At 45.0% G+C, this 141,173-nt stretch overlaps 12 protein-coding genes across 13 annotated transcripts; 6 read left to right on the top strand and 6 right to left on the bottom strand.

Moving 5' to 3' along the window:
• Nucleotides 1-2,528: 2,528 nt before the first annotated feature.
• LOC131264131 (succinate dehydrogenase [ubiquinone] cytochrome b small subunit, mitochondrial-like) lies at nucleotides 2,529-3,159 on the bottom strand. The gene is made up of 3 exons (XM_058266419.1): nucleotides 3,120-3,159; nucleotides 2,770-2,980; nucleotides 2,529-2,697 (listed from the first exon to the last, which is right to left on the bottom strand). The coding sequence occupies exons 1-3, from the start codon at nucleotides 3,157-3,159 to the stop codon at nucleotides 2,529-2,531; spliced, it is 420 nt and encodes a 139-aa protein (XP_058122402.1).
• Nucleotides 3,160-3,598: 439 nt separating this feature from the next.
• On the top strand, nucleotides 3,599-4,735 carry LOC131263541 (mitochondrial inner membrane protease ATP23 homolog). The gene is made up of 3 exons (XM_058265752.1): nucleotides 3,599-3,989; nucleotides 4,053-4,359; nucleotides 4,441-4,735. The coding sequence occupies exons 1-3, from the start codon at nucleotides 3,694-3,696 to the stop codon at nucleotides 4,639-4,641; spliced, it is 804 nt and encodes a 267-aa protein (XP_058121735.1). The 5' UTR covers nucleotides 3,599-3,693; the 3' UTR covers nucleotides 4,642-4,735.
• A 1,945-nt stretch (nucleotides 4,736-6,680) lies between these two features.
• LOC131263966 (dynein axonemal heavy chain 7) lies at nucleotides 6,681-20,551 on the top strand. Its single transcript, XM_058266255.1, has 20 exons — nucleotides 6,681-6,972; nucleotides 7,039-7,622; nucleotides 7,715-7,948; nucleotides 8,025-8,216; nucleotides 8,298-9,392; nucleotides 9,462-9,874; nucleotides 9,964-14,167; nucleotides 14,247-14,543; nucleotides 14,620-14,966; nucleotides 15,042-15,777; nucleotides 15,869-16,338; nucleotides 16,513-16,800; nucleotides 16,912-17,891; nucleotides 17,968-18,962; nucleotides 19,049-19,057; nucleotides 19,203-19,220; nucleotides 19,356-19,373; nucleotides 19,540-19,674; nucleotides 19,744-20,274; nucleotides 20,339-20,551. Exons 1-20 carry the CDS (start codon nucleotides 6,681-6,683, stop codon nucleotides 20,549-20,551), a joined length of 12,051 nt encoding a protein of 4,016 aa, XP_058122238.1.
• Nucleotides 20,552-20,847: 296 nt separating this feature from the next.
• Nucleotides 20,848-23,341, bottom strand: LOC131267496 (syntenin-1-like). The gene is made up of 4 exons (XM_058270388.1): nucleotides 23,153-23,341; nucleotides 22,157-22,641; nucleotides 21,828-22,063; nucleotides 20,848-21,755 (listed from the first exon to the last, which is right to left on the bottom strand). The coding sequence occupies exons 2-4, from the start codon at nucleotides 22,631-22,633 to the stop codon at nucleotides 21,437-21,439; spliced, it is 1,032 nt and encodes a 343-aa protein (XP_058126371.1). The 5' UTR covers nucleotides 22,634-22,641; nucleotides 23,153-23,341; the 3' UTR covers nucleotides 20,848-21,436.
• A 327-nt stretch (nucleotides 23,342-23,668) lies between these two features.
• On the top strand, nucleotides 23,669-25,472 carry LOC131267497 (RNA-binding protein with serine-rich domain 1-A). 2 transcript variants are annotated; one of them, XR_009178384.1, is made up of 4 exons: nucleotides 23,669-23,784; nucleotides 23,859-23,975; nucleotides 24,207-25,117; nucleotides 25,192-25,472. XR_009178384.1 is itself a non-coding variant. In XM_058270389.1 (3 exons), coding segments are annotated over exons 1-3 (969 nt in total). In that variant the 5' UTR covers nucleotides 23,669-23,782; the 3' UTR covers nucleotides 25,057-25,472. The 2 variants fall into 2 exon arrangements, 1 of the variants encoding a protein (XP_058126372.1); XM_058270389.1 differs by having other exon boundaries at nucleotides 24,207-25,472.
• On the bottom strand, nucleotides 25,461-29,547 carry LOC131267494 (importin-13). The gene is made up of 8 exons (XM_058270387.1): nucleotides 29,166-29,547; nucleotides 28,619-29,098; nucleotides 26,973-28,523; nucleotides 26,809-26,901; nucleotides 26,603-26,735; nucleotides 26,327-26,482; nucleotides 26,078-26,249; nucleotides 25,461-25,990 (listed from the first exon to the last, which is right to left on the bottom strand). The coding sequence occupies exons 1-8, from the start codon at nucleotides 29,481-29,483 to the stop codon at nucleotides 25,900-25,902; spliced, it is 2,994 nt and encodes a 997-aa protein (XP_058126370.1). The 5' UTR covers nucleotides 29,484-29,547; the 3' UTR covers nucleotides 25,461-25,899.
• Nucleotides 29,548-30,019: 472 nt separating this feature from the next.
• On the top strand, nucleotides 30,020-30,713 carry LOC131267575 (small ribosomal subunit protein uS8A-like). Its single transcript, XM_058270480.1, has one exon. It carries the CDS (start codon nucleotides 30,120-30,122, stop codon nucleotides 30,510-30,512), a length of 393 nt encoding a protein of 130 aa, XP_058126463.1. The 5' UTR covers nucleotides 30,020-30,119; the 3' UTR covers nucleotides 30,513-30,713.
• Nucleotides 30,714-31,071: 358 nt separating this feature from the next.
• LOC131263816 (glycosyltransferase-like domain-containing protein 1-like) lies at nucleotides 31,072-32,606 on the top strand. Its single transcript, XM_058266075.1, has 5 exons — nucleotides 31,072-31,144; nucleotides 31,209-31,372; nucleotides 31,442-31,937; nucleotides 31,999-32,283; nucleotides 32,352-32,606. Exons 2-5 carry the CDS (start codon nucleotides 31,300-31,302, stop codon nucleotides 32,593-32,595), a joined length of 1,098 nt encoding a protein of 365 aa, XP_058122058.1. The 5' UTR covers nucleotides 31,072-31,144; nucleotides 31,209-31,299; the 3' UTR covers nucleotides 32,596-32,606.
• Nucleotides 32,607-39,131: 6,525 nt separating this feature from the next.
• On the bottom strand, nucleotides 39,132-40,760 carry LOC131265949 (dynein assembly factor with WDR repeat domains 1). The gene is made up of 6 exons (XM_058268264.1): nucleotides 40,721-40,760; nucleotides 40,562-40,634; nucleotides 40,284-40,487; nucleotides 40,087-40,209; nucleotides 39,697-40,014; nucleotides 39,132-39,627 (listed from the first exon to the last, which is right to left on the bottom strand). Exons 1-6 carry the CDS (start codon nucleotides 40,758-40,760, stop codon nucleotides 39,132-39,134), a joined length of 1,254 nt encoding a protein of 417 aa, XP_058124247.1.
• Nucleotides 40,761-58,419: 17,659 nt separating this feature from the next.
• Nucleotides 58,420-77,202, bottom strand: LOC131264130 (protein dissatisfaction). Its single transcript, XM_058266418.1, has 7 exons — nucleotides 77,193-77,202; nucleotides 71,335-71,415; nucleotides 71,087-71,248; nucleotides 61,832-62,730; nucleotides 61,645-61,743; nucleotides 61,329-61,551; nucleotides 58,420-58,748 (listed from the first exon to the last, which is right to left on the bottom strand). Exons 1-7 carry the CDS (start codon nucleotides 77,200-77,202, stop codon nucleotides 58,420-58,422), a joined length of 1,803 nt encoding a protein of 600 aa, XP_058122401.1.
• Nucleotides 77,203-88,644: 11,442 nt separating this feature from the next.
• LOC131264129 (collagen alpha-1(XI) chain-like) lies at nucleotides 88,645-98,225 on the top strand. Its single transcript, XM_058266417.1, has 11 exons — nucleotides 88,645-88,768; nucleotides 91,602-92,164; nucleotides 92,370-93,071; nucleotides 93,148-93,510; nucleotides 93,575-94,501; nucleotides 94,564-94,608; nucleotides 94,684-94,890; nucleotides 94,963-95,538; nucleotides 95,622-97,152; nucleotides 97,218-97,402; nucleotides 97,860-98,225. Exons 1-11 carry the CDS (start codon nucleotides 88,645-88,647, stop codon nucleotides 98,223-98,225), a joined length of 5,589 nt encoding a protein of 1,862 aa, XP_058122400.1.
• Nucleotides 98,226-100,854: 2,629 nt separating this feature from the next.
• On the bottom strand, nucleotides 100,855-140,528 carry LOC131262842 (nuclear pore complex protein DDB_G0274915). The gene is made up of 13 exons (XM_058264924.1): nucleotides 140,091-140,528; nucleotides 115,142-115,289; nucleotides 114,868-115,031; nucleotides 114,594-114,805; nucleotides 114,262-114,518; nucleotides 114,058-114,140; nucleotides 110,856-110,912; nucleotides 109,149-110,810; nucleotides 107,412-107,654; nucleotides 105,741-106,113; nucleotides 105,538-105,680; nucleotides 103,940-104,145; nucleotides 100,855-103,860 (listed from the first exon to the last, which is right to left on the bottom strand). Exons 1-13 carry the CDS (start codon nucleotides 140,264-140,266, stop codon nucleotides 103,739-103,741), a joined length of 3,846 nt encoding a protein of 1,281 aa, XP_058120907.1. The 5' UTR covers nucleotides 140,267-140,528; the 3' UTR covers nucleotides 100,855-103,738.
• Nucleotides 140,529-141,173: the final 645 nt, after the last annotated feature.

Raw genomic sequence — 141,173 nt, 5'->3', positions numbered from 1 at the left:
GAAAATAATACGAAAAGGCGCAGCGTTCATTAGGTTAACTTGATTAAAAAGGTCTGGTAGTGAATAATGGTTAGGAACGATTGAAAACTTGGAGACATAGAACCGACCACCGTTTGGCTAGGGTTCGCCTTCAATCATAAACAGTATTGCAATAAAAATTCGCAAGCAAAGAGCGTCGTTGCAGAAGGGAGTAAACATGTTTAGGAAGTTCATTGTGATGCGTAGGAAAAAAAGGAAAATAAGGTTGGATATTCTCGTCGCTGAAAAATGTAAACGCTATTGTGAATGTAAGTAGTTGTGGTAAATTAACGAAAGTCAACATCAGCAGAAAAAAGGTAGACCGCTCACAATTTATTTTCTGTCGCGTGCGTATATGATATTTATAATGGTTGCAAAGCTATGCTTGCTGTTCTGTTTTGTACAATTTTACTTTAGTTCAAATTTCATCTTGTTGTATCAACCGTACAACCAATAGTTCTGTTCTATACACACATTTCCGGATGCTGTTCCAGATTCTTCCTACAACTCGATTGCATGATTGGGTGATATAAAGCAGCGTTAAAAAGATTAGAAAAGCTTAATAAACAAAATGAAACAAGTGGACACATTAGATTCGCAACACCAAACAATAGATACCAAAATAATAAGAGAGCAGATACGATGTGGAAAACATTACCTGGGCAGACACTAGAAAGAGACGGTCGAAACAACAAAGGCACAACACAAGTAAATCCTTAAAAGTAACACATAAACGAAGACAAACTAGCTGTAGCAAACATTCGACACGAAGCAGGAAGTGATTGTTTTCGTATACAAAAAAAACCGATCCTCTAATGTAGATTGCTGCAAGGATGGTGGGCACCGAAGGAGAAAGGTATAAAAAGAATAAATAAACAAAAAATCGCGTCTCATTTAAGTGACATAAAATGGATAAACAAAAACGAATCACACAATGAAAATAATTACTTCCTGCCTCAGATGGGTGCAATATACAATTAACAATAGAAAGGTAGCATTCAATTTTTAGAGAAAGAGATTATCAGCTACCCCAGACCGATATTGTAACCCTAGAAGTGGCGTACAAGAAAACAAATCAATTGATATTCTGTATCAATATTGAACAAGTTGTACACTAAAGTAAAGCATACACAAAAATAAAAAAAAAACTCCCACTGATTACATACAAAACCAAACACTGCAAAGTAGTTGAGGGAATGATACAACAAAACAGCAAACAAAACACAATAAAACATAAAATTATAGAGTCATGTGAAAGATTAAGCGTATCGCGTCGAAACATGCACAACGACGCCGATACATGTAAGACATTTTCCTTACACCTAAGGGTAAGAATAATGGAAGAGGATATATATTTTTATTTCTTTTTTTATACGAACGAAAGACAGACAGTACAGCAGGCGGAGCAGAATGTAACAATAATGTAACAAAAGATAAATCGCAATAAACAAGTGAAGCACAGTTACAACAAACGGTATCATTAATAAGCAGAACGAAATTATACCAGTTTGCAAGGCTCCCATACAGTTGAACAGAACAAAAGAAAATCACGGGAGAGGAAAAGAACGTGCAACAGAGAGTCAAATATAAAAAATCTCAGAAATAAACCATTCTCATTTAACTTATAGGTTCTTCGTACAAGAAACACTAATAGACCAGAGGTACAAAACAAACCATAGATGAAAACAGCTTTCAGATACGTGTTGAAGAACAGATACTAATGCAGCATAAGTTTGTAAAAGGTGTAACATACATAATAAAATAAGTTTTGTATAGTTTTTTTTTCTTTCTCTCTTTCTCTCTCATTTCTCTCGCATTTCTCAATTATACATTTAGGTTACACATGGTACACGTAAAACTATATTCACGACGAACCTTTATGATCAAATAAAGACGCGCAAAACAGCCACAAAACATATGAAGTTAGGTGAAACAGAGTAGAGGAGAAAAATCAGGTACAAATATTATTGTACACACGTGTAGTGGTAGAGAAAATAATAATAACTAAAAAAAACCGTGGATATTTGAGAAAACCACAGTACGGTAACATTATGCAAATGTTATATAACAGGTGGCGAATGTATGTAGCAAAAATGCCACCAAGGAAACGAAGAAAAAAAATATAAAAAACAATCAAATTATACGAATTCAGTTCTCTTTTATTTAAGTTAGCAGTCCCCAATTTTTAGATCTCGTGCTGTTCGGTTGAGGTGCGTTTACGAACAAAAATTTTACTTTAAAGAACAAGCAAATGCTCTCAGTATATTGTATCCTTAATGTTTCCAACTATGAATTATATGATCAAAATTAATAAATGTTTTGAATACACGGTGGTTTCATTTTCTGGGAGGGGAAAGAGTTGAATAAAACATAACATTTAATTCCAGCCATGTTTAAAACGTTTACTAGCATCGACTTGCGGTCTAACTGTTATTCAATTGAAAAGGTTTAGATGTTTTTTTTTTTTATGCTCCCTTAGAATCGGCTGAAGGGGCCTTCGGCTTAATTGTTCATATTTTTCGTACACATCCGGCGATCCCAATATCTTTGTGATTGAAGTAGAACAATCCTCCAAGGGTGGTAGCGGAAATTACTAGGAGTAAACCGTGTGCCAGCTTGGGGATCGTAGTGCCGAACATAATTGGACGGACATAGTCCATCACGATCGCTTCCAGACCCCTGAGGAAAGCCAAAATCAACAAGTTTTTGTAACACCGCGAACTGAAGCGAGAAGAGTTGATTATCGCTTACCAATGCTGATGCATAACAATGCTTACGGCCATCAACGTATCACCGACCTGGGAAGGAAACAGGAGACCAACTGGAACAATTCCGAGCAAGGCTAAAGAAAGTGCGCGCTCCGCAGTCCACAGCGTAGCATAATTTTTGCCATTTGTCGAATTTCGTACTGCAGAAACAGAAACATACCGCGCAACGTTTTCCAACCGTTGAGGTATGCGGCCTGAAGTTGGCACCAATTCCGAAAATGTTGGAAATGTGATTGCTCTATTTGTGATTGCAGATCTCGGGAAAGTCAAACCTGAAAAATACACTTTATGAAAGATGGTTTTTTGTAGCTAATATACAATTGTACGATGTACCTGCTTTGCCAAACGAACGACGAAGAATGTAACAAGCCATGACTTAATGGTTTTGATACCCAATTACAACAATTACTCGATGGTTTTGATAAAATTAGGTTTTCACTATGCCAGTTCAGAGATAGGTTTCTTCTAGTGCGGATACGTGAATCTGAATGTTTGATAACTTGGTTTTTTCACATAGCATGCTAAGGTGTCAAATCCGAAACTTACTCCTTCGTGGAATGGCGATTTTTCTACAAAAGTATGTTGAACAAAACAAAATATTATTATTTTAATATTAAAAATAGGCAAAGTGTACGAACAATTTACTCAAATAGTTGATTATAAAAGAATTGAAGAAATTCGAAACTTGAATCAAACCGTGCTTATAACTGTCGATTTAAAAATTACTGCATTTTATTGCAGTAATTTGACAGCATATTGACAGCATATCAACTCAATGTCATTAGTGTAAACACTCTTCGCCGGTTTTGTGTGTTGTTACATCAGCTCACAGTCGTTTTCTAAACAAATGTCCTTCCGGCAGGACCTATTGTAATTTCAGGCAGAGTAAGTTTGTCCGTGTCTCGTGATGGCTTCCAAGAGTGCAAACGACGACCCCGGAAACTCCTCACAAACGCGGACACCACCGATACCTAATGCCGTGATCGATAGAAGCGATCGCGAAGGGGATGGCAAACAGTGGGGTTACGATCTGTACCCGGAGCGGCGTGGTGAAAAATTTAAGCCCAGTTGGGGTCGCGTATTGCTCGGAATGGAAGGAACGGAAAACCTGGATAAAATCAAATGCGAACGCAATGTGTATGCTTGCGTGAAGAAAAGTCCGATGGTGAAGCTCATGATGGGTGCATTGAAGAGCTCCGGATGGTAAGATACCCGTGTCTCCGTCACATTTAAATCAACAGCTAAATTTACAATTTTATCTTTTAGCGAAATTGATATCCGGCGCCATATAGCGTGTGAGGTTTGCGACACGTCCGTCAGCGGAGGGTACGATCCAGTGCTTAATCAGGTTGTTGTTTGCCAGAACATTGCCCGCAACGAGGGCATCGTGCAGGGGGTGTTGACGCACGAAATGATCCACATGTTCGACTATTGTAACAACAATTTGGACTTTAAGAACATCGATCATCTGGCGTGCACGGAAATCCGGGCAGCCAATCTAACCCATTGTTCGTTCTTAAGCGCTTGTACGCAAGGCGATGCTTCTCCTTTTAAAATAAAGCAAGCACATGCGGTAAGTAGACCAACTTCACAATTTCCTTTATTCGGGAATGGAATAAAGAAAATATACTCATTTGTAATCTACCATCTCAAGGATTGTGTGAAAACCAAAGCCCTACATTCAGTGCTGGCCGTTCGTAAGGTTACCCCGGAAGAAGCAATTGCGGCTGTAGAGCGTGTTTTTCCAAAGTGTTACAACGATCTTGAACCGATAGGCCGAAGGATACGAAGGAATTCGAAAGACATGTACAAGGCGTATATGGAAGGCCCCATGTACGGATATGACGTGGACTAATGTGGGCAAAAAACGATGCAAAAAAGCAAAACCAATTGTTAATGTTTATTTTTAGCATTTTTAGAACCAATAAATGGTATGTTCGGTAGTGGAATTCCTCGCATGGTCGCCTCAGCATTAACTTATATGATTTTTATCTTATTCTATATCTTTATTAAACCATGTATTTCAATGGTTTAATTTAAAAAAAAAATAAATATAAGTAACCACACATTTTTAAATAGATGATTCTTGTTGCGGTTTTCAACAATCAATTTGCAGTGCAACAATATATTTGTTTTACAAAATATTTATGTTAAAAAAATAACGGCAAAACGAAGAAACTTCATGGTTAGCGTTTGATATTGTTTGCAGTGATGGTAGTTGTAGTTGGATTATCATCATAATTGTAGTACTCATCGTCAAGCGGAGTAGTATCTGTAGATAAATGATAAAAACATAAATCACCGAGCTGAAAATAAATAAATTATTGGTAGAAACAATACCCAGCAAAAGTATCTTACTTCCGAATATAATAGCCGCGATCATTTCACACAAAGCTGGTAAAAATTCGCACATTTTAGATGGGTGTCTATTTTGTGGGACCGTCTTTACAAACACTCTTTGCGTCACTACCTGCACCAGACGAATGATTTAACTTACTAACAATTTGGAAAGCTTTATGCATTTTGATGGAAATTTATCTGATGTGCATAATGCGGAACAAATTACACGAGCCATCATAGATTAAGCAAATGTTGCCCAAAACCCCAACAGAAACAAATTATCATTACGAGTAATTAAGAGTCAAAACTAACGACATGGAGTTTTACTACGGTCAACACTGTTAGCTACGGGAAGTTCCATAAATATAATCAGTTTCGATTAAACCATGGAACCATATTTCAATGTCATTGTCGTTGCTAGTAGATCTTACAAACAACGCCTTGAAGTTAATTTCAAGGACACGTGCGCTGACCTCATGCTGTCATGAAATGTTTAAACACTCCATGAGACATGTGTCCACATTCAGGACACTTGTGGATATTTATATGTTACCTTCTCATTCAGGAGGTCAAACCTGTGGATATTTACTACTATCGTATTGGATCACTTGTAGCTATTTGGACCCTTTAAACAAATCACCTGTCGGAATGAGTACAGCAACAGGTGCAAACTAACCACGTGGTCGCACGGATCAGCTGATAAGCAACAAGCTGACGATACAACACATTGGGGTCAGTAGACAATTCGTTAATCCTAGCAACCGGTGGTGCATCGGGTATCCGTGGTTTCTAAATATTTACCATAATCGATCGGAATGTGAAGCTTTATGGAAAAGCAGCAGACGTTGTCTTAGTATCCTCTGAGCCATCGGCGGGTCGACAGCTCCGTTACGGTTCAATTTTTGTAGGGATTTGTTCTGAACAAGTGTGGCACAATATAGTATAATTGTTTTAATACCAATTATTGTTTTATTTCTGGTGGAAGGTAAGTTTTATTTTATCAGCATTAACTGTTTGCATTTGCGATAGGCTTGGTAGTGCCACTCTTAAAGGTTCATTCATTTCAAAATTTATATTAACGATCTTATCATAATCCTTGAAGCCATTGAAATGATTTTCAGACTGATCAAAGTGTATATTTGAGAGTAACGATCCGATTTTTCTGGTTTCTACGTTTAACTACATTGGTACAGAGTAACATTCCTGATTTTTTTGTATTTAAGTATGTATAATAGTTATAATTCGATGCAACATACCTTCCATGCATGAAAATTTTCACCAACGCCCGGAAGTGTTTTATCTATTACCATAGCAACATATTTACGTTGCTCGGGGAGTTTGTTTCCCACGAAGAGTTTTACGTTGATGTACATATTTGGGGCGCATTTCCGGTTGTCAACCAACTGAGCTTCTTGTTCAATGACCTAGCAAAGCACCAGAGTTTTCCTGCATAAAGTGAATGTTAGTCTCGAGGTCATTAACTTGGTGTTATCGATTAATTGGGACCAATTCGAAACAAGTTGTCTCTAGTTGCAGAAGGTACGTGTACCTGTTATGAAGCGTGGCGCGGATCGGAGGCCATCAGCCCCCGTCCGAACGCGAACGTCAGATGGAGGCCGGCTCGGAAGCCAGGAAACCGCCGGCCCATCGGGACTGCGCATCAACCGGAAGGCCCACCCGGAACACAACACCAAACAAATCTGGCGCGAACTAAACATGCCGACGGATTGCGATTTTCTCGGGCCAAACGTGTTCAGCCTGCCGGAAAAGTTGTTGCGACATAGCACGAAAATGCGCCCGTCACCGTTGGCACGGCCGCGTCCGGACAGAAATGCCGACAAGAAGAGTAAGTGGCCGAATTCGATTGTGCAATGTGTGACATACGGCTGATGTTTTTTGTTTCATTTGCAAGAAATCCGTTCCTATACAGCCCTGCGAAAAGACCGCGAGGACTTCCGTCGCCGACTGGTGCGGCTGATCGTGCGCAAAGAGCACGAAAAGGACGACCGGGAAAACACGTTCCCGAACGTGGAGGAAAGGGAGCTGTTACGGTACTACCACTACATCCGACACGGCATCGACACCGTGCACGTTTCGCCCATCGACAAACGGGTCCTGCAGCGTATCCTGCGGCTGATACCGAAGAACTTGAGCCGATGGAAGCAGGCACTGCGGGACATCATTGGAGAGATCAAGGAGGACTACTCGTTCGCCGTGCGGAAAGCGGTTGTGGACTTTGTGCTTGGCGACGCGATGACCAAGTACGCGCAAAAGGAGGAAATCACACCAGGGCGACTGGAGATCAAAGACTTAAGACTGAAGTGGAAGCACCGGTACGATGAAAATCAGGCCAAAATAAAGCGCAACCTGTTCTCGATCAACTCCTGCTCGGAGCAGATGTTGGAGCTGTGGGATGTGACTTTCAAAAAGATATTGCTGGTCAACGTGAAGGATCTCGAGGCGAAAGGAGAGGCGTACGATTTGACAGAGTTTACGGTAATATGTTTGATCTCTTACAAACCAGGAGGTACCTCTTATGTATTGAAGGCGTGTTTTGATTTGATTTTTACATTTTCAACAACAAACAGTCTACAGTAAACCAACAAATTGAAGAAACGAGACTCACCCTTTCCGATAAATGGTACGGTTCGATCAAAACCATTTTCCAAAAGGGCACCAAGAAGAAACTCATCCCGGACGATTCGAAACCGAAGATGTTGAAAAAATGTTTCAACTCGCTGGCAACTCTCATGACGAGACAGCTGCAAAATCTGTGTATTAGCAGCATAGAAGCGTACACCAATTACATTTGCGATGTTGGAGTAAGTGAAAAAGAAGTCTACACCAGAGCCTTAAGAGAATCAATTTTTAAATTTGTCTTTTCGTCAATATCTGCAGCGCACCAACCAAGGTTTTCGACTGACGATTTTGCTTGAAAATCAGAACACACTTTCCTTTATCCCCAGTTTTCCGAGATTTCAAATTGAAATTCTAAAAATCATCGATAATATAATAAAGTCCGTGAAAAGTTTTCCCCGAATCGAGCGCCAGATCTATCCGGACTTTCCGTGCCCGCACGACGTGCTAAAGGTAAGTAAATTTACGTGGCATTGATAGGGTTTTATCGTTGGTTTAAACATTTGTTATTTCGCACTTGGTTCAATCGACCAGCCTGAAATTCCTCCGGAAGTGATCGATGAATGCAAGGAACGGATTCATGACGTTCTTGAAGAGCAGCGCATCGGGCCGGAATTGCGTATGCAGGACTTTGACAACTATATGACCCTGATGAACGGTTCCGACATCGACGAGATCGAGCGGTTCATGGAGAAGCGACCAAGCTTCGAGGAATACTGCACCTACATCCAACGATACAAGCAAATGGAGAACAACGTGGCGCGCGAGATATATGGTGTGGTATCGATGGGTTTCTATGAATTTCATCGTGAGGGTCTGATCGACACGCTCGAAGGGTTGGCGAAATTTATGCAGCAGGAGTTGATTGCCAAGATGACGGCGGACCAGCAGAGCGGGGCACACCAGTTAGCTATCGAGTACGAGGCCATATCGACGAAAATCACCACCATCCCGAAGGATACTGTGGAGCTTATGTCGCTGAAGGCTTACGCGATCAAGATGGAAGAAACGACTATACCCGAGATGGAAGAACGGCTCAAGAAGAATCTGCACCATTTGCTTTATCTCACGGACTACACGATTTACACACCGCTAGAAATCAAGCAGAACAACAACACGTTCCAGTGGTACATGAAAATGCCCATCATCTTCCAGGACCACAAGAACATCATTGCCGAGAAGGTGATCGAGTATCAGGACGCACTAAAGCGTCGCATCGAGAGTTTCCGGCGCGACCTGGAGCTCTTCTGGCAGCAGGTCAAGGAGTACGACTCGTGGGGAGATATCAAGAATCTACAGAAGTACAAGAAAAAGGCCACGGCGTTGGACAACAAGCTGGTAGCGGCGATGGATAAGATCGATCATATCAATGAGGAAGAAACGGCATACGGCTGGGAGCTGTCGCAGTACCCTATCCGCAAGCAGTGCCACGACAAACTTTCACCGTACAAACAACTGTACGATGCTGGTCAGGAGTTTATGGACAAGCACGATCTGTGGATGCACTCGCAGGTCGGTTCACACGACCCGGAGCAAATCGATGATACAGTTGGGACGCTCTACCGGACGGTTTACAAGTTGGAGAAACATTTTTCCGATTCGTATCAAACGCAACGCTTAGCGCATGATGTAAGATACTGTGTGAGAGCCGTAGGAACATGTTCTCTCGGTTTATAATGTTCATCTCATACTTTGTAGATAAAAAACCGTATCGACCAGTTCAAGACCCATATGCCGATTGTGCAAACACTTGGAAACCCGGGAATGAAGGAGCGCCACTGGGAGCAGGTATCGGAGATCATCGGGTTTCCCATTCGGATCTCTGCCGAGCTTACGTTGGAGCGTGTCATCGACTATGGACTTGACGACTATATACAGCGCTTCGAAACCATCTCCGAAAGTGCCACGAAGGAGAACAACCTCGAGAAGGCAATGATCAAGATGGTGAACGAATGGAGCGACATGGCGTTCGTGGTGCTACCGTACCGTGATACGGGTACGTACATCCTTTCGGCGATCGACGACATCCAGGTGCTGTTGGACGACCACATCATAAAGACGCAAACGATGAAGAGCTCGTTGTACATCAAGCCGTTCGAGAAGGACATCATGTGAGTAGGCGTTGGGAGGGCGGGTTTTCTTGTTGATCGGTTTCTTAGTAACCTTTTCTCCCACGGCTACGCACACTGCGCTTTTGTAGTGCGTGGGAAAAGAAGCTGATGTTGCTGCAGGATATACTCGATGATTGGCTGAAGGTGCAGGCGACCTGGATGTACCTGGAGCCGATCTTTTCGAGCCCGGACATACAATCGCAGATGCCGGAAGAGGGTCGCCGGTTCAGTGCGGTCGACAAGATCTGGAAGGATCTGATGAAATCGGTCCAGGCCGACACGAAGGTCCTGGTGGTGTTGGAAATAGACAAAATGTCGGAGAAACTGAAGAAATCCTACGGCCTGCTAGAGATCATCCAGAAGGGTCTGAACGAGTATCTGGAGAAGAAGCGGCTGTACTTCCCGCGCTTCTTCTTCCTCTCGAACGACGAGTTGCTTGAGATTCTTTCGGAGACGAAGGATCCGACGCGCGTACAGCCGCACTTGAAGAAGTGCTTCGAGGGTATTGCCTCGTTGCACTTTACCGACGCGCTCGACATTACCGTGATGCGCTCGAGCGAGGGCGAGGAGGTCGAGCTGATCGAGGAGGTTTCGACGGGGAAGGCGAAGGGCCAGGTGGAGAAGTGGCTGCTGGACCTGGAGCGCTCGATGAAACGGAGCATCCACCTGAAGGTGGGCAGCTCGTACGAGGCGTACTCCGAAACGGAGCGCCACAAGTGGGTACTGCTGTGGCCGGGCCAATGCATCCAGTGCATCTCGTGCGCCTTCTGGACGCTCGAGACAACCATGTGCTTCGATAGCGAAAACCCGGTGGACGCGCTGGAGGAGTATCTGGAAACGTGCAAGGTACAGATCTCGTTCATCGTGGACCTGGTTCGGGGCCAGCTAGCGATGCAGAATCGGCTCACACTCGGCGCACTGGTTGTGCTCGACGTGCACGCCCGCGATGTACTTATCGAGCTGATCGAGAAGAAAACCACCCGGGTGGACGATTTTAACTGGTTGGCTCAGCTACGGTACTACTTCGAGGACCAGAACCTGGCCACCAGAATGATCAACTCGACGCTTATGTATGGCTACGAGTATTTGGGCAACACGTCCCGGTTGGTGATAACGCCGCTCACCGATCGGTGCTTCCGTACGCTGTTCGGAGCGCTACATCTGCATCTTGGAGGTGCCCCGGAGGGTCCAGCCGGAACGGGAAAGACGGAAACGACCAAAGACTTAGCCAAAGCGGTCGCCAAGCAGTGTGTCGTGTTCAACTGCTCCGACGGGCTGGACTATATTGCGCTGGGGAAGTTTTTCAAAGGGCTCGCCTCGTGCGGAGCTTGGTCGTGCTTCGATGAGTTCAATCGCATCGATCTGGAGGTGTTGTCGGTGGTGGCCCAGCAGATCCTCACCATTCAGCGGGGCATCAACTCGGGTTTGCCAACGCTGGTGTTCGAGGGCACGACGCTCACGCTCGATCCAAGCTGTGCGGTGTTCATCACGATGAACCCGGGCTACGCCGGTCGCTCGGAGCTGCCCGACAACTTGAAGGCCCTGTTCCGCTCGGTGGCCATGATGGTGCCCGACTACGTGCTCATCTCGGAGATCGAGCTGTACGCGTACGGATTTCTTAGTGCGCGCCCGCTCGCCGTGAAGATCGTCGCCACGTATCGCCTATGCTCGGAACAGCTGAGCTCGCAGCCCCACTACGACTACGGTATGCGCGCGGTCAAGTCGGTACTGAAGGCGGCCGGGGCACTGAAGCTACGCTATCCGGACGAATCGGAAGACATACTGGTGCTGCGGTCGATCAAGGACGTGAACCTGGCGAAGTTTCTCAGCCAGGATGTGCCGCTCTTCCAGGGCATCATTTCCGATCTGTTCCCGGGCGTGGTGCTGCCGAAGCCGGACTATGCCGTGTTCGACGCGGCCGTGCAGAAGGCTTGCGAGAAGAACAACAAACAGTTCACACCGTTCTTCCTGGAGAAGGTGCAGCAGCTGTACGAGATGATCGTAGTGCGACACGGGCTGATGATCGTGGGTCCGCCGCTCGGGGGCAAAACGACCGCCTATCGCATCCTGGCCGAGGCGCTCGGCACGATAGAGGAACTGGGTGAGATGGGCGAACACCGGGCCCAGTACACTGTGATGAACCCGAAGGCCATCACGATGGGTCAGCTCTATGGGCAGTTTGATCCGGTGTCGCACGAATGGAGCGACGGCATTCTGGCCGTCAGCTACCGACAGTACGCGCAGAGCACGAGCACCGACCGGAAGTGGCTGATTTTTGACGGTCCGGTTGATGCCATCTGGATCGAGAACATGAACACGGTGCTGGACGACAACAAGAAGCTGTGCCTGATGTCGGGCGAAATCATACAGCTGTCGTCGACGACGAACTTGATTTTCGAGGTGATGGACCTGGACGCGGCCTCCCCGGCGACGGTGTCCCGCTGTGGTATGATCTATATGGAACCGTCGTCGCTCGGCTGGGAGCCGCTGCTGGAGTCGTGGAAAAATACGCTCCCGCCGTCGCTGCACTCGATGAACAAGCAGGTGGTCACGCAGATGTTCCACCGCTTCTGCCCACTGTTGCTGTGGTTCGTGCGGCGTGGCGGCGGACTGCGCGAGATGCTGCCGACCAGCGACGCGAACCTGGTGCTGTCGGTGATGCATCTGTTCGACTGCTTCATGGACGACTACCGGAACGAGGCGTACATGAAGGCGGTGTCGGAGGTGGACGTGCGGGCGCAACTCGAGGGGGTGTTCTTCTTTTCCTGCATTTGGGCTATTGGCGGCCCGCTCGAGACGGACAGTCGGGCCCGCTTTAGCGAGCTCTTCCGCGCACTGACCGAGAAGGTGTTCCCGCCGGAGCTGAACGATAAGCTCGGCATACCGGCGCATCTGCAGGTGCCGCCACTCCCGAAGCCATTCATCTTCCAGATCCCGAAGGGCGGGACCGTGTTCGACTACCGCTTCACCAAGGAGGGCAAGGGCAAGTGGCGCCCGTGGGCCGAGGAAATCGGCCAGAGCACCAGCATCCAGCGGGACGTGCCGGTGAATCAGGTGATCGTGCCGACGGTCGAGACGATACGCATCGGTGCGCTCCTGGAGCTGCTGGTGCAGCACGGCAAGTGTCTGCTGCTCGTCGGTCCCACGGGCACCGGCAAGAGCGTCTACACGATCGACTTTCTGCTGAAGCGCAACGACACCAACGTCTTCAAGCCGCTGCTGATCAGCTTCTCGGCGCAGACGTCCGCCAACCAGGTGCAGGACATCATCATGTCGAAGCTGGACAAGCGTCGGAAGGGCGTCTATGGGCCACCACTCGGTAAGAAGTGTGTCGTTTTCATCGACGATGTGTCGATGCCGCTGCGGGAGGCGTACGGTGCCCAGCCACCGATCGAGATCGTGCGCATGTGGCTGGACCATTGCCTGTGGTACGACCGGAAGGACGTGACGGCGATGAAACTGGTCGACCTGCAGCTGATGTGTGCGATGGGTCCACCGAGCACGGGCAACACGGTGTCGCCCCGCTTCTCGCAGCACTTCAACGCGATCGCCATGGACGAGTTTGACGACGCGACGCTGACGGGGATCTTCAGCAAGATCGTACTGTGGCATCTGGATACGCGCGGGTTCTCCAAGGAGTTCGATCCGTGCATCGACGAGATTGTGCTGTCGACGCTGCAAATCTATCGCCAGGCGCGTGCCATCCTGTTGCCTACACCGGCCAAATGCCACTACCTGTTCAACTTGCGAGATTTTTCGCGCGTCATTCAAGGAGTGCTGCTCTCGGTACCGGAAGGCACCGAGACGCTCAACTCCATGCGACGCCTGTGGGCGCATGAGATCCTGCGCGTGTACGGTGACCGGCTGGTGGACGATGCCGATCGCGAATGGCTGTTCCAGGAGCTGTGCACCGTTATTCGCGAGTATATGAAGGAGGACCCCAAGGATCTTTTCGATCGCTTCGTCGAAGGCAACGAACTGACGGAAACCTCCCTGCGTGCCCTAATGTTCTGTGACTTTACGAACCCAAAGGCGGATACCAAACTCTACCTGGAGGTGATGGACATCGAGGAGCTGAGCTTCGTGGTTGAGTCCTACCTAGTGGAGTACAACAACATGTCCAAGAAACCGATGTCACTGGTGCTGTTCCGATTTGCGATCGAACATCTTTCGCGCATCTGCCGCATCATCAAGCAGCCCCGAAGCCACGCGTTGTTGGTCGGCGTTGGAGGTTCCGGAAGGCAGTCACTCGCTCGAATCGCTTCGCATATCTGCTCCTACGAGTTATATCAGGTAGCTGGAGTAACCTTACAACCATTCGGAACTATTGAACCAACTAGATTTATGATTATCGTCTCTGTTTCTACTCCAGGTCGAAATTTCACGCCAGTACAGTATGACGGAGTGGCGTGAAGATATGAAGAATCTTCTCAAGAAGGTGTGCGGTGCCGATCAGCACATTTGCTTCCTATTTACCGACACGCAGATCAAAGAGGAAGGATTTCTGGAGGACATTAATAATCTGCTAAACTCGGGCGAGATACCGAACCTCTTCTCTAACGAGGAAAAGTCGGAAATCATTGAGAAAATGCGTCAGATGGATCGCCAGAAGGAGAAAAGCCAACAAACCGATGGCAGTCTGGTGGCGTTGTTCAATCTGTTCGTTACGGTGAGCGTAAGGATGTCATGAACGAGTCAAATGTTTATCTAACATGGACATATTTTCATGCGCCACGGTCTTGTAGATTATTCGGGATCAACTGCACATCGTACTGTCGATGTCACCGATCGGAGATGCCTTCCGCAACCGGGTCCGCAAGTTTCCCTCGGTGGTTAACTGCTGTACGATCGACTGGTTCCAACCATGGCCCAAGGATGCGCTAACGGCCGTGGCAACGAAATTCTTGTCGACCGTGGAGATGACGGACATGGAGCGAAAGTGTTGCATCGACATGTGCATGGAGTTCCACACCAGCACCCAGCAGCTGTCGGATGAGTTTCTTATTCGGCTCAACCGGTACAACTACGTGACACCGACGTCCTACTTGGAAATGATTCACACCTTTAAAACGCTCCTTGATAAGAAGAGGACGTGAGTGGTTTCCGCCCGATGGTTGTTGGTTGTTAGAGGAGATTTTGTTGTAGCATATAACGTTTCTATTTACAGCGAAGTGTTGACGGGAAAGAACCGTTATTTGACCGGCCTGAAGCAGCTTGAAATTGCGGCCCAACAGATCGGCGTAATGCAGGAGCAGCTGGAAGCGGTGCAGCCGCAGATGAAAATCGCCGCCGAAACCGTCGCCCAGCAGATGGCGAAGGTACAGGCGGACAGCGAGGTGGCCGCTGAACAGAAGGCGATGGTCGAGAAGGATGAGGCGGCGGCCCAGGAGCAGGCGGCTGCCGCCAACGCCATCAAGGAGGTTTGCGATGCCAAACTGGCAGACGCGATGCCCATCCTCGATGCGGCCATGGAGGCACTGAACACGCTGACACCGGCCGACATCACGATCGTGAAGACGATGAAGAGTCCTCCGGTCGGTGTGAAGGTGGTCATGGAGGCGGTATGCATACTGAAGGATCTCAAACCGGACCGGGTACAGAATCCGTCCGGGATGGGCATGGCCGAGGACTACTGGGGACCATCGAAGCGCTTGCTGGGCGACATGAAGTTCATGGATGGGTTGTTGAACTTCGAGAAGGACGACATTCCGCCGAAGGTGATTCAGAAGCTCGAGGAGCGCGTGTTTACCAACGAAAACTTCGACCCGGAGAAGGTGAAAGCGGCATCGACGGCGGCGGAAGGGCTCTGCAAGTGGGTTATAGCGATCGCAAAGTACGACAAGGTGGCGAAGGAGATTGCCCCGAAGAAGGCGGCCCTGGCGGAAGCACAAGCCAGTTATAATGTAAGAATTGAGTTACATTTTTCGAGGTTTTTTTCGTCACCATATTATTGTACCACCATTTGTTTCCTTTTTTCTTGCTTGGCTCGGTCAGTCGGCTATGACCATATTGAATGCAAAGCTGGAGCAGCTTCGCATCGTTGAGGAGAACCTGGCCGACTTGCAGCGTAAGCTGGACGAACAGATTGCACAACACGCCAAGCTGCAGGCCAACGTGGAGCTTTGCATGAAGAAGCTGGAGCGGGCAACCGAAATCATCACTGGACTGGGTGGAGAAAAGGACCGCTGGCAGACGGCTGCCGATACGTTGGCCCAGGTCTACGATACCCTTACCGGGGACGTGCTGATTGCATCGGGTATCGTGGCCTATCTCGGACCGTTCACGATGCAGTTCCGGGCGCAACAGATCGGTCAGTGGATAGAACGGTGCACCGATCGTGGTATCATCTGCTCGCAGGACTTCCAGCTGGTGAACGTGCTCGGCAATCCGGTGGACATTCGCGCCTGGAACATTTTCGGGTTACCGAGCGATGCGTTCTCGATCGAGAGTGCTATCATCATTCAGTAAGATAAAGGGCGATGGGGAATTGCCAGAAGCGGATCTACCTATTCGTGGACTTGGCGTCCCGGGGTAGAGATCCGCTGCTGGGAATTGCTATTGCACTTTTGCTGCACCGAGTTTCCACACCTATGGTTTGACGAGAATGAGTTTTGTTTTCTTTTACCCTTTCTACTCAGCAACGCACGCCGCTGGCCACTGATGATCGATCCCCAGGGACAGGCGAACAAATGGGTGCGAAACATGGAGAAGGCGAACCGCATTTGCATCATACGGTTAACTCAACCGGACTACACGCGAGTGCTTGAGAACGCGATACAGTTCGGTCTGCCGGTGCTGCTGGAGAACGTGGGCGAAGAGATTGAACCGATGCTGGAGCCAATTTTGCTGAAGCAAATCTTCCGCCAGGGCGGCACCATGTGCATCAAGCTGGGTGACTCGATAATCGAGTATAATGACTCATTCAAGTAATGCAGTATACGCTATGGAAATGTCTTGATTTGAATTGCATATTTCTATCGAATCACTTTCTTGGTCGTTTCCATTTTTTTGCTTACTCACTCCGGCTCTCTTTGTAGGTTCTATATAACAACCAAGCTGCGCAGCCCACACTATCTTCCGGAGATTGCGGTAAAGGTGACGCTGCTCAATTTTATGATCACCCAGACGGGGCTGCAGGATCAGCTGCTCTCGATAACGGTGGCCCGCGAGCGGCCCGATCTCGAGACGGAGAAGAACTCGCTGATCGTGCAGGGGGCGGAGAACAAGCGGCAGCTGCAGGAGATCGAAGACAAGATCCTGCAGGTGCTGTCCTCCGAGGGGAACATCCTCGAGGACGAGACGGCGGTGTCGGTCCTAAGCTCGTCGAAAACGCTGGCGAACGAAATCAACGAGAAGCAACTGATCGCCGAGGTGACTGAGCGTCAGATCGATGTGGCCCGGCTGCAGTACACACCGATCGCGGCCCACTCGACCGTGCTGTTCTTCACCATTGCCGACCTGGCGTGCATCGATCCGATGTATCAGTACAGCCTCAGCTGGTTCGTCAACCTCTTCACCGCGGCTATCGACAATACCGAGAAGGTGGACGAGGTGCCGGCCCGGTTGGAGGACCTTAGGACCTACTTCACCTACAGTCTGTACGAAAACATCTGCCGCAGTCTGTTCGAGAAGGACAAGAATCTGTTCTCGCTACTTCTGGCCACCAACCTGCAGCAGGACGCAGGCAAGCTGAGCATCACCGAGCTGATGTTCCTGCTGACCGGCGGCGTTGGGCTGGACAATCCCGAGCCGAATCCGGCCGGTGAGTGGCTGCCGGGTCGGAACTGGGACGAGATCTGTCGCTTATCGGCATCGTTCGAGGACATATTCGGAGGATTGAAGCAGCACGTGCAGGACAATTTGGAGGATTGGAAGCGATTATTCGACGACTACACGCCCCAAGAGGCGGACGTTCCAGAGCCATGGAACACGCAGCTGACGGCTTTCCAGCGGCTCCTGCTTCTGCGTTGCTTCCGGGCGGATAAATTGGTTCCTGCCATTGAGCTGTACGTTGCAAGTGAGTATTTGTGTGGGTTGGCGGAGCTAATGTCTTGACAAACATCATCCCTGATATCTATCCGCATCTTCGTCAGAAACGATGGAGCCCAAGTATGTCGAACCACCGCCATTCAATCTGGCCGCTTCCTACGACGAGTCAAACTGCTGCGTCCCGCTGATCTTCGTACTCACTCCCGGCACCGATCCGACGGCAACGTTGCTAAAGTTTGCCGATGCCCAAGGGCTCGGTGCTAGTCGGCTCTTTTCGCTCTCCCTCGGCCAAGGCCAGGGACCGATCGCGACGAAAATGATCGACGAGGGCACCAAGTTTGGCAACTGGGTACTGCTGCAGAACTGCCACCTGGCGCAGAGTTGGATGCCGACGCTGGAGAAGATCTGCGAGAGCTTTCAACCGGACACGACCCATCCGGACTTCCGGCTCTGGCTAACATCCTACCCGACGGAACATTTCCCGGTGGTTGTGCTCCAGAATGGCATCAAAATAACGAACGAACCACCGAAGGGGCTGCGTATGAACGTGACGCGTTCGTTCACCAGCGATCCCATCGCAAATGTCGAGTGGTTCGAGGCGTGCCGACAGCCGGCCCCGTTCAAGAAGTTGCTCTACAGCCTGTGCTTCTTCCACGGAATCGTTCAGGAGCGGCGTCAGTTCGGCCCTATCGGTTGGAACATCCCGTACGAGTTCAACGAGACGGATCTGAGCATTAGCATGACCCAGCTGCGCATGTTTCTGGACGAGTACGACGAGGTGCCGTACGTGGCCCTGCAGTATCTAACCGGAGAGTGCAATTACGGGGGCCGCGTGACGGACGATTGGGATCGCCGCTGTCTGACCACAATCCTCGCCCGGTTCTACAGCGCGGAGGTGCTGGAGAACGAATGCTACATCTTCGACGAGGTGGGCCAGTACCCGGTGCCGGACCTGAAGGAGCACGAAGAGTTTGTTACTTTCATCCGCGATCTGCCAGTAATTGCCAGACCGGGTGTATTTGGGTTACACGAAAATGCCGATATTGTCAAGGATCAGAAGGAAACCGATACGTTATTGGCCAGCGCTCTGAAAACACAGGTAGGGATTCCGAGTTTCGGTTGTACCCGTTTCCAGGTTCATTAACTTTTGTGTAACACTTTTTACTTAACTGCCTGCTGTCTCAGGATCGTACGGTAAGTATATTAAAGTTTCATTATATGAATACTGATTATGTGATAAACAATATCCTGAAAGATGGTCTAGGGAACATTTTTCATATTGATCATTTTATAACTATTACGAATTCTCTTTTTGCATCGACATACTCATATGTGACAGGATTTACTGCAAATGAAGGTAAGGTATCCATCAAACGGAGGGATCGTGCTTCGTTTTTGGACCATTTCTATCGGAAATATTTTAAATAAAAAAAAACTTTATTTTTGTTTTCTAATTGGCTAACACTACTACTCGATTGGCATTTGTTCATAGATTCTTGAGGATCTGAAGGTTTGTACAAAATTAAATTTGAAATCAAAACCCATCCTTTTTTTCCCGTTACCAATGCAACATATTTAAATTGTTGCAGAAATTGCTTTTGGAATTTGAATTCAATTATACAATTTTCATCACCTTATTTTATTAAATTTGTTTTTTCATAAACTTCCATACGTAGAACACATCCACCGGTGTTTTCAAGGAAACACCTGCCGAACTGGTAATTCGGGTGTCGAGCGACATTTTGAAGCGTTTGCCAGCGGAATTTGATCGCGATGCGGCATTAGAAAAATATCCCACCAATTATCACCAGGTATGAACTGGGCAAGTGAGGATTAAGGATCCTAAAGCAATATTCCTTTTAACACCTTTCTACTCGCAGAGCATGAACACGGTGCTCGTACAAGAAATGGTACGCTTCAATGCACTCCTGAGTTGCATCCGGACCAGTCTGCAAACGGCCCGGAAGGCCATGCAGGGACTGGTCGCGATGTCCCCGACGGTAGAGGAAGTGGTCGGTGCCATTCTGATCGGCAAGATACCGACCGTGTGGGCGAAGCGATCCTATCCCAGCCTAAAGCCACTCGGTTCGTACATTATCGATTTCATCGCGCGCCTCGAGTTCCTCCAGAAGTGGTACGACGAGGGGCCTCCGGCGGCCTTTTGGTTGTCCGGGTTTTTCTTTACGCAAGCGTTTCTAACCGGCGCGCAGCAAAACTTTGCCCGTAAGTACGTCATCCCGATCGATTTGCTGGTGTTTGACAACGAGGTGCTGAAGGAAACGGACGTCACTGCCCCGCCGGAGGATGGGGTGTACGTGTACGGGCTGTTCCTTGAGGGAACCCGATGGGATCGGGAGAAGGGCTACCTGCAAGAACCGATTCCGCGTGTCCTGTTCGATACTATGCCTCATGTAAGAATGTTTCGTCAGACGAAAAGAAATGTGCGTGTTAAATGAGTTTCCCGATCGTCCACAGATTCTTTTGAAGCCAATCAAGAAGGAAGACTTCACTCCGAAGCATACGTATCGGTGCCCGGTGTACAAGACGGCCGAACGACGTGGTACACTGTCCACCACCGGACATAGCACCAACTTCGTCGTGGCTCTTCTGCTAGACTGTGAGCCGACGACGAAAACGGATCATTGGGTAATGCGTGGTGCGGCCTTGCTATGCCAGCTTAGTCATTAGTTAGCGATGGAACCGGTTTTTATGATTTTTTAAGCAAATTTTTACGCATCTAAATTATTCTTTAAAATCCCCAAACGTGTAGCCTAACCTGTTTTGTACGAAACTTTTCAACAATTATGCAAATGATACTAATTAGGATAAAGAACAAAAAATTTGGAAAAAAGAGAAAAGGTCGATTCCAATCGATTTTCCCCACATCGTTTATTTTGTATCTAGGAAACTAAGAACACCGAAAGGGGAAAAAACATTTCTCAGCATTTTAAAAAAAAATCTACTACAGTGCGCAATCAATAAAATCAATACTAATTGAAGTTTTATTGCATCTTACAAACATAATGGATAATAATAATATTGATACGTTCCAACGACACCGATGTGCTAACCTAGCCATATGATTGGTGACCCTTGCAGCATGGACAATCATGTGTTCGGGCATCGGCAAAGAGCCAGCGGCAAAGTGAGGGTGGTGTATTTTAAGACGCACGATAATATTTGTTGCACGATTAATGAAGTTACGAATTATACGAATACGAATTATAATGTTTATCCGTTGTAATGATGGCAGACGTAGAGGGGAGTATAAAGGCTATCATTAACGGTACGATAAAAGTTAAAACACGAGTTTATATTTGAAAAGGAATGGTCCTCCTTTCCCATCTGAGGCGGACTGAAGGAAGTGTAGTCTAACGGTTATATAACTGTTGAAACACAAACGGTTGCGTTCAGTATAAAAATTGTTGGACAGTTTTGGTTCGTTGCTAATAATGAGGTTCCCGTATGAGTTTCCTGTTTGGCCGTTAAAGTGGAACAGTGTTTTACCTTTTTTTTCGTGTAAATTGTGCTGCGTTGCGTTGTTGCTCCGAGACCGGTTCAATACGGGGCACTTTAGAAATCTGGCACCGAGTGGTCCATCTTTCCGCGCAGCCAGGAAGTGGACAGTTTCTTCACCATCACGTCGTAGATCACTTTCGGCACGATCGTCAACGTGATCACTTGTTCGGAGGCGTTGATCAGTTGCGTGATCTCCTTGTCCTTCAGCCCGATCACGTTCTGCCCGTTCACTTCCAGCAGCTGCTGATCGACCAGCAGTCCATTACGGGCGGCCGAGGAGTCCTTCATGATGGCCGTAATTTTGCCATTGTTGAACTGGAATCCGAAGCTTCCCGATGAGTCTTTGTGCAGAGTGATGGCTCGCTCGAATGGGCTGTTAAACGGGTTGAGAGGTATATACTTGACTTATGGTTTGTAAAGCTTTTAAATAAATGAATGTCCTTACCGATCTCGTACGACAACTGAAATGTTATTTTTGTCGCTCTTCTTCAGCAGCTTGTGGCAATCGTCGACGGAAAAGCCGGCGACAAGTTTTCCATTGATTTGTAGAATCTGATCTCCAAATCGCAACCCGGCCAGTGCTGCCGGACTGTTCTTCACGACTAGACATACGAAAACGCCCTTATCGATTGCTTGCACACGCAGTCCGACCTTTTTGTCCGCGCCCTTGCACATAATAAGCTACACAATAATGGGTGCGGTGGGAGAAAATAGAAAGCGTGTTGGTTGAAATAGAAATTGGATTGAAAAAAATGTGCAACAATATTGATCTACCTCACGAATGCCGTTCGTCACCTGGCCGCGCCGAAGCCCAACGGAATTGCCGCTCACGGGTGCGACCATATTTGCGTTGTTCACGATGGCGACCTGAGACTGCTGGGGTACAATGGCTGTGGCCGCCGCATTGACCGTCGCCTGGGGCATGTACTGGGGTAGGCTCGCGGCAATCATCTCCTTCGAAAGCTCCAATCCCATGTACTCGTACAGATCTGGATACATGAAACCGCCGGCTCCAGGTGCGGTCGGGTAATGTCCTAGCGCTTTCTCCGGAGCGGCAGCAGTAGCACCGGGCGTTCCTTCGAACGTGGGATACATGCTGTACGCTGGGGGCACCTTAGTTTCGTTACCTGGTGCCGTCGGTGGGATTTGCCACTGTTGTTGCTGTTGGGCAGCAGCTGCGGCCACGACCGTGTTCTGCGTCTGCACCATTTTATCCACCATCATATCCTCGAGCGATGGGTAGAGCGACATTTTGCTAGCTGTTGAAAATGTATAAAAAAAAATTCAATGCAAAAAAAAATGGTAAACACTATTCAGAAGTCACAGTTTCTAATGGAAAGATAACGGACTGTCTTTCAGTATTTTGATAAGTTGAATCATCCACCGGACATATAAACAGCTGATGATTCATCGCTACGGACAGCACACGATGAATGTGATGGGATTTTTTTGTTTTTAGAATAATTGAAAATGCTCCTAAATAACCTTTCAATTCGAAGAAGTCCTTCTAGATCACGACCAATGGGTAACCAGCATAAAACATAAAGCAAACTGCAGGTTGAATTCTCTTTGTTCAAATACCAAGAATTGCATTGCGCATCTCACAGCCAACAACGTGCGGCATGTGGATTACAAAAACCAACAAAAAAAATACACCACGTTAAAGAAGCATTTTATCATCGAGACGAAGCGAAGAGCTTTTTTTTCTTTAATGCGCTACGACGCATTATGTTCTCTCGCTGCAGAACGGATGTTGCTAGGTACTTACACGTTCTAATGCACTGTTTTAGCACCAAAGCCGAATTAACGTGAATGTACCACACGACCGCTGTTTCGCACTGGCTAAACTCAACTAACAGTTGAATCACGGTCACTGGGAAGGGTTGGGGAGTGCAGTTAACTTGACCAACGCAAGGCTCCAACAACCGGAATATGAATCATCGGTAGATTTTCCAGAGTAGTTTTTATTCCGTGGGCCCTTGTGAAAACAAACACCAGAATGTTTACCTCCCGCAGAGGGGTATGTGTGTGGGAGGTAGGACTAGTTTGAAACAGATGGGTCTTCGGTAGGACGCTATACTGGTCGCCTGGATGCCAACAATAATAGTGTTACCATTTTGTTTTTCTTCACCTAGATCTACTTAAAATATCAATAATTTTGGTTTGATTGCGGTACTAAAACGTTTTTCTTTAAATAACATTAAAAAATTTTAGGAAACAATTTAAAAAAAACCCCACAACTGACATTTCTGTTTACAACACTTGTCATTCATTGTTTGACAGAAGCGATAGGTGAAAAAGCATCGCGGCCTGCTCGTACGGCGTCTGCCATTTGTTGGAAGAATTTAGTTTGCCTAATTTTTCATAAATCAATCAGGAAAGCTACGTTAGACCGCACCAATGTAAGTTAACCTCCATTGAAAGTTCGTCTCTAAACGTGTATGGTTATGGAAACTCAATTACATTATCCTTTTAGGACTCGTTCAAAGAATCGATCCGATTCGGAGGAATCGGAAAAGGGTGAGAAGAAGCCGCGCGGTAGGGAGAAGGAACGCAAGAAGCGCAGCTCCAGCAGTAGCGATAGTAGCGGCAGGTAAGAATATCAATTTTAGTATCAAAAACTAAAGTGGAAGGTGTTTTTACAAGTTTACATAGCAAGTAGAAGTTGCGATCGATAGCAGCATCATTAGCATCGTTTTCGTTGCCGTATTGTATGATAGTGTAGGTGAAACCGGCTAAATTTATGTGTGTGTAGCTGCGCCTGCAACTGCGATGGTGGAAGGTTGGTTACAACTAGGCTGATGCGTTTTGCTGGCTTTTTCAGCTCGTCGGATAGTAGTTCGTCTCGCAGCAGCTCCGGTTCGCGGTCAAGCTCCAGCAGCAGCAGCTCGTCGTCCTCCAGTTCGTCCTCGTCGTCCAGCAGCGAGGCGGAACGCTCGCGCACCAAGCGCAAGACGACCACTCGTTCGCGTTCGCGTAGCAAGAGTCCGGCACCGGCACAGAGCGGCTGGGATAAGGAGGCCTCCATCAGCAAGGAGGCAGCGGTAAAGGGTGGTTCGGTGCGTGGCAAATCGAAGGACAAATCCGAACGCCGGAGCCACTCGGAACCGCGCGAAAATGATAAGGAAAACAAACAGGGCCGCGCATCGTCGGCGGAAAAGTCGACCAAAGATTCACGCAGTCGCCGGTCCCGGTCCGGTTCGTCGAAGCGCAAGCGGCGCGAACGTTCCGTCACACCGCGTCCGGTGCGCATTCACATCGGACGGCTTACACGCAACGTTAACCGTGAGCATATAATGGAAATTTTCAGCACCTACGGGGAAATCAGCAAGGTCGAGTTCCCGATGGATCGTTTCCAACCGTTCGGGCGTGGATTTTGCTACGTGGAGTATGCCGATCCCGACGGTGCTGAGAACGCCATGAAACACATGGACGGTGGGCAAATTGATGGGCAGGAGATAACGGCCTCGCCGGTGTTGGTACCGAAGACACGTCCACCACCGCGGCGCCCGTCACCGATCATGCGAAACAATCGCCCGATGCCCCGATGGCGCCAGTCACCGATGCGCTACCGGCGCCGTCCGTCCATTCGGCGTAGCCCACGTCGCCGGGGAAGGTCTCGCAGTCCGGTGAGACGACGTCGCCAGAGCAACAGTTCGGATAGTTCACGCTAGACCTATGGGTAACGAATAACACGCTCTACGGAAGACACATTTAACCTGCCAGGAATTTCCGGTACGTTAGAGTATAATATTAATCGAACTTTTACTCGATTTACGTATGATTTTTAATGGCACATCTAATTATAGGACTGTGAGTTTGTAGTGTTGTGTGTTTTTATGCAGGCACACTGTATTTGACTGCTGCATTGATTGAACTTCTGAATTTCGATTTGGAAGTAATTAGTGTTCGATTTCACACCATCCGTGGAAAATTTCCGTACAGCAGGAGTTGGCAGGAATAAGTAGCTTCTAGTTTGTGAAGACCACATTACCCTCGAGGTGCATTCTGTTCAATATGTAAACCAGCATAAGTTTAATTATAATAAAACAATATAATAAATAAAATCAATATTGGTTTATTCACATCATTCCTATTGTTATCTTAGAGAAGGGAACTTTTGTATTTTCGTTCACTATTCATCGGCGGCGTACGGTGGTGTTTTCTTTATCCTGTTGGCAAACACATTTGTAACGACATGGTAATTGTTTGTAATTTGTTTCTGTTTGTCTCTGCTGCTTAGTAGGATCGTTTGAAAACATTCCACTTCGGGTTAGACAACTTATGCAGCTTATTTAAGGAGGACACCCAATTCGTATCACTGTCGTTTTGTCGTACTCATGCAACTCGAGGAAGCGATTGAGGGGTCTGTCTATACACGCGTGCGTATATTTGTCTACGCCAGTAACTTCTTCCGTCCTTTCGCTCATTCATCTTCGCTGCACTATTACACGCTAAAAATCACAATTGTTACATCCAAAGTGCTCTGCTGACCGTACAATCTCGTATCGTTGTGCTTATTTGTTATTCTCGTATTCGACCACGTTCCGGCACAGGGCGGCAAACTTCCGTACGTAATCCTGCACCAGTCGCTTGCTGACGCGCTCCCTGACATGAGAGAAGATAAATGTGCAAAGGTTAATATTGTAAAACACGAGTCGTTAAAATGCGTTTTTTTGACTAATGGCCACGCACTTGATGACATTCCGCATGAACTGTTCCTTCTCGGTGGCGCTTACGAAGGCCGTGGGGAAGTTTGGCGTCTCCAGCACCTTCATCCACTGGATTAACGCCTGCGGGTAGCGGCAGTTGATGGCAAGAAAGATGTCCGCAAAGATTTCCACCTGCGTCCGCAGTGCTGTTCCCCCTGGGGTTGGAAAAATCGTAAAACAAATCATCAGCCTAAATACCTAAAAGAGAAAATGTTAGTGCACTTGCACTTACCAATGCACAAAAATGTCGTTCGTATGATGTTTTCCCCGTGCATCATAACGACCTGCACCATCGCGGGGTTATTAATAGATTCCTTCACAAACATCGTGATGAACGATACACTCTTCTTCATGGGTCCCGTTTCGGGCAGCATCATGCATTTAGTAGCTAAGGAGAAAGTGTTAAATTTATATGATTTTTTAAATAATTTCAAAATGCTCTGGTAGTCATGGTTATACAAAATGTCCGCTCCACGAACCATGACGTTCAAACGTTGGCATCACCTACCGTAATCCATCAGCTTCAGATAGTCCACTTGGATGTGCGTATAGCAAATTGGTAACTTTTTCGCAATTTTTGTGTTAAACGCGTAGAACGTTTCGATCAGGTCCGCTATCCGGGAAAGTTTGTCCAGGTTCATCTAGAACACCGACAAGAAGAGAAGCGACCGTTGAGTTAAGTGTGTTACTGATATCCAAACCATATTCGACTACCTGCATCTGGTTGAAGTTGTAGTCCATGATGGCGGTGAACAATTGCACCATCATCGGACGATATTCCATGTCGGTGTAAAACATGAGAATAAACTGACGAAATAGGAAACAATAAAATGTTTAATCGATTGTTGCGTCTTTTCCAGTCGCTCAGTATCACTTACGTTTCCTGCAATATCCACAGCCGAAACGACACAATTATTGTTTAGGATTGACAATACTAGAAAGCAGATTTCGTTCAGCAGCGGTTTGATGTCGTCCATCAGATTTGTTAGCGCCTGCTGGAGCGCTTTGCATAGTGTGTCCACGACCGTCTCGTCATGCATCCAGAGCGTACAGAGGTTCTTCAACAGGTCCATCGTTTTCTCCAGGATCAGCAGTATCGGCTGGACCGGCGCAGGGCCCGGGACAGGTTCTTCTCCGGCGGGAAAGCACGGTTTCTGGCCGCCCACCACCATCGAAATCTTATTATCCTCGGTTTCGTTGGCCGTTTTCTTAATGTTGAGTGAAGAAAAAAGCTTCGAAATCATATCCAGCCGCAGGATTACGCGTGCCTTCGTTGGCTCGCTGATATCATTGTTCTGCACGTGCACCTGTAGCTCCTCGAAGCAGGGCGAAACCATCGCGTCCAGATACACGATAATGTTATCGTACGATATCACGCTCAGTATGTTCCCGACCGTATACATGAGCCGTATCATTTCCGCATTCTTCAACCGGCCGTCATGCAGCACCGACCGACACGCGTCTAGCAGTGGCACCGCGTACGGAACTACCTCCTTTTGGCACTCGGACGTGAGGTCTTTCAGGCCGAGCGTCGCCTGGGAAGCTTTGGTGGAATTGAGACCTTTCACGAGCAGCGAAATGGCCGATGGCAGGTACTTTGGATTGTCTCCGATCCACTCGCTGTACGCGCCAACCGTTTCCAGCGCCATCCCGAACAGTTTGTCGTTGTACTTCTCGTACGGAATCTCGTTCAGCACCTTGAGCAGCTTCACGATCTGCTGGTGCTCGGTGTACTCGATTTTCTGCGCAATCGAACAGAACGCATGGATGGTTGCCTCGAGGAGGGTCCAGTTTTCCGTTGACTGTGAATCGTAGCTGAGGTACATGATCGATTCGTCGAGGGCTTCCGACAGCACGTCTAGCATCTGATTGTTCAGTACGTCGTGGCAGGACAGTAGTGTGTCACCAATGTCCTGACGGTAACACCGGAACGCCTCCAGGTCATCATCGTTCCACTTGTGTAGCGAAGATTCGGTTGGAAGTTGCGATTTTCTCACAAGCACCTTCACCACGTGTGCGTACACGGGTCGGATTGCTTCCAGGCAGCGTATCTTGTGCCTCGAAGGGCCCATGGCGAGAACTTCCTCCTGTAGCATGTACCAAAACTCCATCGCGTACGTGCTGCATGATTCGTCCACCGGATAGGTGCCCGGTTTATCGGTGCACTTTATTAGCATGTCCACGGTTCGTGTGTACACTTTGGAAACCTCTTCGGATTCCGTTACGATGCCGTCGAATATGGCCGACGAGAAACACTCCAACGTGGAAATGAAGAGAGCGTAGATCATGAGGGCAAGGTTTTCGTTGTCGTTATTCTCCTTGTACTCCGCGTCGAGAATTGGCACGAGCACGTCGAGGAACATTTTCATAAAGTTGATCACCGTGACCGAGTACTTTGCATTCTGCGTAGCGTACGAAGAAATTATGCTCTAGAAAGGAAGATAAAAGAAAAAATGGATGTGCAAACATTACACGGGACATCTTGCATGCCACCAAAGTTTACCGCGACTTTTAGACATCTTACCGTTAACGACTTTAGAGCCGTTTCTGCCAATTCATTTTCCTCCGGCAATAAACATCCGTCGTCCTTCGGCTCCTTCCAATAGCAATAGTGGATGGCCTTCAGTAACACCTGCACTGTAGCCTCGCGTTCGTCCAGCCGCACATTCCCGTGCGCCACCCAGGTACCGACACATTTGGCCGCATTGATTAAACCATTCATGTCGTGCGTTTCCAGTGTGGTTTGACTTAGCTTCTCATTCAGGTACCTGACCACCGTTTGCATAACGAATTCTGCATTCCGATTCAACTCTTGCAATACTATTTCGCGCGGTATCTGAGTGCGGACATTTTTCACCTCCTCCGGGATGCCCTCCAGGACGGCCATGAGGATCTCGATCTGCGTTACCTTCGAGAGGTTACCGAGCTGCTCGAGCAGAAACATGTTCGTTACCTCCTCGATCACTGTTGGATGTCGGAGCATATGAACGATAAAGAGACCCAACTAAAATGCAGAAAATGACAATGAATTGAACAACGGTTGACTGGTGAAAACGTATTTGCAAACTCACCGAGATGCACAGTCTATTGAGAACGATTTTCGGACCGTTGCCAAACACCACTATTGTTTCCAGCAGCTTTTGCTTCAGCTCATGATGTGCCTCTTTGGGCACTTCGACCCAAAAATTGCGTAGCTTGGAATTCAGTGTGATCGCCCCGAAAAATTGCACTTCGGACGATTTGTTTAGCTGCATCAGCTCCCAGCAGAACGACCACGCTTGGGGGCTGTTTTGCACCTGCTGTAGCCACTTGTGTGTTTCTTTTTGCTGCTCCGAGCCGCCACGATAGAAGGACAGGACAGCCGCTTCGATCGTTTGCACTTCGTCCATTTTTCAGATGTTTGTTTCGGTATTGTTTTGAACCCGGACGAAGGTATAACTCAGTGCAGAGTTATTCAGCCAAGCCTGGGACGAATACTGCCGCTATTTGTAGATTCTACTTCAACACTTTAAAACACTTACTTGTCTGACATTTCTTTATGCCGGCTGGGCAGATAGTATCGTAATTCATACAGAAAATTAATAGCAAAAGTACGGTATTGTTTTTCACAGCTGCAGAAGTCTTCGAGAAAAGCGATGTTGTTCGGTATCGTTACACTGACAGCTTCGTGTGGGAGGGTGCTGTCAAAAGTCACGGTTAATAAATGTTACCTCAATGTTGCATATTTATTTTCTTGCTTAGTACACAATTTCCATTCTTACAAGTTCTGTAAAAAATAAAGAAAAACTTCGCAATTTTATTAAAATGTTATTTTCTATTATTGGTACACAACTTACAAAAAGTCAAACATTCAAAACACTACGTAACGCCTTCATAGTACAAATCTTTGCTATATCTACCTTGCGTAACGCAAAGCGCCGAACTGTCACCTCGGCCATCCCTCTTTCTTTTGCGAACTAATCTTCGCCGACGAACATCGTGTTTTCGCGTGTTTTCCAAGTGATTTCTGAAAACAATCCACAACAATGGTCCGTGTCAGCGTTTTAGCCGATACCCTCAAGTGCATCAACAATGCCGAAAAGCGAGGCAAGCGCCAGGTGCTGATCCGCCCCAGCTCGAAGGTCGTGGTCCGGTTCTTGACTGTGATGATGAAGCACGGCTACATCGGAGAGTTCGAGGTTGTCGATGACCACCGCAGCGGAAAGGTGGTCGTGAACCTGACCGGCCGCCTCAACAAGGCCGGTATCATCTCCCCCCGTTTCGACGTGAAGATGGACGACATCGAACGCTGGACCAACACGCTGTTGCCGTCGCGCCAGTTCGGATATGTAGTGCTCACTACCAGCGGTGGAATCATGGATCACGAAGAGGCCAGACGGAAGCATCTCGGTGGAAAGATTCTCGGATATTTCTTCTGAGGAGTTAACTTCGTGGGAAAAGACTGCATCATCCCGGACTTCCGAGGCTGTATCCACAACAATAAAGCGCATCCACCTTGGGGAAATTTCGTTAGTGCTTACAGATGAGCTGTATATAAACGATTTCGTTGGAGCATCGGATGTATTCCTTCACCAGCAATGGCGATGATGCAGTATACAATAAACGGGAGATTCAACTGATTTCTGTGTGCCTTTTGTTTTACCGTTTTGATATACCGTACCTTTACAAAGTTCTGCATTATTCACAACATAAAAAGGCAAGCGAAATTCCAGTTATCCGTCTGAGGATCTCTGCCACTACAGCTGACCAAATATTTTCCCATATCTACCGAAAACATGTACAGTTGGCTTAGGTGCAATTTTCATCGCGTATATTAAATTCCATGTTCTATTTCTAAAAGGTTTCGGAACATCGCAACAAAATGCAAAGAAAAACGAGTAGCGATCAGCACATCCGGCGGATGGGAGTAAAATCTTCAATCAGTATCCATAAACTAACCTCAAATCTGTCATATGTGGTAGAGGTGCGGTGGCATTTTGAGGAAAGCGAAATGTAATCACAACAATTTGTTCGTAAAATGTGTTAATTTGACTCCGTTGTTACAGGATTGGTTAAAACAGTTGAATCTAAGTAACTGCTAGTTGCTGGCTGATTTATGCTCCTCATTTTTAAAGTGATTTGGGAAGAGAAACATTCGGTTGTCCTGATTGAATATTGCTGCTGAACTAGCTGATAGGATATTTTGTTTTTCAAATCAAGGAGCACATGGCTTACATTTTAACCCTTGAAGCGTTTTATGGTGGATCACACAAGCAATTGTTGGATATTATTTTAAAAAGTAAGTACTTACTGAACTATAACGCGCTAAATGTGTTAGTAAAAACTGTGTTTATTTTTTGGGTTTTAGATTTCAATCGGGACGAGTACGATTTATTCACAATTCCGGCCAAAAAATGGCACTGGTGTGCACGGATGAGTGCATTGCAATTTGCTCAGAACATACCCACCACCCACGCATACCGGACCATCTTCTGCAGTTCTGTGCTAAACCTTGCCGAACTAATCGGCATGCGACCTGACTTGGCCAGCTGTCGTAAGGTTGTTTACTTTCATGAGAATCAACTGTCCTATCCGGTTAGAGAGAGCAAAAGCCGGGACGTGCAGTATGGAGTCAATCAGATAACCACGTGTCTCTGCGCCGACTTGGTGCTTTTCAATTCAAAGTACAACATGAGCTCGTTTTTAGGAAGTATTCAATCGTTTCTGAATATTGTGCCGAATATGAGCTTCAAAGGAATACGCGAGAAAATTGAGCCAAAATGTGAAGTTTTGTACTTTCCTATCGACTTCCAGCACATCCCAAGTAGATCCGCAATGAATACAGGATTGCAAGACCGTGAAAAGTATGGTTTAGTTTTTAAGAGGTTAGGATATCAATTTAATCGGTGTTATTTAAACTTTCAGAAAACCCTTGCACCTCATATGGCCTCATCGGTGGGAGCATGATAAAAATCCAGAGCAATTAGTCGACGCGCTCGTAGCTCTGCAGGGAAAAAATGTCGACTTCCACGTGTCGATATTGGGCGAACGGTTTGAAACGGTTCCTAAATGCTTCGAGAACATACAGCAGCTTTTACCTGGAAAGGTGATACATTTCGGACCACTTCCGAAGGTGGACTACTATCGTACATTAGCAGAAGGTGATGTGGTCTTGTCGACTGCTTTGCACGAGTTTTATGGTGTGGCAATGTAAGGGAAAACTCAGCAGGAATACAACGAAGACATATTCAATAACAGTGTTACTTGTCTTTCCGAAGGCTTGAAGCTGTACATTGTGGATGCGTACCGCTCGCACCGAATCGGCTTGTGTATCCGGAGCTGTATCCGAAGGATAAACTCTTCAATACAACCGCACAGCTAGTTAAGCAACTATACAACTGGTGCCGCAATAGATCGTTATTTGAAAAACATCGGGAAGCGTTTTTTAACGAATTTAGTTTCGAATATTATGCAGCTGATAAGTTGATTCCCAGGTATGTTTCTGCTATTAAACATAACTGATTGCCTAGCAAATAAATTTGTATATTTGAAACCAATCATGAGATACAATTATTTAAATGTAAATTACAGTTAGTTAAAGTGAAATGTTTTCGAGGATGAGTATTTTGATGAGCACCTGAAATCGATTTTTGGTACGTTGACCGCTTCAACTTTATCCAATTGTTGAATGTCCCTTGCGGTTCTCTATCCCAGCCGAGCTGGATTCCGTTCGAGTGGAAAACTGACACTCCATCGTAGTTCTAAAGCCTCAAGAAACAAATAGTGTCACTCGCTAGGAAAATATTCCTCCGTTCCTTTTCCTCGGATCACCTTTTCATGCTGGTCTTGTCTCATACGGACTCATTGTGACGTGATTAGGGCATTGCCAAACTGTCTTTGCAAAGGCACTCGGTCCATAACGGTCCGCCTAAGGCGTCGTAGTTCGAGATAGCATCGGTCATTGTGAATCCTTCTCTGCCCCGGCGGGAAGGGTGCTAAACCTAACGGGCGACAGAGTAAATAAACACAAGAAAACGGAAACCGCACGTAAAGATAAAACTGGAGCCATTGCCGCATGCCGTCAGCTTTCTCGGTCACAAAAGTGAAGAAAGAAATGTAGATCCAGCATCGGTCTGAAATTCTCGTTGGACCTGCTTTTACGCTTGGTCGGGTACGGTTTATTTTTCTACGCAACCTACCCTTTGCGAGGTGGACAGCGTCCGAAATTGTCTTTCGCCTTGAAAGAAAAGGCAACTCCTTATGTAGGTGGGGTGTAGGTTGTTTGACTGCTTATGGTATTATCCCTTTCTTACGTTCCTTCGCAGGGTTGTCTGCCGCTGGGTTTGTTCTCGATGCAGGATAATGACATAAGAGTTATTTTAGTCAATGGAGCAAACTTCTGAAAGTTGCTAAGAAGCGAAACAATGAAAAACGGTTTTATGTGCTTTTTAAATTCTTTGAGGTAAAATTTTAAAATTTAAAATCTTATGGATTTTTTCTTATTTAATTTCCATTTGCCCATTATCTAAAATGTTATTAAAGGATCCCATTTCTATACTCGTAACAGACAATACGCTCTTGTCTGCTACGAGTCCTAGTCATAAAATTAAGGGAATTAATATCCTATTTCATCTGAATTCCATCTAAAGTCATAGAGAGTACTCCTGCTGGACATCGTCCTTGGTCTTTGATCCGTTTCTTGACCACTTGAGTTGCGCCTACGTGCCAACAGTAGAGTGGTACCGTGCCTGTGCCATTCAAGAAACACGTAGTCGCAAACCGACCATTGAAGCGACATCTTCAATCATTCAAAGAACCGGGGTTCTGCGAAGTGCCCGAGCGTTACCCACCGGACCGTGTCGGATGGTGATGCGTTCGAATGAATAAGTTCGAATCAGAATTCGCCCTACGGGATCCGTTTCGGGCGGTGCCGTTTTGACGCTCGCCAGTCACCCTGGGAACGTGGTCATGGCAATACGGGCGACCAGGCGTCTCCATCTTCACCGGTTGTCCCTCCTGCCTGGGGATTGTACGATGCGAGCAGTTTCTTCTGGAGACTCATTATGCTTGGTTTGCTTAATGCGTGCAGGAGCGGAAAAGCTACGTTAAGGCGGGTTTAAGGGACGGTTGCTTCTTCTGGCACTCGGTGCCGGTCAGCCAACTCGCTTGATCCGGTCGGATGGGCCGCACGGAAAAACAAACGAGGCCAATAGCTAGCTTTCGAGAACTATAGTATTTATACGATTGTCCGAAGAGTTTTGTGAACTGGAATGGAATAATCAAATACAAAAAAGTGGAACACTTCGAAGAGCACTATGCACATTAGGTCGTTTTTCATGTGGTCACAAGAAACGGTTTCGCAAATTTCTACAAAAGAAAAGTCTAATGTTATTGAAAGCAAATAACTTTATGAATAAACATATTTTTATATCCATTGAAAATACCTCTAAATGTAGGAAATTTGTAAAATACTATAAAAGTGAGTTCTACTTGAAGATCTTAACCGTCTTATACTTCCGTAAGCAATGAAACCCATGTGTAGGAAGTTCGTTCAGCTGTATGGTCGAATGGATGAAAAATCATTCTCTTCTCTGTATCATACTTATGTTTGTTTCACACATCGGCCCTTAGCATCCACCCACCCACACACACGTACAATCGCACATACACACACCCTTGGACGTAGAAGTGAAGCGAGGCGTGAGTTCGGAACAGATGTTCTCTTAACACTTGAGCTACGCCAAACTGATCGAAAGATCTTCGCCCATTTCTTCTCGCTAAACACACGGCACGGGGCCGGCTCCTTGCGGCCAATTCAGCCACCCGAAGGCGGACTGGGGTTTCGGTTCGAAAGCGACAGCCCCCGGTATGCCGTAAGGAACGAAATCAAACATGGATTGTTTATTTGCTTTGCGCGTTTAGAACGGTAGAAAGAAAGCTTGTCGGCATCGTCCCGGGCGGCTTTGCCACGAAGGGAGGGTTATTGCTTGGAAATGCCGATAAACTCCGTCAGATGTAAGACAGGTGCGGAAGTGTGGATGAGCGTGGGATTAAGCTGTGTACTCCTACGAGCCGGCGAAAAGACACACGCTCTTATCAAAGAAAGAATCAATTTTAAGACCATTCGACAAACAATCTTTGATCTGCCATCGATGAAGCGAACGCTAGATCAAAAGGTCGTACCGGGAGTACTTTAGTACAAATCGGGCATCCGTTGGATGTCTTTATTAGGACGCACACTGTGATCTTCATACCGAGTAGTTATCGAATATTATGAACACAGTTTGTATCATGCGATAAATGTTCTTCTATTTCTTCTTATTTACTTCATGTACTATCTTCGAACACGTATGGCATACATTAAGTAGAGGATTGCTTATGCTAAATATTTTGCTTAAAACACTTGTTTCCATCGAACGGTAAAAGGTAATCGCAAAGATTTACTAACAACAAATATTAGGCTCAAAATTAACATCAACAACAATTACCGTTGTTTGATGTATCTTAAACATAATTGTTATAGTTGAACCGGGTCGACGTTATCCAGATTTGAATATATGTGTGTACCAATGTGTATCAACCAAGCTATACTTTTTAACTTTATGTTTAATTTCTTATTTTAAACTCTATAGAAATGTCTGTAATTTTTTTTAGCAAATTTTATACACTCTGATTAAGATTATAGTCTATTCGACAAACGTTTAACAAACAGTTATAATTTCTTTAAATATTCAAAAGCTGCTAATTCTTAAGACATTCACATTTTTTTTTACTATATCAACGTACTATATGAATCTAGTAATAAGATTTTTCATATTGTTTTCTTCAGAAAAGGATTTCCACACTTTTGATTATATTTTTTATTTGATTTCATATGAATGAGCAACATGATGTCTTTTAAGAATGGGAATAAAAATATGTAAACTTTTCAAGACGTAACGCGGTCGATTTTAACAAGAATTAATAATTCATTATCGTTTAAGTTTTATGAAACAAACGATTGTTTTTAATTGCCCTACAGTACGTGTACTTTACCCTATTTTTAATGTTTGACTTGGTCCATGTAAATTGTATGCTTGAATATGAAAATAAATAGTATATGAAAAATTTCGTGGATTTAAAAAGCATCCTTAGTATAAATTATACACCTTTCACCTAGGATAGTGCTTGTAGGCATCACACCAGCTCCCAGGCCACTCCGAAGGTTAGTCCAGTATTTTGATACACTTTTGCCGAAGGAGGATCTGCAATTGTACCATACACATCCGTTTTAGTATCATGCTTCGTAATCTTTTCGGTGCACACTATATACAAACGAAACGTGGATGAAATGGAAGAGAATGTGGTCTTCTTTTGTGTATAGCTGATACTGTATGGTGAAACGAGCTGGTTTCAACTGTAATTCGTATGAACTATTTACTTTCCGGCAGATGAGTCAAACTTCAAATTTAAAATGCATAAAAGTTCTACCGAAAAATATGTGCCAATGAGCAATGCAATTGTAAGACAGCTTAAGTAGCTAGTAGCATCGACACACTAAGGAAAGGTTAATTGGTCTGTTGGCCAACTGTGGTAGGTGGTCAGTTAAGATGGGTATTTAAATTTAAGATGATTTAATTCAAGTAACTGCACTGCAAAGAGGTGTTGCAAAATTGATTTAGAATAAGAATAATGAATGAAAACAAGTATGCTTTATGGGTCTGGGTTAAGTTTCGTTTCCATGAACAATGCAAAAGGTCGCTGAAGAAAAGTGGCAAGATGTAAGGACGAAAGAATATCTATACTCACATTCTGTATAGTTGCGACAAATGTCTTTCGATTCTGACAAATGGGATATCGATTGCGCAGTATGGATGTGGATTGTTTGGATTTTGGTGTTTGTGGTTGTGGATATATTTTCTAGCTAATGCTTGGAACCGCTTTTTTCCGGGTGAGACGGTTTTGCGTAAATTGGTTGAATGAATTGGACCACGTCGACCTAGGCATGGGCATGGATGGAACAGTACGAAGGAAATGTTTTAAGTATCTTCGATTACAATGTCTGGCAATAGGGGAAGCAATTGCTCACGGTGATGCACGTGCGGGAGAGGATTAAAGGAATAAACACTACTAGCATCATAGTCAGTTGCATCAGAATAAAGGCTCAAGAGAGCTAAACGGTTATTTTTGTCTACGGAGCATCATCTGAAATAGGTTTCGAATGTAATTTCGAACGAAAACATCACTGATATGTTTTACACCAATTATTTATTCGTCATTTGCAACAATTCTAATGCAGTTTTTATCTGCCAACTATTATTCAGCATTAACCATCCATATTTTTGGGTACTAATTTCACTCGAAACCATTTCAGCTGAAACAAGTAAAATGTTTACTAGCAAAGAACCAAAAAACATGTATTCTACTTTTTTTTCTCAAACAGATGATTCAATCTGATAATAAACAACTTTTTTTAAATCGTCAATTCATTTCTTTTTATCTATAAATTGGTAAAATTGCTCGACGTAGTACGAGCAATTCTTGCTATGTGAGTTGTCCGTTTATTTAGTTTTATATGGATTTAAATAATGATGTTTCCTTGCAACAATTTAGTGTGTAGTGTGTTTAGGTGCATGGCTATTAAAAACAGCTCTGCCTATCGTGGATTTTGTTTGCCTATCTGTGATCTTCTTCTTAAACCTTTTTAACCCTAGAAGTGAATAATTTAATAAACTTTGTTTTATTTTACTATGCTTCAGATTTTTCTACTAAATGCAAAGTATCTTGTTCTAAATATTTTATTAATAACTAAAGGTTGCTAAGAATCATCATTAACAGGAAGGCAAACGACTACGAGCGATTTAGGACATAAGTCCGAGCTAAGATCACTCAGTAGTCGTAGAGTCATATAAAAATGTAAGTAACTAATGCTCCACCATACAGTTACAACTGACGAGCATACTGTCCTTTCCAATTTTGCAACATCTTGTTCAATGCCTATTTCTCAGCTAACAATGCTAGAGCATTTTATCACCCAACCAAATCCAACATCCAGCAATCTTCCTTCTTCGGTTTGATTCGGACTCAGCAGCGCAGTAAAAACTTGGTCCAGTGTTCGGCCTCTCGGTTGCTATACGCCACACTGTACCTCTGCTTCTGCTTCTTGGGCGGACCCTGAACGGCGCCCGATGAAGTCGTGCCGGACAGAGGGTGATAAAGTTATTCAAGGAGTAAAACATAAAAACTGAAAACACAAATACTAGCTCATACTCATGCAGCGGAAGCAAAACCATGCTGTGGATTAATGCGATGGCGGTTGGGAAAGGATCAAACAAACAGTCATGTGGAAGGTACGGTAACGCTATTGAAGCCGAACGGAGCGATAGGGAAAAAGAATAGTGAATATAAAATACTAAACGGTCGAATTGCTACTACCGTTAGGCAAACAACACGTGTGTTTGAAATTTTATTGCAGTTAGGTAACACATTCTTATTCAACATTCTTAACTAATTCTCTACAGGCGCGTTTATGCACTACTTGACACTTTCGTATGGCATCTGGTTTCTATCATGGCATGGCAGTTTTTGGTTTCAAATATACTTTTTGTCTTTCGTTCGAATACGGTTCGAAAGGTGGGATCACGTAGAGGAATTACGAAGCTAAAAACGTACGACATTTTAAACATAGGACTCAAAATGACACCTTCAAACAACTCTACGATGATAGCCTACTGCATCGAGAACATATGTTTCACGAGCTAATGGCAAACTCTATGATCGTTTGAATTTTGCGCTCAAAGTCTACAAATGCTTATGGGCGTCCGAGGATCTGTTTACGAGAGATGCAAAATCGGTTGGATCTATGTCTACGGAATGGCAAAATGATGAAATCGGATGGTGTTTGGATCGCGTGAATGGACATTATTGGCGAGCCATACTACGGAAACGAAATGAGACGCGCGAGCAGGCGAGCGAGGCGCGAGGAACTAGAGGCTCTACTAGAGTTTGAGATGTTTGAAATTGGAAATAACGTTCATACAGTTACATACTTTAAAGGCCTGCCCGGAGAACCAGTCGTATCATCTCCATATCTTACACGTGTTGTCCTTCGAGGCGGTGATGATGGCATCGCCGGAGTAGTTGAACGAACAGGAGAATACCTCGCCGTCGTGACCGGACAGCGTTTGCGTGCAGGCTCCGGTGGCCGAGTTCCAGATGCGGGCGCTCTTGTCCGCCGAGGCCGTCAGCAGCAGCCCGCCCGGTGGACTGAAGGTAACCTTCGACACTTCGTCGGCGTGCCCAGCCATGATGGTGACCAGCTCGAAGTTGCTGGTTACATCCCACACCTTGGCAGTACAATCGGCGCTACCGGTGGCCAACCGGGTACCGGTGCAGTTGAAGGCGACGTCCAGTACCTCGTCCTTGTGGCTGGCGGTTGCCTGCGCTTCATCCAGTCGCCGGAGATCCCAGATCTTGGCCGTCCGGTCCAGCGAACTGGTCGCGATCAGGCTGCACTGGAAGTTCCAAACCGCATTGCTGAGTTCGGCCTCGTGTCCTCGGATGACGATGGCGTGTCTATATACCGATAAAAGGAGGTTGGTTCTTAGCTTTGGCACCTCCGGTGTAATGGTCTGAAGCACTTACTCCTTTGTCCGCATATCCCACACGGTGGCAGTCTCGTCGAAGGAAGCCGTCAGTAGCAGGTTCCCATCCTTGTTGAACCGGGCCGATATGACCTCGGCCGTGTGATCCGCAAACAGGTTCACCTCTTGGCCTGTTTCGGAGTGGAACACACGGGCCGTGTTGTCCATGCTGCAGGTGGCGAGCAGCTCGCTCTGGCTAGGGTTGAACTCCGCACCGACGATCTCGGCCGTGTGTCCCCAGAGCGTATTGATGCAGTTACCCGAGACGGGATTCCAGATTTTGGCAGTTTTGTCGAAGGACCCCGTCAGTATGCGGTCGCTGTAAGGAACCAACATAGTGGGACTAATGGTTTTTTTTTCAAAGAAACGAAAGTATACTACGTTGTCGCACCATCTGGGATAGTTGTAGGCCACGGCGAAGACTACATTCTCGTGGCCTTTGAGGACCTTCTCCTCGTCGCCACTCTCCACGTTCCATATGCGACAGGTACGGTCGTACGATCCAGTAATGCATCTGTTGTAGTGAACATTGAAGAGAGGCCAAGCTCTAGAAGCTCGTAGGATAACTCATGCCAGATGGTTACTTACTTCTTCCCGGACTTGTCGAAGCTGACATTCGTCAGAGGTAGAATGTGCGTTTGGAGCGTTTTGAACAGATAGAACTTCGTCTTCACCGGTTCCTTCAGCTTCTTCTGCAGCTTTTCCAGTATCTCCGTGACCTGGGGGAACACTTCTTGCGTAATTAACGGTTCGGTGGACGCGATTCGCTTCGTTAGCACTTGGAGATCACAGCTGTGGGAGAAATGTGAGAGCAATGAACGAGCAAACAACGTGCCTTTATGCATCGATTGATTCATTAGGCGTACCTTGGGGTAAGGTCGAACAAATCTATCATTTTTGTGCCCTCGATTCCTTTTTTCTGATAGTTAAGGGCAATACCTGCGCAGTATATTGGAAGTTAGCGTTAGCTGACAATGAAGCAGACATTAATTCTACCAAGGACCCGATTTCACCATCCCTCTTACCTGGCGGATAGTATCGAAGGTATATTTTTATCAATCTCATTTGGAACGGATTCTGCTACGGTTAGCAAAATTGCAACTTTGAAACTTTGTATTGCACGATGCAAAAAGCGGAGGGATTTGGGAAAATTTAGTAAACCAATAAAGGTAAAGAATAAAGCTGCGGTAAAGGAGATCCGCCAGCAGGTGGAATAAACCAACGTCCGAACCGAGGCAGAACTGGAACTGAACTGAAAATTTCTGCTCCTTCGTTGGATCAATACGCGGAAGGTATCGATGTGGAGGCCATCCCAACCAAGGCAACCCTTGGCTGGTTTGGCGAAAAGCGATTTCCTTCGGCGTGCGACGAGCACGTGTTTGTTCGCTGTTGCCATGGGACGAGCTGAAGGTAGTTACGCTGGCTACTTTCATGGTATTGCGAAACACTTGTTGCCGTTGCTCTTCGGCAATGTGCTGTACAGCAATGGAATGCCATGAACTTAGCATTCAGCTGACCATCTAAATAAAAATAAATTGAACCCGTCATAAATATTGATATTAGCAATATAACGTACCTTTTGATTATTCAATGGCCATGCCTGAAAAGAAATAAAAGTGAGACATGTTTGTCTAGATTTCCTAGCAATGTGAGCACAACAATAAAAAAATATACGTAATTATGGCTTAGTACATAACTATTTTGTTATTTTATTTAGCTTTGCTCCGAATTTTCAAAATAATGAAAAAAAGTTAGGAATAATAACTTTTAAAAAAATTTGACATGTTTGAAAAAATGAAACTGGTGGATGTTACAAACAAATTTTAAGAAATTTTTCAATTTACTTGCATTTTTTACATGTTGTAATGAGTTTTCCCATCATACTGGTAAAAGTTGCCCCTTGTTTACAGTTACAGTTTCTGTTTAATTACAGTTTAGTTAACATTTGTATTTCACTCTAGCAAATTTGCAAATTTTATGTATTTTAATTAAGACAAATAGTAACGTACCACAATATTATGCTTTCTAGTAGGCACAATCGTGGTTTCGTTGACTCTTGACATTTCGTTTGTCTTTTGGCAAACACTGGCACAATAATACATGTGGGAGGTGTAGCAAGTATCTTTCAACCGAAGATACTTCACTAGAATTCTTATCCGTAAGCCCTACATGAAATACGTAAAAGGCACATGGTATTTGCCGCGCTAAACACATGGTGTTTATGATGATGGAAACAGTTGTACCAGACAATGCAAGCAACAAACCCACTACAGCCCAGCAGGCTTCGACTTGTAACGGCACCGGAAGGAAAAAGAAAAAAGATCGGAGTACAGAACAGAAGGGGGATGAAGAAAATATATCGAGCAGGGAAAAATACCTTTGCGAGGCGCAACATAAATTCACGAGCTCAACCTTTCATCGTACATCGTACCACCCACATCGCAAGCCGAGACCGACGGCGGCTGTCGGCTTCGAAAGGTGCTGTGTGATTTTAACCACGTGTTATGTGTTTTGTTTAACACCGGACGGGAAAAACTCATTCTGCACCGGCCGGTTCCGGCTGAGTTGGATTACGCGCTTCGCTCACTAGGGTCGTGGAGTTGTACCCGACGTGCTCTCGTAGGGGTTTGGCCGAAAAGTTACTGCGGCTAGCAGACATCTTCCCTGCGGGCGAAAACGACTTTCTTCGACCGGATGAATCTGGTATGTCGCTTCCATGGACGTACCCTAAGGGAAGGTGTTTGGGTTGAAAGTGTGTCGGTTTTGGCTACCAGTAGTTGGTCATGTGTTTTTAGTTGCTCTCTAGGATCAACCCATTTGCAGTATGACAATATACAGATAGGCCATTCCATCAGGAAATATTCGATCAGGCCTCTTCCGATCGACACCGGGAAGCCTACCGAAAAGAGGGCGTCCACTCGGGTACATGAGGATTTTCGACAGAAAGCTATTTGTAAGAGGGCTTATCTGCAGGAAGCCAATTTTATTTATTTTTCCATCACGCGTCCCGGCACGATTTATTGTTTACGCGAGCGCGTCGAATCGTCAGGATCTACACAGGACAGGAAAAACACATACCAGAACCACGAGTATGTCCCGGATGGCAGGACGTCGGTTGATTCCTCCCCCTCAGCGTCGAGGGACGTTTCGGTTTGATCCCTTTTGACCGGGTTTGGTCCTTTGATCCGGGAGCGTGATCCAGCAGGCATTATGACATCATTTGCACGATGACATCAGGCACGATGAAGCCCTCGTGTAAATAGCATTCGGTGCGTTCGGTGCGTCGGAGGGAAAACCATTGGAGGTGTTGAACATGTAATCCAGCTAGTCTTGATCTCCTCTTCAGCTTACAGCGATGAGGGCAGGGGGCTGTGGGGGGTGGGGGGGGGGGGGGATTGATTGGGTAATGGCTCATTGTCCACTATAATGTTGCGTCAGTTTTCCTTTTTCATTTTGTCGTTCCACACTTCAACATTGAATTTACATCCCGATGTGGCTGCAAAAGACGCGGGTTCCGTGTGGTTTTTCTTTTTGCGTGCCAAATACTCAATTTTCTCCAGACAGAGCTGATGGTCAGACTAGGATGGGCGAAGTTCGACCGATGCTGGTAAAATAGTTTCGCGCCCGTGAAGCAATTTGTATTTCAATTTGATCCACCCCCGCAATGACGGGATCTGTTGTTCGCCAATATTGCTTGTGATGTGCTGAGTTTTTTTTTACCTCTTCACATCACTGTGCCACAGTTCTCTCATACTGTTTTGCCAAATTGTTGTTTCGTTCACTTGTTTAATGTTGAAAAAATAAGTCTAGAACTAACGGACACCACGGAGGTTCGTTTCCGGACGGCCAAAACGGTACCGCGAGCAGCGAGTTGTTAATTTTATTTAATTTTCATTAGACTTAGCATGCACATAAAATTAGATCATCTAGTTGCCCGGAATGCAACCGAATTACCGTTCGGAAAAAGAAAAGGATTTGATTTTGAAGATAAGTATTGTTATCTTTCAAAGTAGAGAAGTGTTTTAATTGGTTAATGAGAAAAGGAATTCTATAACTTGTAGTAGATGCTTAGTCAAATCGATTTATCAAGTTCTATAAAGAAGTTTTCTTGTGACTATTGAATAATTTTTCAACCTACAATTTTCATATTAATTTTGATTTCTTCTTTCTACACCTCGCCTACACTGTGGAGTTTTACAGCGTAGCAGCAATAGCATCCATTTGGTAACTTTTTGGTTATTTGCTACTAAAGAATTCTCTCAAGTGTTGGCGAAGGGTTTATTTATAATTTGGTCACATGCTTAAGACATTTTTACAAGCAACTCAAAGCTGTATCGGAGACGCTGAAAAAACGGGTAATTTACAACCAGACTGTTTTTTGTCAAACCAAACAAATGAAGGATTTAAAATGTCTTGGTTGACATGAATTTTTAATCAATTTGATTTTTTGAATCTTAATGTGCATTTTTTTTTAATATAACAATAATATCACTAAACCTACGATGAAATTACTAGTGTTAAGCAATCGGAAAACCCTCTTCGGAGGATTCTCTAGGGGGAACACCCGGGCCGCGTGCTGAAAACAATCCGGCATTTGATTTAGTTGTACGCCGTGGGCAACTTTAGTTGCGAAAGAAGAAAAAGCAATTCGTTTCCGCGTAGCCCCGAGTCGGAATGGCTGACTAGTGTTGGTTCGCGTCAGCGAAAATTCCCACCCACCGAACATCCGGCTCGGAGTGTTGAGCTGACAAGTTTCCGCCGAACGGCGTGAAGTGGGGTGGACACCCGATGGAGATTAATGCCACCTAGGGACAAGGATATAGCTGAGCGTGCGAAGCTGCTGGCTGCGAACAAAGATAAAGTGTCCTCCGGTCGTGGCACTCATTAGTGAAAAAATCAAAACTTGCTCCGCTGCATCCGACACCGGAGGCTGCTGGAGTGGGTGGATTTGTAGATGGCACCAGCAGCAGCAACTTTTGCGCGAAATCCCATCGCATAAAAATGCATATGCATACATCATCGTGTGCGGAGCACGGTGAGTAGTTGTTGTTCGAAACGCTGTGTTTTAGTCGATTCCTGTGTGGGATTCTGTCTTTCGCATATTTTTATTTGCTTCAAACACGCCACTCACCCCTTCCGGCTCCGGTTCGCGTCAGGTTTTAGCCAACGGCGGGTAGCGAACGGCAACGAAAAATGAGAAACTAGATAAAAAAGTAATAACAATAACAGCACTCTCGCGAGTACGACATGTAGCACCGGAAATGCATCTGAACGCCCGCAGCTCCACACGGATGTGGCCATTGTTTTGGATCCGCGCTTCGCGAGAAAACTGATTTGTATAATAAGTAAGCAACGTGACGTGATGAAAAATAATGCGATCCACTCGTTTGCAAACGATCCACATGAGTTTATCTTTTTTTTTTTTTTGGGTACCGAATTTTCGATTTGAATGTTGGTACTATTGCAGTGAAGGTTGCCTTACGGGCCTCACTCGAATGCTGGCGTAGGGAACCAGTAGCAGTTCGGAATGCTCCCGGTAGAATCGGAAAGATGGAAGGGCTCTATTGTCACACGTCATCTGAATCAGAATGTTGCCACGCTGAGTTGCATTCTGCTTGCAAGTTTGTTAGTTTTGAGCTTTGTGTTTTTGATTATATGTTTTATATAGATGTTTGTCAGTTTCGAGAAAAGCTTAAAAATGTGCAATATTATTGAAAATGTTCTTAAAGCAATTTGGTCTGTAAGCTCACGGAATCATTATTAAAGGATTCTTTTGCCCAGAGACAGGTTAATTGAACTTATCAAAACCTATATCGATTTTCAAACACAAAATTTAGTATAATATTTTGAAAGTATGAATTTTAAATTTCTAAAACAGAGATAGACAACGGTTTTGTTTTGAAGAAGTATGAATTGAAGAAAAGGCAGTTATTTAAGCGATGTGTAGATTTACTGTATCATCTAGTTATGCTCTCTCTCAACTATTGTTGAACTGTTTGTTGGACTTTATGAAATATTTTCTTCTTCTTCTTCTTCTTGGCGTAACGACCTCTTGGTCATGCCTGCCCGTTAAGGGCTTACGAGACTTGTTTCCCTGTTGTACGTGGATAGTCAGTTCTCTCGTACAGGGGAGGGTCCGGTCTCGATTGGGATTCGAACCCCCGCCGTCGAGGTGGTGAGCCCCGGCGCTCATGGGCCGATTTTCTAACCATGAAATATTTTAGATATCTTGAATATTTGAGTAAAAGAGAAAATTAGCTAATTGAAGTTTTACAATCCAAACAATGTGTAAAAAAAGTATTCAGTTTTTAAACCAACTTGTGAGTAAAATGATATTCATGTGGAATTTTCAAACCCAATTAAGTAAGGATCTTGGATACATTTACCAAATGTTTAAATACCGTTTAAAGACTGCATTGTAAATAAAACATCGTCACGCTATTTTGCTCGGATAATGTCCGCATCTTCCGGAAACCTTCTTACGATTCGCGTTTGAAGCCCGGTCGTGCTCGTTGGCCTTTGCCTGATTGGCTTATTTGCATCCAGTCTGATCCGGTCGCAATCAACACGGAAGTCGTTTGTGTGTCTAACTTAATTGTCAATTTCCCGAGATGATGGTGGGGCGTGTTTTCCGCAGCATGGCGTGTTTCTTTCTAATGAACAACTGCAACCGAGCGCGGATCCGATGCTGCGGGTTCGACGGCATCGCGGTCAAAGAAGCAGTCGGAGTCTCGGATGATGACGTTGTCGGCGTTGCTGCTCCCGTCTTTGACCGGCCATCGGAAATCGGTTGCGCTCGATACGGATCCCTCATCAAGGGTGTGGACTTTGCGAGTCCAAATGCGATCGAAATGAAGTGGAACGCAGTGCGATGGCAACGGTCAGGAATAGGACGCGATGGCATCGATGGTGAAAATCGAACCGGTGGCTTATGGTGGTGACACCGGGCAGACTTTAATCCGGCGATTGTTTTCCTCTTTTGTCCCGTCGCTCCCGCCGACGATTCGGTGATGTTTGGCGAGCCGTCGCGCCGTACAGCCGGCCAGGATACACGGTGGAAGTCAATTAATTAAACCACTGAACCGTGCCATCGATGAGCGCCATAATAATAAACATTTTCCGTCCATCTTTTTTCACCGGTCGCGCTCGGTGGCGGGATCGGCCATGCACTCGAACGCTGGGTAATGCGTGGGCACAATTGACCGGATGCCCGCGGGTCTGCGCCGGTTTGTTTGTTGGCCAAGAAAGCGCGTGTTGGCCGAGAGCCGTTGGATGAGCTGACGGATGAACCGCCACCGCAAGTCACATCCGCGTTCTCGGTGGAGTCGAGAAAATGAGCCCACGATAATCCGTAATTGGTTTTGGTGCGAGCTCCGGTCCTGGACCAGGCGTCGGCGTTTCGGGCGCTTTCCGTTTGATTTGCGGTCGCCACGGAAGCGCAGGTTTCGCGACGTTCCGACCGGTGGCTTCCGGGTGTTCTAGCTTCGCGATCAAGTGACACCGGGTCGGTGCTAAATCAACACGCGGCCGCTCGGAAGGCACCCGACGGTCATGTTGATGATAATGACGCCGGTGACGGTAATGACGATATGGGAACAACGTTGCGGCACATGTCCTTTTGTGAAACCAATATGGACTCGGTATCGATCCGTGCGGTTTGAGTAATGATGCTTTTATGCAGTTTACTTTTTATATTTCGTAGAAATTTTATCATTGCACGTTCATTGCGAGTGATTTTGTACATTTGTTTGAAAGTATCATAGTTTCAAAATGTTCGAAAATAATTAAATATTTTGAATTTACATTAAATAATTCACTTTAAAACAAGTTCAGAAATGAAGTCTTATATTTATGTTTCTTGTGTATGTGTTGAATGATTTAGAGTTTTGAAATTTTCATTACACGATTGTTAAGAAGAACCTTTTATAATCATCAGGACATTATTAGTTGACGAATAGAAAAGTTGTGTACTTCCCATATGAACTATTTTTACAAATATAAACTTATTGATTTTATGTTGCTCGCTAACGATTGTCAACTGTAAAACAATAATATCATCAATTTATATTTACGTTTTACCGTGATAATGTTTTTTTTTTTTCCTGCTAACCAAATCACACTTTTGCTAGGAAACGATCAATCACCAAGCTACTGCTACACCATCCAGTCCCGGTTCGCCGTCTAATTCAGGAGCAATTTTCCACCATTTGTACGCGTGATAATTCTGAACACAAACACAAAATCGACACTTTCCCAGACTGCGCGGAACATTTTGCTTACTAAAGTTCGGTTCGCCACGGCGTGCTTGGCGTGTGCACGTTTGATAATTTATACAATTAATAAAAACAATCAATACCGGAGTGCAGCCGGGTTTTAGAATTTCGCGCGGGCAGTGCGCGTATGCGGGCAGATTCTAAATTGGCAACAGTAGCAGGGTGCCAATTTTCTATTGGCATTCGGCCGCGGTGAGCAGAACAATATTTACATCCGCAATAGTTGTGAAATATTATTTGCGGTATTATGCTGCCCGCGGTGTGATCTGCTGGATGGTTGAATGAATAAATAAATGGAGGGAAAAACCGAGCAAGGGAAATAGAAATTAGAGCGGTGTGTCGGCAGAGGTGGGGTGCGGGGAAAAATGGTGAATATTTTGTTGGAAATATTTTGTATTGAAAACGGAAAAGCAAGCAGGATACCATAGCAACCAAAGTGGCTTGTTTGATTAGTTTGACTGAAATTTGTAGACTGGTCAAGTATTTTTCAACAGTTTCTGGCTAAAAGTTTGTAAATTAGATTATAATCATTTTTAACAAAATTTTGCTAATTAAATCGATTGAACCAAAGGTTTTGGGTGACAAGAGAGTCAACGTGTTAAACGATTATACATCAAAATGATGAAGCGAAACTGAGTTTATGCCTCAAACAAATCTGTTTTTATTCTAAACTGGTTATGATTGATGTATTGCAATTTGACCCGAACCTGTTTAAATCAAATCGACATAGCTTATTAAATTAGAAGCTCCAAGATGGACCCATACATGAGTGTTGAAGAATCATCACAGTCATATTATGGAGGGCTCTTTACTTCTTGTTCTTTGAAGTAACGACCGCCTTCGGTTATGAGTTAGTGGGTTTGAGTAAACTTTAATTGAATAAAGCGTATAAATGATTGGAACAACCTATTTTGTAGCTAAAAAAAAATCCATAAAAACACAAAACAAGTAGAAAACTTTTCCATGAAGATTACGTCACTTAAGCGGCAGACTTGGAAATGTTAGAACAAAATCCATATCTTTTAAAGTCTACGTTGTCCACTACCGACGGTGTTTTGAGATCGAACCAGTTGGTGCTTCTTATTGTAGGCTCGCGGTCTTCTTACCCAATTTTCACTTACTTCCACCCGCCGAAAGGAAAATGGACGGCATTCGCCTTGGCGCATGGGTCGACCTCTCCCAAATCGCCATCAAAAAGCTGACGTTGGCTCATTATACTCCTTGCGACTGCCGTATGTCTGTGTATGGGTGTGTAATCGAAGTACTACTACCATGAGGATGGTTTCTTTCGGTTTGACCAAAAGCACCATCCATTGGGGTCTCCGGTTTCCACACCGCGGGAGCCCCACCGAGAGCGTCCCCAACGAGGATATTTTCGTGTTTGCCCTTTCCACCCCGTGGTTTCGACTGCCCCAGTTCCGTTCCCCAGCGGGGAGCCGTATGTAATGTGTACATAGAATGTACACGGGGTTAGTTTGCCAAAAAATCAAGCCTAAAAGTTCATTCCAGTTTGACCCCGCATCGTGCCACTCGAAGGCAACGGCTGCACGATGGTTTGTGAGCGAGTGTGTGTGTTTTGCTTTTACTTTTTTATCAGTTTTTGCTAACAATCGCTATCGTTTCCATTCCCTCGCACGGGAACCACCTAGTTGCAAAAAGCCACACCGAGGGGATGGAAAGCCTGATGTAAATGCCAAACAACCGGTTTGCAAAACGGTGGGTGGGAAAGCCTTCCACCCACTCGTTTTCCACGCAAACCCGTCGGCCGCGGTAGGGATCGGGCCGTTTCACTTCTGTCTGCTCCTTGTGAGTAGGCGGAGCTAAATCTATGCGCCCTCGAATGGCTGCTTGGACTGCTTGATACATAAAGCGTCAGTCACCTTTGCCTTTAGCGCGGGTAGAAGGAGCAACGGGCTTCAAGCGAGGGCAAAATGACATCCCGACATCCGTTACCAGTTTCGGTCTCGTTACGAGTGTGTAAGTTGCCGTCCCTGGACGGACAAAACACACACTGCATAAAAAAACACCTGCGCAGGGCGCGCCCGCCACAAAGAGCATGTGCAGGACTTGGAAATGTAACGGAAAAGGGGTTGGTGGTTGAGACCCGAGGGGAGGAGAGGCGTTTCGAGCCGGAGGATTGTAACAGCACCGGCTTGTGTGTGACGGTCAACTTCTTCTGTCGATGCCTTTCGACCTCCGAAAACTGGACGATGACGGAACAGTGTAGGGCTTAGGAATTAAGGATCATGCCTTCGTCATCCATCACGAAGCTGGAACGGCAACCGTGGCCAGAATGTCGCAGGACAGGCTCGGTAGGTCGGGGAGCAGGTCAGTGTCCAGGAGTGTACTCAGTCCACGACAGCTTGGACCGGAACTTAGGGGCCATCTTTGAATCCTGCTGTTATGGTTTGTTGGTTTACATAAAATGATTAAAACTTTATTACTAATTACGTTCAAAATTACATGTTAAAATTATAACGCGCGTGTGTGTGTATCCGGTGTATTGCGGCCAGCGCTGCCGTACGTCCGTGCCGGTGCGCGGTTGGGAAGCGAGAGAGGTCGGGGCCGATCTTCTCGAGCGCTCCACGGCAAGGACTCTCCACATCGAAAACCCAGTCAACAAGGACAGGGTTGAGCGGAAGCGTTACGCGCGCGCCCAAGGTGCCTACACAACACCTCCCCCTTTTAAGTCAGCCGATACGCGGTGAACCTACGAGGCAGTCTTCTATTCCTAGAAGAACGTCGTGGTAGTAGCGGCTGCTGGTAGTTGTCGTTCACTGTGACAGGAGGCGGACGTCGCGCCTCTTGCTGCGGTGGCGCTGCTAGCGATGCTGATGATTCGACCTCCGGTTGGGATGAAACCGAGGGCTCCGATGCTCCAGGTTGGTGGGATGTCTGTCGTATCCCGGGCAAGTTCCACGCGTCCAGCAATACGTGAAGTGGAAGTTGATCCCAATCCTGCTCCGCATGATCCGAAGAAGCCGTAGTGCGTCGACGGAGTTGATCCACGTGCCGACGGAGCTTCCTCTGGTTTTCGGTGATGACCTCGAACATAACACGTCCGATGCTGCGGACGATTCTCCCAGCGATCCAACTCCAAGAGTTCCTCCGGTACACCTTGGCATAAACTGGATCGCCCGGATGCCATTTAAGAGAACCGTTCTCTGCCGTAGACTCTGATGATGCTGAAGGGCGCAGCAAATGATGAATGGTCCTGATCTCCCGGCCCAACATTACCTCCGCTGGAGTGCGCTGTTCCAGGACTGCATTCGGTGTGGATCTGTAAGTATGAAGGAATAGATCCAAAGCCTCTTCGAGTGATGTGGCTCCCACTCGAATCTTCTTTAAGGCACGCTTTAGAGTATCCACAAACCGCTCGGCTTGGCCATTCGATTGTGGGTGGAATGGCGCGGTTGTGATATGTTTTATACCGTTGCTGCTACAGAACTCCTTGAAAGCTCCGCTAACAAACTGCGTGCCATTGTCGCTGACCAGTGTAACCGGTGGTCCGAATCTTGAAAATATTCCTCGCAAAATACTTATCGTTGACGACGCTGTGATGCTTCCAGTTTTTATGATTTCGGGCCACTTGGAGAATGCATCGATTACGACGAGGAAATATGCTCCATCGACTGGTCCCGCGTAATCGATGTGAACCCTGTCCCAAGGTCCAGATGGTTTGGGCCAACGCGATGATGTCTCTACCGGTGGAGATTTAGCTGCGTCTTGGCACGCCTCGCATGCAGCGACGCGATCGGCAATGTCCCCGTCCAATGATGGCCAGTATACAAAACTGCGTGCGATTGCCTTCATCCTCTGGATGCCCGGATGTCCTCGATGTAGTTGAGTAAGGCATCTTTTCTGTAGCGATGTAGGGATCACCACCCTCTCCCCGAAAAGGATGCAGCCATCCACGGTTGTAAGTGCTTCCTTCCTGTTGTAGAATCGAGCCAAATCTGCGCCATATGTGATATTATTTGGCCAGCCATTCGTGATGTAGCGATAAACCTCACGCAACAGGGTATCGTTTCCCGTAGCCGTTGTGACTTCTCTAAAATTGATTGGGAAGGCGTTTAATGAATGTACGACTACGGAACTAATGGCTTCCTCGAGCTTTATACTCGCAATCATGTACTCAGGCTCCGGCTTCGCGTGCTTGCTGATAAGTCGCGATAACAGATCTGCATTGCCGAATTTATCTGTTGGTATATATTCAATTTCAAAATCATAAAGCTGCAGCGTTAATGCGAACCTTTGGAGCCGGTTTGCCGTATATATAGGAATTCCCTTTTCCGACCCGAAAATTCGCAACAAAGGCTTATGGTCTGTTTGGAGTTTAAAATGTCGTCCGTACAGCATTTTATGAAAACGCGTAACCGCGAAGATGATGGCGAGTCCCTCGCGATCTATTTGGCTATACTTAGCTTCGGCTTTGGTTAGAGCTCGTGACGCGTGCTGTACGACCTTTGTTGATCCATCCGCGAACTTGTGGCTAATAGTTGCGCCTAGGCCTACGGATGATGCGTCCGCGGCAACTACTATTTCGGCTCTTGGGTCATAATGTGTTAAAAGCAGTCCTGATGTTAAAATATTTTTAAATTTGTTGAAAGCATCCTCGCATTGCTCCGTCCATACAAACTGGGGTTCGCTCTTCAATAAATTGTCCAGGGGGTATCTAAGATCGCGCATCCTCGGAACAAATTTACCGTAATAGTTTATGGCTCCTAGGAATGAGCGAACTTCGCTGACGTTGGATGGTGTTGGCAAATTCACAATTGCTTCAATCTTCTTCGGGTTTGGCCTGAGACCGCTACGATTAATGATGTGCCCGAGGTATTCAATTTGGTGCATTTTGAAGGCACACTTATCGGCCCGAATTGTGAATCCAAAATCCTTTATCCGTTGCAGTAGTTGGTGTAAATTCTCGTCGTGCTCTTCTTCTGTTTTCCCTCCGACTACCACGTCATCCATATAGCCAGATGTGTCACGCAGCCCGGCAAGCATCGTATCTATAATTTGTTGAAATGCGGCCGGCGCGATTTTTATGCCGGGAGGCAAACGATTGTAATGAAATAAGCCGCGATGTGTATTTATTGTCAGAAGCGGTCTGAAACGTTCTTCGATCTCGACTTGCAAAAATGCGTCAGACAAATCTATTTTACTGAACAATACGCAGTGGGCTAATTTGGCGAAGATGTCGTCTGGCAGTGGTAGTGGATACTCATGTGGTTGTAGCGCAGCATTCAGTCCGGTAGAGTAATCACCGCAGATACGGATGTTGCCATTGCTTTTACGCACAACCACGATTGGAGTCGCCCAGTCAGAGTAATCAACTGGTGTAATTACTTTCAATTTCTCCAATCTTTCAAGTTCTTCGTCTACTATGGCCTGCATTGCATATGCAACGGGTCGCCTAGGGCGGAAAACTGGTCGACAGTTTTCTTTAAGCTGCAATCTGATTTGCGCTTTCTTGCACAGCCCTGTACCAGTAAAAACCTCCGGAAAACTATCCTGCAACTTTTTCAAAATGTGCGCATTGGACGAAATTTTAGCGCAAAATTTATCCATAGGAACGGAGCCAAGTGCAAATAAGTCTACTAAATCCGCTCCCAATAAAAGTAGACCGACCTGGGCCACGCGGATGATCGCTGGCTTCGTAGTGTTGCATATTGTGACGTCCGCTTTGAATTCGCCCAATAATTCGAGTTGCTCGTTTGATGCTGTTTTTGCACACACTGTAGGTCTTATCAATGGCGGTTTTCCTAAAGTTGCCCATGCAGTATGGCCGATGACGGTAATATCCGATGCCGTATCCAATTGTAACTGTATGCTTCTTCCATTAATAATAACCTCGACAAATTTTCGATTGGTTTGCACACTGCACACGCTAACGGTTTTAGTCGAAAGTTGTGGTCGGTATTGCTTTCGACGTACGCGGTACTTTTGTGAGCGGCAGCGTTCCTCACAATGCCCGATCTTACCGCATTTTTGGCACTTATGCGTAGCCTGCGGACAATCTTTCACCCAATGCCGACCACCGCAGCGCCAACATGCGCTTGGTGGCTTAATATTGTTTGTTGACCGATCATCACGACTGCCCCAGCGGGGACGTGGTCCTTTCCCGCAAATCTTTTGCTCGTGATGCCGACCGCCATTTTGTAAAGCGAGCACACGTTCTCCTGCTTCCCCGACGATCATTGCATTATCCAGTTTTAAATTTGCAATCCGATTGCACTCGGCGGAAAGCTGCTCAAGCGTTACATCTTCTCTTTCTTCTATGCGAGTAAGTAGCTTTAATCGGAAATCTTTGTCCGTTTCCTCCTTGAGTCCGCAAACAAAAACTAGACATTTAAGTTGTTCTTCGCTCATCTGATTGAGTTTGAAGTCAACGCATGCTCGATTGACTCGGCAAGCGTATGCCAAAAAATCCTCTGTGCGAGATTTTAAAAGCTGCATGCACTTGTAGCGCTTGCTCAAAAGAGATTCTGCCTTCCCAAAAATTGATTTTAGCTTTTCTACTGTAGCCGCCAGCGTAAAATCCCGGGGATACCGGGGAAGGATAAAGCTTACATACCGGTCGTGTTCTATCGTCCCCAGCTTGCGCATGAGCAATCTGACCTTTGCTGCATCGTCGATCCTGGCAGCGTCCTTGGTGAAAAGGTCTTCGTATCGCGAGTACCATTGCTCGAACGTTACCCCGACGTCGGCCTCGAAGCGAAACTCGGTGATGTTCCCAGCCAACGAGTCGATTATTTGTTCCGGATTATAGGCCATCGGCTGGTGCTGCTCCTGCGGCTGTGGTGGCATTTGCGGGTAGGGGGCTGGATGCTGTTGGCTCATCATTAATTTAGTTATGAGCTGCTGCTGCTGCTGCATTTGCTGTTGCAAAATTTTCACGATTTCTATCATCGGAGGGTCTCCATGTGGGCACGCGGTCGACAGCGATGGCGGATTGCAGCCTGGTGACGCCTGCGGGAGCGATGGCGGATGCTGGCTTAGTGACGCCTGCGGGAGCGATGGTGGATGCTGGCTTAGCGTCGCTTGGACACTCGGTAGCTGCTCCGTCGTTGGGGCGTTTGGCCAAAGCGGCGTGCCGTTTGCCGTTTGCGAAAATGCTGGAACCTCGGCGGGCTGCGATAAACGGCGATTCTCATCCTCCATATCCAAGTCTGCCGGACTTGAATCTTCACGGCGTCTTTTGCTCTTCGGCGGAATTTTTACACACGCACTTATTCACTTTCACACACAAAAATCTTTGGTCTCTTTTTCCTCGTCGCCACTGTTATGGTTTGTTGGTTTACATAAAATGATTAAAACTTTATTACTAATTACGTTCAAAATTACATGTTAAAATTATAACGCGCGTGTGTGTGTATCCGGTGTATTGCGGCCAGCGCTGCCGTACGTCCGTGCCGGTGCGCGGTTGGGAAGCGAGAGAGGTCGGGGCCGATCTTCTCGAGCGCTCCACGGCAAGGACTCTCCACATCGAAAACCCAGTCAACAAGGACAGGGTTGAGCGGAAGCGTTACGCGCGCGCCCAAGGTGCCTACACAACACCTGCTGTCTGCATCAATATGTATGAATTGTAGCAAAACGAAAGGAACTTCTAGGAACTAGGAAAAGATAAGGTTCAATCGTTGCTTGTAATAACTCAAGCCATCGACGACAGCGAGTGTTGGCTGTCTAGGTCACAGATCGACTCGTTTGGTTGGTCTGTTTTAACCCGATTTCCCACTTCATTTTTCCATGATGCATCACTGTCGATGCTGTTACGCCAACTACGATGCAATCCACCTCGAGGTGAAGAAAACGTGGCTTAAGGTTAAAATAATCTAGTTGGCGAGGTGAGGTTGTTTGTACCGCCCACTGGGGGCGGAGGTCAAGCAGCTAGAAAATCATGCTTTTGGCTTTGGTCGAAAGAATTAGGTCGAACACACACACACCCCGGCAAGGCTTGTGGTGGACGTAAGCAAATAAAACTTGCCCTGGGTTCTAGGCAAGATGAGTATTATGCTGGAGATATAGTAATTGAGGCAGTGCGGATAGTTATCTCATTTTAACCGCATGGTTTTGTTACTTAAAGCAAATATTTACCTTAAAAAAGTAAATAGAAAGTGAATGTTATAAGAACACATCCAGCCTAGTATATACCACACCATCATGTTTATGAATTTATTGTGTTTTATTTTTATCCACATAATAAATTCTTCAGTGATACACTTACCAATATGTTAAAAATGAAATATACAAATAAATATGCAAGAAAGCATCAAACGCATAATTTTCATAGTTTGATCCATTGTTCCATCGGTTTTTGATAAATGGAGAAAAATAAAAGTTTTGCTACAACACAGTTGAAAATAATGCTTGTATCGAACAATTTGGATGAATACGTTTTCTATCCTAGTAATGTGAAGTGCAAAGTAATCCTCTATTTTTGTACAATTTATACACAATTGAAGTTTCATTTAAATCTAGAACAGATTCTTTATTGCTTTCAATAAGATAATATTTATGCAAAACTAGAATAATGTATTCCTGTTGGAAGATACATCCAGCCATTTATACACTTAGAAGCGAAGTCCCTGTTTTAGGATGCGTTTTTTTTCATCCTCACATTGTTCTTCCCGTGCCAAGAGTGCGTAGCTCGACACGCTACGATACGAACAGCACCGCAAACAGAAATAATATTTATTGTGCTCCAGGCGAACGAGTAGTGTGCGTTTGCTTGTGTGGAAAATCTCTCACTAAAGTTGGCCAACCAGAGAGCTAGTGAATATAAAAAAAAGAAACAAAAATAGAAAGAAAAAGAATGATGAAAAAGTGAAGCTGTCGTCGACAGAAGCCGGAAAAACTTTTCCATCAAATCCATCCACCAAGCGTCCGTTCGTTTCACAGCAGGATTGGGGGGAGGCTAATGTTCCGGTATTTTGTTTACCGTTGGCCTGAAAGTCCTTTTGATAAGCTAACGGAACGTATCCTGGGTAGCCCCAGAGTCCAGCAGAACCGGAACGCTATCGCATGTCCGTCACCCCGGACGATGAAGGCAGGGATTTGGTGTAGTTGTTTTTGTTGTTCCTTCTGGAGCGGGGAATAAAAATGGGCCCGGGAATGGCAACAGGCGCTAAACGTATGTCATAAGCCGATTGTTACAAAATAGCGAAACAGTTGTAGTTCGGAATGTTATCCCAAGGATCATTTGAGGTAAATCCCTGGGTGTAAGTTTTTTTCTTCTCATTTCTGCAAGGAAATGAAATGAGGATAAACTATTGCGGATGGATAAACATTTATTGATCCTACTTATGATTAGATGAAAAATTTAATTTGAATAAATTGGTGATGAACTTCATGGCCAACAATTTGAAAGTATAAATCAATGAAACACCAGTAACTATTTTGATTTATTATTCTGTTATATATTATCGTTCATATATATAGTACAACATTTTACAAAACAAATGGTCGACAATAATTCGAGGGTATCGTTTAAAGACTTCGATCGATTAAACGGCTGGCAAGTGCAGAAAAACCCACGAATGATACGATGTTTCGATTCAGTGTTTATATACTGCACCTTGTTTTTTATCTGTCTATCTTTGACTACATATTTCCATCCTTCGCTTCGCTTTTCATTGCATTATGATTTTCACAAATTGATTTTTCCTGCTCCGGTATGGAATGTTTTGTTTTTCAACCATTAGCTACTGACTTTTCAATAACATTCACCCACATCGGGGATGGCGTGGCTTTTTTTGACCAACGGTTCTCATTTCCGTACGACAAAAAAGAAAACTTCATATGAAAACAAGAAAGAAGGAGAAAACATGCGGAAAAAAATCATCTCCCAGTAGCGCTTTGTGGGAAATTTATTTTGCAAATGAAAAAACAACATAATTCTCTAGACGTACTCTGCCAAGAATATCTTCCTTTTTTCTTGTTTCTATTGCTCCAAGTGAGCCAGTAAAAATGTGAAACACCTGATATTTGTACCTCCTTCGGTTTCAGTTCTTGCTTTATTTTGGTTTCTCGAATCGAATGGCATCGAGGGCGTGGAGGGGGATTGTTTCTTTTTTCTTCGAGCGCCGAATTTGTGATTTGTGAACGGCAGCTGGCGTCGTCATCACGTTCAGCCACTTCTTTTTTCTTCCTTTAACAGATGACAAGTTGCAAACGTAGTCAAAAGTAAAGGGAATCAGCCCGAATACCTTTCGGAACGAAACAGACGGAGAGCAGATTTGAAATACAACCCAAAAACAGCCGCTAGCGTTGGAAAAACACTTTTCCGTGGTACACGGATCATCTTTTTGCAAAAAGTTTTGTTTTCCCAAGTTCTACAGTGGAACAGTTTCGACGCAAATTTTTCCAAACCCAAGCAGTTGTTGTGCGGTGATGTTTGGGTTTTCGAAGAAATTAAAAAGCGCCCGCGCGTGGTGCGATTTATGCGGCGCGATTTATGCCTTCGGGGTCAACGCACCGTTCGGTGTGGCACCGCCGTCACCACCGCCTGCCCCTGCACCACCGCCGTCAAGATCAGCATACTTTTCCATCTGGTACATGTCGATCAGCAGCCGGGAAATGGGCACGGAACCGATGGTTTCCTTGAAGAACAGCGTCTCGATGGTGGTCGAGCGGATCGTGCGGAGGAGCGGAAGTAGCAGCAGGAGTCGGCCGAAGCGGGTTGGCTGGCGCGGGTAGCGGACGCGCACATGCTCCGACAGGACGCACTGGGCCTGATCCTGGAGCATCTCGACCGGCTGGACATCGCACAGTTCGGACGTTTCTGCGAACGGGAAAGCGAACATAAAAATGGAATGTTAGGTCATACCGTTTTTAAACAAGGATAGTTTGTTTAAGGGCTTTATTGTCCGAATTAAAGGTGAAAAATGCATAGGATGTTACTTTGAAATGTACAACAAAAGTTAATAAAAATGAATGACGTATAATTTTAACAGAACTAGTAGACGATATCGTAACGGACTGCTTCCAGAAGCATTGGCTAATCAAACTCAATATTCTCTTTGAGTAAGTTCCTTTTATCACATTCGCTTTGTTTATCACACTCTCTCGTCCTTCTTTTCACTCCACTCCATCACTCCTTTATCACATCGTCTTTATCGCTCTGTACAAATTTAGTTTTTATGAGGCTTCAAGTTGATAAGTTAGAATGTTTCCATATGCACAACAACGGACCATCTAAATGCAAACGCAAATGCCTAAATTAAATCATTTTACATCTGTTGCAACAAGGGGTTTGTGTGAGATCATCAACGTGTATCAAAACACTTTTAATCGTTTTCTTCTATGTTCTTCGATCTTCGCAAACTGGAGCGTCAACAAACGGACTTTTTTTTAGTGTAATTTCTTTTTAGTTTTCTTTTTAAAACTCATGTCAATTTGACCATTCTCATTTTTATCGTAAATAAAATAATATACCTTGGTTTTGATATTTTCACTAACTGGTTACGAACATATCTGATTAACAGTAATGGTTTGGAACATTATTTTAAATATAAAAAGACCACAAACCTAGAAGCTTCCTAGAGTTGTTGCGTGATCTTTAATGTTTACGAAATTAACGTTACTCCTCTGCCAACAATTGTTGGCCACTTAAGTGGACTTCCGAATTTTTTTATTTAGGAGTGTTTGAGACGAAAGGATTATATCAACAAAAACCATGTTATTCTTTTCATGTGATGTTTGTGTGAACGCGGACGAGGACGCAAGACAGCTTGCATCTCGAACCAAGGCGTATAAAAAGATGACCACTTTGCAGACGATCGTCATAAGTTTTGGCCTTGCACTCGAGTGAGGAGATATTGCTTCGGTGTTTTAGGATGGGAGTTTTCGTTAGACTGGTGGTGTTAGTTGGTTCTACCGTACTCGCAGCAGTGTGTCCAACGTGTGCAACAACTGGATTTGAACTGGAAGTGTTGTTGGGAAAGTTGGATTACATCCAGTATAAACTGTTTGAGCTTGAGGACGGTATGAAACGCAACGAGGAAGCAATCACTAGGCTACAGGCTGACTCCAAACTGCTACTCGATAGCGCCAAAGGACCCTTTGGCTCGTGCCAGACAGAACCAACGAAGGTTTCCGGACGATACGTGATACAGTCCGAGCGCAATAAACGTCCGTCCGAGGTTTACTGCGAGCAGAAGTCGTTCGGTGGAGGTTGGATCGTTCTACAACATCGTTTTAATGGAAGTGAAAACTTTTCAAGAAACTGGACCGACTACCGCGAGGGATTCGGCGATCTGGATGGTGAATTCTGGCTCGGGTTGGAAAACATACACCGGTTGACTTCAGAGAGCCCCTGCGAAATGTTGGTGGAGGTGAAAGACTTTCAAGGCAGCTACGGTTATGCGCACTACGACAAATTTGAAATTGAAGCCGAAGCCGAGGCGTACCGTTTGAAGCTGTTGGGGAAGTATAGTGGAACAGCGGGAGATTCGATGCGGACGAATGAGAACATGAGATTTAGCACCCACGATAGGGACAACGATAGCTGGAGCGATGAAAGTTGTGCAACAGATTCCGGGGGCTGGTGGTACTGGGCCTGCACTTATGCCAATCTGAACGGGTACTATAGCAATACGCCGTACAACGCACAATCGCTCATCTGGTACAATTTGAAAGATGACTGGCGTGGATTGGCTTATTCGAGGATGATGATTCGAGAACTGAAGAAAAATTAAAACATTGCTTGAGTAATAAAGCAATCATAACTTTATTACTTTGATAAATATCGTTTATTGGTACAGGAATAAAGATTCATCAACAAAAGAAGTTTTTTCTTGATGCAGAAGAAAGATCGTGAAAACTATACTAAAAAGAAGTCGTTTACTAAAAATGTTCAAAAATGACGAAGTTATCGAAGAGTTTGAATAGTCAGATTTTCAAAATGACGACGTACTAAAAATAGGGGTCAAAATGACCACCAAAAGCATTCAATCAGTGGTCAATTCGGTTCTCCGAACTGGTCGAACAAAAAATTCTGAAATTTTTGTTTTAGATGTAGGCTTGGCTTTTAAGCTTTGTTTTTTTTTTTGTATTTTGCCATTTTTGAGGCATGAAATCCGAAATTTGCTATTTGGGTGGCTATTGGATTGTAGAGTTAGAGTTAACCACCTGATTTCATAATCTTAAGAGTATACATATTTTGCAAACATTTATATAAATACACCCAAATCCATGCGAAAAGCTTGTGCATTTCTTTTTAAGACTGGCCAAAATCAACATACCAAAATGGTAAGCGCAATCTTTAGTGATAATAAAGAATGTGTAAGCTTAAAGTCTCCAAATTCATAAGCAGTATAGATGTCAGTGTCATGGATATACGATAAAACTGCAAAATCCTTACCGGGAGAAAAGAGAATCACCGCCTTCATGCAGCCCAGCTCGCTGAGATCGGGCGATATTTGTCGAAACCGGCACAGGATCTCCTGCATCGTCTTCATCTCCAGCTGGGTCGGTGCGTCCTGGGGCAGCCGGTCGCGCACCTGGGGCGAGTCGAGCAGACTGCTCAAGTCCCACGGTACGCTCCATTGGGCGAAGTTGAGCAGAAACAGTTCCTTCCACGATTCCTGGAGTCGATCAGGAAAAAAGGTTTATAAAAATAGTTAGATAGTTGCTTCTCAGGTAAATCATTTCTAAAAGGCACCAGAACGTAACCGTACCTGGAGTAATAGATGTTGGTCATTTTTCGAGAGCGTTTGAAAGGGAATCAGACACCGGACCCACCGGACGGACATGAAGAGCAACCGAGCCGTTGTTTCCTGATGAGTTGATGGAAAAACAGAATAGTAACCAGAGTCAGTACCTTCTGGTCTATGTTCCTTCGGATGTTGGTTATTTTCTAAATACCTGTAAAATCTCCCAAGTAGGGAGTCGTATGATGGCGGGTCCATCTGGTGGAAGTGCCGTTAGAGGCACCGGATGCGGAACGAGTGGTGGCGGTGGTCCAGATGCAGCTCCCGGAGGATGCGAACTCCCGCTTCCGGCGAGACCACTTCCAGTGCCGACGCCTCCACCGCTCGAGCTGCTGCTTCCACTCGGAGTGAACCCGGGAAAAGCGAGGCTGTGGTGATGCATCTGATACTGGATGAACTCCTGACACTTGTCCGAACTCATCAGGATGTCCAGCACTCCGTTTTGGGACAGTGGCGATGGCAGACTGAGGCTGGTTGCGTTGATCGGGGTCGGGCTGAGGACGCTCGAGCTGCCGTCGACGGTGGACTGCGGACTGGTAAGGCTCTCCGAAGGTGAGTCCACGCTGATGGAGCTCTTCGAGTCGGTCGGCGACGGAGGCATCGGTTCCAGCGACCGGTACATGTGCTGGACGTGCCCGGACGGTGTAAACTCGAACGGTCCGCCGGACGGCTTCGGATGCTCGATTTTGATCGGAGACAAATGCTGTTGATGCTGCTGCTGCTGCTGCGTCTGCTGGCCGGGGCCGTTCGGGACGCTGGCCAGGGGAAATTCGAACTTACCCTGCTCCAACTTAACCGGCGGCATTTGGAGGGACGGTGGAAGGTGGTGGTGCCCGAGGGGCGCAAACGAGAGTGGCTGGGGATGGTGAAGCAGCGGGTTCGGTCCGGACATTGCCGAGTGATGCAAACCGGGCGGAAAGTGGGCCATGGCGTGACTATGGAAGGACGACCCGTTCACGAACGGGCCGGACAGGTGCGGGTGCCCGGGGTGGCCACCGTTGCCCTGGAGGTGCTGTAGTTTCGGTTTCCGTGGGCCACGCTCGTGTTGAACCGCTGAAGAGAGCCGAAGAGAAGGGAAGAGACCCGAACCAGCGCGAAAGAAAAACAAAGAAAAGACAATCAGTAACGATAACGAGTGTAAGGGCCACCGTGGGCCAAGGGGAAAAATGAGCAGGTGAGGAAATTTCATTACGTGGAAAATAGTATGCATCAAGACCCGCTTTCCTGCACGATCCCGGCAAAGCTGCAGTTCGGTTTCGGGAGACACAAAACATCACCCGCCATTAGAATTCTTTCGATTGGATTCGGGGCATTAAATACAGGATCAATAGTTTCATTTAAAATTACACAACGGAATTAACCCATCCATCCAATGATGGTATAAAATGAACTAAAGGAGTTTTTCACTCAACGCGTCCATGTTTAGCCGAGAGCAATTTCATTCGAGTTGATTTTGAAGGATCAAGTTTTCATTGCATCCCCGATTGGAAAGAGCATTGCTTTATTTCTCTGAGGAAAATTTAAATTGCAGTACCCTGTTTTCTTCCAGTGATGAGGATTGTTTGATAGTCTATCTAACTATTAGATTCTGAATTTTATTTTATGACATTAATTTAGCGGAAGTGTTTGAGAACCAATTCATTGCAAAACAATTAAATTTTTCGTTTTAAAACATTTTCGATTACTGTTATTGTTACTTATACTTTTGACGAAAGTTTTCTTGGACATTTTGTTGAAAGCACATAAATACTCAACTTATTCTTCTCTGTTATTAACTATTAACACAACTATTTTGCTTGAAACCCCGTTTTTCTTACTTCACACTCTATTTTTGATTGAAACTAAATCAAGGTTAACTTTTACAACCAGCTTTGAAAATTATTGTTGCTTTTGCATCTTTCGAAAGACAGTAGTAGCTAAAATTGTTAGCATTTTGTTCTTCAACTTCGATTTCCAGATCGCTTACTGACGATTGTGCATGTTTGTTTTACTTCTATTATTAACTTTTGGTAACTTTTCTTTTCCTCATTACATGAAATTGCGCGGACACACTGTTTTTCTCACGTGGAAAACTCGGGTTATTCTTAGTTTTTTCTTGGAGATGATATTATATTTTCACTCTTGGAAGCTCTTGTGCAGGTGGGATTTTTCAATCCGATTGGATGAGTGAAAAATTTCACCCGAATAAATTGTCATACCTTTTTGTCGATAGGTAACCCAATTTAGGAGCGATTTTCTTCCAATGAATTTCACTTCACCCACCATTGCTTTGCATTTCACACTTCATTTGACCGGTAAAGATATCAATTTCACCTACGATCCGGTTTTCCATTCGAATTGAGCCCCCTTTTCCGAGGGGTGAGTTTAATTGTTAGCCTGAAAGGAATCGGAAACGGATCGAAAGGATCATCCCGTTGCGAGAACGGAGCGCATTGCATGAAAAGGGGCTCAAAGATAGGTTCTTTTTCAACCGCTCCTTCATATTATTACTATTAGTATTATTTTCAGAGTAGGAAAGGCAAGGGTTTTCCTTGCGATCAGCCATGGCTCGGTGGCATCCCGATTTGTGTAACATTTTGACACATGACTTAACACACGGCTTCGTCCCCTTTGACGTGGTACTTTAATCGCCGGCTGGGAAAACCGCCAGCTGATCAACGGTTCACCAATGGTAGGGCTCTTAACAAATGTTCTTAGCTCTTGGTTGGCCACCCAACCTTCCCTTTTGCCGTGCTGCGAGAAAACCGTCGGCCACAGAAAACAGGCCCTCGCCGAACGGATCGTTTCCCCGATGCGAGTCGGATTTTCAATGTAGTGCATAATCCCTTCCTATCGGGTTTGATCGAAATTTAATGTTTGCGACCGATTTACTTCTGGACTTGGGAATGTCAAGTGTTGCGAAGTGGTAATGGATGTAGCTGTGAACGAAAAAAAAAAAATCGGAATAGGAAAACTTCCCCAAACAAAAGCCGGAAAACTCGTGGGGAAGGGCAAATGCAAGGAAGCTGTTGTTTTTGAGACGTGAAAAAGTGTGAGGAAAAGCCTTAAGCCAACGATGAGAAGGTTACAGTCTCTTTTCTTCAGCCACCGTAAAAAGGAGAAAAGGAACATTTCTTAACCATTTAATCGCCTATTACCTACGGCGATAGGGAAGGATGAACACATTTGGAGGAAAAAAGTAACGGTTCTCAGCAGACAAGACGCAACTTCTTTCTTGTGTGCCTTCGGAAAAGGGGGGGGGGGGTGCTTTTTGCATAACTTTTTGCACCAAAAGACTCCTAATCCTTTCCCAAACACGACACCCAAAAGGAAAAGGGTACAAAAGCGGCAGGCGAAACCGAAACCGTAACCGTACGCGCATTTATTGGAGCGAAGATTTTCCCTCGGGCTGAGGGAAAATTAAAAAGTTTCACCCAAAAGGTTTACCCTTCTCCCTACCGCCTGATGTGTCCTTCTCGCCACCGAACAGTGTCTACACACAGCTCGCATAAAACGCTTGGTTTCTTGATGTCGCTTAAGACTTTTATGCAAAACTTCTCCGGCACTCGAGCGCGGGGTTCGGTTTCTTGATCTTGGGCTTATCTTGAAAGGAGTTTCACCAGCGGGATTTGCTTCCCTGGCAAATTGGGCACCGGTAGCGGGCCGGAAGGGGATCGGCCGGGGCCGCAAACTCAAATATTGACACCCGAAGACGCTGCAAAGAAACGAATCTGGGACCGGGGACCGGGGAGTTGTTCCGGAAAATTGTCCGATGGTGCTCTAATGTGCCGGCTAGTGGTTGTTAAGAAAACGTTTTCTCGCAAGGTGGAAGTTCGTCGCACTGCTTGTTGAAAGATGCGGGATCGTCCAACGTCGAGCAAGTAGGGTGGGTGTAAGATGACAGGTGAAGGGAGGCTTCCGGTGGAGCGGCTGAAAAGTGCTGGTATGGTAATGAACCCCAGAGATCCTGAAGAGAATCTGCCAAACCAGCATCTCGGCTGCGCAAAGTTGAAAGTTAAGAGGACAATCAAGCAGACTCGAGGCAAAAGTGATACGCTGTCGAAAAGGTGGTTTTATGCTAATGTTTGAATACTATTTACGTGCTCAAAGAGAGAAACGGAAAACTGTCACTAAGCTTGATTTGGTGTTGTTTTTTTTACTCTGAAAATTATTGCTCTGTATGGCTTTAAGGATTTAATAACCTTTGTTTTAAGTAATATTAAGCATGTTACTTTGATTTTTTGCTGTGTTTTCTATCCTTTTCCGTAGCACAACATTTGTCAAATGTCCTAGTTTTTATACAAATATCAGCGTATGGACAGCTTTACCTTTGCTTAATACCCTAATTTTCAAATAAAATATCAACATTTGGAATCCAATTTGATAGGTTTGATGGGACAAACGTTATTTGTTGATATATTCAGTGGAGAAAGCCATTCAGCTTTAGCGCGTCAATCGAATTGATTCGAACTTCAATCGAATTGATTCAATCGAATCGAGTTGTAAATATTCATACATACATATCATGTCAAAAGAAAACATCGACATGTGTAGCATAAACATTTTTGTGAATCGAAAAATCGAATCGATCGAAGTCCGTGCTTGCAGCAATTATGACGAAAATCTGATACTTTTCGTAATTTCATTTGTAATGAAATGTCATCAGAATAAAAATCAATGTTATAACAATGAAAAAATTGATTTTTTAAATGAAAATGAAAGTTTACTGATGATGATGATTCTGGACGTATTTAACGATTAGGATAGAAACCTATAAACTTTAGACACATCATTATCTGAGTGTATTGTCAAAGAATGAATATGCTCGATATTATTCCCTTACTAAAGGAAGCTACATCCATAAAAATACCCAAGTCTACCTTTATGCAACAGCGGAACGAAAGGATTAAATAAATAAATAAATATTTTCCACCGGCCATAAACCAGTGGAAATAAATTTGCTTTCTAAAGCAATAATAATAACAAATTATTTCTATCCCCACCCCATCCTCGCCGCGCTCCCAGGCACCATCGGGACCAGGTTCGGTTTCGGATCATCTACCATTTGTCCATCAATATTGAACTGCATGCCCGGCTTAGCCACTGCAATCCAAAACAACGCCCCGGCCTATCCATTTTATGCACACATTGCGACACAAATCCGCGTCCATCCGGCATCCGATCACGCTGTTCCCTTCCCATGGAAAGCACCCCTCGGGAACCCCTAATGGAATCTAAACACACTCGAAGGGCAAGGGATGTTTGCAAAGCGGGCGGGCGGGAGGGCGGGCTTAACCGGTAAGTGTGACAAATGCTGTCACCATCAGCAGCGTGTCGGATGGGAGGGGAGGAGGAGGATGAAACGAAATCATATGTCCCAGCGCTGCCCGAGGGTAGGTCCAGGGGGATGGATGGAGGTGGCGCGGATTGCGCTTCGAGGATCGTTGTTTTCCACCCGAGTGCGTTCGTGCGATTTTCCATGATCTCCTGAGCCCGAGGCACCGCTTTTGGCCCGGGGCCGAAGAGGGCCGGTGGAGGAAGGACTGTAGTGCAACGATGTGGAAAAGCCGACCGCGGACTTAGCGCGTTTTCCCGGCGCCTTCTTCGTAGGACATTCCCTTTTCCATCCCTCGATCCAAAGGTTTCTCTGTTCGACGATGCGAATTAGGAGGAAAAACATCCTCCCAACCCCGGGTGTAGGTGGTGGGGGTGTTGGTGGTGCCATTTTCACCACCGGAAAAGCGTGGGTGCGGGATGGCAAACGAAACGAATTCCGTTCGGCTCATCAAAAAGATTCATGACCCCGCGCGACATCGACATTACGAATGCTGCTGGCTTCTGGGCCGGAGGTGTAGGGAAAATGAGACTGGGCTGGGTGTGGGTGGGTGGAAGGATGTCCTGGCTTGCGCTCGGCCCTGGGAAACGCGACACTTGGCTTGGGCCCCGGTTGGTGTTTTTGGCCAAAAAACCGAACACCCTGCGTGGCGCGGATTGAATGGGTCATAAATATTTACTCGCCATCCTACATGCTATGCTGCTGCTGCTGCTGTTGTTATCTCTGACACCTTCCTACATATTTACCGACGGTTCCGGTCCGTTGTTTCTATTTCTCTCCCCTGTTCTCACTCCCTCCTCTCTCTCTCTCTCACCCTTTTCATCGACTATCTCTTTCGCAAGCCACAAAAACTCTACACACTCACATCCCGAGGATGTGTTTCACAAAGCAAAGCTCATATATGACGAGGCACAAATCAACCCCTTTTCGCGGCCCCGAAATGTACATGTGTGTGTGTGCGTGGCTTAACAACGGCGAAACAAAATTAGCTAATTTATAATTAATTTACGGTACCCGATCAAAATAAAACCCAAACTGCGAGGTTTGAAACCGGAGAACATTTACTCCCTGTTTCGTCCTTTTTCGGATTCTATCATTGGTGTGTGTTTTCGGGATTCCCCAGCAAACACCCACACAACGGGGCTCGATAATGACACGGCAGTGCATCCCATACGGATGGAAGGATGTACATGTGTGTTCCGCCCGCTCGTCACGGGGATTCACGCCCTTCCGGTTTACACGACGGCGCTTTGTTTTGGGTCGATGATTTTCGAAGACATTAAAACTTCATAAACACTCCCGCCAGTTCACACGCTCTTCGGTTTCCCCACAAAAACCCCGGTGGGAAGCCACAGCATCCGAAACCGGTCGAAAAAAAACTCCCTTCCCCCAGAGTTGGGATGCAGCGCATCTGGAAGGTGGGCGATGATGATTGTACCCCATAAGGTACAGGTGAGATGGAACAGTTTCTGCAGCTGACAGTGTTTAGAAGGCACCCCTTGTAAAGGGGAATCGAATCGAATTTAGAACCCCACCACAGCCGTGGGACGGAAAATGAGAAACGGAACCATCGAGGTCAGTCCGAATTCGTTCCACTTCTGCTGACCGACGCGATTCAACGTCAAGTTTCGTCCTTTCGTTCCGCGCGCGAATTGACCGATGGAGTGTCTTGAGGCAAACGCGAGAAGGGCAATCATCATCCAACGGGCATCAACCGGGTGGGAATAAAAAAGGGTGGGAAACGGAAACATCTGCTCGGGGAAATCGATCACTCGGATCGGTCAATCGGTGGGGTGGAATTTAATTCTCCTTTAACGACGGATTGGTCATCAACAAGTGGGAAGGAAAGGTGCCTTTTTTTTCCTACACCCCATACTAGGGAGATGATAGTGTGGATCAAGGAGGATGGAATTGCTCCGTAATGCTGATGACACCTAGCGAACTAACCGACAGGCTGTTGACTACTGCATGATGCGATGCGAGGGAGGACATGAAAAGAGTGCAAATTCATGCTGCGATGTATGGTTCATGTATGCAAGACGATTATTACACAATGAAAATAAAAGCGATATGTGATTCTGTATGAAGATGTCTAGGTTTTATAGTCCAAGATTAAACACATAAACAGATAATATATGACTAAATTTAATCCATACTCAATGTAGAAGGTATCAAGTAAATTCTGTTATAAAAGGAGTGTAATTTCATTTAATCGTATGCGTCAAAGGAAAATCATTTCGCTAAACATCTTCAGGACATTTGAAAGCAAGAAGTCTACGTGGCTCGAACTTAAAGAAAAACAACGTTAATTTACTCATATCTAAAACATAAATATTATTCTGATCTATACTTTGATAGAGAAAAAACGTGTTCGTGCAAGAAGAATATTGATAAATTGTATAATTGCAACTTTATTTTGAGATTGCACACCTTAGGATACATAATTTCATACACTTCACTTGTTTCTATTCGTTGTTCCTCTCCTCCCTTATCACAAATAACTTTTATACATTTTAGGATACATCCTTATAGATACTTCTCTTATGTCGCTCTTTAAGAAATAACTGTATCAAATCGATTTTCTAGAGTTTTTTTTTCGGGGGTTAGAATATTTTGTGAAAATATATCAGTTACTGGTTTTTATCGTTAAAGTAATTCTATTGATCATTCAATTCAACTTACATTATGATTAATTAGACAATTCTTCTAAAATCATATGTGATAATGCACGAATTATCAGTAAGTTTGTCGAACTGTTTGAAAAGCTTATCAGCTGTTTAAAATAGTCTATAACACATATCAATCCAGGTCCAACAATCGAAAAATACATTGTTTGGTATCTAATAAATATAGCCATAAGCTATGAAAATAAAAGAACGATCATTTGATCCATATACGGAGCTGCACATCAAGTAAATTTATTATAAAAATAGAATTTTTGATCTTTACCTTTTACAATGGATTAAACATGTTTTTGTTCTAGACGTCAAAAGATTTGCGCAAAGTTCAAACAATTCTCCGGGGCGTTTGCTTTCCCGCGAACCTTTTGATCCCGCACGAATGGCTCAATTCGATTCGCCCAACCGTCAACTGCCGTATCGGAAAAGCTCCTCCTTGGAAGCGGGATACGACTCGGTGGATGCGGCATATCAGCTCTGCCGACCGCTAAAAGGCGACATTAAGGGAGAAAAATATCGCTTCCGCGCAGGGGATTACAGGGATTTCCGATTCCTTGGTTGCCCACCCCGAAGCCCCCGAGCCCGCGACGATGTACGCCCGGCCACTTTCCACTTCTGTGGCAAACAAATTGACGACAAGCTTCTTATCATTTTCCAGCTGTTAGGGTAGGAACTGAGGCGATAAAATGGCCCGTCGTCAGGGTGAAATGGTGGTTGGTGGGCGAGAAAAAGGTGGGGGAGAAAAAAAACCCAAACTCAGCACCGTGAAAATTGTTTCCAACAGGGACGTCAAAGACGACGACGACGACGACGGTGGCAATGTAATGGAACGCTTCATTTGATGTGTTTGCCAAGGCCTTCCCGCGCGAACGCTGCGTGGCCGGGAAAGCGCAGAACAAACGCGGGCACGCCTTTCAACGTGGCGGAAAACGATGGAAAGTACGGATTTCCACAGTTCGCCCCCGAGCTGCTGACTGCTGCTGGCTGGAAATGCCTCCAGCTGTGTTTACTTCGCGCTCCCATCCTCTTGAGTTCCGGTTGGCGGTTGGTTGGCTCCACCGTTTTATCCCGAGAACTTGAAGTACCAACGGTGGAGACGTATTTCCATCCCCACGCTGGCACCGGAGCACCGGAATGGAGTGGAAAATTGTGCCCGACATTCGCAAAACCGAAACCGCAGCGTCGCTCGCAGTTGATTAGCATGCCGAAGCCGTGGCGCAAGGAAATGCCGCGTAATCACTGCTAAATGGCGTCAGCTTCGGTGGATGGGAAAATGCAAACGATCCGCAAACAAAGTGGGAAGGGGATCGGAAGCCCATTTGTGGTCGAGGATGTAACCCGGCTGCTGGTGGCTTGAGGGTAGGTGAAGGCAAGTAATTGGCCCAGGCGGAAGGAGTGATCGTCTCCAGCTACTTACCGTCCTTGTTCATCGCCGATTGGAAGCACTTGGAGAGCCGGCAGGCGCGGCACTGGTTGCGGTGGGTTTTGTCCACCGGACAGCGGCCCTTCAGCTCACCGGCCGCCTTGCACGTGTACACTCGGTTCCGGTGGATGCTGCGCTTGAAGAACCCGGAGCATCCTGCACAAGCGACGGGGAAGGAGAAGGACGGAGTATGAGCGAAAATGGAAGTTGGAAATTCCGGTCCCATGCCGTAGTGCACTTACCATCACAGCTGTAGATGCCGTAGTGTTTACCCGAGCTGCGATCGCCGCACACTTTGCACGGAATGTCTAGCAATCTGTCACCTCAATAGTAGAGAGAGATGGAGAGATGAAAGGAAGAGCAACGATTAGATATCCGGTTTGAACCAACACTCATCTAGTAACCTTATCAGCAAAAGCATCAGACTTATTCGAATGTAATGAAGCTTGCAATTAAGGTTTTTCACTGAAATTTGAAAAATTATTGTAATGTAAATGTAAATAAAATATTTATGAAAAAAATATAACTGTGGTGAGGTTTTAAGAAAACCAATATTTTGATGTTTTTCGTGAAGGGTTCTTTTGATCCCACCACTTCGTGGTTTGCTTTGAAGTTTGAAACACATATCTTAAGATAACTCCGCCATTCTCAAACCTGTGTTGGGTTAAGAGGTGGGACTCATCATCATTTATTTAAGCATCGGTTTTCGTTTACGATCGGGAGTAGCTCAAAATGCACTTGTCATAAAAGATATGATCGCTTTGGTTGATTCTGTTGTATCGAAATTCTTAAAGTATCATCAGCAAACTCTATTATATTTTTGATGAAAAACATCATACTATGAAGCATGAAAACAAAATCCAAAAGTTGTTTTCATGTGCCTAAGATTATCACATTAGGCTGTTAGTTACAGTTTTTAAAAAGGAAAAGATCACGTTCCGCTCAATTAAGAAATTATTGGCAACTGCAAAGCTTATGCACATTGAGTTGGTTGTAAGACTCTTGCCAACCGGACAATTAGAAGAAAAATGAATATCTCTTTAACCCCCTTGGAAGGTATATAATTTTCCTTTGATCTCTCATATTTTTACCATAAGTATCAAGGAGGAATTGTATCATAGCGATATTAACCGATATCGATTATCATATCGCTATCAGAACTGAATGGCATAAAAAATATGAAGTGCTAAAAGCCAGCGACTATAGTTAGTCGCATTATATTTAATAAATGAGATAAAAATTCAATTTTCAAAGTATTTTTTTTTTTTTTTTTTTTTATGTGGCTCGACATCCCCTAGTGGGACAAGGCCTCTCTCCGAAGAGAGTTTGTGTGACCGAAAGACGGTATATTATAGATCGGTGGTCAGCCGTTCGTAATACCGGAGGGTGCCAGACTCGAGATTCGATCCCACACCTGTGGTGTGGTGTTTCCTCGCGCTACCGCTGCGCCATGGGCACCCCCTATTTTCAAAGTATGCTTCTTCAAAAATCTTCAAAAAAATCATAAAATACATAATAGTGCAGCATCATGTTGTATAATCTGTATTTTAATGAAGTTTGTATTTGAATAAACAAACACATTACATTCGTGGTTGCTTGCAAGTAATTTTTGGGTAACGTTCGTTCCTTTTTCTCCTCCCATCTGTTTCCATTCTCCTCATTCCACAATAGGCATCGAAAAGACCAACCGAGAAAAAGCGGACTAGTAAGATTTAGCACGGAAGTGAAAATAAAACAATTATTTAGTCAGACAACCCTTTTTACCCTTGTAAGCGGATTTTCAGCTGGCACGCGTAGACGGTTTGCCTCGAGTGCCCGACCGAAGGCAAACCTTGTGTCTGGTTTCCGGCACCAAAATCCGGAAACTGCCAACACTAATTTAATGGTATTCCGCCCGGTATGGACGAAAGCAAACCCGTCCGGAAAAAAGGGGACAACGAATCCGTGTCAATTGCACGACGGCTCGACGTAATGTTGGTGTTTTTCCAACACCTCACGCTCATTTGTTTTTTCTGCCCTTTATTTTGATTTGACGTTTGGCACCAATTCCCACGAGCCGGAGGGGCAACGGCGGGAATGCGATCTGCTAATAGAGGTGAAGCAGTGCGAGCGGTCGAAAAAGGATGCTACATTATTTTCCTCCCTTCTCGAGACCGGAAGTGATTAAGTGAAGTACCCTTATCTAATGCTTTCGTTCGGTTAAAATGACCGAGTGGCATTGTATTCAATCAACAAAAAAAAACATCATGAGGCTTGTAAAATAATTCATATTTCAATTTGAACCACACATTTTATCTTCTCCAAAAAAAACGTCAGGACAGAATCAAGCGTTTCATGTAATCGTAAAATTATTTACATAACCGCAAGAAAGTGTGTTATTTAGAAACATATAAAAATGTGCCTAAGTATCATTGCATAATCTTGCCTGTTCGAACTTCAGTTACCTTTTCATAAAAACAACAAGCAAACTATAAGTTGATAAAGATGAATTAAGATGTATAATTTATTAACGAATTCATGCAATAAAAATAGGTTTATTTTACAGAAAAAAATATTGCGTTAATTATCGTGAATGGTCTAATTAGGATTTAACTATTACCCTTAGTTCATTTGCATATTCAATTTATGGAGGTTGCAAAGCAAACAAATTCATCATAAACATTCACTGATAAAAGTAATGACTTGAGTGAATAAGCTTGCTTTTTGTCCATAAGCGAACTGTTTGAAAACGAACAGGTAGGTAAACATTGAATTCTAGGCCATTTTTACTCGTATAACCCGTAAAAGAAATCCTTAAGAAGATTTTTACATAGCATGAACCGAAGTGCAGTTCAAAAATATGGCGAACGGAAAATCTACAGTTTGTTTGAAAACTCTTTGCTATTTAAACAAATATGAAAAGTAACAATTTCTACACGCAATTCCTAGTATTTGTTAAAACATGCACTAGTTTCATTTTGTTTTGAAGATAGTAATGTTGGCTTCGCACACCTTTTCCCAACACAATACCAACTTTACGGCTCCAGGAAATGTGGAAAACTGTTTGCATACTACACCAGCAACTCGTCAGCTTTTCCACTGGCACCACCCAGTTTTCCCCGGAAGTTGAACCAACCCTTTTCCATCCCTTCGTCTGCTGGACATAACAAGCCAATATCGATTGCGGCAAGCTGGTTCAAATGGATCCTTACCGTTCACGCACTACTACAAGCCAGTGCACCGTTGACACACGGATACACATACCACTCCGACCAAAGCAAACATCCCCCAGCCTCCAATAAATCAATTGCATTCAGCCTCCCGGCCACCAATCGAAGTGCAATCTTGCGTAACTTTCTGCCATTGTGATGTGGCGCAGACGAGCCGAAGTGTCCTTTTGACAAAATGGCGCACAGAACCATTCCGGTAGCCGGACGGTATCCTTGAGCTGGTCCTGGGGCAACCGGAATGGGGTGAACGTGCATAAATAAACGTTCATACCTCGTCAGCCATAGAACAAAGCATGAAGATTATTTGAGACCGGTTCTTTTTGCAAAAGCAATAACTTTATGTACCGGAAAGTGCTGAAGTACTTAACTTGTTGATCCATTTAATTTATGTTTCTTTTGAATACTCAACCAATAGAAAACGAGAAATAAATTATTTTATTGGGTTGAAAACATATCAAATTCAAAGTAAAAAGGATTGATTTTGTGTTATATCACACATAAAACAACATTGGAAAAACCTACACAAACGCCGCTCATTTATCACGACGAGCGCAAAAGTCTCTGCTCCGGCTGCCAATAGAGTAATTTACGCCAACGTGTTAAATAAACATTTCCCATCAAACGCCCACCCGGCGTTTCCCGGCGGACACCAGGATTCCCGGCCCTTCGGCCCTTTAGCTGGCGCGCAACCCGTCGACCAAAATCAACATTGAAAAATTAATCAAAATTTTAATTCATGTTTTTCTAGCGCCTTCCGGTTGGTTTGGTTTCTCGCTTCACTCGGATCGATTATCGAACTGGCTTTCAATTCCGCCGCCGCAGTTTTGTCACGCTTCGGGCGTGACCCCTTCATTTCCACCCCGTTTTCACCGCTTGCCGATTTGGCGAGAAGTGGTGACCCGTTTTTCACCCCTTTTGGCCCGCTTTGCAGACGAGGTCGACGGATGACTCCGGGAGGTCGAGGTGTGTCTCGGGCGTGATTCGTGGCGGCGGACACCTATTTGCGTTTCTAATCCTGCACTCCACGAACGGAGCGTGCCTTCCAGGCCTTTCGGCCTTTTCGCCTTTTCCGGGTCCGGCTCTGTAAGCGTGTCGGTATGCACTTGTGTGTGTGTGTGTGTCTGTTTGGCCACGGTTAGCCAATGCCGGGTTGGCTCCGACGGATGACGAACGGCTGACCTTAGTGTTGGGCAAGAGTTGAGTTCTTTCTTTTGTCAAAACCAACACCGGTAAATCTTGCACCCGTTGTGTCCTTTTCCCACCACCACACACACACACAGACGATGAAGTAACTTTCCCCGTGTTTCCATTTCCACCGATGGCTTGCGCTGCGGGTTCCCTCTTCGCACCCCACCCCTAGACTTTCCGACGATGGCAATTGTTTTGCTTTAATTTTAAATATTTGAGAAAGGAAAACACTCGTTACGCCGGGATTTGCGACGGAACGGAGGGTTGCGGCCGAAGCGACGTGGATCATCTTGAACGCGCCGGACGCCGATAGAAAAACATTCGATGGGAAAACCCGGCAACTGGTCCCGCTGTAAAAATGGACACTGGCAGGGGAGTACTGTTTGTTGTGTTGTGGAAGCATTGTAGCTAGATTGTGTGAGATTGTGTGAACTCTTTGTCAAGCAGGGAGTGAAGAATAGGGAAAACATGATGCAGTACAAGTAGAAAGGAAAATCGCATTGATGTAAGAAGCCCACGTTCGGTTTATTCAACTACGATAAAAGGACCATGTGCGGATTTGATAAAACATGTACAAAAACATCAGTCTATTCTTTGCAAAACTGTTATGTTAACACACGTTTTCTGAAAGTTTGATTTCAATAAGTTATGGTCAATAAAGTCACCAGTTTAAACATTTAAGAAGTAGTGCGCTGGTGCCTTAATTGCCAAGCTGCCACAAACATAGAAAATTGCGTAAAAATCTCTGCATCATTGATCAAATAATTGTAAACTATTAAAGGGAATAAAGTGTTAGGAAAATAAACACTATACTTGGTGAAGAAATCATAAATCATACATATTTTATGGTATAAATTATACTAGAGCTCTAATAACTAGATCTCTCACAAAGCACATCATCTACTTAAAATATATAAAAAATCCTTAAATGATTGACAGAACCCAATGTAGTTTAAAACACACAAGTACGTTATGAGAGGAAGTAGACATGCTGTGCATATGCATGAAGAAAAATTCCTAAAAAGGAGTTATTGGGTGATCTAATGCGTAATGTGAAACAGAACATAAGCTAAAACTTTGTTCCCATCCCAGGGCTAGCTTAAATGGGGTCTTTAGAAACTCTTTCAATGTTTTTAGGTTATTCATATTCGTAAACGAATTTGCAAACCACATAGAAAAATTTGACTTAGAACAATACTATTTGTTTATTTTCTCGCTTAATTTAACGATATATTACAATATTTTACTATTTGCTGTTATTAGATTGCAATGTAATTTGTAACAGTATTCCCATTGTAGGCTCATATACTAAATACTTCCTCTAACAAGGCCATCTTCAGTTTGAGGTTGTCCGTGTTTACTTTATATATTTTATACTCAAATATCTTATTATGTTTGGATATAATTTTCAAGCTAAATACATTCGAGGTCTTTTAAAGAAATATAAAGAGTTTAAAGACTATAAGTTTGTGAGTATAATTAATGCAAACTTTTAACTAAACTGAAGGTTTGCCAATAACAAAACATCGAAAAAATTGATAACAACAGGAAACAAAAACGTGTTAACAGTAAGAATTGTAAACTGTGTTGAGCATGAGATAAGGAATGGTTAGTTTTTTTATTGCATGTTTTGAAATTGTCTTCAGCTACTAAAGATGTCTCGGGATTTCGCAGTAAATCCGCCATGTTATATCAATGCCTACCTGTTCCCATTCTGCGCGGCTGCCAAATGAGTTTGAAATCCACCGTGAGCCAGTTGTTGCCGGAGTGGCTTCACAAGTCGATAAAATTCCAACACAGCGCTGCCTCGGTGTTTCGCCAGGATCAGCAAATTACCCTCACGAACGGTGTGACTTTATTCGCACATCAATCACATACACACACACACAAACCCACACACAGTCTCACGTGCAATCAATTTGAAACTTTCTTTCGAGTCGACATAGGGAAGCACTTGGTTTGACTTTTGTTTGCCAGCGGTGTTCGACAGAAAACGGGTAACAATCTGTTTCGCAATGAGGAGTAAGGACAAAAACCAGGCGTAGCACTCGCAATGTCGTTCGCTCGATCACAATCTAGGCTGAAGGCTCCTGACACTCTCCACACCGAGCACCGATGGGGCCTTTCGTTTCGTTCCTTTCCTCAACGCGACACACCACACGATGGAACGATTGTTTGACCAAACCGCACACATTAGACACCCGATAAAAAGGGAGGAACTCACATCACACGGCCGACACTTGCATTATTCCTCAAATTCGGCAGGGCCAAAACGTCAGTTGTTCACGTGGTCCTTCCACCTTCAGAGGCAGTTTCCCGGCAACGATGGCTATCTTTGCGACTTCGCAAACGACTGAACCGTACACCCCAAGGACCCCGCAATAGAACTCCACGACGGACACACGGTCTCGTTCATTCTCTCCTACCCGAGGAACTCTCTCACAAGCCTTCACACGTCGTACGGAACGTTCCCGTGTGATCCGGTGACAGCGCGCGCGAACCTACTGGCGACTGGCTGCTTGCGATGAAAGCTGCTTACCGACTGATGTCAAAATTGACTTCATCGTAGTTCACATTGGCTGGTTGGCTAGGTTCCACCCGTGCGCTACTTCATCTAGCCCTCCCTCCACACGGTAGGGATCACGGGTGTGGTGTGAGAACTCATCCCCCGAACCGGCGTGTACTCCGCACGACGGAAGGCGTCAGTCGTTAGCTTCATGTCCTTCCGGTGCCCGCACACAGTGACACACTTGAACATCGCACCCCCTCGATGAAGGGTCGAGTCGGTGCGAACGAAAGGGAAGATCCCATCCAATGTCGACCGGGTGGCCTTATGTTCGGGGTGTCCACCCTCACCCCTTCGCTGTCTTGCTGCACATCCGGGAATGGGTCGTGTATCACGTCGAGAGACCAACCAACGGGTCCGGACGAAGGAGTCACTTCGGCATCGTATGTCAGTTTGTAGCTTCAGTGGACTCTCGACTCCCCGCACGAACTCCAGAAACAGTCCCCAATGCGACCGGACCGATTGTTGTGTAGCATCAACCACAGTTCTTCCCCCTTCTCCCTCCCCCGCATCGGCCCGTATTCCACAAAATTGACAAAAAAGGGCTCAGTTACAAGCGCTACACTCCGCCGCAAACTCTCCACCGGAACCAGAAATGGCGGTCCGGTGCAACTTTGCTGAAATGGGCATGAATTATTGCGACACCTCTGCCACCTGCCGCCAGGTATATACCGCCACCGGTGGAAACGGCCGCCATATCCTTTCACCGTAGGAGGGCGTGGCCTAGGACGGATGAAATATGCACACCGGCTCTCCCTTTCCCAACCACCAACACCAACACATCGGTATCGGCGGGGGGCGTGGCATTGCGCTGCTTGTGTACTTTACCGTACGCTCGAGTGTATCCTTTTCCGCGTACACACGCACACCAGCGCAATCTCATTCATTCATTCATTCGTTCGTTTGCTCGCCGTGGCATGTTTTCGCTACCTTTTCTACGCCGTTGTGTTCATTCATTTACGCACACACGCTCGGCGGCAGGACTCGTTTCGTATCCTTCTGGTATCTGAAATTTTCAACATGCCAAACACAACCACACATACACACACGCTCAACACTTGGGCACAGCTTAATCACAGCGACATACCGCAGTATGGAGCGGCATCGGTTACTTCGTCGCCGTAAAGTCACGCTTCCGAAAGCTGAACGATTGTTTCACGCAAAGCACGCGTTGCTGCTACGGTTCGACCGATGGCTGGTTTTTCGGGTGGCTTTTTTACCTACACCGACCACGGAACACGGTGCGACCCGGTATGGTCGAAAGTTGATTGATGTTGGCTCACTTTGTCACGATTTACGCTGTGGGTGAGATTAGGGGCAATACAGAAGGAATATGGCTGAAGAATGATGGCTTTTCAAGGCTTCAGCATCTTCCCGGATGCGTGTGAACACGATCACGTGCGGTGCTTTGTGAATTTAATATTCACGTTCCGTTTCCCTGCTTGAAGTCAGTAGCGCGAAACATATGCGAAACAATTGTAGAATAGTTTTAACTATTTAGTGAATATCGTCAATATTTTCAGAGTCTTGATCAAATTGGTATAAAGCCCATGAAAATGTACCAATATATAGTTGAATAATCACACACCCACGTTAAAAAAATATATTTCCATATCTCCCAATAAAGCGGTTTAAAAAATCTTTAGCCTTTCAACAACTTCACCAGGCGCCTCCATTAGTTGAAGTGGCAACTTGTTTCTGGCCGCGAATAAATCATAAGAGCCTGAGCCTGAACGAAAAAAAGACCACCTCTTCCTGATTCCGCATTCGTGACGCGGCACTAATTGAGACGATATGTACCACCGGAAGGAGTGTCCTTCTTTTTTTCGCGCCCACCCGAACCTGCGCTTCCTCTATTAAATGTGTTTTACATTTTATTTTTCCTTCCCGCGTCGTCGTCGCCAACCGGTAACGAAATGGTGCTGAGTTTAACGTTGTCTAACGCCACTCCATGGGTATTCCCAATGCCGTGGCTTACCCTGGCCCCCACAAACACCCACCCACTCTGTCGAAGGATGTGATGGATGCGCCCGACGGATCCGAGCCGGAGGCAAAAAAGCACTTTCGTTGCCTGGCGTGCACTTTCTGATGACAAAATTGACGGTATCACGTCACATTAAGTGGAGGTGACAATTTTTTCCCTCGCCCCATGCTCGTTTCCCTTTGCCGAACCAAGCGGGGCTGAAGATGATTGATTGATATTGATTTGATTGTCCGATTATTGCTGGGCCATTGGAAAAGGTATTGGAACAGCTAACTTTTTCCATTGGAAAGTTATAATATATTTTTATAATTTTATTTCCTAACTAAACGTGTTAAAAGCTTGATGGTTTTATGAAGTTTCACGTAATTTTTGATAATTTTCAACCACAAAACTATTTCCGTATAGCTAGTCATTAGATTAATTTTACAAAATATAATTCATCAAATATTCTTAAACCAATTTTTCATTTGAAAAACTCTCGACATGGTCAGAACAAGTGAGAAAAAAACACGATAAATAGCATAAAGCAATCACAAATCATGTTTCGCATCCAATGCCATGGCCTTTTACGAAGGATTGTCGGATTTGCCTAATTGAATTTGATTTGATTTGTTTATGCTAATTATGATGCCGGGATTGGGAACCAACCTTTTTTTCCCTTTTGGCAGTCTATGCTTTCGTTTGTTTATTGTTTTTCCCTCTCTCATGCCATTCGCATTGCGATGCTTGAGGACTTCAGCACGAGTTGTCTATCCCTACGAGTGGCACCAGCCGAGATGGTGGTTTTGTAAACAACAGCAGATCATGATATTCTAATGGTGGGGCGCACAATTAAGTCTACGAGTAAAAAAACGCTGAAACGCAGACAGAAACAACAGACTCACCGAACAATCGGCACTTCTTTTCCGGTAATGAGATTCTAATCGTACCTAAAAACATCAATTTTCGCCTAATTGAATTTCGTTCCGGCGTGAAATGAAACCAACGCCAAAGTAACGACAAAAAAGCGCAACTAGAGAATGGGAAAAGTGGGGAGTTGAAAAAACAGCATCAAGCTTAATTCTAACCCCGACAAGTGGCGTGCAGCAAACGCAGGGGGTGGCAAAAAACCCGATGCTCCATCCAACGAGGCTAATTAATTCGTACGAATCCATGTTACCACGCCGCAACCATTTTTCTCACCTCCCTTGCGGTCGGGAGGGTCCTCGTCGGGGGGTCGGACGGATGGGCAGTTGTACAAAACCAGCAAACCTTAGCCACCGCAAAACCGTCCCCTTCGTTCCCGGACCGCAGTCGGTCTGGAATGGTGGCATGAGCATGACGACTGGAAAGGATGTTTAACAATTCATAAGTCCTTGTCCGTGCCGTGGGCGTGGTGAGGAAGGGGGAGGGAATTTTTGGCAAAAAGTTTCCTCATTAAGAGGAAGCTCCCTGATTTTACCACCGCCTGCACCGGCGGAAGGTGTTCCTGTCCCCCGGGCCGGAAGTCGTAAGCTAAGCTGATCCGGGATCAGGACAACACCGCTGTGTGGCGTGTTCGTTGGGCGTGATGAGCCACCATAAACTCCGGTACACCGGGGACGAACGCAACCCACCATGGTGGAACCGGGTCCAGCTGTTTACCATTAATCATTTTCACCTTTCGCTCGGTGAAACAAACAAACATTATAACTTTCGGAAATTCTCTAATCTGCGGCCAAGGAGCTGAGCTGGTGGAGGTGGGCTGCGGGATCTAGATGGCGTGCCAGTGCCTCCTTTTGCTACCGATGCCGATCGCTGTATTGGGCACACTGGGAGATGCGAGATCCTTTCCAGCGGCAGGGAAAGTAAATGAATTCTGGACACAGTTTTCCACCACGACGAGGGCGTGTAGAAAGGTGAAAGAGGCAAAAATAGCAAACGACAGCATCCTGCTTACACTAGGGTCAACACTAGGGCCAAGAAGAATCACTGTGGTTTATTGTTATTAATAATAAAATCAACCTTTAAGAGATGTGGGTGATTAAAATAGTTAACGACGAAAACATGTAAATCCTGTTTATTTTTAATTAAAACAATGTTTTTCCTGAACATTATAAATATCATGATACACTAGAAACTCATTTCGTTAGGGTTAGCACTAGAATACATTGCTTTGGAATCTTATCCCAATGCTTTTTGGCAGGTTATAACTTCCTCATGTTTGAAGATCCGTAATAGTTCCGTATTCGGTTTTTTATGCCCCCTCCCTTCATCATTCCGGTAGTAAGTTGTAAAGCAAAAACGATCAAATTTGTATTCTTTTCAACATTTTATAGATTTCCTCAATGTATAATTTAAAAACTAAACTACTAAACTAAAGCACTAAACTAAACACTAAAAAGCATTCGCGCATGATCAATTTGGTTTTCGAAACTGTTCGAACGGAAAAATCTAGAATTTTGGTTTTAGATGTAGCTTTAGATCTTCTGGTATGTTTTTTTTTACAAATATTCAGTCGTTTTCGGAATATTACAATCGTAAAGTCCGTTGCAGTCTAGTCTTAAAAAGATTAAAAACAAACAAATATGCACTTGTCTCAACACATACTTTTCCGTCATTCAAACGCGAACCAATTGTTGAATCGTTTATGGAAATTTTTTATATGTTTCATTCGTAATACTTTTTTTAAACGTGTCGTTTTGTTAGTACAATAATCATAAAAATGTCCCAACTTCGACTCTGTTTTACATCCTTTTTCTTAAATTATCTCCATTTTTATGGGTTTCAGCTTATGTCCACTTCTTTGCCAACACTTCATCCACTGTCCCACCATGCAATGGAATTACGGTGAAACTCACGGAACGCCAGAAGCATCAAGATGAGCTCATCTCTCACGTCCGAACATCGCAGGTCGGCCGGTTGCCTTTGGGAAAGCAACAACATTTCCACTTTATGACGTTCCTCCCGGGGCTCTATCTACCTTCCCGCTGAGCGGAAGCAATTTCGCTGGTACGTCGGTCGCTTTTCGACCCTGTTTCTGGGGGAAGACAAAAGGATCATCCATAGGCAACGCTCATCCTCTCGATTTACCAGCGAGGGTCGGTTAGTCGTACACACGGGAACCCCCCCACACACACACACCGGCTGATGATGATGACGCCGATACTTGTAAAACATTATTATTATTGTGAGAACTGCAACAACTGGCGTCGTAGGGCGCGAATCGTCCCAAGATGGTACGGCCGGGGGGTACGGAGGGGGTGGATTGTGCCGTTTGTCGGCTTTCTTGGCGCGTTTGTAGCCGTTGGGAGCCCTGACTATTTCAAGCGTGAAACAACTCGCCAACGATGGGCCCGGATGGCTTTCGTGCCGAACAATACTAACCGGCGAAGAAGCTGATGAGAGATTTTGGCGAGCGAACAGTCAATAACGTTGGCCCCGTTGGGACGAAAGGAAACCATTATTTCGTTGGCTCTAGTCCATGCCGCAAAACAGCCAGCTAATGATCCATCCTGCGGTTCCAAAAAGATACTCTAGCAGAATAAATCCATTTCAAGAGGCATCGTTGCTTCTTTGATGAATACAGCTGATTTCAGAGAGTGGAAATATTGGCGTAATAATGATTGAGTACAAGTAAATGTAGCTTATTATCCAGGAAATACAGTAAAAATAGGTTGAAGATGGTTTTGATAATTTATTAGTTTCAAGTAGCTTATAGTATTAATCCAAACCGACTTTGAAAATGACAAAGACATTTATTACTTTATCGAAATGTTTGTTATACTATTCTTATGTTTGTATCGTATACGATGGCGTTCAAATATTTTTTCAAACATTTATGCGGTTTTTGCTTTCTTTTATGACGTTTACAAATGTTTTATTGGCAAATGTTATCTTGCCTATTTTGAAACATATTAAAGAAAACCGTCGCAGAGTGGTGAAAGAGAAGAAAATGAGCATTTCTTTTACCAATTTCAAGCCTAAAAGTTTCTGGTTTTAGTTTTTTTGTTTTATTTATCGATACTGGTTCTAAAAATACGTGATGTCATTGAAATAAACATGGGCCCGTGTTCTTTCATCTTGTACAAATCTCAACTAATTAGCGCCTCTGCGATTAATTCCATTCCCCGCCACCCAAAACCGCAGGCTCGCCACTCGGTGGCACTCGTCTTTCAGCATGGATGAATCGGCAATTTTCTATAATCAATCTACGGAACGAACTCTATTAAAACTCCCCAGTTCTGCCGCCTGGGCCGGGAGCACAACATCTATTACATATCGATTATTTTCTTTACATCAATATTTCAATCGGGTGAAATTTGGAACCTCGAACGCGATGCGATTGCGATACGACATTATCTTCTTTCGGCCGGTGGCACTATCGACTTGCCGCACAATCAATCTCTGCCGCCCTCGGCCGTACGGATTTGGAGGATTTTCTGCCAATGTCATTACTGGCTCCGGATGCTCCGGTTTTCCCCTCCGCTCCATACCGCTTCTAACGATTGCCCGAAAGTGTTACGTCCGAAATGTGTCACCCGAAGTGCGCTAGGGTACGTGGAGCAAAGAAGTTTAATGCCAAACTCCCTAGAGGCTTTGCCAATTTCTAATATTATTGTTAGTGAACCACGTTTCGTAAATAAATTATAAATTGTTTATATATTGCATAGGTCAGTTAGAGTTAAAAATGGATAACACTGAAAGAAATTTATTTAGGAAACCAGAAAACTTCTTAAAATAAATCAGTAAATTTAATCCTTTATCAAAGTATCTGAAAACAAATTTGATGCAACTTTATTGATATTGGATAGAATTTAGTTTTTAGTTTTAGAAAATTAGAAGTAAAATAATATCGATCATAATTGTCAATACTTATCTTTTAGTTTCCAAAAGGTGATGGATCAATTCTTCCACAGTGGAAATCTAAATGAAATGAATGTAAAAAAACCTATCGTATCCTTAGTTTGGAACCATTTCCAGATCCCTTTCAATACTACAACTAATGACAACGGCGAGGCCTCGCCGCATCCAAAGCAACATCAAAGGTAAACAATTTGTCACGTCCACCGAGTTCCCAGGACTCGGTCGCATAGGGCCAAAGATATTGATGATGTCGAACCGCGAGTGAGAGATACAAAAAAAAACCGTAGGTATACAGTGAAAAAGGATTTCCCACCCGATAGCACCTTTTAGCCGCGGAAAACGTTCCACGGAAAACCGTTCGGTGACGGAGGCTCGAAAGGACACTTTTAGAGAATGGCTACGAAAGGTGGGGCTTGCGGTGGGAGAAAGAGAGAGAGATATGTACGATCAACAGAAGGGAAGAGAGACAGAGAGACCTCAAACCTCTGACGGTGAAGAAACGCCGTGACACGACACTGGGGACACACACACAAGGCAAGCGCAAATCACACTCGATGAATATTCAAAATGGATGAATAGACAACCGGCCACTTTCGGGCGGATGTGACCGATCGTCGGAGTGCCGGAGGGGAGACAGGGCATGGCCACTGGTGGCGGAAGGCAGGGGTTGGAGTTCGCGCTAATGGAATTGTCATCTGCTGTTTCTCGCGCAACCGTTTGCGCCACGTTCGGTCGGCTTCGCGCCAAATGGGTTTGGTGGACGTGGATGATTCTTAAGCTCGATTACACATTTGCCACATTTGCCACAAACCGGCTTCGTCTTCGTTGTCGTTCGCCTTTCCCCCCCCGTTTCCGCTAGTTAAAAAGAGAGAGATATATAAAAAGAATTATTCATATTTCGCCACAAAACATCCCCAAAGCTGAATCCCCGTCCGTAATAGTAAGCGAGAAAAATTGCTTTCCCAGATTAGAGCCATCACTCCTCCGAACAAAAGTTGAACAACATAGGAGGCAGTGAATCAAAGAGGGAAATCGAACAACATTTGCTCGGACCAAATTGTGGGCCACGAAAGAAGGAAACCACTCGCAATGGCATTGTGACCCCATCAATCGGTTGACGTTTGTGACGCCAGAAACCGACCGTATAAACATACCAGGAGGCTGGCAGGAAAAGGCACCCTTCGTTTAGTAGGCCCTGGTCCTGTTGACGTAAGAAAAAAAATCAAGGGTTTGCTAAGTGGGTCTTGCGTTTCCAAGGGTGAATGTGAGTATGCTGATTTTAACGAAATTGCCCTAAAGTCGCGCTAAATCCTGCATGCGTGATGTTTCGGTTAAGCAAATAGTGGAATCGCCTGTCTCGGATTACGGAACAGCGATGAAACTGAGTTTGGCCAGCGGGGACCAAAGTGGAAAAGGGTAGAAAGCCTGCTCTAAGAACTCATTGAGGCGAGTTCAAACAACGTTTACCTCCCGATGAAATGAATGTCGGTACGGTTTGATTTGGGCTTGAAAGTGGAAAACTAGAAACCATGAAAAACGAGACATATAAGAAACTCAACTACAAAATTTACATTTGGCGTGCATCGTACGGCCAAAGCATCTGTTAAGATAATTAAAACCCATCGGTCAGATTACTTTAGAACGCGCGGAAACATCCGAAGCGACTTCTGAAGCCCCATTGCCCAAGCTGTTTGGCAATCGTTGTGGGGTATGTTAATAGATTTCCCAACACGCCTCCGGCAACACTTCCGATACTCATTTGGCATGTGTATTAGTATCTGCTTGCAAGGCGTGAAGTAATACGAACACCGTGTCAAACATCGGAAGAACATTGGACGTTTAGATAATTACAGTCGAACATGGTAAAGGTCGATTTATGTTACAGAAATCTTTTCAATACTGTTAAAAGGTTAACTGTATATTTTTGTCAGATATTTAGTATATTCGGAAATTTCATTGTATCTGAATGGCTTCAAAACGGCTAAGAACTACGTTGAGATGGAAAATAAAAAAGAATATAAATTATACGTTTACCTCAATGAAATAAATTAGTCTTTTTCAAAAACATCAACATAAAAATAAATAAACATATGGTTAAACCAATGAGCTAAACGAACTCGTTCTGCATTGAATTTGTCTTTAGTCAGGTTCGACTGTGTTACATTCTTCATTTATTTGCTTTCTTCTTTAGTACAGGCATATAAGGACTTTAATTGCCTGCTGATAAGTTAACTGTGGTTCGTTAAGAAGAAAAGATTGTGAAAACGCTAGCACTAAAAATATTGGCTTAAACGATGAAAGATATTATTTTAGTTTCTTGCTAGGTTGCATTACAATTTTGTTTGGGAATAGAAAATGTTGTAAGAAAAGAAAATGTAGAATGCTTTTGTAGCAAAACTGCGTGGTTATGTGACCTATATCAAATAAGTTATATAAGCTCTCGTATCTTCTATGACTTGTGAAAGTGCGAGTTGTCTTTACTTGCCATCTTGCTTCTTGACGTTTTTCCTCCCATCCATTCGGGTCACCATAGAAAGAGGCATGTTTATCCATCTCGACTTAGAAGCAACCCCGGTGGCAGTTTTAATCACTTCTCCAGCCGCAGCTGAAGATGCCGAAACGACCACGCACAACGACGTGACATAAACGCCCTGGAAGGCAGTAGAAAAAAGGCCCTGCACGGCCCGGGCACCGATCAGTCGGCGATCGTTGTTCGTGGCGTGACGATCGGAGGGCCCAAGCCGTGAAAAGTAAGTCCAAAGGAGCAGCTCCTGGTCCTCCGAAGGGGGGATGTTGTTTCTTAGAAAATCTAATCTCGGTGCAGTGAGTTGGTTAGGATGTAAAGTATCAGTGCAAATTAAAACCGCAAAAACGATCAAGACGAGAGTTAAGATGCAGTGGAACATGTAGCCGAAGACTGATCAGTGCTTATGTCTAGTGTTGCTTTCACGTTCGTGTCCACAAGTGTTTGTTAGAAGTTTTATCAAACCGTTTCCGCGTGGCATGCGGTCGAATTTAGGCTGGTACCCCAAATAAGTGCTATTTATGCTACCGACGTGGTGATAAGCCCGAAACTCGCATCTAATGCCCGCTGTCGGCAACTTATGCTCTTGAGTTGGGCTGAAACTGTGTTTGATAAAGAAAAATAATGCACATCAGGAAGAAACAACCGAAAAGAAAGAATCTCTGCTACCCACCCGAGGAATATGTGCCGCGTTCTAGAATTGGATCTAGTTCAATGGGAGTTCAAGTGATGTTCTACTCTTTCCAGTTGCTTCCCGATACCGTTTGGGAGTGCATCGTAATTTAATCCATTTTATCCGGTTCCTACATAATTTCCCTTTCCTTGTATTCTCCCTGTCAAGTTATGCTAAAATTCTTTTACACGCTATTTTGTGCCTTCTTAGTTTCCTCACGCTTTCCTCATTTCCCTTGTTCATTTTATTTCGCAGTGAAATCATCCGACACCGGAAGTGACCGGGAGGTGAAGTGAAACGTTCGCCATTTTTATTTTCTTCTTCCGTCTGATCTGTACGCCAGTGTATTGTGTGTAGGAGCTGAAACGAAAAAGCAAGCGTTAGCGGGGAGACGGGGGTGTGCCTGAAGAGAGCTGTTTTCCGTGCAGGGTGAGGGGCGCATACGCACACGGCAGCGTTTATGCGCCAGGAGTGGAGTCTGGCCGTCCCGAGCCGCTAGAAGGCATCCGATGCAACCGACACGCGACCGTCTGCCCCACCAGCGTCCCCCCCGCGGGCGCAGGAAGTGGCTGTGGGGTCCGTCGATGGTGGTGCGCCATGGGGCACGCAGTAGGTTAAGTGAAGCAACGATTGTGATTGTGGCCGTCCTGGGCGGCTTGCTGGTGTGCGCGGGTGTCGCTGCCGATCCTGCCAGCAGACCTTCGATGAGTAAGTGCTTGAATTGCTCGCGTATCGTGAGCCTTTTAAAGTTAACCACACATACATCAAAGTCCTGTGATTACAACAAACCTACCAGGAAAAGTTATTTCGTCTCAAAAGAAGATGAAAAATTACTCTGTTCTTATATTGTTGGGGAATTAAATTGATCTTCTGGTTAGAAAAAGGATTTCCTTGTTGAAACTTGTGTTACCGAAACATATAAGCTATCATCCTCGAAAGATTTTTGAAAAAAGGTTAATGTTTTCGTAACGAAAAAAATATTTTAGAAATGTCTGATCCTAAACCAATTTACTAAAAACTACAAATCACTTACAAAAGTGAAAAAAATCGCTAAATCCAATTGTCTTTTAAAAAGTATGAATTTTTCCTACATTGGGCGAGAAGTGTAAAGAACCTGTTGCATAATTTCATTAAGGTATTTCAAGAAAGAAGGTTTATATTTTCTTGGACATCAAAGTTTAAGTTTATATGAACTTACTCAAATAAAACCATATCTATCTTGAATCCTTCAAGGCAAAATAAATTTACAGTTGGTGTGCTCAAATGGTATTAAAAATATTATTTTCAGTTCTGAGTTTTGCTATGTCTCCAGCTTTAATTGTCTTTAGTGAACAGTTTATTTGCATATGATAATTTTAATTATCCATTATTAATCCAACGTCGTAAGAGAGTCTGTCAATTTAGATTCATACCAACTATACAATTGTCGTATCAAGTCATGTTATGCAATCAAAAAACGACTGAATGTTTGAAGTTCATCTTATGCATAAAAGTCGTAAAATACGCGTTTTACGTTTTTTACATTGCCAAATTACATTTTTGTAGATTTTTCTGGTATTTGAATTTATCATATTTAGGATCGAATGTATTGAAAATAACATTTGAATTGAACAGTTCTTATATATTTTTTGTAACCATCTCAAGAGCTACATTTTAAGGACGTGACACTTATTTTGTGAAATATTTTCTTACTTACATATATTCTGATTGAATATTACACAATATCACGAAACGCACCACGATATGCACCGGATGTTGATCGAACAATCAACCCGCTTCGGGTTAAGCTAGTAATCGTGGGTGATTACAACCAGAGGCGATTCTATTCAACCATGATTGCGCTGAACGATCTGGAGCGGCACGTTGTAATCGTAGTAATAATAATGATAATCATGTGTGTCACGCATTAACACCAGTCCTTCCCCGACCGAAGCTGCCACCCGGCCGTACCAGCCGTGGAAAATGCATACGGTTAATCTGCGTAAACACGCGGCCAACATTGGCCGGGCGGAATCGGCAGTTGGCATCGACGTTCGATGGCACGATTCGCCGGCAGGCGGTCAACGAAGGCTTATGGAAATTTATGGGTTTTAAATCATCAGCAGCATCGTCAGCGTCCACCAACTCCAACTGCCATCGCACGGTGTTTGGCCATTTTGCCGCGGGATGGGACAATGAAAGAGTGACACTTTGCACGCTGGCAACATTGTTACATGTTGTAATCGTAAAATGAAAATAAAATAAAAGAACACATGAAGTCATCCCGTCCACCAGCTTTAATGAAAACCGATTTGTTCACATTCGGAGTTCGCAGCTGGTGTGCTCCCACTTAGACGAGTCGAAATAGGTTTGATTACTTTCGTTAATGTACTGTCATTTATCCTGTAATCCTACAAAACTGGTTCATCAGCGTGACTAAAAAGATAAATATTGTGAAAAACGTATAACGAGTAGTTGGCGAGTCCGTTTGAATTTAATATTTTATTTCCTAAGCAAGGTGTATAAAATACAGTAGCTGGATTACTTCCTAAATTAATAATGATCTCTCCATTGGTTAGCAGCAGATCCTTTACACATGTTTTGTTTTTGTTCTCTGGTTCTAGAATTTAAATTTAGAATTGGATTAGCGCTGGGTAGACAGAAATAGTTTATGTTTTGTAGTGTAGACGATTTGTGTTTGAGATGGGTTGATGGCAAATTTGTTTAGTTGAATTTTAATTTCAAGAACTATGTTTTGTGATGCGATCTCTACGACATGGTGCAACTGCATTTGAATTTAAAGCGTACAAAACGCTGGGTGGGGTGTTTTAATTTTAAATTTGAGATTTTAAAAGTATTTCAAATCGATTTTACACATTCCAAAATCGAGGAGGTTTTGTTTCCAAACAATCACTTTAAGAAAGTTCATTTAGTAATCTCACCCGAATGAAAATGATGCTGATGAGTCCCACCGCTTACCCCAACACAGGTTTGAGAATGAAGGAGTTATCTTAAGATATTTGTTACACACTTCAAAGCAAATCACGAAGTGTTGGTATCAAAGTGACCCTTCACGAAAAAGACCAGCCAGCTCTCTTTTCCTTGCGTACAGTGGTTGGCACAACTTCCAAAAGATAGAAATCGTGAAACCACTCTCCGGAGTGCACGGCTAAAAACTGCTCTCAACATATGGAGGGGAGTTACCACTTTCCAGGTTTGGCTAATTAAGCAAATTTTATCCGTGAGACAATTGGTCGCGTCGAAAAAATCATCAATCAGTTCCTACAGAAAGCTAAACTAATGAAAAAAGTAAAACAATTACGAGATGATTTGATACGAATTGCTTTCGTTTTCTCTTATTCAGGATAGATTGTACTTACGTTAATTAAAGTTGAAGTATTTACTTAAATATATGGAACAGATTTTTCTCAAATTCTAAAAATCCGTACGCTTTCAACACTTTCCTATAGTTCTAATGCTTTCTGGTCACCTTCGAGTTTTGTTTAGTATGGAAAACCATTTTGTAATTAATACTTTTTCCTTTGCTTTATCCCCATTGCAGAAGGGCTCGTGGACATGATCGAGCAGTTCGGCATGCCAACGTTGCCGTCCGGCATTTCACCGACGGTCGGTATGTGCAACGGCACGCTCAGCCCCTACCAGACGCACCCGGAGCCGGCCTACAACCTCAACCAGGACACCGTACTCAGCATTCCGACCGCGACCAGCTTCCCGGAGGGATTCCCGGTCGACTTCTCGCTGCTGGTGGCACTCCGAGCCAGCCCGGGCCTCGAACGGGCCCCTCTGTTTGCGATCTACTCATCCGACTCGGACGAAATACTGATGCTGATGGTGGGCCGCGACGTGGCGTTGTACTACTACGACGGAAATCCGGAGGACGACGAGCAGGATCAGTACCAGAACATGATCAGCTTCGGTGTCGGCATCGACGACGAGCGATGGCATCGGCTGGGACTGAGCGTCAAGGGTAATTCGGTAACGTTGATCGTGGACTGTGTAACGCAGATCACGCGGCCGCTGAATCGACGACCCGGGGCACAGTTGGTCACCGACGGGTTGATCCTGACTGGTTTGCAGCTGAACGAGGAGAATGGATTCTTTACGGTAGGTTTCGTGAAGAAAACAATTAAAAACAAGGAACAAATACTGGTATCCACGGATGTTCTTCAATAGGACTGCTTTGATGGTATTTTATCCACAGTCTAAATATGTCAAAGATTTATAAAAGCTTAGTAGGCTATTCCTTGCAAAGAAGTGTACCTAAATAAGTTCCATAACAAGTAACTTCCCGTACCTTGTCGCCTTCTAGGGGGATTTACAACTGTTTTTAGTAGCCAACACTCCGGATGAAGCGTACAACATCTGCACGAAGTATGCCCCCGACTGTCCAGGAGGATCGTCGGGCTCGTTCCGTACCGTTTCGGTACATACCACTCGAACCACGACCAACGGCACCACCGGGACGGTTACGCACACTCAAACTAGCACCAGGACAACGACCAGCGGCGGAGTGGGAGCGCAGACAGCTGGAGCAAACATTCGCGACCAGGTGCTCCGTGAGTCGGTGGCTATTACCGGCGGTGGAGGGAGTTCGGGAAGCGTGCGCGGTGGAGGAAGACAAACGTCAGCATCGTCCTCTTTAACGGCAACCGGAGGAGCTGAACGGGACATTACCGAGCTGTACGGGGATGTCGAAGGGTTAGAGGTGATCGGAGACGATGAGGACTACTACACCAATCTAGAGTTCGGTGGGGATATCAGCCGGGGACGCGCAACGGAAGTGCCCACGGATACCGAACGTAACCAGAATCGTACGGTTGTACTTCCTGGAAGCTACGATCAGCTCCGGCCCGGAGTTCTGCCGCTACCCGATCCGGAGTATGATGCTTCGGCCGGTGGTGGACAAAGACCACCAGGTCGAGGCCCTACAACACGCCCAGGAGGAGACGCAACGAACCGAACACAAACGGACCCAGCGAACGGCTATGGCCCTGAGGCCGAGGAGGAAGAGGTACGAGAGGAGTATTTCCCCCTTGTCAAATATTGTGAGACTAACATTCTCAATCCCTCTGTTTGGATGATTCTAGGATCGTTCGGTTGGATTTCCATCGCAGTCCACGGTCATGATTATTGGTGGTGTCAAGACGGTTCGTGGCCCTCGTGGACCTCCGGGAGAACCGGGACCAAAGGGAGACCCGGGTCGTGATGGGCTGGGCGGTCAATCTGGACCTCCGGGACCTCCGGGGCACGTGTTCATGATGCCGCTGACGTCGGCCGGCAATGAGAAAGGTCCGGACAGCCAAGCGGAGGCACTACGGCAGATGCTTTCCCAGCATATGACGGCAATGCGGGGCGCTGATGGTCCGATGGGCTTGACCGGAGTACCGGGAGCGGTCGGACCACCTGGATCGGAGGGAGCCAAGGGTGAACCGGGCGAAGTCGGTGAACCGGTAAGGTTTGACCATCGTCTGCATAGTTTGAACCATGGTGTGAATTATGTTATCTTCTTTGCAGGGACCCTTAGGACCTCGCGGAGCGGTTGGAGCTAAAGGTAACGAAGGACGTCGTGGTCGCTCCGGACGGGACGGTGAGCGCGGTGCAACCGGACTGCAAGGTGTTAAAGGTGAACAGGGTCCCATCGGACTGCCCGGATTCCCTGGTGAAAAAGGAGAACGTGGTCGACAGGGTATTGTCGGTGAGAAGGGTAGCCAGGGACACGACGGAGCGCAAGGTGAGGACGGCCCACCGGGACTACCGGGGCTGACGGGCGAATTGGGACCCCGAGGCTTTCCGGGACCCCGAGGATTCCCTGGCCCATCGGGAAATCCCGGACTGCCCGGATCGGAGGGCATACCGGGCTCAAAGGGCAACCCGGGACCACAGGGCCAACCAGGTGCACCGGGTCAAACCGGGTCGACGGGACCGGTGGGGCCACCGGGACATCAAGGCAACCTTGGACCACCGGGAATACCAGGTCCACATGGGAAACCCGGCCTTCCGGGACTTCCCGGTGCCGATGGACCTCCAGGACGTGACGGGAACCAGGGTATCGCCGGCCCCAAGGGCGACCTTGGACCACAGGGTGTTCAAGGTCCGATCGGTTTCCCTGGTAATCGCGGGCCGAAGGGCGACGACGGTGAACGCGGAACCACCGGAGATAAGGGCGAGAAGGGTGAACAAGGGCACGACGGCGACAAGGGTGACATGGGACCACCGGGTGAACGAGGCCACCAGGGAGCGACGGGTGTGGCGGGATCGGAAGGCCCGGAAGGACCGAAGGGTTTTGAGGGACCTCGCGGAGAAACTGGAATGATGGGACTTACCGGCGACAAGGGTAAGCAGGGTGTTCAGGGCTTCCCTGGATATCCCGGTCCACCTGGTGATAAAGGCGACAAGGGTTCTGGAGGAATGGGCGGACGACCAGGCGAGAAGGGCGAACGTGTAAGTACACAGGAAGGACGAGCTTTTGAGAACTCCTATTAGAACCTTCAATTCTATTGCAGGGAAATACCGGACTTCAAGGTGAACGAGGCGAAGTTGGACCGAAGGTGAGGAAGCAAGTCAAGCCAAGAATGTAGTCTAAACAAATTGATTAACTCACACCGTTGTGATACGTCTTTCAGGGATTCCGTGGTCCTCGTGGACGACGTGGAGCTGATGGAACTACCGGCCCGAAAGGTGACACCGGACAACCTGGACCACCAGGAGCACAGGGAGAAATTGGCATGCAAGGACCGGAAGGCCCACGTGGTTTTATCGGAATGCCTGGACCACCGGGGAATAACGGCAAAGATGGCCCTCCAGGTGCATCAGGAGAGCGAGGACCGCCGGTAGGGCACTTAAAAGAAACCATGTTGACAACCTAGTCACTTTTCACTCTGAACATTCTTCTTTTTTGACAGGGCGAAAATGGTAATCCTGGACCGATTGGAGCTCCTGGTGTGGTGGGTCCTCAAGGGCCAAACGGTGAACCAGGCCCGGTCGGCGAACCGGGTATCCCTGGACTGCCAGGATTACCCGGTGAACCGGGAGTTCCGGGCGATACGGGCAAGGAAGGACAACCCGGTCCGCCGGGTCCACCAGGAAAGAACGGGCCTCAAGGAGGCCAGGGTCTGCCTGGATTCCCGGGTGAGCGAGGAATGATGGGCATGCCCGGATTACCTGGGCTGAAGGGTGAGCTAGGACTGCCGGGTCTAGCGGGTCCGGTCGGCGACAAGGGACAACCGGGCGAACCGGGTAAGGAGGGACCACCGGGTCCCGAAGGACGCCCTGGTCCACCCGGCCCGCCCGGACCATTCGGTGCGAAGGGTGAACGCGGAGAACAAGGACTCATTGGACCGGTTGGACGTGACGGACTTCCGGGACTACGTGGACTCACTGGCCCCGCGGGCCCCGTCGGACCGCCAGGGGAGGACGGTGACAAGGGCGACAGTGGACCGCCGGGAGAGAAAGGATTCAAGGGTGCCCAGGGTGAAGCGGTATGTGGCAGTTTTTTGGAACAGACTGAACCACAACGAAAGGAGGTACCTTACAACGACTATGTCTCTTTTAATGATTTCAGGGACCCGTAGGATCACCGGGATCGCAGGGAAGTCGCGGAGAACCGGGTGCTACGGGCCCGGCCGGTGAAAAGGGACCGCCGGGAGAGATTGGACGTACCGGACCAAAGGGTGAAGATGGTCCAACGGGACTACCGGGATCTCCAGGACCAGCAGGACCTCAGGGAATGCCAGGACCGCCCGGAATGAAAGGTGGTCGAGGGGATGATGGACCACCAGGATCGGTTGGACCGGCTGGACCCCCGGGCGAACCAGGCCGACGGGGACCTCGTGGTGCCGAGGGAGGTCCGGGTGCACCGGGATCTCCAGGACCGCAGGGTATTGCCGGTGAACCGGGCATGCAAGGACCCCCCGGGCCGATCGGACCCGAAGGCAAGGAAGGCGAGAAAGGTGCAATGGGACCGAAGGGCGAGGAAGGAAAGTCGGGCCCACCGGGACCACCGGGAAAACGCGGCCAACCGGGGCTGGAGGGTCCGAAGGGAGTCGCAGGACCACCAGGTTTCCCGGGAAATCCCGGCGAACCGGGACTGGTCGGACCGAAAGGAGACATCGGTAAGGACGGAGAAGATGGAAAGCAGGGCGAAGCGGGCCAACCGGGCGAGCAGGGTCCTCCGGGAGCACCGGGTGAACATGGACCACCGGGCAAGATTGGTCCGGAGGGTCCAGCCGGACCGCAAGGGACCACGGGGCTGCCGGGAGAGAAAGGCGACCGAGGGCTTGCGGGTCCACCCGGTAACCAGGGACTCACGGGACCTCAAGGCATGCCTGGATCGCAGGGATCACCGGGTCTTCGCGGATCGCCCGGACCTTCGGGCGAAATCGGACCGGTTGGAAAGCCAGGTGAATCGGGCCAACCGGGAAAGGCGGGCGAAGTAGGCCCGAAAGGACCGAAAGGAGATCGTGGTCGTCGCGGACTGAAGGGTCATCGGGGAGAACTTGGACTTGTTGGGCTGAAGGGTGACGCAGGCGAGAAAGGTGACAAGGGTATGCGAGGCATCGCCGGTCCAGAGGGTGCCAAGGGTGAAACGGGTCCACTTGGACCAGTTGGACCAAAAGGTAACGATGGGCCACAGGGAACGCCAGGCAACGAGGGACCACTAGGACCGAAAGGCACGGAAGGTATCGCGGGTCTGCGGGGTGAACCTGGACCACCGGGACCTCCCGGACCGCCAGGACCCCCGGCCGACGCTCCACTGATCCCACCGGAGCTTCTCTTCCGCATGAACGAGTTCACTCTGACCAAGGGCGAAGATCGGCAGAAGCGAGACGCCGGCGATGCCATGCCCGACGACGAGCTCGTTCTCGACGATGACTTCGACGAGGAAATCCTGCGGGTCGAGCCGCGCAAGAAGACCAAAAAGAAGAAACCCAAGTCGAAGCCCTCGGATCTCGGGCCGAAGTTCCTCGACATGTACAGCTCAATCTACTCGATGCGCCAGGAGCTGGACCGCATCCGGAAGCCGGTCGGTACGCGGGAAAACCCGGCACGCACCTGTCGCGACCTACACCACGGCCACCCGCAGTTCAAGGACGGTAAGTGAGATAAGGCTCGCTAGGAGTCACTGCTCCTCCTGACTTGTACCACTTACTCCTCCCAGGCTGGTACTGGATCGATCCGAATCTCGGCATGGGCGACGACGCGGTGTACGTGTTCTGCAACATGACGGCCGAAGGCGAGACGTGCGTCTACCCGGACATCCACAGCTCGCAGATGCCGACCATTCCGTGGCGCAAGGAGAACGACAAGACGGACTGGTATTCGAACCTTCGTGGCGGCTTTAGGGTGAGTACGATTGCACTTGAAATAAAGACTGATTTGTTTTTTTGGCTCTCTTCAGAATTTGTTTTTTAGCAAAGTTTAGTGATTCAAAGATCCACTTCTTATAATATTATTTATTGCAAATTTAGCCAACTTTTATGAATGTTTATACAACTAAACATAGTTAGAATTAATTGTCAAAAAAATGCCCACGGATTCTGGCTAGTTCCATGGTATACGATTTCTCCTTTTACCGATCTTAGTTGCTATGGTTACCCACATATTTTTCTCTTATCTTGTGGTTCATCTACAGCTTTTTTTACCATAGCAATCACCCTTAAATTTATCAAACTACTCGGTTATGTCATTTCTGCATATTTTACAATCTCCTCCAATTATCCACAAAATGTAGACAGAAGAAAATGCAAATCAACGCAAAATGAAAGTAACAAATAACCTCATGCCACTGGCTTCCTTGCAGATATCCTATGAAACCATCGGCACGGTACAGATGACCTTCCTTCGGCTTCTATCGCAGGAAGCGTATCAGAACTTCACGTACGCCTGCATGAACAGCGTTGCCTGGTACAGCACGCAGGACGAAAGCTTCGACAACGCACTCCGGTTTCTGGGCGAGAACGAAATCGACATCGGCTACGAGCACTCCAAGATCAAACCGACCGTCCTGGTGGACGGATGCAAGACGGGTCGCAGCAAGAGCGAGACGGTGTTCGAAATTCGCACCCCGAAGCTGCAGTATCTGCCCATCATCGATTTCTACCCGGTCGACTACGGACTACCGCAGCAAGCTTTCGGTTTCCAGGTCGGACCGGTTTGCTTCAAGTAGCGAAAATCCATTCCCAGCGGAAAAAACACAATAAATGGAAAAGTACACGACGTAAGCACCGTTATGGTATCCACTGTATAGGCGTACTTGGCTAAGCTAAAATAAGGATAGGAATATGTATACGCAGCACACACACACACACAAATTTGCGCGCGAAAAACGAAGAGGAATAAGGTAAGAAACGTAACGATTTTAAAATTAACATCGTAGAAACTACACTTAATTTAAGGAGCAGAGCAGAGCGTACACATACCATTGGACTGAGTACATCGTTAGTCAGGAGAGGAATCGAAACACGCGAAGTCGAACATCGTTATTGTTGTTAGCTTTTCTTAGTTGTAAATAGGACCAAAGGACAAGGGGCGTACGTTGTTTGTATGAAGGCATAAATAAGCACACACACGCGCGCGTTCGCGTGTATTGAAAACGAAAAAGGATACAAGTGCATCGATTACCAGAGCACTCCAGCAAACCCAGCTGTAAACTGCCAAAGAACGTTTGTTGTTGATGAATAAAAAATAATTGAGAAGAAATTCAATGTAAACAGGTCAATAATTCAATTCGGGACGATGAAGACAAATTGTGAATATTTCGGAGGGTGTGCATTTTCACAAAAAAAATATTAGCAATCTGAATTTGCGGAAAACAATATCAGTTCGATTAGTTTTTCCATCCAATCGGTTTGGTTTGCTTGCCAAAAGATGGTTGAACTTTTCATTTACTGATATGTTTTGGAATATTTCATAAAACCACTGCTAGAAACCACATCGCCCAAAAATACCCTTAGATGCTAGGAATAACAGTAACAAGGTGAAATTTCATGCCTTTTCTGTTTCACTTGATAACCCGACCCTCTGTTTGATAAGAGTGCACCATGATTCATACCATTAGGGAGCCTACAATCATTCACAACTGCTTGCTGGTAGTTTGATTTGAACTGTTGCCGACCATGGTTAGAATGTTGTCCTTCACAATTGCGTATGCAATTATCTTCGGTTTTTTAACCAATATTGGTGAGTTCAGTGTTTCAGTACCGTTTCGTATAGAATGTTTTCAGTAGATTAGACGGCACATGATTTGACACTTTAATTTTTAACAGTTTGTGCTACCCAGTGTCCCTATTGCATTGGAGTGGATGCTTGTGCCCGGAACATCACAATGATCGATTGTACGTCCGAAGTTGTTAATGAAACTGTGTCCTACCTAAGCACGCTTATATCCAACCCGGAAAAATATACCGCATCTGATACGCCTCACGCTTGCGTGAATGTATCGTTTAGTAAGTTTCACAAATTTGCGCCATGTTTTGTACACAATTTAAGAAATAGTTTCCCCATTTTACATCCAACAGGAAACGTTGTTAAACGCTACAAAGTACAGGGATGCGTCTCGGCCTCGGGGAATTTTTGCGGCGGTTTTAAAAATGAGAGCGAATACCGTCTAATATGCTGGGGCCCAGGAAAGTCCACCAATGCACTAGGACAACGGTTGCAACCAGGAGCCTTGCTAGTCGTGGTGTTGTTTAGCATAGCGTTCGCGTTGATCACTTGACCCCAAATGCTGTAGAAAGATACTTTAAAATGGTTGCTCTCAAAATTTTGCGGATTCTCTAATTATGTCCGAAACGTGGATACTATTTTAAAACAGTGGATAATAATATAAACCGAAATAAATAAATAGCGTAACCGGTGGACCGGTTAGGTAAATTTCAACATCCGAAAAGATTTAAATATTTATGAAACGTGGTTTATTTAAAATAAACACGTGAGTTGTTTGGTAAACAACAAAAGGGAAACTTTCCGTCAATTATAAACACCGCGATAGAGCTCAACCGTGTCGTACGCTGTTCATGTCTTCCAGGCTATCAACAATGACCTTTCGACCACCATCAGTATAGGGTACACCAATTGCAGGGGAATAGAAAGTGGTGTTGCTTGATCGTCTCCCCAATTATCTGTTGAATCTCGATGACTACTTGAAATCCATTTTAACTAGGCTAAAATAAAAACAACAAGCAACGTGAAATTGTTCCAATTGGACACATTTTACCAAACGCCAGTCGAAACGATTTTTTCGTTCCACGAAAAAGGATTTTCAATCGTTTAAACTCATTTTTAACGGTCACCATCGGTTGTTTCGTTTGTGATAAGCAAATTGTTCCGAAATTGCAATTGTTTATGAAATATGATTGTACGGTAATAAGCATTGCTAGAATGCTAAAATGCTACAAAAATTGCTAAAATGCTACAAACATCGAATAACGCGCTAGTGTTTGGCGTACCCATTGCAACGTTATGCTTCAATTGGAAATATTTCACCAAACGCACAAATCCTGAAAATGTTTCGTAAGCAAACGCTTGAACCTCCCTCTATCGGGGTTCAGCAAAAACAACTTATGGTGGTTGATCCTGAATTCAGGATCCTGATCCTTTTTATGTGTTACAATTTAATTAAAGCAAGTAACATTAAGCACAGATGTTAGAGTACAAAAACAAAGAATGGCAGAACATTCAACATAAGGCAACAAGATACCACGGCATTCGGAAAAAAACCTTCCCTCAACACATTCCGTCTGAAATAACAAGCATCGACACGATCGTTGGTTTTTTTTGAATAATGTTGTGTTTTGTATCTATCATTGAGCCTCAGAGTTCAGATTTGTTGTTTTGTATATTTTTGTTATAATTCTCGCAGCGTGCGGAAGCACACACTCACACACAATCACACCGTGGGATTTGCTTAATCGCCAACATATGCTCACTGTAATTCGTCAGTGTTTTAAATAATTTTACATTCCGCTCGAGTTTGCTCACGTGCGCATCACAACGCGGTACCACCTTGTTCTGTCCAATACTGTGTCCGCCTCCATCCAGTGGGACGCTCATCTTTTCCATGTTTCGCATGTTTACCATAATGGATGTAACGGCTGGAACGTTCGCCACGGCGGGACACGGAATGTGGCGGTAGAATATTTCTCTATCGCTCTTTTGCTCGACAACTTGCTCGAATCGCTTCACCTCTCTTGGAACAAACTACAGGGAAATTGCTACGACAAAAATCCGGACAAACTTTGACGATTGGTTTGAATGTGAATTTGCGCTTGAAGACTGTTTTGTTTTAACTATTAACTCGTCAACGGAGGAGGGTACTGAGGGGAGGGTCTATGAACAACAGAGTACACAACGTAGGAATTCGTCAATCAATGCTCCTGTTCTACTACGATGATCGATCCTCGCTATGGGCCTAGAAATATCACCTTTTCTAAATCCTTTCGGTTACCTAATATGTTTTCGGTAGAAGATGTTTCAGTGGTTCTCTAAACGGATGCTAAAAATATGATTCTCTCTTAGAATTTGTTCTCCTCTGTGAACTTGCGCGTAAATGTCACCGAATACTTTTACATTACACCTTTCTTACTTTTTCGTTCAATTTCGAACATTAAAAAAAAGAACGTGCAAAATCATTGTCCAATGTCTGGTGATATCCATGCTGACTGTCTATTGCCTCTTACTGTGATAGAGGGGACCTTCATTTCTCAGATGCATACATAACACTCTCTGCCGTACAGTTATGTTACAAACAATACTTTGACCTTCAGTTACGAGTCCTTTACGAGTTAGGGTACTCGGGTCATCCGCCATAATTTTATTATTTTTCAACGTCCACTGTGCTATTGTCCACGAGTATGTGTTTTTCAATGAATTGTGATACTTTGCGCTGCCCAGCTTTTTAACACAACATATTGTCAAACAAAAATGGTCCGTTAATTGAAGGTGGAAAAAGGTTAAAATAATTACTATTCGAATGTTACATGAACTCCAAAAACGCTCTTCGTGTTTGACACAAGCGGGGGCAGCTATTTTGCAATTGCCAAGGTCAGCATTGGAAGCAACGGACGAAACAGAACCTGGCCAAATAGCAAACCAACAGTATGACTTATACTCTATACACAATGATTGCTAGAGAACGAAAAATAAATCACGAACTGAACCGATGGAAAATTATTTAAAATAAATGTCAACAAATTTAATTTGCTTTCTTTAAATTTTACGTTAGCTGGAACGGATAATATAAAATAAAAATAACATTAATAATAATAATCATAATAATACCACCGCTAAAAAATCGCACGTACAAAATCTGCCTTTTCTCGGTTTTACATGCGTACTATCGCTCACATTCGCACACCATCTCTTTGATACCCGCGCCACGCGCGTTTCGTATCGCGCCCTGGCTATATCACGTCCGTCAGGACACACTTCGACTTGGACTTTGTTCTGGCTATATCAAGCTTTCTTCCGGACCGTGGTCAAGTTAGTTACTACTCTCACTTTGCCCACTTCGTCTCGAACGGGTTGTTTCGATTGCTATTGCTTCTGTCGATCGAGAATTGTTTCATGTCGTTCCATGATTCTATGCCACTTTTCCACTTTCTTTTGTTGTTTAAAGAAATGTTTGAGTTTAGTGGCGAGTGTTCTACCGGTTTCTCGAATCGCTCTCCCTACCTTCGTCAGACACCAGTAACGGCACCAAACCGGACATGCTTTTACAAAATCAAAAAAAAGTTCCCTAACTATAAAAATTCCTATACACACACACGCGCGCACACATACACACACGTACCTATACAAAAACAAAAACAGAAAGTACCACCAACTACCTAGTTCCTTCAAGGGGTGCTGCACAAGTAGAAGAACCGAAATAAAATCTGTAACCCGTTAAAGTTTATCACAACATAATGGCGTATGGCATTTCTGGCGTTCTTCCGTTTCTCGATTCCACTACCTACCTAGCTTTCTGCTTTCTGTTGTTTGGTGCGGTTTCAAGTTGGGGCAATTAGTAACGAAAAGCGTTAAACGAAACGAAAACAAATAGGTCTAACATTCTACAATGTACGGCCGGGGGTACTCTATTAACTCGAGTTGAAGAGTTGAATTTTACACTTTTACGCTATCATTTAGTTCTTGTTTCGAATGTCTAGTAAAAACTTTTGTGGACGCATCGGCTTTGTCCTTCGGGTGGAAGTTACATCGCAATGGGATCCGTTTTCCCGCCAGCGACACGGAGATTTAAATTCAATCCAAAACGAAGCACCAACGCCCAACAAACTGGATAGATGGTTCCGCACCGGAACATATAATAATCACACGCAGAACATATGCCGCATAACGCTTCGTACTCTCAATCATGACCACGTGCAAATACTTGTGCCTAAAACCCTTATAGCTACACGGTACGGCGTGGCGCCTTTGCTGACCGAAAATCACACCATGTTGGTTCGTACGTGCACGGTATGGCAAGTACATATCGGATCGGTATCCCCCCACCAGTGGATGACCGCAATACGGGGTGTTGATAAAGGATGCCGCAGGTAGGATGATACGATCGCCGGCGCGGTGTGCTCGTATAGGAAAGTGCCCCATACGCCCGGTCAGGCATGCGCGTCCGTGCATCGATTCGCCGATCAGGGCTCGCGGTCGGCGACGGCGTGTCCGGCGGTGCTACTGTTGCTACTATCTTGGGTTTTCCATCACCACTTGCTTGAACGCTCCGGCCGGCATCCGCGAACGGACCTCGTGGCTGCCAACCATCGTCGTACCATCGCTACTGATGTACAGTGCTAGTCCGGTGGGATCTACAAATGGAATGGAATGTTAGTCTTCGGTCGGTGAAAAAGGGTACACATTCTTCTACTGCCCACCGGGGGCACTTACTTTCTGCATCTTCTAGGTGGTCTAGTTTGGTGTTTTTAAGCAGCTCGTCAATGATTAAACCGGTGTTGACCCGCGTGTCTTCGACGCGCCCGGATAGCGTCGGCGCCATACCACTGTCCTCGCCCTTTTTCCTTCGCTCCGCCGCCGACTTCATGCGATCGAGTGAGCCGGTTTCGCTCATTGGTATCGAACTAGAACTGGGATTTCTTAACACAGTGTCCACAGCAGTGAGAGTGAGTTGGCAAATCGTAAGCCGAGCCGATCAAATTATACGCCGATATGGACGGGGGAGGGGACACAACGATTGAAATGAGAGAAGGAAATGAAGAAAAAAAATATTTTTTTATTAGTTTTTTCATTCGGAACACTCGCAACTCTCTGTCTTTTTAAAGTTAAAACAACAAACTGCCAACGGTACTGAACAAGCACAACGATTAAAATGTACTCCATTGAGGCAACTTAAACCGGGATGGTGCATTCCGGGGATCAATCTAGCTGGGTGACCACCCACTTCACCATTCGTGGCACCAGTGATTGGTGGCGGCGGTGGGGGGGAAACAACACCAAACGGATCGACAATGGTATACTGTTAGAGATTAATTTACAGCTATTACGAAAAACAGGAAGGCAGATTAATTGGACAACAACCGAACAACGATTCCAATTGAGTGTGAAGAAGGAGTGGTGCAGGTGAATAATAAGATTAAGTAAAATACCTTATAAAGACCTCAAAAGCGTAAGCAAAGTGTAAACGCTGACAAACTTTTTTATCTTCTTTAATAACATGCAAAATGAGAACCCCAAACATAAGAAACACAAAACAACTGCAGTTCAATACCAGCTCAAAGAAGTTCTATAAAAATAATGCAAGCAAACAGTAATATACACCGCAAAGCGCTTGAAAACTTTCATTAGGATTCTGTGAGCTTTTCATACATAATTTCTTCTTTTTTGTGTATACATTCTACAACTATTTATTTGATGTGATTCTGCGCGAAATTATAGTCTGCATTCATTAAATTTAATTCAAAAGATGCTACAAAGCATTATTTACATATTTAAAAAATATGTTTGCATTATTCGATAAGATATGTAAATTTGATATATAATATTTTTATGGAGTTTGTAACCGATATAACAACGATTGAAGCATTTTTTACAACATTTTTGTGAATCTTTTCTGCAAAAAAAATGTCCAAGGTAATGAAAAAGAAACAATGAAAACGAAATAATTTTCCTAATATAGTTCAGCTTTGACGTTATCTGTTAAATAACTATAAATAGATTTGTGCGGCGTGTGAAAGCTGAAATTGTTATAATACATGCATCTACTTGGCGTATTAGACTGTTTTTTTGTCTTCCTTTAAAAAAAAAACGAATTAACGAACCATACATACAAAAACAGTACTTCAAACCACCACAAAAACGCAACAGCAAATATGCAAGGGAACACAGATAATACGAGGATAACAACAAAGACGAATCGTTTAGAGGCAAGAAATAACAAGTTGGCAACGGTACAACGACAGTATTGATTTAGTAGTACGTTGGCAAAATAGTAGAGCAGAGTAGCAGAGTAGGAAGAAGTAAACACAAACATGTTAGCACTTGGACGTCGGAGCGCAAGCGAAGATGGTAGATTGAGGGATGATGAGTTGTTAGTGCCATTGTTGAGCATCGACTCGCAGCCGGATGATGAGGATGATGATGCGACAACGCACAGGGGCGTTGTCACGGTGCACTGTCCCGCCGCCATCGCCCCGCCCGGACCCGTCGCAGATGCCGCCCCCGCCCCTGCCACGACACCGGAGGGAACACCCGACAACGCGCCGGAACCGGTTCCGGAACCGACCGAGGGAGGAAAAAACCCGGCGGACGATCCGTGGCCCGGCGTTGATCGATCGCTGCCCGACGATACCATCATGTCGGTACAGTCGGTCATCGATGGACCAACGGTCACCGGCCCCGGATGTCCCACTCCGGTGGGCGGAAGGATGCCCGCGCTCGCCCCAACCGAAGTGCCCGTCGAGGACGGGCTAATGGCGCTCGAGCCGGACGAGGACGTACCACTGGCGGAGGCGGCCGCACCGGATGTCGCCGGTGTCGCTAGCGTTAGGGAGGTTAGTTGACGGGTGCTACCGTCCAGCAAGCGCCGGTGTAAACCACAAATGTTCCTAGAGAGGAAGTAGTCGATAAACGGTAAATATAGAGGACGAGCAGCGTACGGATGGAGCAAAGGGAGGTAGCGGTACAACGGGACGGTGAAAAAAGGAAAACGACAACGAGGTGGAACATAAAATCTAACCATTACATGGAAAAAAATCAGGGAAAGGCAGCAAAATCAACAACCAAAACCAAAGTAACATCGAAACGACACAGTTCACGACGGAAAGAACAGTATCGACCACTTTCCACTGGCTACAGTCCACTGTCTGGGAAAATTTCTAACAAATGATGTCGAACGGTTTTTTACCAATTTACTGCATGTTGTTTTTTTAATCGAAGAGGAAAAATCCAGAAAAATACATCCCATTTGATACGACATTTGAGAAAAGATCGAAATAAAAATCAAGTCGTATAAAAATACTATGTAGTCGAACATTAAAACACAAAAAAGTTACTGTACTTTGATTATGTACATTTTTCAGTAAAAATGACCAGATATGAACATGAACTTTACAGAGATTAATAAAAAAATTATCAGTGCTAGTTGTTAGTTTTAAACAGTGCATATATCACTTGATATTCACACAACCGCTGATTTGTGATGTGCTTGCGATATGGGATGGTAAAAACTCGATAATATGATCGGTGTACCAAACTGTTTGCTTCAGCATCTACGATTATAGTTTATGATTCCAAAAAAAATTGTGGAAAATTGAGAAAACAAATGGTTTGGAATAGCCAAAGCTCTACGTGTGCAAGAAACAATCCCCTCTTTCTTATTGTTGTAATCATCATAAAAATTTTAGACAAGTCACAAACTAGCATATTCTTGCCTACATTTCTACATAAAAATACACAATATTGCACTCTGCAAGCCTATTCTACCTTATCATCATACATTTGACGGTGAAATGTTATGTCATTGTTTTGTGTGTTTTTTTTCTTCAATTGTTAGTTGTTCAACGACTTTCCTGGTTCTGGGTGTTGAAAGGTGTTGAACGAAATAACAACCTCCCCACACGTGACCAAGTGAGTGGGAGTGAGCAAACGACAAGTAATTAGAAAATAACACACCAAAAACAGTGAAAACAAGGTAAACCATTAACGACAACACGAACGACAGCAAACAAAAATCCGAACTCGTGACTGTGTGTCTGTTTGTGAGTGTGTATGTGTTTGTGTGTGTAAATATATCACAGTGGTGGTGGTGATTGGGAGTGAACGCTTGTGTTTGGCCAATTTTGAAGAAATGTTTAATTGTACCACACACACACACACGTGCTAGCCTCTGAGTACTAATCCTTACTTTAGCACCGTCGCACTGGTAGAGGTGGTGGTAGAAGTGGAAGTAGAGGTAGAAGTAGTAGTAGTAGTAGTAGTAGTAGTAGAAGTAGAAGTAGTATTTGCGGAAGTTGTAGTAGTGGTAGAACTAGTAGTAGCTACAGTAGCATTATTGATCGTGGTAGACTTATGGCAATCGTTTGTCGATTGGTTTGACGTATGCCCCTTTATGATAAACTTAAGAACCACCCGTACTACCGAGCGGAATCTAGACGGCGAGATGTTGGTAGGAGAGAGAAAAAGAGAGAGAAAGAGAGAGAGAGAGCGAAAAAAAAGAAAGAAAACACAATAGAGAAAACGATGGAAATAAAAAGGACACCAATTAATTTAATCCATTTTTTATCGAGTGTCGCATCTTAGCACGAGATGCGTCACTGTGCAATTTTAAAGAATAAATTATAATTTTACTTTAATTTAATTCTAGCGAAAACTTTACTAGATGTGGAAACCAAAACATCAGTAAAGAAAAAAGATCAATCGCAGGATGATGCAGGAACGTTTCGTAATCAATTACAAACGTCACAATAGTTAATTAAACTAAACATAAAAAAAACAAAACCAAACAAAAATCAAGTTAAATACAAAGACAAACACACCGAAAGCCTGATAAAAGACGATGGTTAACACCCTGACAAACGCGATGACACAGAAGCGTTAAGGAAAGAATGTTTGAATTGCGATGAAGATGGTTGAACAACTTCTCATAAATGAATGGTTAGCAAAACATTTTGATGTTATGTTTTGATTATCAAAAACCATGGTAATTGATGAAATAAGGACGTTTTGTATGATGGGAAGAGTATAGCAGCGTGAGACCAGTCGAACAAGTGACGTTCACAAGTGGTGACAGTCTCGTATGTCAGTTGTTTGTGTTTTTATCCTCCGAAGGTATTCTCTAGAAGAATTTTATGCTATCCCCTTTGGAGCTAGTATAATAGCTTGTTCTCTCTATCGGAATTATTCCTACTGAATTGACTACTATTTGTTCTAAATTCTACCCGTGCTAGCGTTTCGAATAGGCAATTCCTTTCTCAAACACCAGCCAATGGAGGCGCATGGTGGTGCACGTGGAATGAAGTACCGGGCGCCTCCATTTATGCTCGGTGATAATTTACAAACAGTTTGGAGACGGTTAGAAATGCTTGAAACAAAACATCAAACCATACGGAGAAACGAATAACTTTAAGTTGTGACTGTGTTTCGAACATTTCATGAAGTAATAGCAAAATGGAAGAATTGTTGTAAATTGTTTGTTTTACAAAACATTACGTGAAGGAAAACGTCCGGTAGCCTAGAAAGGAACCGTGACTCCAATGATTCAAATGGTCAATTAAATTATCCATCTAATGGAACAGGAAATTATGGTACATTATATCACATCGATGTTTGTAGAATGAAACCAAGTCGGTTCTTTGCACATAACCTGCATCTATTACCCTCAACATAATGTACAAGGCAGCACAGAAACACAAAACACAACACAAACGCGCAATGATGCGAGAGGACCATGGAGGAATGCGATATTGCGAGTTCGAAAACTGCGTTTCGAAGGGGTTTGGTTTGTTTTCTTTTCAACCCACGAGATCATTCGTTTGATCTTTGCAAAGAGGACAGAGATGATGGAACAGGGGGACACGCACACGGTATGGCGCTTCGGAGTGAAGGAGCGCACTGGAGAGCACAGACCATATGATGGTATTACCTATGGTAGACACGATTTCCCGCAATCGACGGTTGCGCCGGCACAACGCCCGTCACCGGAACGACGACACTCTTTACCGCATCGACGCCCTTCATCACAACCCCTCCAGCTCCTCTAGGCAGGGCTGGAGGTTGCTGTTGTTGCTGCTGCTGCTGCGGTTGGTGGGTCTTCAGACTGAGCGGGAAGTTGTTGTACGACGAGCGGTGCTTCAGCGATTCCAGATTGGCGGAAGACGACTTCCCGATCGGGTAGTTGCGCACGATGTTGCTGTCTGACTGCCGGAAAAAGCCACCGAGCTGCTGGACGGATCCGGACGTAATAGAACCGTCCGCTAGCGAAAGACGATCGGTGGCGCCCTCGAAACCGGACGATCCGATTGGGGCGCTCTTGCGGAAGTTACGTTCGAATGGATTCGCACCGCCTGCTCGTGCCGAGTTGCGGGCGATCACTTTCGTCGCCATGCTGGTGGTTCCCGAGGCCGCCGACCGTGGCCTCGGCTGTTCGCCCTCTTCCGGACTGCTGCTGCTGGTTGCGCTCGTTCTGTTCGTCGTCGAGGTGGACGCGAACCGTTTCCGGCCAATGTTGGGCGTCAGGAAGGGTACGTGGTCGACGCGCTCACCCAACCCCACGGTGGGGATCGTACCGAGTGAGTTGATTTTCGTGAGGTTACTGCCACCACCGTATATGCTCGGGCAGGCACTCGCTGCCGGATCATCGTCGATGCCGATGTAGCGCGTGTACCCGATACCGTGCCGCTTCCGGTAGACACCGTTGTGGAAGGAGTTGCGCATCTGGAACGGCAGCAGCCGGTTGGCCAACTCGCACGCGCCAGCAATACTGGCGGGCGGTGACAGCTGCGACGCCTTGGTCGACTCGTCCGACGAGCTGCGCTCGGACTCGGCCGCCTCAAGCTGGCGCCGGCGGCGCACCAGCACGTCGTCCTTCTCGTCGTCCACCGTCAGATCGGTAAGTGACTTCATCTTGGCGAAGCTGAACCGCCGTGTCTCGAAGTCCTTCTTCAGCTTCAGCAGATCGACGGGCGTGTCGCCGAACTCGCGTTCGTACGCCGACAGATTGCCGAGCGATTTCATGCGGCTCAGGTTGAGCAGCAACCCTTGAGGCGTTCCAGGCGCTAGCGTGTGGTCATCCACGGCCAACCCACTGTCGAACGATGGGTCACCGACGGGCAGCCCGAAATGCAACGCATCATCCGCATGATCGTCCAGAAACATGCTGCCCTTCGGCACCGACAGGTTGTTCATGCTCTTGATCTTCACCAGCTTCGAGAGCGGAATCTCCGCCGTCGGAGTGCCGAACTCCTCCACGCCCGATTCGGTCCGCTCGTCGCCCGTATCGCCCCCGCCGTCCGACAGCACCGTCACGTCCGGCGTCACGAACAGCTCGTCGCCCGAGTCCGACGTCGGGCTCTGCGGTATGCGCAGCTTCATCAGCAGCCGGTTCGCGGTGATCGTCTTCAGTGGCGCTCCGGGGCCGGAGCCGAAGCTGCCCGTGCTGGTATTGCTGCTGCTGCTGCTGAGCCCGCCACCGCTGGTGATGTGAAGTTTCTTATTAGCGATCGCTACCAAACGGCCCGAGGAGCCGCCGTTAACTAGAGGCTGTGCGATGGTGGTGGTTTTGGTGGTGTTGGTGGTACTACTAACACTAGACGATGCGGTGATGTGGTTGCCGGAAGTGGCCACGGCGGACGGCGGCACCGTCAGCACCGTGATCGGTTTGCCATGAAATGCCGTCCCCGAGCGGAACCTTTCATTTCCGTCCGTGTGTGTATGTGTGTGTGTTTAGGTGTGTTTTTTTTAAAGAGCAATTTCATTTATTTGATTTACAGTTCAAATAAATATTCCACGCGTCACACAGCAATAAATGGAGGGAGCGTGGAATCACAAAAAAAAACATCGCTCGATCGAACATTTTCGAACGGTCGATCAAAGCGAAACACATTTTCAAGGTGTTTCCATTTCATCGCATTCGGTGACATAAACAACAACAACAACAACAACAAAAAATACGTTTAAATGGCAGGTTTTAAAAGGATGGAAAAGGAAAGGGGAAGAAATAAAAAAAGAAAAAAAAGTAATAAAAAAACGGGAACATAGCAAAATGAAGAATACACGAGGAGCTAGAACTAATCTCTATTCTACGGCATATGGCCATAGCTGTTGATGTCGGGGACAGCTGTCAAATGGGGTTTCGCAAATCGCTAGGGCTGGGAGAACTATATCAGAACTACTATCGAGAGCGTTCGAGCGTACCATGAGTACGGGTTTTGGTGGTGTTGAGGCGACTAATAGAGCGACCTACGGCATGGATGTGGAACGCTTTAAGGCGTAAAGAACAATTCAAACAAGGTTACTAAGCTTGCACTGCTCGAGCGAGCGCTACTATCGGTTACGAGAAAGAGCTTCCCGGCACGATCGCAAACACAATCTATTTTATCTAGACATTTTAAAAGCATGTTAACACACATAAAATAAGAGCGGTTAAGTTATCATACTGAGGAAGAGGGAGAATAAATCAAATTTGCATCATGACAATTGAAATAGATTTTTTAACAGCGGGTTCTTCTATCGTACAGCATAAATAAAAACTGTTTTGGTGAATCCAACATTTCGTTGAACAAATTTATGCTTTCACTTTTCATACACATGCAAACTTTGAATGGCATGACTATCCGCAATTTGAAAATATTATTTAAATCAATTTCAAAAGGCCACTACCCATTAAATTGTGTACATGTTTCGCTGTGGAATTGATTTTTTAATTTTCACCCTACACTATTTGACCTTTGAGGTAGTTCAAACTGACCGGCAGACCAATAACACTAAAATGAACCAGTTCAAATGAAGGAAACCCTTCTCTTGGACATGTTGATTGTAGTCACGTTCGAGCTACATTCTAGTTTCGCTGCTTCAAACTAATCATTTTCGTCAATTTGAACCGTTTCATTCACGCGCATACACCTTCCGGCGGCAACTTTAATGGAACGAATAGATGGTTCTAGGTTGGCAAGCCTTCCCTCCGGAGGGAACCCGAGAGCCGGAGCTAATCGTAACAATGATTTATGGCCCCCAACGGGAAACTCCGCCGACGAGCCAGCGTCCGCAGCTTATCGGGGTGAGCGATCCAGCAGTTCAGCATAGCGTGAATCATTAGCATAGCAAATGAATAAGAAAAACGTAGCAAAGTTCAGAAATTGCTCCCCGGTCTCGGTATCCAACGTACATAAATGTGGTCCCGATGGTTGGCACGATGATAAGGGAAGTCGCTGAACTTTCAACCAATCGCATGTCGAGCAACGGTACTCTTCTAAGCTGCCATGCAGTTTATGCATTCTCGACAGTTTAATTCCAACCAGACGTTAAATTTATCGCAACAATGCACGTGGAGAAACAATTTAATAGTTTATAAACTAATGTTTTTCTCGAGTATGATCTTGGCTGTTTGCAAGGGAACATCTTTTGCCGCATATTTCCAGTGAATTCCAGCTCTACCGAAAATACCACGAACTGCCAATCAACCGTAATGGAGATCAGATTTTTTTTTCGGAAACAAATTTCGTGTACATTTATACGTTTGCAAGGGTTAGAAACCAAACGCCGTCCAATTTCGGCATGAAAGTGATGCCTTCCTTCCACGAAGGGTATCTCAAAAGACTAATGAAAAACGTTTCGTCGAACACAGGAGATAAAATGGTACCACCATTTAAGATTTTCATCACGAAAAAAAGGACGTTCATCATTCACAACTAAAATGCTGAGCAAAAAGAAAAACAAACCATTTCAAAACAGTCGACAATACAGACTTCAATCAATTGTATTGTATTCGCCTGCAATTATCAACAAAAATATAATAAATAATCCCACTTGGCAGTTGACGGAAATATCAAATACACTTGTTCCTTCGTATAGGCCCATTACTTCCTTCATAATGCTTTGGAAAAGGTTTATACGAGTTTAAACCTTTTTTTTTTTTGAATAAATAAACAAACCGGGTTAACAACACTAGTCCCATAATACCACAAAAGAATTAGGAAATTTAGCACAATAGACGTGAGGATTTCTACAAACCACGTTCGGATGGTAGTTAGTGTTTTGTTCAAACGCATATCGACTGGCTGTGAATTCTCAATCGATGTAAGTTAGTTCTGTTAATCAATGTGAGGTGATGAGTCGTTAGTTTACGAAAGAGTTATTAATGCTGTTAGTGACGCATACGGGCTTGAAAGAGAGTAGATAGAAACACCAACATATTTCATTCGAAGAGATGGAAGCGACAGAGGAGAGAATCACGACTAACGGATCAACCGGAATGGCTAACATCAACAAAGAACAACAGTAATGATCCACCAAGTTCTAATTTATTCCAGTTAACAGTGAATGGAACGTAATTAAAGGTTGTAATTTAACCTTCTAGATTTGAGTAATTCATACTTTTCACATTCGCAGTTCATCGAAATGTAAAATTAAAAAGATAAACGAACAAAATTAAGAAGAAAAACTTCGCAACATAACATGTTGCCTCTATAGTTTAGAAATATAAATAAAAACTATATTTCTCATGCTCCAAGGACCATATACTATTTTCAAACTGTTGAAAATGAATAGGCCCTGGAAGCAAAAATTGGATGCTTCCTTCGATGGATGCGAAACATTGGGACAAGAAATTGTCTAAAAGAAACAAAATATTCATAAAAAATAACTGGATAACATTGATCCATCTAGCGAAAATCGGAAAGGGACACGCTGGGCTAAAACTAAAACTAAACGAAAACAACACCTCAGAAATGGTTTCACACCTCTCAAACGCCTTAGGTGAACTACGGGTACATCTATTGGGAAAGTACGGGAGTGGGGGGAAAGTCGTCAGTATCGCCTTTGGAGCTCGCACTTACCTCTGGTGACCGGAATCTCCCTCGGAGCTTTGCCTCGAGTGTTGACTGTGGGAGAAACTGCTGTAACCGGAACCTTTGGACATCTGTGTGGGGTGGGAAACGGTGTTAGGAGATAAGCGTTGGATGGAGGTGGACTTTGTTTCGGTAAAGACGATCGACGAGTGGCAGGTTAGTACTCGCTCGAGGGCGATGGCGGACACTTACTTGACTAGTATTGCTCGAGTTACGGGAATGACCCATCTCAACCGACCCCACGACCGTCGTTCCGGTGCCGGTAGCGGCGACCTGGCCCGCCGGCACATTACCCACCGTCGGTACGGTGCTGCCAACGGAAAGCGCTGTCACGACGGGCAGCGAGGACTGCAGCTCCAGCAGGGACAATGGCGGATCGGAAGATTCGGAGATACCGGAGTCGGTAATGATGAGCGACTGGTGGTCCATTTCCATCGATATCTGATGATCTGTGGATGGCGATAGAGGAATGTGTGCCGGTTAAGGATGCTTCCGATTTGATTGCCGCGCTCGATCGCACGTACCCAACGTTGGAGGGAGGACCTGGGCGGGTTTCTTCTTCGTGAGCGAATCGAACCCGGGTGCGACGGAAGTCACGACTGGATCGTCTTTGGTAACGCGCGCTACGACGGGCGTAACGACGGGCCCGACCGACATCGCCGGATCGGCGGGCTGCAATCCGAGCGCCAGATTGTCCTGCGGCAGGGCCGTTTTCGACTTCGGGCTCGGGGAAGGACTGAAACGGAGATTGATTTAGTTAGCACTCATTTTTCGAGTAGCGCACGCCGGACTACTTACACTTTGAACAAAATATCACCCTGAATCATGTGCATGCGCAGCGACACGTTCAACATCGAGTTGTCCTGCCGGTGCCGCGCGTCGTACCCCTCAAGGAGACACTTTCTAGACGTAAGGCCCGAGCCGGCAAACTCCGCCAGGTTCAGATCGGTAAAGCCTAGTTTCTGCTCGCCAAGCCAGGAAACAGGGAAAGAAAGAAGCACCAGAAACCGGCATTAATAATTTACCGCTCGACCCGAATGCCGCACAATGAAAAGGCAAATTTAAGACGTACCTGGTAACTCCTGCCACCCTTGATTTCCTTCCGCACCGATATCCGCACGGTGCACGGATCAAGCACGCCGGTCGACGCGTTCGACGTCATCTTGCAGGGAAACTCAAACTTCTGGCCCCATTTGACGGTGTGGTTCCGTACCTCCTCCCTGCGGAAAGATGGCGGAAAAAGCGGAAGATGCTCATTAGTGACATTCATGCTCGAAATTTGATTGTATCGCTTTATTCCCCATTGCTTCGGAGTCAGTATCCCATGGCATTCAATCTTTATTTTTTCATTTTGGTTCTTTCAAAGCCCTCCGGTTTCCTATATGCCCGTACGGATCGTTATTTCTTGCAAAGACGTACAAGATTTTTGATCAGATTACTCAACCAAGATAGAGAACGAAACAATTTCGATAATATTGACTTGAATAAAACTGAGTATGCCAATCTGCAAATAAAGAACATCTAATATTCTAACTGGAGGACATCCATTTTTTTGAACTGACGCTTTCATTCTTCACGGATTAAAAGGCCATCTGAAATAGCTACCCTTGCCTGGTTTGCTAATTAAAATCAAGTGTTCGCTCTGTTTGTTTGACGAACCTGTTTCAACGTTAAATGTTTGCTATAAAACATTTTTCTACACAAATTAATATTCTCCACATGGAACAGTGCAACTTTGTAACCTGAAAACGTTTTACGTCCTATAAATAATGCTAAACAAAGGAGGAAATCCCGACAGAGTGGCCCTTCGTGCACAAAGATCTATGATAAAACGAACTCATTTCGTGCACCGGTCAGAACAGGGAACCCAAGGTTGACATCGCTGTCACGCCACGGAGTGACCTTTTATTTATCGTTCAGTCTCTATCCGTAACGTTGTGTGAGTGTGTGTTTGGATCGTTATAATAAAAACAAACCAAAACAGTCAGTATCCCCGATAACAAAACAGTGTATGCTGGGCGCCGAGAAGGAAATGGACATTGTACAAAGCAGTGAGAAGCAGACGTAAACAGACAACTTCGACCGATAAGATGCCCGGAACTCTGCCACCCAGGGAGCCGGGTGCCGGTTTGCGTTCTATTTCGGTGGCGACATCAGAAGATAGTGTTTGACATTTTGAGTACACACAATTTTTTACACTTCGAAGGAGTTCGGTGCATTTTTAAAGCTGTTGTTTCTTCTGCTTTGCACGTATGCAGGATATTACTCACCGCACAGGGGTTGTCCTTGACCAGCGGTCACACTCCAGGTGGCGGTCACAATCATGCTCGGGCATGACATTATCGATCCCGCGACACACAATAATGCATCGGAGGGAAGTTCACGGGCAAAAAGAGGCCGACCACGTTGTTCCGGTCGAAGTGGTGCATTACTGAATTAAATTCCCAATTCACACACAAACAAACGGTGTATGTGTGAACGCAGCAGTTTTACGTTTTCCGTTCAAATTCAATCTACGAACTGACTGACGATCGAACAACCAGTCGACTCTTGTCATTGATCGAATTCAATTTTTAGCGCATATTCGTAGGATGCAGACGACAGCGTGGCATACACAGAGTGTCACAGGGTCCGGGAAGGGAAATGGATTCGAACAAACCCAACGGGGAAGACTTCCCCCGCTGCCGCCCGGTTCGGTCGCGTCTCGACGGCGCAGAATGCAATTAGTGTGACATCGCGTTTGTGCCACGCCACGGGAAGCCAAACAAAAGCCAGTCCTCCTCTCATTGGTTGTCATTGTCGTTGTCGTCGTCGCGCAGCCATTGAACAGTTTCTGGTCGAATGATTCGGGCGAACGACGGGCAACTAATAAAAACTAATCACTGCCACCGGTTCGGTAAGCCGACCGATGGGAAATTGATCGTACAAGGGATGAACACTGAAGCGGTACCGAGGAGCTCATCGTGGTGATTATGTTGTTCGGCGGGTGGAATATGTTTGTACGTGTCACGCTTGATTGCGGCATTAGTTTAATTACACGTGCTGATTTTACAAAGATATGGGAGTGCTCAAGTTTTATGTAAGCTTGAGCGTGAGGCAAACCGACGAGAGATTTCACAAAAGCAGTTCATACTAAGAACTTTGGCACTGCTGTTTGCCACTTTTTATTGCAAATGAACCTATGCTCAATATTTATGGCAACACACAAGAAGATTGATATGATACGTCAAGGTTGATGAAAACAAGGTTTTTTTTTAAAATAAATAAGATGCTATTAACGTTGGCAAATCATTTAAGAAGGTTTATAACCATCAGGTTATAAATGATTATTACAATAGAAACGACACTTCGAAAGATAGATTAAACATTATTAAAACCATCATCAGATTCAAAACTTGGTGGCGCGTATCCTAAGTATATTAAGTTTGTTTACAGAGACATATGTAATTTTTCGTTATTTTTGACAATCATAAATGGTATATTTGTAAAGAACGTTGATCTAATGCCAGAGGTTCGGTTTTCGAATCTCGTTTGAAAACTTTTGTCTAATATTTCATTGAATATTTTTTCTTTAAATTTGACGCCTAAAGTAGCGATTATAATATCTAGCTTATACTAAGGTTCCTCAACAATTCTAAGGCTTCACTTGTGATACATCTTGGTTCTAGTGTCGTTTCTACTTTAGAGTTCAGTTGAATCGATAACAGCATGCTTCATGTGTACTTTAAAATAGTACTGTGTGATAGTTTACTATTTTTATTTATTTCAATGTTCTGTACTGTTATTTCCGATTTAAAGCAAAGGAAAAGAGCGTTTACTCTTTAAAGGGAATCATCTATCAGCAACCCACTTTACAGTACTGTTTTCGACTGACCCAACCAATCCAATCAAATTGAAATATCGAATGGAAATGTTTGTTTAAAGATATTATAAGAAAACTTCGATTACGATCACTGCTAAACGCAAAAGCTTCAGACAGTAGACCAAACTATCTATTTTTGCCGTTTGCAAAAGAACTTCAATTTCTAGATAATTTTCACTTCTGCGGCCTAATCTTTCGTGATCTTATCGTGTTGTAAATAATATTTCAGAACATACAAGTGTCGTTGCAATCTTTAACATTTTGCATCGATCTCACCAATTAAAAAAGCATAGGAAATAATGTAGCTTAAGCACAAAAATAGTTGGTTTCGAAATTACTTCCAACCTGGCTAGGCTTTCACATATTTCCAGGAACCCAAAAGAACACATTTTTATTACAAAAAAAAAACTCTAACAAACCTGCAACAATTGTGCTGTACCGCTACGATAACTAGCAGAAATAATAAATGCATGGAATATTGCAGTTCCGGATACACGCGCCAAACCATTTCCTATCCAAAGTGCATACCAACACTCAACAAGCTTTAGAAAGTGAAATTTGCGCATGCCAGCGGACGATATGGGCCTCGAGGTCCATTTACGCGAACGCATTTCACTCAATGTGTGCGCATCGTCGCTCACCCAAACGTGACACGCACTGTGTGTTGGGCAAAAAGTTAGGTGCAGCCAATTTCATTTCCCGCCCGACGTCGACGCACCATCATCCGGTGTATGTGTTGTACCGGAAAAACGGTTTCCAGTTTGACGGTTTCCACCAACCAGCCGTTCGTCTGGCAGTTGGTTCGCTGACGGTGGGGAATATTAAACAAAATAAAAAAGAGTACATTTCCTCCCGCGTCCTACGCTTCATCGTTCCAGCTAGACGAATGAAATGGACACCAATGTAAGCCCGCCTCGTCAAACAACAAACCAGTTGAACAACGACAAGCACGCACCGCTTCGTACATTTGTGGCGCGAGCTGGAAAATATGGTCGGTGTGCTATGTCATAACCGGGTATGCATTAATTATTGTGCGAGGGCACGTGCGTTCGTTCATCGCGTTTGACTCAATTTGTCACTTCCGTTTCGATTGTTCACTTCCACTGGGGTTCACCAACGACATCCGACTCTGCCTCTGCCAGCGGGAAACAATCAAAAGGGAAACTGACGTGACCTTTAGGGAGGCATTGGAAAAGTACATACTTTGGCCGACAGCGATTTGTTTTCGGTTTTTGTTTTTGTTCCGTTCACATTACGGATTTGTGATTTATTTGTTCACAACATCGTTGCTGACCTGGAATTGGTGTCAAGTCAATCTAATAGCGCTCGACTCCATTCTTGGCCGCCACACCTTCGTCTTACACAAACAGTTCGGAAAAACGAAAAACATCTCCCCAAACGTGCCCAATGGCGGGACGGGGTGGGAGGGGAGACAGGGAAAATCCATAAATCACCCATCCAACCAGAGCACTCCGTTTCGTTTTTACGCTCTCAAACAAACAACCGAACGCACCGGGAAAAGAAAAGCGAAGGCGAAGATGGAAGGGAAAAAAGCGTGTCATTCCGAAAACATAATTGGCCACATGAAGTGATATGAAAATCGAATAAATTTCAGTCAACAACAACACCATCGTCGGCATCAGACGATCTAAGAGCCGTGTACGCATTTGGGAGCTTTGAAAAGGACTTCAACAAGGGCGACGTTTACAGGGTAAGGTTCGCCGATACTGGGTAGGACCAACACCGATAAAGGACCTTGGCTCGCCAGGACTGGGCCAACCCGTCTCCATCCTCCTCCCTAGCATCACAATGGGTACGGTCAGTGACTTTTTTGTGGGTGGCGGCGCACACGCCACCAAAAATCGTGCCAGTGAGCATAATAATTTATGTATGGGTGGGCGGATAGGTGGCGCTCCCGCCCGCCCACCCGGCCGCGCGCGGTCTGCGAAACGGTGTCGAATCATTGTTGTTTGACATTTCGTTTCGAAGGTGTTTGACATTCGTGGCGAAGGGATTCGAGCGTCCGGTCGCTCGATCGAAGGACCCCACACTCCGCCATTAATCATTGTCGGGGAAATAATTGGACGCGAGGCGCGGGGGCTGAAGCCGGCGGCGACGGGTAGAAAGTCAAAGGTACGGAAAGCTCAAGAAGAACGATAATTTGTTCAAACACCAACGGGGTTTTAAAAATGCATTAAAGAAGATTGACGACGAGCGTCGGCACGTCGATTTGGGAGCATATTTTCATCAAGTTTCTTTCCCCTGTCAAAACAAATACCATCTACCCAATGAGTACTCAGGTGGGGTTTTAATAGAAAGGAATTTTTGCCAACTAAAACTTTGATTTTAAAGAATATTTAGTGCAGGTTCAGCTAAGGGTTATTGTCAAATATTCCTATATTACTATTAAAACTCCACAGTAGACTGTTTCATCCTCGTCTAGAGAAAGAGACTAATGAGAAACAAATTTGTTGAACAATTAGTAAATCCACTGCACTTAACCTTTTTATTTAGAAAGGCTCACAATATTCGGGAAAATAATATTTTACATAACATCGAAACAACTAAAGCCGACCGACCGAACTTTCACCACGTCCCTTCTAAGCTCTAAGCTTCTGGACCCAATTTAAGCGGTCCCCACGCGGTGGGCGCCCATTATGCTGATATGCTACCAAAATAAAGTGCCGGTTCGTCCTAATTAATGAGAAAAGTTACCACACCCTTCCAGGAATCCAGGAGATTGCTGGTGCAATGGGGGAAAATTTGGAAAATGTGGGCGCACCACACCTAATGCAAGCAAAATTAGGTGCGTTTGGTTTTTCTTTTACTTTCCGCGTCGCGCCACCATCGTCGATCTCGAAAAGTTTCGTAACGAGAAGCGACAGTAAACGACATTTTGTGTGCGGTGGAACCAAAAACCCGGTGGAAGTAGGTTAGTTTACGAAGGAACACACAAATCGATCATTTAGAGTCCATGGATGTTCTTTACTGGTTTACAGTAATAGGAAGAATGTGTTGAAAAATGGTGCTACTTTTTCGATAGACTCGTTGGCTAAAAGTTATAAAATTTATAAAGTCGCATTGTCAAGTTATTGGCAGTTTTATTGGGAAAATGTACTTTGTGAAACAATTAACAAAATATATTGTCCCTACAAAAAACCGAAAATAAAGTAGAAATATAAAGTCGAAAGAGATTCATTCACATTTAGCGTTTATATTTCAAAGATCTATAAGTATCATAAAATGTTTACCATCCGTATAAATTAATAGAAAAAATCCAAATATGAACAACAAACCGATGGGATACGTGGTTATTTATTTAAAAAAAAGTACAATTACTGATCCACTAACGATTAAAGGCGATGTTTAGATATGTTTGTATAAGTTAATTCTTAACATTGAATAAATTGCGAACATCAACAAGATGGCAACAAAGATACCAGCGTCTGCTCAGACATTCTTCAACGACTCTCGATATTCAAATAAGTCTGTAAACCGGCTTCGGGTGAAAAGGGAACGGACTCCCTCAACCGCGACGATCGATGATGACAAACGCGCACAAATAGAGGAATCGTTGTCATCGCGACCAGAACAGAGGCTTACGCCACCAACCTCGTGTAGATCCCACAGCCAACCCCGGTTAGCCGTGAGTCATCGGGGATCAAATGTTCAAGAAGCTGGGTGGATGATGTGAAGAAACCGTTGCCGTGTCCGGGTGCAATGTAGGAGAGATGCGGTTCGATTACATCCTACTTCTCGTACATCGACCGGGGAAGGGAATGCCGTCGACGGTTTTGTTTACCACACATTCCTCAGTGGCTGAGAAATCAAATAAAAATAGTCAACAGCGCACCACCTCGCATCGACGTGCCCGAGAGCGACCCCTACGCAATCGAATCGAGTCGATCAGCTGGTAACGATGGAAACGGTGTTTTTCGTGAGTTCGGTTTCGGAAATGGTTTTGTGTTTTGGTGGGTTACAATAACTTACTGCCGAATCGACGAGTCGAATGTAACGATCTAGGGTGGATTCAATTAACGGTCCCGCATACAAATGAGTTCCAAAATGGAGCACAGCTAGCGTTCAGCTGGATCGCCGCAAAAACCCAAGATCACCATCGCCGGCCAAGGCACGCCTCACTCTTCCGTGGTGCATGGCGTCAGATTTGCATATTTATTTAACACCTCCACCCTTTGCCGTGCACGCGCCGTGCATCCCATGGCCGAACTTAGATGGACAGCATTGAACTTGAAAAGGCGAATGCAAATTCGTTCCACCGTCCGACATCCGCGATGTGGTGACCTTTCCGGATGGGTCTCCCTACCCGGGGGGGAACTTGAGGGAACCCAATGTTTGCACACCTTGATGGTTTCCAGCTGCTGCCGTTGCTGCTGAACCTAGCAGGGGTTGTGATGCGAATTCTTCGCTTGCCTACACATAATTTGCCAATCAACAATCTTACAATTGGCCAAGAAGGGACCGGACCAGAAGAAACTCAAGATGAGTGGAGGGAGTGTGGGATCCACATCAGCCATTCGTTAGTGATGCAAAACGGTGAAGGTTGCGTATTGTTTCTATCGCTGGAACCGGAACCGGCAGCCTTGGTTGGTAGCTAGTTCGTGCGTAGCAAACGCGACTCAAACGGAGAGAAGGGCACAGCTGAAGGTGGGGGTCGACTGGGTGTCAAGACACCGACTGATTGACCTCTTCGAGTGGCGACATGATGACAACACACGATCTTCCACTATGGTTTATAAATATTTGTTTCACCTAAAAATACATTCTGAAATGATTATCAAATGGTTTCAACGATTGAAGCAAAAATCACAAACTCAGATAATTTGTCCTCAAATTATTATTCGTTTCCATCGATTTGCCATTGTCAACATACCGTGTATCAATGAATTTCGAAGCGCCAGGGGCATGTGAAATTGATTTTCAACATTGTGAAAATTGAAACGCTTTTCACATACCCCGGAGACGGGGCGTATAAACGATTCATGTCACGCCTGAACATTGATCGCCAATTAGGCACCGGCGGTTTGGGGCAGCAGCATTTTCGGGCGAAACAACACGCTCGGCGACGAGTAAATGCGATTCGAATCGCTTCGCGGAAGTCGGTAAGCGAAGTCAGGGCCGGTTAGGGCTGTAGGCCTCGACGGCAAGGCTCCAAAATGGCCATGCAAAAATGCACCGTCTGCACCATCGCGGTTGGCGATCTCCCACGGTTGATTGCAATTTATCACCACCCCGATGCCATCGCAGAATCGAACTGTGAAGTTTTCGGAAAGATGTTGCACAATGCCCGCTTGACATTGTGGCCCGTGAAGGTGGCTCAATTAGAACCACCACTTCCGGACAGCACTTCGAGTAACGAACGGTGGTGGATGGTGGCAAGAGTGCCGTCATCTCGTCCGATGATCCATCTTTGTAGATATTCTGATTCTTAGAGAATGCAGGCAGGAAGGAAACTCTTAAAAATAAAATAATTCATTAAATTAACTTTCAAATGTAAACGGTATGCAAAACTTGAGTTAATCCCAGAGCATTGCTTAGTCGATATCATACATACGGATCTCCATTACATACTAGGGCGAATTTTGTCATATTTCTATAAGCGATGAATTACCTATAACGAAACAAAAAAAAGTGAAATAAATATTAGTAAAATCCCATACTAAACATGAAACACTCTTTTTGTAGCAGAAAATATGATAGCAATACCAAAGTAAATGAAGCAAAACACATTATAAACATCAAGCACCCAACGAAAGAGCGATAACATGGCTTTGGTTTCGATAGCCCAATCGACGAGAAAAACGGTGGATTTACATCGCAAGCAAATGAAACCAAAAAAAAAAAAACAACTCCCGTCGGCATAACGATAGTTCACAAAGGTCTTCCCATTTCGATGGGTGTGGGAAAATGCCCGCTGCTGGCGACGCAATAAAACTAAGATGATTTACGGTAACGGCTGGTGTTTGTCAGTGACAACCAAGTATAATAAACCATTCCCGGGGGGGAGAGCGAGGGACACGGCAAAAAAATGTGCTATAATGTGTATCGACATCGTCGAACCACATCATCTGCAAGAGATTTTCTATCTTCGGACTTCCGAGAAGAGGTTGGATTGTTGTTTTTTCGCCTTTTTCACATGTCGGTAGGTGTAGCATGAGCATTTGGAAAGAGTTTGGCCCGATGGCTCCGGTTCGGAGAACGGAAAATGACGCAGACCACCAAAATCTGTGGGAAAGTTCATAAGAAACTTCCGATTCCCACAGAAGGGACGAAAGTTGCGATTCCCCTCTTGTTTTAAATGTTAAGCAAAAATTTTATAATTAGGTTCATACAGAGAAGATAATTATATATGTTAATTGAAGGTTACGTAATCTCTACGAAAGTAAGTATATTGACAAGAAAAGATACATAACGTCGCTAATCCAAATGCCTTTCATTTAATCGATCACTTGTTGGGAAAAAATATATACCCCACACCCATACCGCAAAAGCAAACGGCGAAACAAAAAAAAAAGCTCTCACTCTCCATTTCTCGATGATGCGGGAAACCAAGACGCCATAAACACTCAATCACACGTTAAGACACTGCCACCGTGTGACGTTAAATCACACTTGCTTGGCGATGGTGACGCAACTTCATTAGCTACTAACTCGGTCGAACGGGTTACACGCTGGGTGGAAGAAGCTCGGGTTGTTGTGGCTCGTGGCTCTAGGAAATGATGGAAAACGGTCCGAAACTCCCTTTGGCCGGCGATTGAAGGGAAAAGTGTTTCCAGAGGAGGCACCAAAGGTCGAGCCCAGGGATTGGCATTATTTATCAACCCCGTACGTCTTGTTGGAGCGTGTGCTGACGTCGTTGCCGTATCCAAAGGTAGAGGCAATCGATGAAAATCACCACAAGTGATACACCATTAGCAGTGTTTTTGGGAAAATCGTTACGGTATTATAACGCTCCGTTAGTTTTCGGTACAACCGTTTCCCGCAATTTCACGCTGGTTGTTCTGAGGCAACAGGATAATCAATTTCATTTTCTTCATAACCTACCATCATTCACTAAGCTATAATAATAACAGAGGAATGTTTCTGAAAACAAAAAAGGAAACCCACCACCCTGCAAATGCATTGTCCAAATGCAAAGAAAGCACAGATTCCATTCGTCTCACTTGAGCCAGCCATGTTTCACTTTCGGCCAAGGAATGCCACTGCGCATCGCGGAACACTGGTACCATGGCAGCTGGGTAAGGGTTCCGTTTCGGCGGATTTCGTATGTGCCGGATGATAAATATTTAACTAACCCATTTTAACGCGACCAACGATAGAAAACACACTCCGGCTTCGAGCGGGGTGTGTAACTACAAAGAGATGTCGTGGAATGGTGGGACGGGAGGCGAGAAAGCGGATAAACAAAAAAAGCCATAACCCTTCTCCGCGCGAAGAGGTTGCCAAGAATATCAAAATATATGTTACACTACTGACCCACATTCTGCACAGAATGGAGCTCAGTGTTGGTACCAACCATGAAGATGATCACTTTACGGAATATAACTATTATTCCACTTAACACTTTGCCTGCCAAGCGACTTTAGCACACTTTAAGATAATTTTTTTGATAAACTTTGTTTATAAAATTATTCAAACAACAGTTTTCGAACGCTAAAGACTTGACTTCCTGAAGAATTCATTCTTGTTACATTTTTATTTATCTATGGGGTATAAACTTTTTAGAACTGATGACAGCTGGCTATCAAAAATGGTTTCTCTGACAATGTCAAAGTGTTAGTTGACATCATTAAATAGTTTTTACTGCAGCAAAACACGTTATATTTCAATATCAAAAAATATTTATATCCAGTTCCGAACAACAAATTAACGTTTTAAAAGGGTTTTCGTATTCTAAACAGTTTTACCCAATGAAAAAGAAATAAAATTAACTCATTACAAAATACTAAGTGAACGAGTAGGTGAGCATTCTGACTTCAATTAAAAATAATTCTGCTAAATTGATGTCGACTTGGGCTGATTCGCTTATCAATTTATTGGATTTGAAAAATATAATATATCTTGGCTTGGCAATCTTAAACGAAAGATAAATAACTACATTGAAAATCGTACAAAAAAAAAGAAACAATTTTTACTAACAATTACAATGTAAGTGTAAATGAAAGTATTCACCGCAACAGAAGACAGAATCCACTCAATAATAAGTAAACAAACACTATAATGTGCTATATGAAAACGAAAACAAGCTCAAAATAGTGGCAAAGGAGTGTACGACGGTGCAGTAAAATGGTACACTTAAAAATCTAGTTCATTCGCTTTTTTATCGAGTCAAGATTTAAAAGGAGCGTTCCTTTCACTAGTTTCAGTGCTGGTCTTCTACTATTCGCTCCAGTTTTGATCCACTGACGAAAGGCCCATCCCATTTAGCGGCACACCACTCATCACCACCATCATAATCGGCACCTTTGGACGGAAAGTCGGTGCACTTTAGTTCCAGCTTAGACACGCACGCACATCCAACTCCGGCTACGGGACCGCGTAAAAAAACCGAGAGCTGGTGATGCACCATCTTCGGGCACTCTTAACTTAAGTAGTCCGACTCTTGATTTCACTGCCTTTGATTTCACCCTCGCCTGGTCATTGCAAAACGGCACGCACGTAACGTGAAAAGCGGTGAGGAAGTGCCGGGGAGAGGAGATCGGCGTGCATTCAGGCAGCAAAACGTGTGTCCGCAACCCTACCGACTATCGCGCCGAGGTGCGCCGGTTCACTGGACAAACCAGTCCGCTCCAACAGCGTGCGCGTTTCTGATGCGTTTATCAATAAAAACAACCTGCCCCATGAAGTCGCGAAACTCCTTCCAAACTGCAACAATTGCGTCCGCTTTCTTGCATGGGGCGATATATTGTTGCTTGGCTGCTCGCATCGAGGGAAAAACAAGTGAAACACAAGCCCGGACATTCGCGTTTGTACAGCTGCAATTGCAATCGGCGCGTGCTGCACGCTGGAAAATCGCCATTTCGGGCGACACCAGGATGAGAAAGTTGTCAAGAATGGAGAATCCAGGCGCGTTCAGGTTCGCTATCAGCGACAGCAGGGCGGTGGAGGCAATCAAACGTGTGTGCTGTTTGTCCAGTTCGCGGTTGTCGCGGAAGCTCCGGAGATAGACACCGTCGAGGTGGAGCCATTTCCGGCGGCGAGCTTGTGGACATAGCTGGAAATACCAAAGGAAGCGGGAAGTTGTTGCCATGTGATAGTACGGGTTATTGATTTGCCAGACTGGCCAAACGGGTAACCAGGAATCTCGTATACAGTTTCCAAATTGGATGTTGTACCAGATAACCGTCCACGTGCTCTTAGACACTTTTATCTGACATCCGGGAGCGGTAGCAAATCCAAAATGAGCAGAAAAAAACCTCAATCTCTCGCTACATCCCAGTGTTAAATGAGCACCTGAGCCTTTAAAAACGATTACCAGCTACAGCAAAGCCAATCGAGATTAAGCTATCCACCGGTTGGAACACGTGAGCGGCTACGGTCTGGACGTCGGACGTGCCATAAAAGGGCACACGCGGGAAAACAGAACGAACACAATTCATCACGCGCTCTCATCAGCGGGATGAACCGTCTGACGGGAAGGTGTGCTGCAGGAGGAGGCAGCTAGATCACCTCCACTCTCCCCGCCCTTATGCTATCAAACGGTCACCTACCTCATACACGACGCGAATAGGTCACATTGCATGTTAGTTCAGGCGCGTGGATAAAATACGACGCTTTCGGGTGGATTTTCTTTGGAAGAAACATCGTTGCGAAGGCACTGGTTTACTTATCGATAGAGATAGAGAGCTGTCTTTACATTCGCTCAGGAATAACATTGCCGCAGAAATGCATTCTCCAGTTATTTCAAATTGTTTCATAAACTGATTAGAAACGGCTACAATTTGCAGTATTTTGACGAAGTTGATTCAGATTCAATGGCTTACAAAATTGATGTTGATAAGTATTTTGTAGTTATTTTAAAATTTGATTGTACACTTTATTATTATGAATACAGGCAAGCAACTTAAATCCTAATGTACTCGTAACATTATCAATTTATCACGTTGCCAGCCACGCTGGTTTAGTACAGTTTTTTGGTACAATCACTTCGGTAGAATTTGGTTTTAAAATTTGTTAAAACCAACGGGTTTCGAAAACCCAACAAAAACTGGACTTCTCGAAGGATACATTTTAGTAATTTATATGGCCTACCATTACATAAGTCAACTAGTATATTAGTGTAAAGAGCTAATGAGCATTACTGCTGTCATCCGCAAAATGGATTACGTGCCAGGCAACGTGTTTACGTTTGTGAAGAAATGTACTACATTGTTTTAAAGTTTCTTGTGAATATTTTTTACATTTTTACTATTATATAATATAAAGTAATATAAATTTGTTACATGGATTTCGTACAAAACAAAAACCGAAGTTCATAATTACTACAATTCCTCTAGATTTTAGAGAAGCACCCGTTTACCAATATTTTGAAACGTTTTTAATTTTATGCTTGCGTTCTGTACACAAACTAGTCAGGAATGTCCGTCAAACATTGTTATCTAAAAAAACAGTCGGAAATGTTAGAACTATTTTTTTATGTTTAAGGTCTTGTGAACCGAAACATATACGTTTATAATCTACCCTCTTTTCGAACTTGACTTGACGAAACCTTAACCACTTTAGTTCCGATATACTAAACACGCGTTATATAACTCACAGGTTCGATTTAAATGCTTCGAAAAGGCAAATCACACCGACAAACCTTTCCGAAACCAACAGAACTGGAACCCTACCAGTTTCAGTAAAAAGTTCAGAGAAAAAGGCAAATCGTTCGCAAAACCCAGCGCAACGTGACCACGTGGACCAAAGGCAGCTTTCCTGCACGAGCCGTGCCCGGAAATCGGGAGGTAAACAAATGTGTGCGCTGAGATTTTCGTTTACTAATTGCGTTTGTTAGTGCCGGCATCTTCTTTCCATTCCTCGCTAGGCACCCATTGTACCCGGCACGTCAAGTCATCAAAAAGGGAAGGTGGCGTGAACAGATCGAAAGCTTGTAATGCTCCTTTGGTGCTTGCGGACGGAAAATGCGCCAGAAATGCACACGATTTTCCTGCCGAGCAAGAAATGAGAGCGAAATGGAAACCGAAACAACCACAAAATCCAAACGTTCAAGATGAAGCGAGCTCTATACCGAAAGGTGGCATTTCACACATTAATTACCTTCAACGGCCGGGAAGGGGGGCCCCTTCGAGTTACTCGGCGGTTGCGTGAGCAATCAAAATGTAAATCAGAGCACGATTGATTTTTCTCGCCATTCGCAGCGTTGAAAGTGTTTGCCTCGTAAGTGCGGCCTAATGAATGAACGAATGACCGAGTGTTATAAGCGTTATTTATAAACCGCTTGGAGGGAAAAAAAAGAATGAGAAAAAACCTAACAATCGTAATACTTCTCCCACGCCATGAACGACAAAGTAATTGCATCTGTTTTTCGTCTTTCCACGTTCAATTAAATTCTAATCAAAATCGACTGATGCAGGTAATTCAAACGCTTGAAACGTTACCGGGGCAACGAAAATGAAATTTTCGAAATGACAACAGTCAATAATGGATAGTATATGATGCTGGTTTATACAAGACAACAAACATCAATCCAACCAAAGGACAACGTTTCAATAATTGGATCAACAGACTCGGAAAAACATATTTTTGGCAGAAATTGAGCATTAAATTAAGGTACATGTTGTATATTGAAACAGATTTAGGAAAACCAGAAAAAGATTTGTTAAAGTCAAATGTAAATTAAGTTACAGCAAGAAGTTGAATTAAGAATCATTTAGCCGTATTTGAACGATCTGGAAGGTCACGATAAAAAGGTGAAAAACGAACCATCATGGCAATTTTGAACTTCGAGCACATAAGCTGTGATGTAAAAAACACTTAGGCCTTTGAAGTGAGACGTTGCCAAGAACGACCAGATAATGAGTTACATAAAGCGACACATTTCGTGGACTAATGGAAAAACGTTTAACTTTTGCGCCAACCATTTCATTTGCGCGTTCCATATCCGGAAGGTTCTTGTCGCAGTATGACGTCAGCAGCAACCCGTACGATTCGATGACGTACTTACGCTGCTCGTTATCTTTTTTTTTCTCCGGTGGTTCAGTTCCACTACCAACGATTGTTCCATCAATGGAGCCATCTCTACAATAAGTTGTGCACCATTGAAGCGCAATGGAGAACATGCTGCATTTGACAACCCGGCTCCACAATCTGCCCAAATGGTTCCGGACGGTGTACAGGAAACATAAAAAACCGAACAAACAAACCCTGATGACTTAAAAATGTTTCGGGCAAAAGCAACTAGAAAAAATCAAATCGATAGCATATCGCTGAACCAAAAATAGTTCCAAAATCGACATGTTATTGACAAAAACCAACGCTTGGGGTGTTCCGGGTAGAAAGGACAGGCACAAAAAATGTTGTCAACCCCCCGAACATGCTATTGCTTTGCAAAGCTGCATCCCACAATGCATAACGATTTAGTTCACCTTGAAAAATCAGGTCGAGAAAGGACTTTTTTTCTTCTTCGCTCTTCTGGCAAACTTTCCCCACTAGAGCAAAAAAAAAAAAAAAACAAAACAAAAAAACACATTCTTGGGCATGAGTGAAAAAGTCCGTAAACATGCAATTAAAATACAGGTGAAAGAGCTAGCGAGCGGGTTTTATGGCACTTGCAGCCGAAGCAAATTGAATACAAGCATACTGAGCAATAACAGCCGAACATAAAAGTGGCAAAATGTCACGTGCCATCTTTGCTGGAGCTGTTTATTATTATTTTCCTTATCGATACCGGTCCACCTAACGACGGGTTGGCATACGGGCTTGCAGCATATGACAAGAAAAGGACGACAAACAGGAAAAAAAAAACATTTGAACAGCTTTTTGCTCCAGCGCGAAGCGTCGAGAGTTTGCTTCATCTTAGTGTTCCCCGCACACGTTGGGATAAGAGGCGGACATATCGGAAAGAGTCAAAGTGTTTGTATGTAAATTGTATAAAGTTTAAATGATACCCAAATAGTTAAATAAGATGTCTTAATATCAATTCAATACATCGCTTAATGTTCAAGCTGTGCTATGCCAAAGATAAAAACGCAATGCAAGTTTAGTCAATTCAACACGAATTTGAATTGTAATTTTGATTTCAGAATTTTCAAAAGACATACTTTAAGAATCTATTCCAACTGAGACCGAAACCTCCCCTGTACGAGAGGACTGACTATCCACGTGCGCATAGGGTAAAAAGTCTCGTAAGCCCTTAACGGGCAAGCATGACCAACACAATACGGTCGTTACGCCAAGAAGAAGTATCAATCATTTTCCATAATACAGTAGCGCTAATCAAGCAAATAATTATAAAATGGATTTTTAAATGTTTTTGAATCACTTTTGGTCAATCAAAACGATCAAAATGGTAAAAAAATGTATCAACAATATGCCCGCTAGGTTGTTCTACCTTATCTCACTGTGCCGCGTGTGCATCGCCATTTATCGTAATCGCTTCGTTAAGGTAGCCGATGGAGGAGTTTCTTTTATCTTTATTTGAAAGCTGTGACATTTGCTTCGCGATTTGCAGCATTTTTTTTTTTTTTGCTGGTTTGTCGTTTCTTTGAGCGATCAGCGTTTGTGTCAATAGAAGTGGTACACAGCGAGCGGCGTTATAGGTTGGCGCAAACAGCCCAAGGCCGATCGCATCGAGGGCTGTCTTGTCAACAAACAAGGACAACGGGGCCGCAAAGCAAGGCATTTTCTATTTGCATTTACAAAACGAAAGGAGAACGAATCCGAAGCGAAAATGTGTTAAATAATCCTTATACGATGAAAGCGAGGGACGCGATTTGTGTCAGAAATGGAATATTTTCGTCACGTGAGATGATGGCGAGGTTGTGCTTGACTGAATGTGCAAAAAGGGCACATTTTACAAACATTTCTGAATCATTTCCAAATATTGTTTGACACTCAATATTTCAAACATGGCCCTTGATAACTCTAAATCTCCATCAAAAGTTTTAAAATTTCGGATTCATTTGATACCCTGATGCCTGACGCGATCATTTTGAAGTTTGACCACAAAATCTCTTAATCTTATTTTGCCAACCAATACCTACCAAGGAATTCAACAACTAGAACAGTCAACCACAAACCTGTAGCACCTTGAAGTGTGGTTTAGCCGTCGGGTTGAAACCAAAAACGAATATAAAAATCCTTATGACGCAACACGATCCCCCATCAAAGGGGGTTGGCTTAACGAGAAGGTTTTGTAGTATGAGCACAGCTCAGATGGACTATATTTTTGGACACAAACTGCTCTTCAGACCAAATGACAGTCGATACGCCAGCGGAGCACAAACTGGGTGACGCTCTTGAAGGGTGTGATGGAAATATTAATAAGAACAACAATCAAACTGAGCGTTAACATTCCGTTTGACACACTCCCATAAAGTTGGCGCAGTGGAGGTAAATCACGTCCGATCGGAAAGACATCCGCAGTGAGCCGTCAGCAAAGTAATGTTGCAACATGGTGGGGCATGCGAGGGCAGCGATTGCAGAGTATCAGCTTACTGGCTGGCGCTTTGGTAAGCCACGGGCGCCACAACCTGTCGAACTCCACTCCAAAGCCAACAAGTAGGTCGTCGATGGCTTCAAGGGTAGCCAGGAGTTCTTGGCAAAAGCCAGGGGTGTGCTTAGCAACAGCTCACGTGCGGGTAAGGCTTAGTACAGGTGTCGTTCTAGAAGTCGAAGGGACTAAGGCTCATAATCCAGATCAGGTTCATATATCCGTATGTCGCCTGGTGGCTGGTGAATGACCGATTGTGAATGTTGATCGTGGCGGTAAAATACTCCTGTGCAAAGAAACGCTTCTTTTTTGGGCCACGGTGGCATCATCGACAGCGGCACTAAAATAGATGATGTTGTCCAATCGCGACACCGCCAACTCCCGTCTTCGGTCGTAACTATTTTGAAAGACGCTGTCTGTCGCTTGAAGTTAAAAAATTCCCTGCGACATCGCTTTACCTTTTTCCACACACACCCGGCGGCGTGCGTATGAACCAACCGCCTCTCCTGTGCCAAGCGCGAGACACATGAACATAAATATTCCAAAACAGAACGACGACGTGGATCGGAAATCGAAACGACAAGAATAGTCTCCGCACTTGTCGGACCGCTCGCTCTCGCGAGTCCCCGGCAGACGGCGTAGGGAACACATCCATAAAAATAGACCAACGTCGATCGCCATTTGCTTTCCGCTCCCATTCCGGATTGTGGTTTCAGTATTTTCAGTGTCACATAGGTAACATATGCCACGTGGATTGATTTCAAACGCGCGTCCTAGGAATGCTTCTTGCCGGATGTTTGTTTTGAAGTTTTCGAATAGCACTCCGGTGTGTGGTACACCTCAACATCGGACCCCGGGTACGACACCCGGGGGCGTTGTTCCGGTGGACTAACAAAATATGTATGTTGGACAATGTTCCACCACTTAAGATATTGCTCCCCCAGAAAACGAGACACACATTCTCGGGCACATTATTCGACCGCGCCGCTCTTTATCTCTATTGCCGCAGCAATAAATAGTGCCTTGCTTTCGATCGTTCGTCCATTTGTTTTAATTTTGCTCGTCCTTTGGGTCCAATAATCGTGGAGACATGTACCGTCGTGGAGCAACGAAACGAAAACGCACAACTTCCCGCGTGCAACCCCCTTGCCTGAACGAATGTGGAATTTTTGAAACCGACCGCCCGGTGGATTGCGGAAGTCGAAAGTCGTGTCCAAAAAAGTCGTGTAATCCGATTTGTACGCACCGAAAAGCCAAACCACGATCGGGCCGGTCCCGAATTCCGTAGTTCGGTAAGAAACTTGAAATGCTAAAAATAGTTCAAGGTCCAACGCTTCGAGGCGATTCGCGATGAAATATGGAAATTTGGAAAATAACAGAAAAAAAAACCTGACTCACAGTTCACTCAGTAAATGTTCTCTTTTATGGTGCGAATGTTATGCTAACAGCTTCATTAAAAAGGGAGCCAAGTGAATGGTCCATGTATGGGATGTCAGCAAATAATGTATGGAGTTGCGAAATTTAAAAGTAGAATAAAAATAAACTTCATTCGGTTTTAGTTAGTTGCCCAGCGAAATTATTTTGTTTAGAATGGTTAACTTTTATTAAATATGAGATTTTAAAAACGAATTCTAAATCAAAATCTTTGGAGACGAAATTAATTTTTTGGTGATAAATTATGTGAACTATATGCGATCTTGAACATAGTTCGCACTCAATTTTTTGTAAATTACAATCCTTTTCAGTGCTTCCTAACAAGAGGCTTCTCTTCGTTATATCCAATCGAACCGCAGTTAAATAAATCCTTCCAACTTCTGTTATAAGCAAGCCCTAATAATGGCAAGGAAGTTTGAAAAGTTATGCTTCAAAAAGGTGCTGAACTTGAAACTAGACTCATTAATCTATCAAAAAACAGTTTGTTCACATTTTCAAAACCACAAAATACAACAAATCGCAGCCTTCGCGTTTGAAGGTTTGCTTGAATTTAACGCATTGCTTCGACAGTTCATGCATTACGATTGCGTTTCATTGATAAATGAATTCATTCAGTCCTCCCCATCGCTATGCTTATTGCTTAAACCCTGGTCATGGCCGAGGAAGCTGGCCCGAGGGGCGGGCACATCGAATCAACCGAGGGTCAACCGAGGTGGGGGGAGGGGGAGACCGAACGACCGAACTGGGTCATTTGGTCATTTACGGACACATTCGAACGGCGAAGCAATGTCCGGTCGCAAACGCTGGGGACAGGGCTTTGAAGCCGGCATGGAACGCTGCTCGTTTATACCCTATTGGTCATGTGTTTCCTTGCGATCTACCGGAGTTTCTTAGTTTTACGAGCTGCGTATGCCTTTTCTTTCGTCGTGGCATCGTATTTATTGCTGTCTTGGCGTCAAAGTCGAAGCTGCCGGAACCATGAGCTCAAGAGCCACACATCCCCGGATTAGGAGAGCGGGGAAAAAAGAGCCGCATATTTGGACAAACCCGGCCGAGGGAGACAGGGTGGGTATTAAACAAAAAGACATCAAACGACAGAACATCCGGCTTAGCAGCATAGAATCGTCGCGGATGGAGTCGCACTCGGTGTTGGTGTGCGTGACGGCGGCGTTCGGCTTCGACGACGGAGGCAATAAAATGAACGGATCATACGCTTCCATTGCAGGCGACTTGATTTCAGGTTTGGTTCTTTTAATGCCACACTGTACGGGAGACTTTCCCGAGAGCGAACCCCTGAGGGCCAGATAAACGCATGCATCGCTTATGCAAATGAACTACCGGTGGGAGGGGATTGCATACCGGTTGTCGACTCGTGGGGCCCGGGCCATCCCCGACCGTCACGGTTCATTGACACGTGCGCTCCTGACCCCTTCCCGAGAGGCACGTAGTAATCTTACGTGAAGTGGAAGTAGCATTTTCATACGTCCTCGAACGTGGCGTGTCTTTGCTACAACAACACAATCCAGCCGCGACCTTCCACACTGAGCTGTGTTTGTGTTCGTACATTAATGAGTGGTGGTTGGACCACCGCTCGCATATGATCGGATCCGGTTAACAGTAACTTTGTCTAAACCATTACGCTGCGAAGAATGATGGATCATTCCGTTCTACGAAAGGAGATTGCGAAGCGTTTCTTTCCTAGAGGAAAACAAATTTCCACATTCTTTCTCCTCTCAAATCTTCTTTCAAGAAGAGGTCTGTATAAAAAATTACCAAATGGCTTTAAGAATCTATTTTCCTTCAGCCAAATTAAGTAACCCGAAAGGAATTAACTTGAAAATCTAAGAAAACAAATTTAAAATTAATTTGTTTAAAAAGAAAATTAGTATGAAATGCACATTTGTTTTATTCGTTCGTTTAGTAAAATGTCGACACTTTCATTTGTTTACATTGCAAAATGAAGAATTTAATAGATAAACTTATAAAGTTCAAGTTCTTTGATCAAACTATTCATTAAATTATTCCAAACACAACTTACAAAAGAACTAAATCAAACCGATCAAACCTCTTTGCGGCTGAATGTTACCTTGAACACGTTGACTGCCAAGCGTTTTTAGCACACTTTTTTAGTACAATATTTTTTTATAAAATAAGTTTAGAACATTTATTATACCTATGGTTTTTGAGGGCTAAGCAAAGACTTAGCTTCCTAAAGAATTGCTATTCAATATTACTGTAATTTTTATGTTGCATTTTCATTTATTTCTGGGGCAATTTTTTTTAGAACTAATGACAGCTGGCTATCAAAAATGATAGCCATGGCAGTGAACGTGTTAAGCTGCATCGAAGACAGCGAAGTTTACGCATTTCAATTTTAAATTTATCGAAAATAAGCCATTGAAGTAATAACTGCATCCGGTGACCGAACGATACGATCACGTTGACGAGGTGCCACGACCTAGTAATAGGCTGTTGAAACCAGCGATAGTGGTAGTCCTTGGCGTGTGCCTTGGGCCAACGCTAGTACTTAGCGGAATTGCCGGTTAGTAATCGCTCGAGCAGCCTTTATCTACCACGCCGTTTGCATCGGTTAGGTTCAGTTAACACGGACCCCAACACGACCCTCGGCTTGTCAGAATCGCTTCGCACGAGCAGCAGAGTCGGATCACAAACCGATCGCGAAGAAATCGCGTTACGCACTCTTTGGGGAACGGTGATGAATCGTGCGCGGTTGGAGGAAAAGTAGCGCGAATCTAATGGTTCTATGTGTGAACTTTCTAATTCCACCCACAAGCACTCGCGCAAGCGGCCATATCCCGGCCGATGTTCAGCGATGTCGAACGAAACGTTGATGCTGGTGCAGTAATCAAGAGCGGCACATCGAACAAACACTACGGTGTGGCCATCTGCTGCTCTGCGGGAGTGTGCGTAGCCTTCCGACCGATCGTAACGTGTCGATGACCATTGTCGTGCAAACACAACGCGGGCCAGAGTTTCGCGTTTCGCTCGCGATACGTGAAGGTTGGCGCGTTCGAACAAAAACAGTTTAACCAGCGGATGACGGAGGGAAAAATACCAGCAACAGTCGGTTGCTCAATTATCTTCACACTGCTCTGTCTGTCGGACAGCTGTGTGCGTGCGTCTGCATCTTGCCATAGTGCAATTGCATGATATCGTTTGGGTGCATTTTTTTTATTGCCATGATATCAAAGGCGGTCTCGTGGCGCTTCATACCTTCAGTCGGGCGTACGACAAATAGAGACTTCAAAGCTACTGCTGCAAAGCTTTGTAACAAGTATCGTAAGCTTCAGCGATTGAAAGAATTGATTCGATTGAAAGTTATCAACTTCTTCACATTATTTTTTTATTTTATTTTCTTTGTTGTTGTTTCCTTTTTCGGTTTCCTTTTTTTTGTTTAATTCATTTTTGAATGTCTCCCAAATATTTCATGAAAATAATTTTTAGATATACAAATGGGCGTTGGCATGGAAAAGAGAGCATCATCGAATAGAGAAAAAAAATCATGTCAATGTTGCATATCAGGCAACGTTTCTAGTACTATAAAAGTGTATTTAAAAGAAGCTCAACCCCATGATTGGTTTTAAATATGGAAAACTGCAGAAGGTTTAACACTGATGTTCTTGGGCTTTAAAGATATAACAGAGTGATAAATAAACAAACAAGTTAGGCAAAAGTGGTCGAAACATTATCTACTTGTGTTTTCAAGGAGCCTGTCAAACCTTTTTTATCGCAGTTTCTCGCAGAAGGCGTTACTTTTATCCTCAGACGGTGCAACATTTTTTCTATTTAAGTTCTTAGGAAAGTATTGGATGAAAAATGCTCATAAAATATGCTCAGAAAAAAAATGTTGCCATCGGGATCGTAAAGGTTTTTTCCACCTGAAACTTCACCGATTTTGTACGACTTCATCGAATCCAAGGCGCACGTTCAATCAGTTGCAAAATGTCGAACCCTGTCCGGGTTCGGGATTCCCCCCCGTTGCGGGTTCAGTTTTTGAGAAATCGATAAGGATACACGGGTTTCGGGTTTACGTCAGATTTCGGTCACTTCGTTCCTCTATTTGGAGCGCACCCAACCATGTTCCGGGACAAAAAATAAAGTTGGCACACGAAAACCAGAAATCGAACCACCAGGGACCATCCGGCGGCACGACGATACAACCGAAACCACGAAACCCGTCACTTTGGGACAGTGTGGAGAAGGGGGGAACGAGCTAGTAAACTGGTTTGAATTTTACACTGACGCAAGGTTGACCGTTTCAAGGTTGGTCTCTCCGCACTTTTACCCCTTCGGTCGGGGTTTGAGGCCATCGCCATCCACTGGCGTTGGTCGTCGGTCGGTCTCGTGACGTACTCGTGACACTCTATCTCTCTTTGGCAGCCGGTTCGATGGCGCTACGTTCCACAGGCAACGCAAAGCGAAGGAAGGCATTTTACATCGGACGAACTGCAAACCAAACGGAGCCTTAATTTTGCACGACCTTTCGGACTACTTCCACCACTGCTGGTTGCAAGCACCCTACGCAAAACCAAACGTCCTCGAAGGTCGGTGTCTAATAGTATCATGGCAGACGGAAAAGAAAAATGGTGGCCCGTGCTGCTGTTGATGGATGGCAACCGGTATCGTTCGGAAGTGAACTTTTCAGGTTATAAAAGTATGCGGCTGCCAAGTAACGTCACGTGGTCCGCGAATGGGTTGATAGTTTTTTAATGGTACTAGGATTTTAGCGAATCTCCAGTATAGTTGTTGTGGTGTGGCCGACGACCGGAATTCACAGAACAATAAACTGCTTTCGGATAGGCAACTACGAAGGCCTGATTTAAATGTCATAGGAAACCATTTAGATCTAAAAGTGATTAACGGAATCATTTCAGAGGTTTTGCATCTTAAACAAAGTTATAAGGCGTAGACATGTCTATATGTGTATATTACTCTACAATACTTATATCTTCATCAGTAACTAATTTGGATTCCTAAAAATGTACGATAAAATACTGGCTACGAGCCATGTCTGGAAAAAAATTAGCACTCCAACCTGACATCCCTGTAAACATTCCTTTGCACCTTATATAAATTTGTCAAGCAAACAGAGAACAGCAAAACCTACCAAATTTAAGGTTTAGGATACAGAGACACAGATAACATTCCAAAATTGACGAACCTGTGCTAAAAGAACGATTGATTAGCGCTGACGTTCCAGGTTTGTCCACTTTCAGAACGATTAGAATAACGCATACGCGTATGGTTTAGTATTGTTCAGCAACAGTTTATGTAGACAATCAATATCCTATGGACTAAATAAACAAATACAGAAATGCATGCAGCGTAAACAGTGGATTGTTTTAACACGTTGAGTTTCAAGCGTTTTTAGCACAGTTTTTAGTGCTATATTTTTGAAAAAACGTTTATAAAACCAAACAATCATGGTCTCTATTTGGAGAAGTAAATTCTGGAACATAGTCCCTGTGAATCCTCATTCATTCAAAACTTTGTGCACCGAGCAAGGTTGACACAATTGCCACTAAAACGTGCGATTTATCGTTAAGGTACTTCACCATTATCAAAAAGAAAATGAATGTACAGTTGCTCACTAAACTCCATTTGTTATGTGCTCAGGTAAAACACTACGCCCTGCAGTCACCAGTGACAGTTGTTTTCGCTTTGTTTGGCATATTCTGTCATCCGGTGAGGCACGTGCGTGGCAATGAGGAAGTAAAACCCGTTGACCACGTGTGTGTTGCAACTCTTCCAGACAAGTTGTGCACACACGAACGCTACCATTAGCCTTCGTTCCGTAACGAGGCGAACGCCCATCATCTTCATCGTCACGTCAAGAAGAATAATGATCCCCGTTGGAAATGTGTCGCGAAAATAATGTCCACCTTGCCCTTTTCCTTCGAAAGCGAAGAGTATTTATGACTGTTGGAGGGGTGAGTGTCTAACATTGTGTGAATATTTTTGTTACTACAAGACTCCTCCCAAAGGACAACCTCCAACGAGCAAGACGTGCCGAAAAACCCAGGCTCAACTCACCTATTGCTGTGCTCCTGGAAGGATCCGCCGTCCAGCAGACGAATCTTGGCGAACAGGACCGCGTTGAGGAACGGTACCTCGACCAGCTCCTCCAGCCGCAGCTCCACCGAGAACTTGTACTTTTTCTTCTTCATCATAAATGCCATTCCTGGGGCGCCCGGCCCTATCAGTGTCATTCACCACGGTATGGTATTGCTACGGAGTGATGACTGGGAAAAACCGGTGGGTGCTTTCCCCCCACGAAATGTGTGCTACTTTATCTTTCGCCTCTTTGTTGTACTGGAAAACAGGCTACTTTCGTACAATTGCAGCGTGCTCAACGGACGTTTCTTTCTAATTTTTCTTATAAGCACAAAATCACAATTGCTATATTACACGTTTGTTATTTCTGCGGGTTTTAAACACTTCAAGACGGGATGATAATCAAGCAAGATTGCTTTCACTTTAAGGCGCACCAGCACTTTCAAAGCCTACTATTGGGGACTTCCGGGGACTTTTCGCGTTCACTTAAACACTCATTCCGATTTCCTTCGGGAGCCGCAAATTTCCTGGACCAATTCCACTTTTTTTCACTTAATTCACTAATTTGCACAAAAACGCAGTACCAGCTGTCGTTTTATTTCTCCTTCTCTGTTTAACACGGCTTCTTTGCCCGGTCTACGACTTGTCTCAACAGTACACTAGTGTCGCTCGTGTAGGTCGGTCAATTCTGTAAAGATAAAAAGAAGAAAAACATTAATAACAAACCGACAACAATTCATTAAAAAAGGAAACATTCAGAACAGAGGAAAATGTGTTCGTTACATTGAGAGATCCGTATGGCAACGTGATATCATTTCGACTGAACGGAACGGCCAAAGCTTTCCCCCTTTTCGAGACCCATTACAATCGGACCCCGTTATCACAAAGTATCACCATCAACCAGGGCGATAATCTGGGCTGCCAAATCCGACATGTAACGAAACATTCCACTCGCGCTTATCGGCACCGAATAGGAGACAGAATGTACGGGGCACCAGGATTTTTCTGCAAACTGGAACACAAAATCAAAAACACGAACGAAGCAACCCCCTTTGGAGCTGT

Source organism: Anopheles coustani, chromosome 2 (assembly GCF_943734705.1).
Source record: "Anopheles coustani chromosome 2, idAnoCousDA_361_x.2, whole genome shotgun sequence".
Lineage (NCBI taxonomy): Eukaryota > Metazoa > Arthropoda > Insecta > Diptera > Culicidae > Anopheles > Anopheles coustani.
The sequence above is the reverse complement of the archived record's forward strand: the minus strand, read 5'-3'. Positions and strand labels throughout refer to the sequence as shown.

Coding starts and splice junctions, on each gene's coding strand:
- LOC131264131 (XM_058266419.1), bottom strand. CDS start 3,159: ATGGCTTGTTACATTCTTCGTCGTTCGTTTGGCAAAGCAG. Junction 2,981..3,119: donor TCGTTCGTTTGGCAAAGCAG/GTACATCGTACA, acceptor TGCCAACTTCAG/GCCGCATACCTCAACGGTTG. Junction 2,698..2,769: donor ATTGTTATGCATCAGCATTG/GTAAGCGATAAT, acceptor GGCTTTCCTCAG/GGGTCTGGAAGCGATCGTGA.
- LOC131263541 (XM_058265752.1), top strand. CDS start 3,694: ATGGCTTCCAAGAGTGCAAACGACGACCCCGGAAACTCCTCACAAACG. Junction 3,990..4,052: donor GCATTGAAGAGCTCCGGATG/GTAAGATACCCG, acceptor TTTATCTTTTAG/CGAAATTGATATCCGGCGCC. Junction 4,360..4,440: donor AAATAAAGCAAGCACATGCG/GTAAGTAGACCA, acceptor TACCATCTCAAG/GATTGTGTGAAAACCAAAGC.
- LOC131263966 (XM_058266255.1), top strand. CDS start 6,681: ATGAAGCGTGGCGCGGATCGGAGGCCATCAGCCCCCGTCCGAACGCGA. Junction 16,339..16,512: donor GAGAGTGCTATCATCATTCA/GTAAGATAAAGG, acceptor CTTTCTACTCAG/CAACGCACGCCGCTGGCCAC. Junction 20,275..20,338: donor TGTTCGATACTATGCCTCAT/GTAAGAATGTTT, acceptor GATCGTCCACAG/ATTCTTTTGAAGCCAATCAA.
- LOC131267496 (XM_058270388.1), bottom strand. CDS start 22,633: ATGTCGCTCTACCCATCGCTCGAGGATATGATGGTGGATAAAATGGTG. Junction 22,064..22,156: donor TGACGAACGGCATTCGTGAG/GTAGATCAATAT, acceptor ATTATTGTGTAG/CTTATTATGTGCAAGGGCGC. Junction 21,756..21,827: donor TCAGTTGTCGTACGAGATCG/GTAAGGACATTC, acceptor CCCGTTTAACAG/CCCATTCGAGCGAGCCATCA.
- LOC131267497 (XM_058270389.1), top strand. Junction 23,976..24,206: donor AGTAGCGATAGTAGCGGCAG/GTAAGAATATCA, acceptor TGGCTTTTTCAG/CTCGTCGGATAGTAGTTCGT.
- LOC131267494 (XM_058270387.1), bottom strand. CDS start 29,483: ATGGACGAAGTGCAAACGATCGAAGCGGCTGTCCTGTCCTTCTATCGT. Junction 29,099..29,165: donor TCAATAGACTGTGCATCTCG/GTGAGTTTGCAA, acceptor TCTGCATTTTAG/TTGGGTCTCTTTATCGTTCA. Junction 26,902..26,972: donor CTGTGGATATTGCAGGAAAC/GTAAGTGATACT, acceptor CTATTTCGTCAG/TTTATTCTCATGTTTTACAC.
- LOC131267575 (XM_058270480.1), top strand. CDS start 30,120: ATGGTCCGTGTCAGCGTTTTAGCCGATACCCTCAAGTGCATCAACAAT.
- LOC131263816 (XM_058266075.1), top strand. CDS start 31,300: ATGGCTTACATTTTAACCCTTGAAGCGTTTTATGGTGGATCACACAAG. Junction 31,373..31,441: donor GTTGGATATTATTTTAAAAA/GTAAGTACTTAC, acceptor TTTGGGTTTTAG/ATTTCAATCGGGACGAGTAC. Junction 31,938..31,998: donor GGATTGCAAGACCGTGAAAA/GTATGGTTTAGT, acceptor TTAAACTTTCAG/AAAACCCTTGCACCTCATAT.
- LOC131265949 (XM_058268264.1), bottom strand. CDS start 40,760: ATGAGATTGATAAAAATATACCTTCGATACTATCCGCCAG. Junction 40,488..40,561: donor TTGTTCGACCTTACCCCAAG/GTACGCCTAATG, acceptor TTTCTCCCACAG/CTGTGATCTCCAAGTGCTAA. Junction 40,210..40,283: donor TTCGACAAGTCCGGGAAGAA/GTAAGTAACCAT, acceptor TCACTACAACAG/ATGCATTACTGGATCGTACG.
- LOC131264130 (XM_058266418.1), bottom strand. Junction 71,249..71,334: donor CGGCATCTACAGCTGTGATG/GTAAGTGCACTA, acceptor TCGCTTGTGCAG/GATGCTCCGGGTTCTTCAAG. Junction 61,744..61,831: donor CTACTTGGGAGATTTTACAG/GTATTTAGAAAA, acceptor TCAACTCATCAG/GAAACAACGGCTCGGTTGCT.
- LOC131264129 (XM_058266417.1), top strand. CDS start 88,645: ATGGTGGTGCGCCATGGGGCACGCAGTAGGTTAAGTGAAGCAACGATT. Junction 94,609..94,683: donor GAGGCGAAGTTGGACCGAAG/GTGAGGAAGCAA, acceptor TACGTCTTTCAG/GGATTCCGTGGTCCTCGTGG. Junction 95,539..95,621: donor AGGGTGCCCAGGGTGAAGCG/GTATGTGGCAGT, acceptor TAATGATTTCAG/GGACCCGTAGGATCACCGGG.
- LOC131262842 (XM_058264924.1), bottom strand. CDS start 140,266: ATGACACTGATAGGGCCGGGCGCCCCAGGAATGGCATTTATGATGAAG. Junction 106,114..107,411: donor ACCAGTGCGACGGTGCTAAA/GTAAGGATTAGT, acceptor CTTCCTCTCTAG/GAACATTTGTGGTTTACACC. Junction 104,146..105,537: donor CGACGTCCAAGTGCTAACAT/GTTTGTGTTTAC, acceptor CACTGTGTTAAG/AAATCCCAGTTCTAGTTCGA.